We start from the raw sequence: 121,896 nt of genomic DNA, 5'->3' as shown, positions 1-121,896 counted from the left end.
GATGAAAGAGGCAATGTTCAACTTGAGTTCAAACTAGATCTGAATAGAAGCAAGCATGTGTCATGTGTAGAAAAGCAGGCAAGAGCACTCCATGGGATGGTGCCTAGCATTGTTTATTTTACCGGACTTTCCAATGCCGGTATAAGCTACCTATTTGAAGCCTAGCATTGAGTGGGCTTGATAAGGTTACCTAAACATGAACATTTTTCTATGCTTTGTTTTAAAGTGTGGTGATACTTTCAGGCATTCAATGTGTTATATATTGGAAGAATTTTTTGACTGTCTTTACAAGTTTTATTCATTCATCTACATTTCCTCCCGCTAAAATATCCTGGCCGTAGAATCAAACATCTACAGTCAGACACTTCTATTATTTTTGAAAAAATTATTATTATTATTTATAATGACTGCACCTTGACAAGCCATTACCAATAAAAAAAATATTTAAAAAAAAAAGCTTCATTTATAAGGCAAACACACAAATTCCATGTCAAACTGACCTGATATTTTTGTATGCATTATTTTTATTTCATATAACTTATTATATAAAGTAATAGTTCTGGCACAATAAAATTAAAGGATTTTGTCTTTTCTTCTTCACAATATCTCTTTTCTAAATACTTTCAATTTTTTACATGTCTTTTAAAATTCAAAGTGGAGTTCACTTCTACTTTGGCCTTTTTACTAGTAGTTTATCTGGCCATGTCACTGCAATACCACTAATAGTACAGAGCAAGATTGTTTTGTTTTCCTTCAGAATGTCAAAAATAATATCACTGAAAGTTTTCACGAGTCAACATTGACTTAGAAGTTCAATGCTGCTGAGAGATGAGCTATAAAAGGGAAAGACAAAATAATTGACTACATGTCATGGTTTGTGCACAATCACTTCCAATAAAAGTATATAAGGCATTTGAGTGGGAAGATCTGGACTACACTGACATTGTCCTGTACACTTGAGCAACTTGTAGAAATAATGAGAGCAGGCACCAACACACACACAAAATATTATGGTATGGGTAAAGAGAATTAAATATCAATTTTTAAAAAAAAATGTATATAGCTAGGAAGTGTATATCAAGGTATAGTTGAACAAAACAAATAGTGTGTGTGACCTTTTCCCATTATAAATTTAGAAATAAAATTTGAGTCATTCATATATAGCTATACATAATATATATATTATGAGTAAATAAGTCACAAAAAAAATACCCTATCAAGTGAGTACTGTATGTCTGGTGAGTAGGTTTGAGAGTGATTCAGACATTGTACTTTAGGTTAGGCCTATGTACAGTGAACATGTGTAATGAGAGACAGGCTTACTGACATCCACCCAATTAGTAATTACTTTTGGTGTCCAGAGACATTCAGAATGATTAAATGAAAATGATGTGGCAAGACTTCTGCAAGGTAACATTCATACACACTCATCCAGGACATCTCAGCCAGTCATAGAAATGAATCAATATAACAGAAACGGAATTGTGTAAGCTACAGAAGCAGACCAATGATGTTGTACTTTGAAGGTACAAATAAAATGTGTGTTTATGATAGGTATTAGTGAAGTCCTGTACTCTACCAAATGTTTTAGGTCGAATACAATTAGTGTTAGCTGTATTAGTTTAGTAGTTAAGCAATTTGTTTAAAACATTAACTACAGCACTATGTTTAGTAGTAGGAGTCTACTCTGTCTGGTACAAAAAAGCTACTATGTTATGTGTCTGTTGTGCTTGGCAATGCTTAACATTTTGTCAGACCAGAGTCTATGGTGTCAATCGTGAACCACATTTCAACTTTTCACAGAGGTCCTGTTTGTTTATCAATTCAATATATCAAAAGTGAAAAAAAAAAACACATTTGATTGCTAAGTGGAATAACAGTTGAGCAGAATATATGCTATTTAGAAAATGTGTCTTTTTCAGCAATTGCTTTTTCATTAGGTTAAATAAAAAGCAAACAAAAATTGTGTGAGCAAAAAGGATGTGTATAAAGTGTGGTTTACAGACTTTTTTTTTCGTCTTTATATACAGCTTTAATGTGGTTAGTATTTATTGAAACAAACTTTTGGAATTTGCATGCAATTTTCCTATCCGCTAGAAAGACTTGTTCACACTGGCCACTGGATTTAGTAGTTTTAGGTAGTTAAAGTAAAACCAATCACCTTTATTTATGATTTAATTTGAAGCAGAAGTAACAGATGAATCATGGGATGGACTGTAATTAACTAGCATGATTAGCAAAGTTAGTTTAATTGTATTAATGTAAAAGATATAATATATATTATTCAGAACAACTACCATCAAACAAACGGGAAACCTCCTAGAGAAAAGTATCTCCACAGTTGACTTTCTAGAAGGTTTCATGTTTTGTACATGTGCTCGCACCTGAAGGGGGAAAAATTGACCATCTTACAGTCAATGTAATGTTCTTACTTTGTTCACTTGTTACTGATTTTTTTTTTTGTCTTTGTTGGAATTACAAAAAATAGCAAATTTAATTTCAGACAAATGCATTAGCTATTTTTGTTAGCTAATACAAAGACATACTTTCTAAAAGCTTTATGTACCGTATATATTGTAAACTCTTTCATTAACTTACTTAGCATGCGAGCACATTAGGTTAAGATAACTATTTAGTTAATTCAAGTTTTAGTATCATACAAAAAAATAATAAAAATTAAGGCATTGTTAGAGGCAAGAAAAATACAGCAAACCCATTGGCTAGGAAAATCCTTTTTTTTATTAAGTTATATATGGTGAGGTTATATAATTGTTAAATTAGTTACATAGCTGAGCACAGTCAGTTAAATGTAATTAAAAGGAGAAATAAAAATGAGAGACTTGTTTTAAAAGAAAATGAAAAGAAACACAAAATACACAAGATTAATATTAGCGCCAAAATTGTGACATCAAATGAAACGAACAAAAAAAAAATTGCCATAAAATGAGATGAGTATTAGAATGCAGGTAGAAACACACACACACACACACAATTAATTCATGAACATGTGAGATTCTAATGAAGCGCAAAAAAAAAAATACAAGAAAATTAAACATCATAAAAATCAATTTAAAAAAAAGCTATTCACAACAGAAGAAAAAACTGTTTCCAACTCAGCAGAACACAATATTGTAACATTATGCAGTGAGCCGTGACAACCAAAGAAAACATTTCTTTAGAAAAATATACACTTCTGGGAAGTCTACGTAAACTGGGATATCTTTCACAAATTATAATTCAATGACCAAAAAAAAATAGATGTTTTATATATATATCTATATATAAACAATGTATCTTATGGTAACATGGTTAGACCATAAATGGGCGGAGTAAATAGATTGTGAGAAAGAATACTAAAAGACAAGCAGTTAGAAAAAAAAGGCACTTATTCAAAAACCTATCACATACTGATCTTCAATGCTGAAATACTTGTGTCAAATGAAATACTATAGAGTCGGAACATCTAGCAACACTACAGAGTAGCAATACTATAGACTACAAAAAAAGTAATGAAGTAGGCAGACAATGATATGAGTTAACAACAAAGGGCAACAAATCCTTATCTTGAATGTAACAATATTGCATGAATATAGTCACTTTAACCACAAAAAGTTGTATAGATATACATGTTGCATATGACTACTATCCTTGTTTTAATGTCAACTTCATAAGCAAACAAAAACAATTACTGAAAATATTCCTTGAAATAACTTAATGCCAACTATCAGTTTATCATACAGTAATTTCAAAAGACGAATCACTGCTTGAACAGTACAACAGACCAATACTATAAATCTGATACCATATTCCAACTTTTCAATGAGAACTTGAATACATATTCAACTGAAAATTATGATCAATGCAAATAAAGATTTGTTTTTAAAACCGTAAGTTTCACGATTCACTCTGCAGTAGAGACTAATCTATCAGTAATTTTGATCAATTCATTTCTATAGTTACTTTCTATAATAAAAGAGAAAAACTGAGATTACAAAAGGTAAAGCTTTCTGAATTGACAAGTTGCTAAGCAAAAACAAAAAGATTTGAGATCAAAAAAAAAAAAAAATCTGTGGATGTTGAGAAAGTGCTTCAAAAAGGCTATGGACTTGCATTCTCAGTAAACGAAACGATTACTTCAGAACTTAAGTACATCATCAAATGTTCACTTAAAAAGCAACACAATTTACTATGAAACATTTTGTTCCGTGGCTCACGTCACATTCACAAGAAAGCATGTAAAGGGAAATTGCATCAGTATAGGACACAATGTACAGAGTTAAGTCACCAAGTCACAATACTAGAAATATAAATATACATGTGTATAGAGCTTTAGAATAATATTTTGATTACATGTATTTACTCTATAAGTATATCATTTGATAATATAATTAAGTACAGTCAACAGTGTATAATGCTCATTCACCTTTGTTTTTTGTTTCTTTTTGATTTAGATCAAATAAATAGCCTTTTAAGTCTAAATGTGATCCACACGTAAACAAAAGTTGCCCTAAGTTCATTTTCTAGTGTCCAAACTGTGCACTACAAGTATACATAAACCTGTGACAGCAGGTAGATTATTGCATAGTTAGCATTTAAAATAAAGTGTTTATGAACTAAATATCACATTTGCTGGGTATATGAAGTTTTTCACAAAAGAAGATTAGGAAAAAACTTTTGATTTGAACAATAATAATGTATAGGTACATAAATGGGTGATTCGGGGGGGGGGGGGAAGAAGAAAAAAAAAAAAGGTGATGGGGATAAGGCTCAAGAACAACACAATGTAATGAACACCCTCATGTCTGAGCAATTTTTCAGTACATGTTCGTTTAAGCCTATTCTAGTAAACCTGTAATGTAGACTGCAGGCCCTATTGTGTTTTCAATCCTAAAAAGTTCCACAAATGCAGAGATCTCATTTTTTTGCTGAAGTCCAAATTTTTATTCACTTTCAAAATGTTGGAGTAAAAATAATTTGATTCAGTTAATTTATATACATAATTATTTACAAAACTTGATTCTTTTTTATTTTGGTTCTAATAATATTTGAAATTGCTTAAAAAATTGATGGCATCCGTTAGGAAATTGTTGCCTGGGTTTCTTTATTTTCCATTAATTAATATAATTGGGGAAAAAAATGATATGCCATTAGCATTTGATATGTGTATTGTCTAAGATATATTTGTTATGTTGAAGTTTTCAACCTATTCATATCCATAGATATGTAAGCAAATATTTCAAGAATACATACAATGAACAAGCACTAAAAAATTAGTTCCAAAGCAGAATTGTACAAAGACCAATAGGCAATAAAGGTTAAAGATACAGTGTAAACAAATAAAATGTGTTTGAAGGTTCTTGTAATCAATTGTCAGATGTTAAAGAGTATAAGATTATTAACACAACCAAGCAGTGGTGAAACTTACAAAAAAAAATATTCAGTCATTTACAGTTAGTAAACTAGGTGCAGCATTGTATCAATAAACTAGCAAGGTTAAATCAAATGATTACATGTTTAATTCACAATCTCATTTCACTAAAAAAAAAAAAAATCACTTGTAAATAAAAGAAATGTCAAATATAAAAACATCCACATTATAATATCAGTTTCAATGCAGAGTAAATGAACATTTTGTTTTAGTTATAGTCATAGAAATTTGAATACAAATATTAATATCAATGATGTGTTTCTGAAAGGTGGATAACTCTTTGACCAATCATCTTATAGGTTCAACTAAAAAGAATATTTTTAAACAACCAAAAAAATGTTTTATACATTAAAAATGTTAAAATTTATTTCAGTTAAATTTAGACCACCTCCACTGCAGAATTTTTTTTTTTAAATTATGTCCATCATCCACCAAACTTGTTTAATTATACATCTGTTGGACACATTGTTCTGAGGTAAGGAGGCTTTGTCTTATACATGGTAATGTTAGCAGCAGTACACGATTTCAGGCACTTTAATAAAATTTAACTTTCTGCCTAACCAAACTAAGCAAAACTGAACTGGTGTGGCTATAATTTCAAAGCGCCAAGACAAATTAAAAGGAGTGACAACATTTAGACCTTTCATAAAACCCAAAAATATATATACTAGGAATCCTCACACCAGATCAGTATTACATAGCATCGGAAGTCATGAGCAGTTCATAGTTTGTTTTGATCATTACAAAGGTAGGTTACAAAACATGTTAATCTGTATTATAAAACATTTATAGCAATACACAGGTAGGTTTGAACATTAAAATATTACCATAGAAACCAATTGTTTAATAATAATTAAAAAATTCAACACAAAATTAGAGGACAATCAAAAAGTTGAAACAAATTGTAGGCGGGTGCAGGTTTTTACCATTTTCTTTTTCTATTTAGATTAACACAAAAAAAAATATACAGAGAAAGAACTTTCTTTGTAGCTGCATCTCTTTTCCACTATCCCAAAGGTTGTTTAAATATTCCTCTCTGGCTGTTGAGACACTGCTGCTGTTGAAGAACTGAAGGGAAGCCAGCAGCAGCACAACCCAGCGCCCGGCCAACATTTTGTCCCCACCACAAACAGAGCGACTGGCGACAGAGCCCGTCTTTATAAGGCACGATGTGGTTAGTTGCCAGCTGGGTTAATGAAACAAAATGGAATGAAAAAAAGGAGTTAGTGGATATTGGCTACAGATAATAGTATACAAGTAGCTATTCAAGTTTTACTCAAGAATTATATAGGTTGGTGATTTTAAGAAGGGATATCATTCAATTGTTTATTACAGAAAATTAAAGCATTTCATTTAGAGATTATAATTTCAGTGCAATTAATTTAGCAATCTTCAAATGTTTAGAAGTAAATTTCCATTTTTAAAAATAGATACTATAAAATGGGCTGCATAAAATGATTAGACTAATGGTTAAAAATGTTCTATAATTAACACATCTATAACATGAAACTGTAACAAAATATTCAAAGCATTAATTGGTATGAAAGAATGGCAGCATGATAGATGACATGATGGTGAAAGAGACATGATGACAGTGAAGCATGACCTGGTTTTCACCATTTCTTTGGTGACAGTATGATGATGATGCATGCAAATGACACCATGCAATGGAAACATAAAGAGAATGAAAGAGAAGAAGAAATTAAAAAAAAAAACAGGAAAGTTTCAAAAAGAAATAAATCAGGAGGGAAAATACATTTTGGCCTAGTTAAAAAAAAATTAAGCATGCAATTAAATGTAGGAGTCAGCACATGATTCACCTCTTGAACCACATATTCATCTTCCCTCACAGTACCCAGATTACTATCAATTAGATTTTAAATGGGTTATTGATGGTCAATGTATTATTTTACTGTTATGCAAATGGCTACATTTAGAAATCCAATGGGTTAGAATGATTATACAAATTTGCTACAGCAATGAATGATCCCTAATAAAACGTAAGTCAATATGCCAAGTTAGCTACAATGCAATAAGCTGTCAATTGTTAGCTAACAACCAATGAGTAGAAAGAGGAAAAGTGTTTGCTGCCGCAGTGTACAGAACGTGTCTAGAATAGATTTAACGGACCTGTGGATCTACATGTCATAATTGTATTCAACTGCCTAATTTTCTTTGGAGTCGTTAATTAGTTTGAAATGTATTATTGTTCATTTTTTCTTACAAGAAAAGAAAAAAAAAGAAATGAAACACAATGAATATTTCATGTCTTTATTTCTAAAAATATCTGATATTGACAACAATTGCACAAATTATTTTCATCTCACAATCAACACAGAAAGCAAACAATAAATTGATAAAAAATAACTACGTTTGTGTGTGTGTGTGTCTGTGGCTTTTAAACGCAGTCATCACAAGGAGCAATAGTATACATGTCATTGTATGTATATAAATGTAAGGTATAAATATAAAAATAATGCTGTAGGCTAGAAATAGATGAGCAATAAATCGGATTCCATTGGATTTCATTAAACAATAACATAAAAATCATCTGAATTAGTTCAAGTTGGCATTGCAGTTGAGTATTTGAAATACTAAATTTTAAATCATGGCTTACAAAAGTGTTATATACAATAACCTGTAAATTTAGTCTGAGACTTATGTCATAGTGCATTTCAAAGTTTTATATCAACTAACGCTCCTATATAAATATAAGTCTCCGCTTTAAAGTATCATTTCATTAAACATTTAATTTATGCACATTTTTAAGGCACTGGTACATTGGGCTATATACAACAACATGAGTCTAACAATGGATTGGTTTTCCATTGAATACATCAGCAGAAAAACAAAAATTGTGGCAAGACTTCTGCTGCAATAACAGAAAAATAAAAAGGGGGGGGGGGAAGACTAATGCTGTAGAAAAACGCAACAAGAGATGAAAGAAGAGATGATGTGAAATGAACAGAACAAGTTCATAAAATAACTAACCTGTATAAATTATTAGTTCAATGATACTCTAGTATATGGGTGAGCCCTGACTCCTTCTATAGTCCTTCTGATCTTTTGGACACCACCTACAAAAATCCAACACATGTAAGTACATACATTTACTTTATACTACAGCTAGACAACATCTACCGTCTCCATTCGAATTATAAACACATAGCATAATGATCAGATAAGACACCTTTTGCTTTTGGCACTGAGTTCCATTTTAAAAAAAACAACTAACAAGTGGAAGTAAATGCTACTTTTTGACCAAAGTAAAAATCAAATTCAATACCAATATATCACTCAATTTTATGGCAAGTCACCAGCACAGAACAAGACTGAATTCAAGAGGCACAATAGGAAGAAAAATCACAGAGAAAGTGAAAAATAAACTAATCACAGGAAAATAAACACAAAGACATTTTTGAGTGTATCAGCCAAAACTAAGTAACATCCCTGGTCCCAGTCAAAACCAACGACCTTAAGAATAAATACATAAATAAAGATGGACCCTTACTTCAGTCAATAAACAGAGGGAATAATTTAGGAAATTAGAATGAAATGATGACCCACAGATGAAAAGAGTTAACATAGCTTATTTTAGGAGTTGATAAACCAGATGTTGGTATGAGGTCGACTAAACTTAATATTTTTTTCATGAATTATTAACAATGACGTAAAAGCGCCAATAATTATTTTTAAAATCAATCTTTTAATTAAACCTCTTCAAATAGAATATGCTGGTCTTTAAAAACCCAATTTTTTTGTACTCTTAAAAACTACAACTAAGAATAAATTTTGTTTCTGATTCTTTTACATTAATTTCAAGGCACTGGGAACCGAGATTACCAAAACTGTAATACTTTATTTTACAGACTTTTTCTATTTAGTCTGTGGGCTATCATTACAAATAAAAGGGACATAACAAAAATAGAAAAAATACTGATATGGACATCTTTTCACTTGAACAGTCTATTGGGTCCTTATAAAACATGGCATTGCAAGAACAGGGAAGTACATCTCTGCAGAGCAATAAAATAAGATCACAGCCCATTGGTTGGACACGTTTTTGTCATTAGTTTGATACTGTATTTCTTGTTAAGTGTTAATCTACAAACATTTAAAGTGGGTCAATAAACCTATAAATGATAACCATTGCCCTCATGAGTTTCAATACTATTAAGATGACATTATGTAAAGAAAAATAGCGAAACATTTTTTTTTCATTTATTTGAAATTATTTTTATTAACAAAATTATACATCTTTAGAAAAGATTTTTTGTTTTGTTATTAACAACATTCCAATAATTTTAAAAGTTAATTTTAATTACTGTGTATCACTTTATCTCAAAATGGAGGGGGGGGGGGTCACGTCTCTTTGTCTCTTGCTTAAAATCTGGCACATTGCGTGCCTTAAAAATTTCAGAAAGCACACGAGGGCCTGGTTTAATATTTTTAAAGCACATATCACGTTAGTGGTTTATAAAATGTTTAATCACGTGGTTTATAAAATGTTTAATCTCTTTAGAATTATAGTATATGGTCAGTGCAGTGTAAGTAACAGATCAGGAGAGAAAAAAAAGAAAAGAATGTTAACGAGAGAAGAAAAGAAAGAAACAAGCAATTAATAAGAATATTTTAAAAATATACAACAAGTAAAAATATAATATTTTTTGTATATAAATTAAAATATTTGTAGTAAAAGCAAGAATGTCCCTTCATAGTTGATTAATGCCTTTTTAAACTATCAAAACTAATTCTTAAGTAGTTTCAAGTTAGGATTTTTTTTAAATGTCAATGTGTCAGAAATGAAAAAAATCTAAACTACCATATGTTTCTCTAATTATTACAAAAGTCATGCAAATATATATATATATATGCCAGTCTCATGCAATACACACAAGTTTTCATGCATAGACAACTACAACATAAATCACTCCAAGCCAGCAAACATTGGGAAAATGAATCTAATCTAAAATAAATATCATCCTATATACATTTAAAGCATGCTTATCGAGACAGACATTTTTTGTCAACAATGTCTTTCCAAATATATGTATAGATATATATACACATAGTTTTTATGTTATAGTAGTATATTTAATATATATATATATATATATTTTAAATACTTCATATTATTTTATATACTATGTACATTTGCAGGCATGAATAAGCCATAAACTATGATTGATTTCATATCAAATGATATGCTTTAGCAACAAAAATATTTGAGATAATTGAACAAGATTTTATTAGTGGCTTAGACATACCTACAAAATATTCATTTTAGGAAGTTGACGAGCACTAATCCAATGTGCAAGACATTTTTTAAAAAAGCAGCTGATTATAGAGGAAACAAATTGTTATTGTAAATGCAATAAATAAACAACATGAAATGGCAGAATGTAGAATGAAGAGTGGAGGGGGCGGGGAAGGGGCGTGTACACATGTAGAGAAGGGGGTGGGAGAGGAGGAACATGTACACTTTACATTAAAATTTTGAGTTGAGCAAAAAGTTTTGAGCATGATGAATAGATTTTGTAGAAACTGGAAACAATATCATGAAAGGAAAACTGAAAAAAGAAAAACAAAAAAAATGAGCAGTTGTTCAACAAGAAGCAAGGAGGCCAAGTCTACTTCAACCTGGACTATACGCAAGCTAGAAACAAAAACTCAAGTCAAACAATAGAAAGAAAACTAAGTAAAATGACAACGGAATCAATCAATGAACAACTCCAACGTTACATCAACTTAGCACTGTTGTCTTAAACAGAAACAGGAAAAAATTACCATACAGAGAAATAAAAACATTTTATTAATGGTAAAAAAAAAATGGAATGGATAAGACCTTGAAAACAAATTCAGAAACAAGACAAAAAGAAAAGCCAAAATAAGAAAGGAACCTTTGATTATTCGAAGGAGAAGTTTGAAGATTCAAATCTTAAAGAACATTTTAAAAATGAATCAGATCTGGTATTAACAGTTAGGCTAAAGAAAAACACTTTGTTTCAAAGCTCCTCTTCTCATCAATAATATAATTTTCTAACCAAGTTTCAAAATCTGAACTGTTACAGTGTCAATTTTACTAAGGACTTTTTTTAGTTACCATAACTAACAGCTTTCCTTTCCCTCGACAGTCATTTCCTATTTCATTTTTTTGTTGAGGACATCTTCACTCACTGAGATCATTGATTAGTTCACTAGAGATATGAACATTTCATAATAACTGGCTGTCCAGTAAAAAAATAAAATTTTTGGGAATGTTCTGCAATCTAGACAAACAGGAGGGAAGTCTTAACATTCAAAGAAAAGGAACACAAACTCTGCATGGACCAAAACAAGTTACGAATGAGTTGTCTCAACTACCTTTGTAGCCATCTTATGAATCCAACTAAACTACCCTGAACTTACAAAACGAAAACAAATGCTAACAGGAATGTTTCGGGTATAAACCAAAAAGTTTTAAAGACGATGAAAATAATGACACAGAAACCTGACAAAAGCACACAAATCCTAAAAAAAATTTACTTCTGAGAAATAAAACCACAGAAATAACAGCCAGTATCTAGGACTCTGCAAGTACTAAATGAATGAAGAGACATGGCAAGAACTAGACCATATCTATCTCACATATGAAATAATACACAAAAACAACAGGATTTCAAAATGAATCGACCAATAAAAATGTACCTGATTGTCTAAGGTAGCTAGAATTTTACTTCAATATACAATACTGTTTGTGCTCAACAAAAATAAAAATTAAAAAAAAGAGACCAATACAAATATCTGAAACAACTAAAGACACATTACTAAGTAAATGCAAATGCAACAAATATCAGGCCATTGAAATAACTTGCTCTATGGGTGAATGCCACGATACAGGAAGGTGGTACCTAGTCATGGCAAAAGATCTCAATTACATTAATTATCAATATACTGATTCACAACAGTAAATAGTTCTGGATTAAAACAAAAGGTTTAGCCACTGACAACCCTGGAGGACTACAGATGACTGCGATGCTCTAGCCAGGTGGTCAAATGGCTCACATCCCTGTTATAAAGTCTCGTCTAACCAACATACCCGCTTGAGTTTGCTCAAGATGTGTCTGGTACTCGAATATGGAAGGTGTCCCTGATGCTAGGCCGTAAGGATCCATGGCTGAATGCAGGCCCTGCCCAATGCTCATAGCATAGGGGTTATAAACAAGTCCTGTGTGCTCTCCTGAGGGGGACACCAGTGGAGGTGGGGCCCCATTCATGCTAGGCTGGTTGGTGGCCATGACTTGCGATGGCAGGCGAGGTGCCAGGATAATTGGAGCACCGGTGGGCGTAGGTGTTCGCATCTGTATGGCTAGTGGCTGTGTTAGAAAACGTGTGTGTTCTGAGGAAACAAAAATGTGCGGAGATTAAAAAGAGTTCAGAGGTCAAAACTAGAATAATTAGCAATTATTAAATTAATCTATCAATTTAACGTAGCTGATTTAAGAAGCAAGCAAGCAAAACAATATGGCTTCCCCTCCCAGTTTTAATCATCAGAATGTGATCTAACATTACCATCAAATAAAATGGGATTTTGCCAGCAAACTAAAAATTCCATGCTTAAGCCAAACCACTAATTTAAACATGACATATTCAGGAAGGCAGCCATATTAACACTAAAGAAATCTCAAAACCACACAAGTTATATGTAAAACAAGTAATGGGTTTCTCATTTTGAATAAAATATTAGACAAATCAATAGTCATTTGATTTTTTTAAAAATATTTTTGAGGGTTAAAAGCAATATAAATTACCAAACCAATCAAAATTAATTAATTAAAAAAAAATGTATTTAAATATGAAAAACCCATAGAGTTTATAAATGGTGCAGTTTTAAATCGCATTCCAATATTTTCTCAGCATATCTAAATTTTAAATCTTAAATTTAATTATTGCTACAATAATTAATCTAACAATCCCTACATTAAATGTTTAAAACTTTTGCTGTATATGAAATTTAAACTTATTCAAGTAGTAAAATCACAGTAACTAACTAAAACAAACAGTTACTTTGTTAGTGTCAACTGTATATATATTACTGGTTAGAACATAGTTAACAAGTTTTGATTCAGGCTTTGAACATATTTTAATGGATAAAATTATTAAAAAAAAATAAACTTCAAACTATAAAAATAGATTTTAGCCCTCATCCTTTTTTAATGTCATTATGACCTTTTTATAGCTTATCATTAGAAAAAAAATAACCCAATCTACCGAGGACTTTTGAGTAATGAGGAAAACCTGTAACATATTTTGTAAAGGTTAGTTGTGAAAAACAAGTCTTAGGCTTGGTGCAAGTCTTTATTAATTTGTCTGAATGCTACAGACATTGTCACTTTGTCTGTTACTTTGTTTTTAACTTCATAATGTTTTTTTCATTCATTCCCATATTTTAGATATACAAGAATATATACAAGTGTGCATATTAGAAAGTATTACAAACTGCATTGGGTAATACATTATACCCATTTCTGTGAAAAAATTAAATTTATGCATTCAAAGGACTAAAAGCTTAATTTGCTATAATCTATAAAATGAATATAAAATAAAATGTAGCTTATTTTAATGAGATTTGTCTGGCTTTACTTTGGCGTACACCTAGGAAAATATATTTTAAAAAAAAAATATTTTCACAATGTGGTTAAATAGCTGTACAAGCCAAGACTTGGTGTAAATAACTAGCATTAGTATGTTAGTACAACACAGTAATTGTTAGGTGACACCACTTTAAGTGCCAATAAGGTATTGTGGATATTAGTAAAATATTACTTTAGATGTTAATAAACTTTAGCTTATAATGATACAAAAATAATAATAAAAAAGCTCATAGCTTCAATTGGTGAAACCATATGCTTTGAATGATATGATAAGTATTTTGTGAGAATTAATTACAACCAAAATATCCAATGTTAGAGACTAGTTGAGTTAAATATTAGTTGGTCTTGCTATCTTCCACTAACCAAAAGAAATTCAGATTTAACTGTCTAAATAGTAACATTTACCTATTAAAATGATGGTACACTATACAATTAATTCATCACAATTTAAATTCTTTTAAAATTTGTATTAGTTATACAAATTACAAGTAAATTGTTGAGAACACATGTTCTATTTATTTATTTAATGTTTTTACCTTTTTTTTTTCTTTCTTCCAAACTAAAGACATTTAATTGGTCAGGATTAATTGATTAGATTTACTGTTTATTAGTTTGTCAGTGGTGTGAGTAACACATACAAGCTAAGTTTAATGTGGCAGTACCCGTATTGGCTAAAGAAAATGAATGCAACAAGGACAAACCATCAGAGAGGGAGTTTGCCCCGCTAACCGGGACCAAGTGAGGCATCTGACCAGGGGCACGAACTCCCGTTTGCCCCAGGTGGCCAGGGGGAAGGAACATTGGCATCCCACCCAGCTGAAGATGGGCTTCTGTGGGGGCAAAGAGCAAAAGCACACATTTGTTAAGGAGATAAGTGGGAAACAAAAACATTAAATACAAAAAAAAATATAAATATTTGTGAATAGCACTATAAAAACTAATTAACTGGCTTCTGTTAGATTTAATTATCAAACAATTCGTTCATTTGATCAAATTAGATGGTTGAAATTAGAATTATGAAATTAGATTTGACAAAATTAGATCATTTCTCCTTTACACATTACTGTTATGGTTCAAACATTTGTGTTTAGTCACAGAAACCAATGTGATTATTGAAAGTGCATCAATGTCATAGACTGATAAGTGAACATGATCAAACTAAATTATAGCTAGCCAAGTATTGCTGACATGAAACAAGCTGATTTCAATGAATAAATAGGCTATACAACATGTTGAATAAATGTAATAATTAAAACTTAAATAAAAAAAAAAGAAAACAAACATGAGATGCTATAAAGAAGAATGAAGTGAGCAAGGTAAAAAAAATATTAAAATCTACATGTAGGGAAAAAAAAATAAAGCATAAAGCTTGATCCACCATAGTGACATTGAGAATGGTAAGTATTTAGCTCATAAATGAATAAATTAACTAATTGAGCCCGTATTTATAATAAAGCCAAAAAAAAAAAAAAAAAAAAAAGAAGACCACCATACCTGCTCCTATGAAAAGTGGAGGGGAAAGACTTTCATCAAGGATTTTTTAATTATTAATAGAAATGCTTTTATTCCATTTGAAAGTCTCTTCACTACAGTGGACCAAACTGCATATAAAGGTTGATAATTAATGCTTTGCTTTACTTCTATAATATAGTATATGGTGAATGTATCCGTTAGCTTTCAGCTCTTATAAAAATCAATTATAATTTAACACTAGCAAATATTAGATAGCAAGGTAAAAATGGAAAGAATCTTGCTTAAATATCTTAAATCATATGATGTAAATAGTTTTAATTAATGTAAAGCAATGTTTGCATTTTTTTGTTTTGCTGGCTAGAGAGAAGAGAAGGTGTCAAACACAAGGGAGAAAACTAAGTACTTCAAAGCTGACTAAAGAAAGGAACAGACCAAGACATGTCCTTAGTCCTAGACAGTAAATCATGCTCTAGAACATGCACCACACAGAAGCAACTTTCTCTTCCTTCTAATCACTAAGAGATGCTTACTAATCAGATCCTAACATTCCTATTGTATGAATCTAATGCTTTTATTTCAATGTTTACATGTTCACTAAAGTTGATTGGAACTATTTGAAGTAGAGTTTGTGTTGAAGTATGTGAAAACAAAAGGCTGCTAAGATTGTTGTTTTAATGATTCTAAAGGAAATAAGGCAATGGGAAGTCCCACAAGCTTTCCAATGATTACGTTTTAAGGGAAAAGAAAAATATTTTTTTAGTTAACCCTAACCCTAACATCAAACTAAATGTGTGACAACAATAAACCCAAACCTTAAAAGCGGGAAACCAAATCCTAATAAGCAGTTAAAAAAACATGGAATAAACAAAGCCTCTTATTGTTGACAAATTAACAACTGATAATTTTGTGTTCAGAATTTCATTCTTTTTAGGCTTTGTTTAAATTCCAGTTTTATATTTATAAACACCTGTTCACAGAAAAAAAAAGTAATATCAATGAAACATGCAATATTAAATAATGATAAACAATAATACACAATAAATAAGATGTATCACATTCACATATTGTGGCTAAATGAAATGGTCAACACTGTAGCATTAATAGCATCTGTTTCCCTCATCCATCATTTCAAAAGAAAAAAATCTCTTGCATTTCTGAGAGATTTCATGTCTTAAACTTTGAATTTGAAAATTTGTACTGTTAATATTTCAATGATATAGTGGACACATGTAATGCTGCAGTGTACACCACAATACAAAGAGACCATCCCATGAATATAGTCAAGAAAAAGGAGGGAGAAATCTGCAGCAAATTATAATGTGAAAAAAAAAAAGGCCACATCTGGTCACTAAATCAAGCCAGGCACCATAACACAGCTATATCAAGTGGTAAAAGAAGTTTTGGAAACAAAAAATCTCAAAACAGAAAGTGGACCGAGACAATGGTTCTAGCTGGATGATGGAGGTGGTAGGCAAACTCCGAGCAGACTTACGACCAGGCACTGAATTCTGGGACGGAGACGGGGATGGCTTCGTTGTATCACGGTATGTTCCATTAATTATTGCTAACTCCATAAGCTGACGTTTCTTGAGGTCATCTTCACCATCAGGCTATATAGGGAAAGAATAAATGAAGTTGTTACGTGTTAGTTTGTAAACTATTGAAATACAAGAGAAGAAGGCAGTCTGTGTGCTGGAGTCCATCAGTGCTGGGACCTGGCTGCAAGTTGGAGGGTGAGGAATGACCTTGTTAGCAACCAGGACTTACGTGCAAACCGAGCTGGGATAAGCTGTGCCTCTCTGTAGGTACCATTCATGATAGCCAGTTCCATTAATTGCCTTTTCTTCAAATCATCCTCACCATCAGGCTGAAATAAAAGTGCTAGTTAGAACTGATCTACTCCACACAAAAACAAAAATGTCCTTATCCGAAAGATGATAATTACTAATACATTTATCCACTGCATTAGCTAGTACTGTCAATATTACTTAGCTTTTTCATACCTGAAAGTGATATCAAATGTGTATGAACATTTAAACTGAGATGGAAATTTAGGCCATCTGTAAAATGTTTATTACTATATTTTACTTTAATTTACTTCTTAGAAAATAACAGAATAATTCTATTGGCTTATGGTATAAGAAATGCTCCTTAAGTGATGTCTGCATATTGCAAAATATCAATATTAAGAGTTATACCGCTCCTCCATGAAATCATGTTTTTAGTTTGTGCTCATTACAAAGCTCCAAGAGCATTTATTACTAGCAGGTAATAACAAGGGAATGGATTTCTTTTTGGCTCCTGAGTGTAACACAAGAACAAGAGAAACAGAACACATGAGAGAAACCTATCCACTACTAGTGTGCACAATGCTTGAGACTACTGTGTCAGCTCTGATTAGATGAGATTGGTAGCACAACATGGAGCCCAACCTTTCATTAGTGCCACAGGATGGAGAGATGTTTTTTTTCTTACTAGTAGACATTAGTCTAGGCAGAAGATAAACTACTGTCAAATTATTAACCAGTTAACCCTTAAAACGTGTATGGTAGTTTAGCCTCTAAACATCAGACTAGTGTTTGCACTCATTGTAAAACAGTTCAGCACTTTAAGGGTTAATGTATCTGAAAAGACAAAGACATTCTAAAAGGCAAGTGTTTCTACAACTTGGTCTCTAAAAGAGTGATTACTTTGTTATATTATAATAACAATAAGGAAGGAGATGATTTTTAAATTGAATTTTTTTTTTTCAGCAATATTTTAAAAACAGGCACACACAAAAATAAAAACAGTAGCACTTCAAGAGCTTCTAAGAACTACTAGAAGATAGTCTAGGAAAAAATCTGATTGAAAAGTTAACCCATGAAGCATTTCAAATCTCTCCCTTTTAGCCATGAGAAGCTGCCAAACTTTGTTGATTTTTTTTCTTTTCAATTCAGTGTAGGTCGGGCATCAGTTTAAAATATCTTTATCATTTAAAAAAAAAAGGGGGATTTAAATTAAAGTCAGCCCAAGTTATAGCCACATGACATCATGATTTTAATCAAGACATCAGTAGCCTGATTAAAAAAAAAAAAACGAGTGATAATGTAGGTGAGCTTGTTAAGAAGAGGGGTAGCTCTACATGCTTTGGTTATCTCTTTAAGTGTTAGCCTGATGTTAATGAATATAAAATATTTGGTTACTGATAGCTTGGCTGGCTTTAAGTGAGCATGTGCATGTGTGTTTGTGAGAAAGAAAGATGGCTTGAATGTGACTTTACCTGGCTACTGTGTGTATGTTGCTGAAAGGAGGGGGGAGAGAGAGAGAGAGATTTTTGAAACACTTTTTGTACTTCTGACTGCTTGGGTTTCAAAGATTCCCCAATCATGGCAATGACTTTACAGAAGAAGGAAGAGTGACTGAATGTTTTGTGCTGCTGACAGAATGGTAGTACAAAACTTGAAAGGAATTTTGGTCTGAGCACACAGGGCTGAATTGAGCCACTTTCCCAAAAACCTCAGTTTCATTTGAGAACTACATCTATGTATCTATCCATCTAACAGAGAGAAGGTAAAAACATTAGAATGAAATTTTTAACAATAAACAACACAAGAAAAAGATATTTTTCTTTTTTCTTTAAATATACACACAAAAATACATTTGCTACATTCCTGGTCACACGATCTCTGATGGTGTCATGTGATCTATGATGGTGTTAACTGTGAAGGAAACTAGCCATACAAGATAATGACTTCTTTTCTATATGTTTGAAGAACACTAAAACATGTCTACACACAAATACTAAATGTTACCTGGCTTGTGTGAAAGAAAAAAAAACAAAATGTGTAAAATTGAAACTTAAATCAGTATGATCTACTTCCATTGTAATCCCTCAGGGCAATACTGAATAGATCTATTCTAGATGCCATGATGTACATTGATTTGCATGGATTAGCGTTTAGTCTAAATTAAAAAACACAGTATAAAATGGTTACTATTTAATGTTCATTAGTGTTGTTCTTTAACCCCAGAATAATTTTATTTCTAAATTTAGTTAGTCTTTCAGTCTTGAAGATTTAGAGTTTAAAAGTTTCAGCACTGTTTCTAATTGAACATTTCTGTTTAGTTGTATAGATGAAACAGAATCAGTAAAATAGTTTTAATAATCTATATTCCCCCGCAAACATACTACGCAAACATAATACAAACAGTACGCAAATCAACTTTTAGAAATGTTATCTGGCTGCCTGGTCGTGCGGTTTGCACGCTGGACTGTCGTTCAGATTTATCGATGGTCCCGGGTTCAAACCCTGCCCGCTCCCATCCCCCGTCGTCCTGCGGGAGGTTTGGACTAGGAAGTAATTATCTTCAACTCTGAAGGAACATGTAAAACATTTTACAAACAAACATTTTTATCTGATGTGTTGAAGACTACTTAACAGGAGGCAATGACTTAACAAAATTATGTTTTTAAATATTAACATAATTAAACCTTTCATCTTCCCACTTTTTGAATAATTAAAACCAACATTTCTCTAGAAGTATGCCTACAGGAAATAATAAATTAGGAGGAATGTGTCAATGCTATATGCTTATCCAATATAGTTGTGATAATACTACAATCCTGCCACTTTCTAGCTTAGCTTATGAAAGAGTCTAAACTGCAAATTACACCTCAGTCCCATATACTGTGTAAGAATAACATGGGGATGTTTACAGTAAAATGATCTTTTGTTGAAGGACTGACATTTCTAAGAAGAAGAGTTAGAAAACTGGGAAAAGACCTGGCAGTGAAAGTGTAGGATACAAAATTAGTTCAGCAAGACATCCACAACCATTAGTTGTTAACTCATTGGTTCATTGATATGAATAAAAACAACAACCTCAACAACCTACTTGTCTAGCTACAGTGTAAGTATAGCATAGCAATATGAATAGAACATTCCCAGTTTTGTTTTACAGTCTAATGATAACAGATCAGTAATTGAGATAAGACATCATTCCAATCTAATGATAACAGATCAGTAATTGGGATAAGACATCATTCCAATCTAATGATAACAGATCAGTAATTGGGATAAGACATCATTCCAATCTAATGATAACAGATCAGTGATTGAGATAAGACATCATTCCAATCTAATGATAACAGATCAGTAATTGGGATAAGACATCATTCCAAGTGTCTAGCTACACTTTAAGGAAACTACCTCAGTTCAGTATCTGGATTAAGATACAGATACATCATTTCAGAATGACTGACAACTCTCAAGATGTGAAAAAAGGTAAAGCCAGGGTCACAGACTACTGGCACTGCATTCCAAGAGATACAGTAGATACTGGTTTCAGCCAGCATTCCACTACATTTAGTTTGGACTCAAGTGGCAATGAAAGTCATTTCAGTTACTGTTTCCAAGCTCCAATGGACCAAACCATTGCATCATTTCAGAAGAGGGTTCAGAGGTAAGGAAAAGATTCTTAAACACTAAATATAAAAGGCACGCCACTTCCATTTGGAGATTTAAGAAATAGGTAATAGTAACAACAGGAATAGATATTCCTGTACAAATTAATAGTTCTATCAAAAGTTTAGGCCTATGCTTAGACTCAACTGATAATTAAAGTCACTTAGTATAAGTAATGTTTCTGTATATTTGCTATGGTCTTTCCTTTATACAAGATTATATTAAAGGTATCTCACTAGACAATAGGTGTCATGTTAAAAGATAGTGATTCAAACCCAAACCACCTTAGTCTACAATTAATTGAGTAAAAAACATGTTAACTTGCTAACTTAGCTAAACTTTTCTCTACTAACTAGGCTTCCTTAGTCTAAAATTAAATTTTGCTTTAATGTAGTTTACATATCTTCTTCAAATCAAGAACTAGATTTCAAATCTAACCACAAACAAGATAATATTTAGAAGTCTTTTCACTTTATGATGACCAACTCAATCTCAACTCTACTGCTTTTAGTTAACTTACTATGCCTGTGTTTCATTGGTGTGTTGACCAGTCACCAGCTAGATCACATCTTTTTGTAGAATAAACTCAAGCTCTATCAACTAACATTTTTGTTATAACAAATGTATATATATACTTATATTCAGGCAAACAATATTTTTTAAGTTTAGTCTATATATTGTCAATATCTTTAAGCAGTCTATCCTTCAGTACTAGATCTACAAGCTTGATAGGTTGATTTTCCTGTTAATTATAATCAGTTTAAATTGAAGAAACCTCTCTACAGCCCAAAAAAGACTCAACATTTACTACAGCCTTGTGTTTCTACAATAATGCTTAGGTTCAGGTCACTCCCTACAAATGTCACTCTCACCCAAGTCTCACCCAGGCCCCCACACTATAAATTGCTAGAATCTGATTAGAACAGGGCATGTGGGGAGAGGTGATAGTGCTCCTGTAGCCACTAATTATACAATCACTCTGTCAGCTGCTTAGTGCTTCCAAGTCTTCTCCAGTGGCTTCTTGGGGAGGGGGGGGGATCTGTGTTGTCTGCTGATAAAGTGCCATTTTAGTTAGAAATATTGTGTCTTGCCTGAGAGATCAACAACTCCACATTATAAACTACACAACTGACCAAAAATAAAATAGGTATAATACACAGGATATATGCCTTTTGATACCAACTACAAAATGGACATTCAAAGCCCACATGCTGATCTACAATAAGACAAGATTTATATTATTGATAAGACAAAAAAAAAATTGATACAGGCAATACCAACAAGAAGATGACAAACTTCAAGTGACATCTTAAATAGGTACAATGATTTATAATTTGTCAAAAGGCCAGATGTTTTCAGGAGATGTAATGCAACTGAGTGTACCAGACAACAAAACCATGAGATAAATAGTAGTGGGAGACAATATGAAGATACATAAGAGAATTAAGAGTAAAACAGTGTGTAGCGAGTTTGGGAGTAAAACAAAACAGTGTGTAGGGAGTTTGGGAGTAAAACAACACAGTGTGTAGTGAGTTTGGGAGAAAAACAACACAGTGTGTAGCGAGTTTGGGAGTAAAACAACACAGTGTGTAGCAAGTTTGGGAGTAAAACAAAACAGTGTGTAGCAAGTTTGGGAGTAAAACAACACAGTGTGTAGCGAGTTTGGGAGTAAAACAACACAGTGTGTAGCGAGTTTGGGAGTAAAACAACACAGTATGTAGTGAGTTTGGGAGTAAAACAACACAGTGTGTAGCGAGTTTGGGAGTAAAACAACACAGTGTGTTGCGAGTTTGGGAGTAAAAAACACAGTGGTGTGGCTAGTTTGGGAGTAAAACAACACAGTATGTAGTGAGTTTGGGAGTAAAACAACACAGTGTGTAGCGAGTTTGGGAGTAAAACAACACAGTGGTGTAGCTAGTTTGGGAGTAAAACAACACAGTATGTAGCGAGTTTGGGAGTAAAACAACACAGTATGTAGCGAGTTTGGGAGTAAAACAACACAGTGTGTAGTGAGTTTGGGAGTAAAACAACACAGTGTGTAGTGAGTTTGGGAGTAAAACAACACAGTGTGTAGCGAGTTTGGGAGTAAAACAACACAGTGGTGTAGCTAGTTTGGGAGTAAAACAACACAGTGTGTAGCAAGTTTGGGAGTAAAACAACACAGTGGTGTAGCTAGTTTGGGAGTAAAACAACACAGTATGTAGTGAGTTTGGGAGTAAAACAACACAGTGGTGTAGCTAGTTTGGGAGTAAAACAACACAGTATGTAGCGAGTTTGGGAGTAAAACAACACAGTGTGTAGTGAGTTTGGGAGTAAAACAACACAGTGTGTAGCAAGTTTGGGAGTAAAACAACACAGTGGTGTAGCTAGTTTGGGAGTAAAACAACACAGTATGTAGTGAGTTTGGGAGTAAAACAACACAGTGGTGTAGCTAGTTTGGGAGTAAAACAACACAGTATGTAGCGAGTTTGGGAGTAAAACAACACAGTGGTGTAGCTAGTTTGGGAGTAAAACAACACAGTATGTAGTGAGTTTGGGAGTAAAACAACACAGTGGTGTAGCTAGTTTGGGAGTAAAACAACACAAGGTGTAGCGAGTTTGGGAGTAAAACAACACAGTGTGTAGCTAGTTTGGGAGTAAAACAACACAGTGTGTAGCGAGTTTGGGAGTAAAACAACACAGTATGTAGTGAGTTTGGGAGTAAAACACAGTGTGCAGGGAGTTTGGGAGTAAAACAACACAGTATGTAGTGAGATTGGGAGTAAAACAACAGTGTGTAGTACTTTACAAAGTAAAACAAAACACAGTGTATAGTGTTTAAGTATAATAAGCCAGTGAAGTGTCAAGATGCCTAGTCAGTGAGAGCCACAGTCCTTTGTTGTTGTTTTCTAGGTGGCAATAATTAGATCTAGATCTACATGGAGTTTCTCAATTTTACCTTCCCCCCCCCCCCCTGTCACTCACTCACAAGCAGAAAGCATGATTCCACCGCTCCCCCCCCCCCCCCAACCAGTAAAAGCATGCTTTCTCCATTAAGGTAGGTCTGTGATGCTCTATTTTCTTACCAACACACAGACACGCTATTCCATCCAACACCTGAAACTATGCTGTAATGACTTCTACGAGTCATTTTCAACATCGACTTCATTTCATATTTTAATCAAGACTAAGATTAGAGTCGCTGAAAATAGATCTTTATCTAAAGAGTTTCGTATGAGCGAGTACATGTCAAATTATTCTGAATCAGACGATAAATGTCATTCCCTAAACTATACTCTAAACTCTAATATCATGTATGAAAACCCTTGCGATTTATTAACACTTGCCTACTCCACGCTGACGGGGAAACATAAAAGCCTACTTTCAGGACTGTAATTGTCACTTGTGCTTTTTTTTTTAAAGTAAAAACAAAAAATATGAAAGAATAGCTATACACGATAATGGCCTGCAACAGTTGTCAGTCTCCCGTGTCTATCTCGTTCAAATAAATGCGCTTAGAGAATTAAAACCATGTCTTATTTTGGGACAGCTGACCGTGAAGTAATAAAACTGTCCTCTTAATCTTCTTCCAGATCCCCGGCTCTATTTTTTTTTTTTGAACATTTTGTCAAGTCTATTTCTGGCATGGCCCAAAAGAGAAAGATGAGACCGCCCGGGGGGGGGGGGGCGGGAAGCGTGCGGAAACTTTTTCGAGATATTTGTGTTTTCAATGTTAATGCGCGAAGATGTGAGGGAAATCTCGTCTGCTTGCCACGCTACTTGACGAGTCGTGATCACAACGAACGCTGTAATCTTACTCAGGAAATATCCCAGCTTACATTTCGTTCAAATGCACGTGTGTATGGGCAACGAAACGAAACATTTAAACCTATACAAATATCAAAATGCTTGTTTAGCTTCACTTTGAAAACACGCTTCAATCCGATGAATGTAATATATACATCTGGATATTATCAAAGTGCTCAGACTGTAAGATAGTGTGTAGATGAGTGTTCTTTGGTACCCTAGTGTTCCACGAGGTCTGAATAGGTGTTCACGAACTGCTGGAATAATTAACTAGTAGGCCACCACGTGAATTAACCCTCAGGTTTTACAAATCATCAAGACAAACAAAAAAATAGGGAGATGGGTATTTTTGGTGCAAACCTAGGGGTGTGCGTAAGGCTTGAATGTGAGCAACACGTGATTGTCATGGGGGCCACTTCTCTTCGTCTGACAGTATACAAAGGTACATGTATAACGTAATGTTAGAGGGGAATAACTTTTTGTTGTTTATTTGACATGGATTCTGATGTCAAAGTTGGTAGCGAACAATGTTATGTCAGCTAACATTTTAACATTAAACAAAAGCAAAAAAAAAAAAAAAGTTCAATAACTAGTTGTCTGTTGCGAGAAAATATATACTATTTCAGCCCTAAACCAAAGAGAGCGGAGCTGTGGTTGATACTTTCAATAGAACCTAAACAACTCAACTAATCAAGAGTTTCAATCTGAGACTGTGAGATTAGAGGTAACAGTAACAATGAAAGATGTCAACAGCAGAAGCTGGGAATCAGCCATCGTCTGCAGACATCTGCAAGCAGGGCCAAGAAACAACGAGAACAAAACTAGAACTGGGAAATGAATAGAAATACTTTTCCAATGAGGCGAAAGAGTTTCTATTACTTTAGAGTGTATCTCTATATTAAACTCTAGAGCTCTTGTACCATTGAGTAGACTTAAAACATTGCCGTAAACAATAGGTCTACATTAACAAATGAATAAAACAAAAAGTCAACTGATTGTTAAGTGCGCAGCAGAGTGTGAATGTGGAGTGGTGCGAATGCGTGTTGAAAGAGGAAGAGAACGTGTTGAAAGAGGAAGAGAACGGTTGGACGCCACTTGCTACGTCTGTCACGAGACTCTTTAATCATACACCAAACAGATCCATCAATAGTAGATTTATGAGAACTTTAATCTTGGTTCAAAAAAATAATGTCAATAATAACCTCGTATACATTAATCCATTTTCTAATTCTCCTCTGTTGTCCTCTTTCAACACGCATTCGCACCACTCCACATTCACACTATGCACCACTCCACATTCACACTATGCTGCGCACGTAACATTGTTATTAGACTATTGTTATGTCTTTCTTTACACAATGCAGCGCTTAGCTGTATACTTAAACATAAATAATAATAAAAGTGTGTGTTAGTAATAATGTCAAGAGTTCGATCAGGACTGTGAAGATAAAGCTGGATTCCCAAATTGATCCAACCTACATTTTTTTTTTGGTCTTCTAAAGTTGCATACCACAAATCCTCTTCAAACCCCAAGTCTTCAACAGTACTTTATACAGCTATCTACACAGCCCTGGTTCATTAAACAATACCCCCTCCCCCCTCACAAATAACTACATACATATCTAGCTACAGAATTACATTAGACCCAATGAACAGAACACTATCCCCCCCCCCCAACAATCTCAAATAATAACAACAATTGAAGTGTAGATCTAGATACAAAAATAAAAGTTTACTTACTGCTGGAACTAACAACTTCTTGACTTCCTCTTTAGCTCTCTGGAGTTTAATCTCTCCTCTGTTTCGAGTGTCTTCAACTGTGATCAGGACATGGAGATCTTCGTTTAAATGTTCCCAGTTGGCTTTGCCGCGGTTTTGGTCCTCCTACAAATCAAAACAAAAAACGCCTATAAAAACCTCAATCACAACACCCAGAATGAGAAATGTAGTTAGACAATGTGTTAGTACGTTGGGATTCTTGGAGATGGGATCACCATTGGACGTAGGTGGGGGGGGGGCGATCACCATTGGACGTAGGTGGGGGGGGGGGGGGGTCGATCACCATTGGACGTAGGTGTGGGGGGGGGGGGGGGTCGATCACCATTGGACGTAGGGGGGGGGGGGTCGATCACCATTGGACGTAGGGGGGGGGGGGGGCGATCACCATTGGACGATGAATTATATGAAAACTTTTGTCATGCGTGGATATCGTTATAATATCTGTTTACAATGATTGGCACTTATGTTAACAAACTTGAAACAGTCTAAAGTAGATCTAGGAATTTGGTTCACTTAGACTTAGCAGATGTATGTATTTACTGTTCGGCTAATCAGTACTGAAAGAAAACATTTATCTACAAAAGAAATTAATGTCAGTAAAATTGTGTGTGAAGAAAGGAAACAAGTGTTTCAGAAACACGGCGATGGTTACAACGTTAGAACGAATGTGGGCTTGTTTGAAGTGACTAATATGCCCCTAGGCCGAATACTTTAATAGGCTAGTGTTGAAGTCTCTTGACATCACTCTGACCTGAACGCTTACATAAGGCGACCTCCCTACGGTCGGTGCAGTTTCATTTAAAGCGATGCCTCTGTAAGACCGGAGTTACCGATCCCCAGTTGAACCACCGCTAATAGTTCAACGTGTTCAATCGCAGCAAGTGTGAACTTTAATGTGACTGGGAGGGGGGGATGGGGAGGGCAGAGAAGCCCCTCAGTTGTCGATGAGAATTTATAGCACGACACACATCAAATAGTTTAATAGTGACCAGTGTCCTAACCTAGTGAGCCCCCCACACGGTGAAAGTATAGAGAAATCAATAGGCTACTCTAGAAACAAGATGACAAAAGGAGATTAGCGAACTTCTAGGAGGCCGCTGCAGTACTCACAGTACACACAAAATAATTCCGAAAATCGCAACAGCTTTCTCCCTGTTCTCATTGTAGTGTGAGTGCGTTCAGTTGACTAGACAGCAATACCTGCCTTTTACTGTATTATCATTATTAGCATATTTAGCAAGAGAAACGCTAATATATTTTTTGGACGTCTATCATGGTGCACTTAGCTTCGGTTGATCTCGCTTTATCATTGTAACAGAACTACATGTGCTTGGGTTAATTATGTTTTAAAAATAATTTACATGAATGTGCAGCTTATTTTTAAAAAAAACGAAAATGCGTGTTCGGAAAATTAAATCCGACATTGTAAGTATTTCGAGAATTGTTTTAGGAAATTGAATGATCTTTTAAATAAATTCTAAATAGCTTCTCTGAGTGTGCATATAATTTAGATCAGACTGTCCGTGCAAGAACGTTTTCAACATATTTAAAAAATAAGGATATGACGTAATTAAAAGCTCATTCAATAAGTGGCTTTTGTTTTTCAGTTAATTTCGTAAACAAACAGCAAAGAGCAGGCAGCAAGCTATTGTTTCCGTTGGCTGGTATTGGTTCACTTCATTGGCTGTGTTCTATTCTCAGGTATAGTGTAAACCTGTGATGTCTTTATTACACAACGACTATATGTGAGATTTGGGGATAACAAACTTTTGCTTGCGTTGTCCTTTGTATACGACTTTGCGAGATCAGAATTTATTTAACTGTTCTAGATGTAGACCTTCGAGTTTTACTCTATGTACAGAGCTTCATTGTGACTAACCTGTATAGTCAGCACAGAGCTTCGTTGTGACTAACCTGTTTAGTCAGTACAGAGCTTCGTTGTGACTAACCTGTTTAGTCAGTACAGAGCTTCGTTGTGACTAACCTGTTTAGTCAGTACAGAGCTTCGTTGTGATTAACCTGTTTAGTCAGTACAGAGCTTCGTTGTGACTAACCTGTATAGTCAGTACAGAGCTTCGTTGTGACTAACCTGTATAGTCAGTACAGAGCTTCGTTGTGACTAACCTGTATAGTCAGTACAGAGCTTCGTTGTGACTAACCTGTTTAGTCAGTACAGAGCTTCGTTGTGACTAACCTGTTTAGTCAGTACAGAAAATCAAGGCAAGTAAAAAAAAGCCAGTAGAAGTGTTGAGCTAGTAAACTAATTTAAGACTTGCTAGCACGACCCAGACATTGAGCAGATGACATCATGGTAGGAATTACTAACACTCATTTGACTTTACAAGAAAATGGTAGCCATATAAACATGGTCGACACAATGTCTTTAGAAATGGGTCTACAGCCTTAAGTGACAAATGGTCAGTGCTAGGTTTGAGTCAAAGCTAATTGAAATAGGCGAGCTAATCACGGCGTGTCTTTGGTACTATCTGGTAAGTTTGCTCTAGATCTGTATTGAAAGACATTACAACAAGCTCTAATGGTCGAGTACCTGATATCGAGATGTGTGACCGAGACACACCAACTATTTAGCTACCTATCAATGGAGATTACGCGCGAAACCCGTCTCGAACAGACTTGTGTTTCCTGGGCGCCTAAAGGCAGCACGGAAACCTCCCAGACAGATATATTGGAATTTTTAAATATATTTTAAGCAATAGATCATCTGCACCGCCAGAAGGTCTACGAAATAGTTGGCTAAAACCTCACGGTGACCAAACACACAAAAAAATGAATTATAATATTTCGTGGTATTTTCAGATTTTAATCATATACTTTTATGCAAACTATTTAATGAGGATATGTAAAAAAAAAAAGTTATGTTCCCCTTTTCGACCTTGCGACTTATGGGGGAGATGATGTAAAATCTAAATGTCATCTGTTTTTGTGGCTCACAGTCAACGAGAGTGGCACGTGGCCAGCACAATCATCAGCTGCCTTTAATTTTTCCCAACTAATGTCAGATGCCACTTAAAGCTGGGAGGACTCAAAGGCGCCCGAAAAGTTCCCGAAAAGTAAAAATCATTGTTCATAAGGATTCGCAGTCGGGTCTCTTCGGTTCAGAGGCCAAGGAAATGCAGCTGTAGTGTCCCTCAAACGCTGTTAAAATCATTTCAAATGTTTTTCTCCACACATTCGTGTCGATCACAACACAGAAATGCGTTGAAGAAGTTCCCAAGAAAGCACTTTCTGTCTTTCCCCACACTCTGTTCTCCCCAGATTTAGATGCTACATTCCTTTAGCATGAAATAAACCCAAACGAACAAAAAAAAAAGTGAAAAGTGATCTGATGAATTGGCCCTAATGAGGCAGACGCTATACACGCGCATGTTGGACAAGGTAACCTGCGGAACACCCGTGAGATGGGCCTCATTATCCACACAAGGCACATTTTAAAACATGCAAAAGTTTTAAATAGGCTTGACCATACTAAGCGAAATCAAAACTATTTTTATAAATAGTATTTTGAGATTGAGAATTGCAAAGTGCAACTGATGCATGTAGAAGTTTTTTTACTTTATGTATTTCTGTCCTAAAAGTCTACATTAATCTCTAACCCAATGCTTATGTCGTCACTATAAAATGTCACGTTCAAATTCAAGTCTACTATGGTGAGTTCCTGAACTAAACTAGGTCTCTAACATAGGCTACACAAGAAGTCTTGATTATTATCTGACAGCATATAATTTATATGAAAATAAGTATCATTTCATAATAGAAAATATTTAAAATTTGCAAGAGAAGGAGAGAAAAATATCTAAAGATACAAAGTTTGTTTTCACCAAACAAACATTTCGATCAAATTGATATGAATGTTTAGGGCAAGCCAGTGATTTTCCAGTGACAATCATCGTGGCATACATCCTGATGACTACTATAAGACATAAAAAAACGTCCATAGCCCCTGTCTAAGGCTAGCAGCCCCCATTATACACAGGCTCCAAAATATTCAATAGCGGAAATAACATTACAGAAATTCGATGTCGTAAACTACAGAGACTCGCTTTCGCATAATATAGAATGGAAGGACACGAAAATGGGAAGAAAAGTGGACGTGAAAAAAAAGGGGCGGGGGGGGGCGCGGGAGAGGACCTGAAGAGCAAGAATTGAATAATGGCTAACACGTTTATGACCGGCGGTCTCTACCAGGGAAAGCGGGCGTAACTTGTAGGGAATGCCATTTCATAAGTATAATGAGTTGAGATGGGGGAAAGAATGTGGGTTATACAACAAAGTTAGCGCAGCACATGTTAGCGAAGCACGTCTCTGCGATAAGGACATCATTTTACAGTGATAATAGCGTCTACTGTTGAACATGAAGGCAAGAAGACAAGAGTCAGGTTATTCTAAGAAAACTGCTCCTCATGTTGCCTTACAAAGCATTGTGCTGTTGCTTTTGAAAGTACCTTGTAGACGTCCCCCCCCCCCATGAATAGGTATAGCACTAAATCAACCTCACTTACTCACGAGCACACAAACGCTGTAGCTTTCCCGAAGTTCACCAAGCAAGGAACTCATACCTCAACGCTTGTCAGTTACAGAACTAACCAGCGGTAGAAATATGTCGGGACACGCGGCCACCATACGTCAACATAATGTGCAACATACTGCGTATCTTTGCAATGTGTTTTGCGTATCTTTGCAATGTGTTTTGCGTATCTTGGCAATGTGTTTTGCGTATCTTGGCAATGTGTTTTGCGTATCTTGGCAATGTGTTTTGTGTATCTTGGCAATGTGTTTTGCGTATCTTTGCAATGTGTTTAGCGTATCTTGGCAATGTGTTTAGCGTATCTTTGCAATGTGTTTAGCGTATCTTTGCAATGTGTTTTGCGTATCTTTGCAATGTGTTTTGCGTATCTTTGCAATGTGTTTAGCGTATCTTTGCAATGTGTTTAGCGTATCTTCGCAATGTGTTTAACGTGGGGAACTTCTTCCGAATAGCACCCAAACAACATACTTTCTAATTCGCTAATTCCAAATAAGTTTTGTATTTATCTTATCTCATATAATACAGACGTTACTTCAAAATCGATGATTACGTCCTACGCTTCATGCATCTAGTCATGCATGTTAACCAATGACCTAAACTCTGCTAAGTCACTGGTTTTCCTGGCTGTCTCAGGCAACCTATGCCATGCTCTAATAAAACTAGGGTAGAAGAAGCATTTGTACAAATTTGTCCTAGCATATGGAACGAGGAATGAGCCTTTATCTTTGTGTATTTCTGAGTATTTTATTAGATTTTTTTTTTTTTTTTGTATTTGAAGATTATGGTTCAGTGTTTTATGTATAATCGCTACTTTACTTTTGAGTCTTCTCTCTTGAAGGCTTTCTAAATTTAGTGATTTTACTAAAGGTGTTATATATTTTTGTGTGCATTTATTTCGAAACGAGAGAGAGATCTTTAAACATATATTTATTTCATTAGGATGCTCCACAGTTGAACTTGTAAAAGTGGAAAACTAAGAAAAGCGAATGAGGTTGGCCGTTTAGCTGGCCACATTGTACCTTCATTAATCGTAAGCTATATCAACAAATGAGCTTTACTTCATCAGCCCCACAGATCGGAAAGGATATCATTTAAAAAGAAAACATTAATAATAAATAAAAATTAATTTTATAAAATAATAATAATTAATAAAATAGGAAGAGGATGATGTCGAAACAATGAATCAAATTAATATTGCAATCATCCTAAAAAGGCAGGGAAAACTACTAGAAAAGAGGCGATTCTCAAGCTTTTGACTCACTGTGTGCTGAAGCCTTCTCTATGCCTACCCATAAATAATCAACCGTATACTTAGTTCTTTGCATTACAGACTTTATATCCACAAAACACGAGACTTTCAAGCGGTAAGAGAGGGAGGGGGGACAACAAATTCAGGCCAGAACCGGAAATGAATGACTTGTTGAGTGTGCGTGCACAACGTCTTAATTGTCTGGCCGGAGGTTGCTCGGGACGTTCATGTCTTGTATTGTTCATATTCCTGGCGTGACCACCAGGGTTCAATGCTTGACAAGGGAGACGACTGGTGGCTCTCCACGAAAAAAAATCAATTGATCTATCACCGTGTTCCGTCATAAACTCTATGAGATCAACCATTTGACACAAGCGGTTGGTTTGTGTGTAGAGTAAAACGGAGGGGGGGGGGGTGCTAGCGATGTGCCAGCTCAACCTTTGACCCCAAGTTTCATCCGTCCAATAGGGAAAGGAAGCGTAAGTAAGGCTAACACTATTATACAGAGAAATAGTGAAAGGCAACGAAGAGTTCAATAAGACCAAGTAATACAGACAAATAACAGCGACTGTATTATTCATAAAGATTATACATATAAATACACACATCCTAGCGGGTCAATTAACAAACAGGGCCGGACTTAAGCCTACGATAATTAGGACCGCTCTATTTCTTTCTTTTTTTTTTTCACAAGATGTTAACAAGATGGATAACTCGTGCAGAGTAAAATGGAAGTGGGCACCCTCGAGTAGCACGCCCTGTTCTGTACAATAAGCACTACGAGGAATGTAAAAACATGGAGTATGAACAATATGAATAGTCTAATCAATAGTAAGGCTGTAAAACTCCACAGGCACTGCATGAAAGAACAAGAAAAAGGCTACACCTTGGAAGCCAGGCTAGTTTATTGCAATTAGGATGCTGTTGTGGGTCATAGATTTTTATATTTCGTGTCTTTTTTTTTTTTTTTAATGATCTTCCAATTTATCGAACAGAAGTGCTTCAGCGATGATTGCAAGTTTTGCAAGCTTCGGAGCTGTTTTTGGTTATTTATTTGATTGTTTCCTTCAGCTCGAATATATATATATATATATATATATATATATATATATATATATATATATATATATATATATATATATATATATATATATATATATATATATATATATATAGCTTTTGTCCACTGCCAGCTCATACCTTGTGATCTACATTGTATACTGGTCTAGTTAGCACTAGTTTGACTAGTGTTCTTAAAATTTAATTCTATCTTATTCTATACTGTATGGGTGTCTGATGCTGTTCTGATAAATTTTAATTTTTTTTTGTAACTATCTTTTGGTTTCAATAACCCAAACTGATAAACATTTTAAGTTTTTTTGTTGTTTTCTTTAACGAGAGTTGGGGTGTGAGACTAAAACTTTTACGGAAAATAAAGAATAAAGATGAACTAGGCCTGGGAGAGGGGGGTGGGGGGAAGAAGTGAGTAATATTTTTTGGATGAAGTTTTCCTTACACCAGAAAATCTAAAAGTTTGCTCTTTTTAGTTTGTCAATTTCTTTTTGAAATCACGGCTTATTTAAAACTAGAAACTAATGAATGGCTTGACTGTGAACCAGACAATGGAAGGGGGAACAACAAAACCTAGCTGAACACTTACCTTGGCTTTATCCCTCATGGAGCCTTTGCCCCTGACCATGATCTTGCACCCTGTGAACTGTTCCAATTCTTTAGCTGTCATCCCACGGGGACCGAGAATCCGGCCAACAAAATTAAACTGGAAAATAAAAAAAAATGAAACGGAAAATGTAAGAGATCTATCTCTATCCATCCTCTTGCATTAGAGGCTAATACAGCCCGCTACAATTAGATTGCATACAGCGTCTGGTGAAAAAAATAAGGGAGAGGAGGGGGTGGAAAGTGAAAGGTATGAAGGAGCTTACCAGTAAATCTCAGGGAAGCAATTAAAATAGGAAACCAGATGTATGAAGAGTTAAGCTGTTTTCAGACAGGGAGTAAGAGGGGGGGGGGAGGGGAGGGAGGCCGACAAGATGTTACTTTTGTAAACATGAAATAAGTGGCAGGTGAAAAATTAAAAAAAAAGGGGGGGGGAATGCACTAAGTTGGCTGCTCACATGTCATAGTAACTGAAAAAAAAAAATTAATACAAAAAAAAAACGGCTATATAATGCTCAAATATTGGATTAGAGACCTTCCGTTCGGAACTATGTACACCCCACACAGGCACGTAACTTTTCAGTTCATAATATTAAAATGTTTCTAAGAAAAATTACAGCAACTTTTAGGACTAGGAGCTAGAGATAATCTCTCCCACTAGAGCTAGGAGAGAGAGGTGGGGGGGGGGGGGTAACTCGACATCGCAATAAATGATAGAGGGGGTGGGTGGGGAGAAGGAAGGTATGCAATATGAGACAATGGTTTCAGAAGGGAACACTGAAAGTCTTTTGAGGTCGAATATGTTTAGCTTAGAGGAAGGCGCATCAGAACTTTGTTATGAAGTTAGTAAAGGATGATCCCTTGGTGCTGTACTATAAGACTCATTCGAGTTAAACACACAATAAACGTGTATTTGAGATATAAAAAAAAGATACTTTTGCTTTTCTTTCATTCAGTCATGCGTGCACAAACTTGTACAGCTCAAAACAGAAGTGAAAACGTGGAGACTGGTGTCGAGGGCATCACGTGATTGAAAGCTAACAGAGAGATAAAATAGACCTTAAACCGAATGTCGCTGGTTAAACAACACTATTCATCGGGCGAACAAGAGCTGTATTCAGTTGATAATGCCGGAGGACATTGAGGGAATGCCCTTCAAGAATGTCCTTCACGCTTCCCTTACTCACATCTCGTTGACATCCGTTTAACCTTTCAGACTCCCCGTATAGTGTCAATAAGTCCATATCAGGGGAGGGGGAGGGGGGGATATATTCAGCAAGGCGAATAGAAGCCTGCAAGACATGTGACAACTGCCCACCCCCCCCCGGTTGTATCATGGCTACAGAGATGTCATTGTCAAGCTCAAGATGGAACACTGCTTCCATCAGCGGGAGACATGTAATAAATAAATAATGTGGGTTGACAAGGGTGCGAGAATAGTTTGCCAGCGAGAATAGTTTGCCAGCGAGAATAGTTTGCCAGCGAGAATAGTTTGCCAAGTCGACACAGTAACATGTCGAGAATCATCAATCAATGGATGTCATGTAGGATTAGCACTGACCAGTTGCCTACTTCAAATCATCAATGGATGTCATGTAGGATTAGCACTGACCAGTTGCCTACTTCAAATCATCAATCAATGGATGTCATGTAGGATTAGCACTGACCAGTTGCCTACTTCAAATCATCAATGGATGTCATGTAGGAATATCACTGACCAGTTGCCTACTTCAAATCATCAATGGATGTCATGTAGGAATATCACTGACCAGTTGCCTACTTCAAATGTCATCAATCAATGGATGTCATGGAGGAATATCACTGACCAGTTGCCTACTTCAAATGTCATCAATCAATGGATGTCATGTAGGAATATCACTGACCAGTTGCCTACTTCAAATGTCATCAATCAATGGATGTCATGTAGGAATATCACTGACCAGTTGCCTACTTCAAATGTCATCAATCAATGGATGTCATGTAGGAATATCACTGACCAGTTGCCTACTTCAAATGTCATCAATCAATGGATGTCATGTAGGAATATCACTGACCAGTTGCCTACTTCAAATGTCATCAATTAATGGATGTCATGTAGGAATATCACTGACCAGTTGCCTACTTCAAATGTCATCAATCAATGGATGTCATGGAGGAATATCACTGACCTGTTGCCTACTTCAAATGTCATCAATCAATGGATGTCATGGAGGAATATCACTGACCAGTTGCCTACTTCAAATCATCAATCAATGGATGTCATGTAGGAATATCACTGACCAGTTGCCTACTTCAAATGTCATCAATTAATGGATGTCATGTAGGAATATCACTGACCAGTTGCCTGCTTCAAATCATCAATCAATGGATGTCATGTAGGAATATCACTGACCAGTTGCCTACTTCAAATCATCAATCAATGGATGTCATGTAGGAATATCACTGACCAGTTGCCTACTTCAAATCATCAATCAATGGATGTCATGTAGGAATATCACTGACCAGTTGCCTACTTCAAATGTCATCAAAACAATTGGATAGACCGGGAGGGAGGGGGGCAGAGAATGGACACACCCCAGGTGCTTAGGTCACATGTCACTAAAAAAAAACTAACTCGGGAAGGGGGCAGTGCTAAGTACTTAGATATTACCGAATGATACTTGAATTAGGGTCGGTAAGTGAATTAAGTAAAGTATACACGCTGAAAAACTTTACTATAAGCCGCGATATCGAACTGTAATATCGAACTGATTCGTGATCGACAAAGTACTTGGGCCTTGAAGTTCAATTCACAAGTCGATGTCCCTATTTATTTTTTCACTTCAGATTTCCAGGAACAAAACATAAGTCGTCTCGTCTTAACATTGTGTAAGATCTACGGGTCTCGGCTTACAAATAATTCTCTCTATCCCAAATAAATCTAATACTAACACAGCTGAAGAATAAAGATGCAATCCCATATAATGCAGGCCAAATTTAAAAGAATTTTGGCATCTCTTGAAAACAACAAACTGTCCCCATTTCCGCTGAGATCAATTAAAATATCTTTGGGAAGCCAAATAGAATTACTAACATGAGAATAGACTAAGGGAAGCAGTAAATTGTTTTTTTTTATCTTCCAAGTGCTGGATTAGTGTCTAGGACAGAAGTGCTTTACGAAAGCGTTTCTCAAACTGTTATGTCCCCCCCCCCCCAGTCAAAGCCCTAGACTTCCTACTTGGGTTCCTGAAAGGAAGAAATGAAGGAAAGAGGTGGGGTGGAAGGTGATGTTACTTATAATAAAAAAAAAAGGAAAATTTCAATAAATACTTCAGAAAAAAAATAGATTGAGAACCGCTACGATGTGAGGGGCCAGGGCCGTCGGGTACCTGGTAGGATGTTGGGCTAATCCCAGACAGCGCAGAACTTAAAATCTCGTAGCACTCGACCAGCATTATGAGATCTGTCAGAAACAGTTTCTACTCCTGGGTGACTGTACTGAGACCAGGGAGAGCTAGATGCAAATAAAAACAAGGGCAGAGTGACAATCTGCTGGGTTAGTTATGGCATTGCCGATATAAGAACCAGGTGAGGGAATCTAGAATACGAGAAGTATTCGCGAGATGTTAGCTGGAGGATGGGGGGAGGATGGGCGCTAAATAACTTGGTAGAACATCGTAAAGACTGGCCCTTATCTCAAGTCGGTCCTTGACTCGTAATCATTTTCCTCACGCTTTAATGATCTTTAAAAAAAATGTTTTTAATTACATCAAAGTCTCCTCGTGTAGGTCAACATCCGCTGAGTACAAATCATTGCCCCCTTTATATATGTGTAAACAAAAGGGAAGTGTTTAATGGCATAGCTAGTTTACGAGCGTAGTTTCTATTTAGATATTTTTTATATGATAAATAAAATTTTCATAAACCTATTTTTTCTTTTAAAGTTTTTTTAAATACAAAAACAATTCCTCCTTTTATCAAGTCGAAGATGGTCCCTATTTTATCATTTCACTGATATCTTGTCATTCTTCATTAGTGCAATTCACGAGACCTTCAAGTGAACTACGCAAAATCAGGACTGTCTATAAATAGTCCAGCTAGTGATTTCTACACAAGACGGTGCACAAAATGTATGTACTGAATAGGCTACATAGAAACATTTGGGTCGACTTCGGTAATTTCCGCTGAGGCCGTGTTTAATTTTAAGATGTTTAAATTTTGAATCAAATTATAACGGTCAAACTAGAGTTTTCACTGTGTGTCCAATTAGGTAGGGTTTTTTTTTGTCTCAAAGATATTCATTACCTGTCAAATTTAGCTGTTTACGAAATGCCTGTCTAGTTTCCAACCATTTTTTTTTTTACTTTTTGAACCCATGAAAAGTTGGCAAGCTAATAGTAGTAATACAGAATCGTTGATTTTATTCCTATCTGTAAGATCTCGAATTTCTAAATGTTAATATCTAAAGAACTTTGTAAGCACTCTGGCACTCAAAGTAGAAAGATATTGCAATAAAACTTTGCATAGTTCAGTTTTCTAGTCCAAGCTCCTGTGCTCATTACCCTAACAAGCCGAGGTGCCACAAGTCAGATTGTTAACTACACGTAACATGCATCAGAACAGTGTTTCCCAATCTGTGTTCCGTGGAACACTAATGTTCCACGAGGGTTGAATGTGTGTTTCAAGAACTACTGGAATAATTAACTAGTAGACTATAAATCTCTCTAAGCAATAAAAAAAAAAAAAGGTTCCGCTAAATACTCAGAATGTACACAATGTTCCGTTAAGGGAAAAGTTTGAGAAACACTGCGACAGAAAATATGGCGTCATTCTTGTTCAATAGAACTTAAGAGGGAAAAAATGGTTAGTGCAGTGGGGAATACATGACTGAAGTTTAAACCACGCCCACTCCACTGATTATCAATTGGCCTAATTGCCATGCATATGTCCCGGTAATGATAAAGGAAGCAGGGGGCGCAAGAACATTTTAAAATCGCAAAAAAAAGTTTAGTTTCGAAATATTTGAATAAAAGAAATAATTTAAAACAGAAAATAGCCTGACACTGGCTATAATGTTGAATGATTTGAAGACATTCGCATAACTGTATGTCTTATCGCCTATGCGTGTTGACAGGCCGCGTCTATTTTACTGGAACCAACACGCGGTATTTGAAACAAGCATGTCAGATATACAAGTCAGTTACCAATGTTTATATTACACTATTTTCCCCGTGTTTCAATGTTCATAGCTATTCGTTCAACACTAAGCCGGGGGGGGGCGGACTTTTGTAATAAATGATACAGTTCACAACAGCCACAATAACCCTTCCCCCCCCCCTTTTTCACACCGGGCACGCTTTCACCAAACGGGGGGGGGGGGCACGTTCTGCCATCCCATGACATAGAGGTAAATAAAAACAGTGAGAAGTAGAGGAAAAAAAAAGATCTATATATTTCTTTCTAAGATGCATTGTGAACAACGACTAGACTATAACTCTAGGGGGGCTTAGACGCCCTATGCGTAGTTGTTGAATGAACGAAGCCCGGAGATTCCACCAGCTGAATAGAATCTTATGTTCCATTCTATTCTTGACTAGTCTATGTATATATCAACACTTTTTTTTTTGTTTCATAGTTCAAAACTTCGCTTTTAAATTGAAGCAAAGAATTCAGCACGATTAAGCCGATGGTTCCGTCGTATTTTCAATAGCACTTTAAAGTCTTTGAAATCTAAACGCGACAGACGGGGACAGACAGTACAAAAACAATAGCGCCGTCTCCCATAAAGACCCGTTGAAAAATATAGAGGAAAGAAGATAACACGTGTTACCAGACTTAACATTTAGACTCAAAATTCATGTAATGGTTACAGTCTGATCAAACTGATGCATCTATCTGTTCAAATCTCCCCGTGCTGAAATCTAACGCTACTTGAAATACCCGTAACATAAATTTACTACTTAAAATACCCGTAACATAAATGTACTACTTGAAATACCCGTAACAAAATACTGTAGATGTTCCAATAAACTGACATTTTATTCTCATTCTAACAAAATATTTCAAATAACTCTAGCCTATAGTATTGCTTTGTATATTGCATTCCTACAGTAAAATCCATGTCCTGGTCAAGCTGATCATAATCCTATCTCTAGTCTCGATCCAATACCAGAACTAGAAAAGAATAATGGTCAATGTGTGTGGAGGAGCAGGCCTATTATTTCAGCTAGGGCTCAAGGAAGAGCTCTAAAGACGGTTATCTGTCGCCACTTGCTCTGAGTTTGTTACACCGAAGAAAACACTTTGCAGCGGAGATGGTTTTACGGACAGGCTTTGTAAACAAACTAGCTCAGAGTGAGTCTACAGTGAGCAGTTACGTGAGCATGGGTGAGCAGGTTGGACTCAAACGTCAGGGATAAGATAAACAACAAAGGGAAATGAAACGCGGGCTCGGAACCGCTATTTTCAAGTTCATTTCATTTGACTTTTGATTGTAGATTGGTTGTTGATTTCAAATCTGGAGACGTGGGTCATTGGGAAACAACTAAAAGTGTACAAGGGTCAGGCCACATGGAGTCTTACACAGTAGGATTTGTGCCCAGAGGAGTTGAGCCTCTCACTCAAATGGAGTCTGATAGTGATAAGGCCTCAAAATTTGAGTAATTATTCATGACATCTGATATTAATAATATATAATGAATTTTTGACTTTATAACCGATAATTCAATGCAACGAGAGGAGGAGAGAGAGCCAGGCTATTTAAGGTTATCAAACATGCTAAATTCACATTAAGTTAAAAATAAAATTACGATATAATACAAACAAATGTAATAAATTCGCCCTTTTGTTTTCTTACTTAAGTGTACATCGAAAAAAAAAATGGAATAATTCCCTAAGGGGGAAATACGAGCTTAGCATGAAGCTCCCCGTGGACTGTCAGGAGATCTCAACGATAAACTTTCCTGGGTTTTTCTTTTCTTTTTTCGTTTGTTTTATTACTCAAACCAAATAAAATTGTTTTCTATAAGCAAACAGAATATGATCTGAAACAGTTCAATTGTATGTCTAATACACGTTATTGATCATATTTCTTTGTGCACTTGTTTAGGTGCTGACCGTATAATTTAAATATTTTATAGCAATACAACTACTAACAAACTCAAACTGAAGCCCATACACGTAACTAGAACTAAAGTGAAAAAACAAGTTAAAAAAAAACGGTAACACAGTTAAATAGTTATAGACTAGTTAATATAATGAAATATATTTGATGGAAACCAGAGACGAACGCTTACATTTGTAAGAAAAACTATTGACGATTAATGTCAACTTTCATAGTTTTAAACGAAAAAAAAAAATCTTGATATAGAGCTAGAGTTTTCCATATGCTATCAGGTAACACGATAACACACAAACCCAAAATATTAACAAGAATGGGATTAATCATAAAGAAAGCAACTCTGTCAATACGTCGCCTAAAACGGGACCTAGAACGCTGTTAAGACTTCTTAAACTATCATGTCAATAGTTCTGTTACTGAATTGACGTGGTCAAGATTTTTAGTGTGTGTGTGTGTGTGTGTGTGTGTGAAAAAAAAGGGGGGGGGGAATAGTCTCCACCTTATAAAAAAAGGGAACCAAATATAGATGAATACATTGTCTACAAAACGGGAGAGAAAGTTTCACATCAAATATAGATGAATACATTGTCTACAATCTCGTAATAAGGAGTCTAAAAGTAGGGCCTTGTTAAATTGTTCTTTACTCAAATTCAAACCAGAGACCGAATTTTTATATGGATAGTTTTTTTTTAAAAATGAGAAGCACTCTGGAACTTTCACCTATTAAAAAAAAACTCCTAAAAAGATACGTTTTAAATGATGTCTTTCGAGCTTTACATAATGAAACCGTTTCTAACTTAAACAATACAACGTGGTAGGAATCTACTCTCTGACTCTATGATGCAACGGTTGAGGCCCATCAAGTGAAGAAACCAGGTTGAAAAAACGTTTGGAGTCCCGCCAAAGCAAACACTACAAATAATAAAGTAAGCAAGTCTCTGGCCAACCAAGAAATTAAACCTTCTCTCCAATTTATGTACACAGCCAGAGGGGGGAGAAAATACTTTTAAGAGTAAGTTACTAAGTGCGTGCGTGTGAGGAGGGAGGGGAGACTGTGAGTGAACACTTGCTAAAAGAAAGAGAAAAAAGAGATGAAGAACGAGATAGCGCATCGAGTGTTGAAATCACGTGAACGAACAAAAAATCGAGAATAAGAATCTAAAACGAAAAGATATTTTAGAATTTTTCGTTCTGGCCATCCCCTTGCTTCTATCTTCAAGCTGGAACTCAAAAGCTAGGGGTATGACATTCATTGCTTTGTCTGCCCCACCACCACCACCCCCGTCTCTCCTCACCCACGATTCCCTCCCTCGCGTTTACCCATGTTTTCCCCTCGAAACCTCTCCGGGTGAGCGGGGCGGGAGATAAATGAGTTACACCTGTGTGCCATCTTTAAACATTATATAAAGATGAGCAGATCCCAAGTTTTCAAGTGAGAAGGAAAATAGCTGCTGTTAGGATTGCAAGGATTCGGCCGCTGCCTTGATGATATACAAATAAAAAGCTACTTTGCGATAAAAAACGCTAAGATGAAGCTCCGTAATAACTTTCAAAGCACACGGCCGAGGCCTCGGGATATGAAACACTCTTGGCTTGGCGGGAAAATCCGATAATTCGATTAGGCCAATGACGCTTTTTGAAAGTGGATGTATTAGCTGGTGTAAAACATCAATTTAGATTTATGTGGTCTACTCCTAGAAAGGAGGGCGCTTCAGTCAACTTGATGTTATCACGGGTGAATGAACCCTTCATACATACATTCGAAAACAATTGTACACCAGTGACCCAGTTAGAGTGCACTGTGACACCCCAAAACACACACAAAAGTTGTGCCAACAAAAGATGTGCCAACAACTTTTGTTTAAAATACACAAAAGTTCTGTCAACAAGCTCATATTTTAAACAGACCTAGATTTTCATCAAAAGCACTAGTAGGCAATGTGAAGGAGATAAGATCTATGTGGAGAAAGTTATAAGAGAATCATTTTGTCTAAAATAAGAATCTTTAATGATAATGTCGACTCGGGGCTTAAAATGACTATACAAGTTTTGTGTTGGAAGTGGGTAAAAGAAATTACTATACTAGTGCCAAACCATATCCTTTAAAAAGAACCAAGATAATTGCTTGAATAAAACAAAATGACATGTAAACAGTTGAAGGTTACAAACAAGATGGAATGGTTCACAAACTGGTCACTCTTGAACTCAAACAAAATAGATCTACGCAAACTCATCTCCAGTTGTAGATACTCCATTGACTTGTCTTTTCTATTACTTCTACAACATTACATATATGTGTGTGCATATAAGACTTCGCTTTGAGGACACAAGATAATGCAGAAGACCAGGCACCTATTTCGAGACAAACTCTATTAATCTTATATTCAATGGAAGAGATGCAATGGTAAGGGTAGTCCATACAATGAACGGTTTTGATGTATAGTATTTAAGATCCACAGACTTTCATTCAAATCATAAAATAAAAAAAGAATAGGTCAAAGGTCGACTAGTAGGCCAACAATATACGGTATCAAAAACTTTTATTCAACAGTTTCTACCAACGGGCAAAACCTGTGGCTAGAACCAGTCACAAGATGTGTAACTGAGGCAGGAAATGAATATCAATCAAATAGAACAATTAAATATACCCTAGATCCCAAATAGCATAAGACCTAACCCTGGAGCCCACATAGCAGCATAACACTCCTCACCGTAAAATCCATCTAATAAAACTTTACGTTTAAACAGTTTTAATACTAAGGTCATGGACGGCTTGAGAACAGTACAGTTTGAGAATAGATCAGAATTAGAACAGTACAGTTTGAGAATAGATCAGAATTAGAACAGTACAGATGAAGGGATACTTACATCGGGATATTCTTTGACAGGCACAAAAAGTTTTTCCTGAAGCTGGACCACTGGGCCCTGAGGCTCTGGTAGATCCAAAATGTCTCGCTTGCATTGATGGTGAAATAATGACAAACGGACTCTGTTGATTTCTGAAGAGATAAAGAGACAATTTAAATATAAACAACACAACAACTAACATACCGTGCAATAACCACAGACACACATGTTAAAAGGGAACGAATCCACTGCTTAAAGATTCGAACTAATGATACAACAGTAAAAAAAAAAAAAAAATGACCAGTAGACGATTATCGTCAGTAGAAATCGAGGGCATGGAAACAGTAAAGATACAAGGCAGCAATATTCATTGAACTATTTAAAACCAACATGACCCATAGACCTGAAAAGGAGATATCCTTCAGTAGAAAGTGGGAACATGGAAACAGAAAGGCCTCATGAAGTAAATGTACATGTAATATTCAAAGTATTTTAAACAAAATGGCAAGAAAACAAGGTTACCAAGACAAGTTTGTGTGGGAACACAAACTCAAAATCGGCCCCCGAAGTGGTCCACCCAGGAAGGTAAAATGGCAGGTTTCAATATTTTTAGAAATAATATCACAATGAAATTCTGTCAAAGGAAAATGACAGAGAAGAATGGAGAAAGAAGGTTGACAGGAAGTGCGATGTGAGCCTGGCCTAACTGATGTCATATAATAATTAATTGATCTAATTGTTGTTCTGTAAGGGTCAATCTGTTATTCAAAGCCTCAAGACAAAAAAAAACAACACATTTCCGTACAAAAAAAAAAAAAAGAAATATCTCCCCTTCCTTTAGTTCGGTGTTTAAGTTACGTATGTTCCAATTTACAGTTCACGCGATAATATGTTTAACTACTTAGTAATTGTTGTTTTAAATTATGATTCACCTATATGCATTCGAAATCTATTTTTTCACTTAAAAAATAAAACAAAATATTTTTTGTAAATGTAGTAGTTAGTGTGACAGAACGTATATAACTTAGCAATACGATTGTAAAAATAAAAACAACAAAAAAACTTTGGACAAAAAATCTAAAACGGTTTGCATAAATGTGTTTAAAAATATGGTAAATTGTCATCTCCCTTACTAAAATATACTGTTGGATTTTCACTATTTTTTCTAGTTTACGAGATCTAAACGAGACGGACGGACGGACTGACAAACCACACAAAACTAATAGCGTCTATTCCCCTTTAGGGGGCCGCTAATAGACGTTTTCTTCTTAAGATACAACCAAATCAGTACATTGGCTCTCGCAAATCACACAAATTTCTGAGAAAAAAATGGCTCGAAAAAGAAAGGGAGAGAACTGACTTTCGACATTGAACGTAGGCGGAGATGTGCGACTTTAAGTGAGAAAGGTAATTATACCGGAACGAGTGACGCACCTCAGCCCAAGTTCGGCACTGGTCAGCAAATGATAGAGATAATGAAGTGTGGGCCAGCATTCAGGCCATGCTCTATCGGCCCACTCAAAGATAGCTCTGGTTCCGCCTCTATTTGCATACAAATGCCACAGAAAAACATTCAAAAAAAAAAAAAAAAAAAAAACAAGAACTCTAAGAATTCATGATGTTTTAAAAGTAGCCTATAGATCATAGTGTTATTATGGAGGATTCAACATGTTAGGAATGAACTCTACACATCTTTTTTTATAATATATTATCAATTGCCTCTGTGTTTCAAAAGTGGCCTGTTTACATAAGTGTGCTTTTTTTTAATAAAAAAAAAGGTGCACAAAGCAATGCATAAAACTTAATAAACATAAAAAGAATTGGATTCTATAAAGCAGAAGCACAAGGAGGATTGATATGATAGTAAGAGGCGGAGCATGCTGTACTTTCATGCGCAGAAAGAGTTCGGATAACTGCAGCTTGGTTATACAGAATAGCCGTTTGTATGACATTGTAGAATGAAAGAAATCCTGTGCAACACATTCGATAGGCCAATGACGCACTGAGAATATTATAGAATTGAATATAAAGGCTTTACTTTAAGTTAGCAGAAAAGCTCCGGCTATATGACAGATGAGGGACGCGGATATAGGCTAGTACAAACGATACAAGAAGCTACCTCTCGGTAGCAAAAGTTTAAAATGTTTAGAAGAACAAAGCAGCCCTTTCAGACCTTGCGATCTATGGAGCAAATGATATAAATGTTACACTTAACAAGGGTGTCATGTGAGCAGCACAACGACCAAACGCTTTACCTCTCCCCATATCAGGTACCTATTGGAGCTAGTTGGTCTTTACCGAGGTTTGAACCACGGAACCCTCTGTTCGGAAGTTAAGTGCATAACCACTATGCCACCACGCCACCTCACCCCCCACCAAATTAGAGTCATACTAATTACTCCCCACCAAATTCAGAGTCATACTAATCACCCCCACACAGACCAAATTCATAGTCGTACCTTTGTAGGGTTAGACAAACAAGCAGACTTAGAGAGAAAATACTTTGAAAAACTTTCTGAGTTATAGCTGAAACCAAATCACTTCAAATGCCCCCAGCCTTTTAATTAAGGTATTTACTAAGCAAGCAAAAGAAAACCGTGTCAAGAGAGAAACAAAAAAAAAATCGTTTCTGTCAGATTTATTAGAACGCACGACTGCTGGCAACATCCCCGAGCTATCTTCAGGGGTTTGTCTTTCAGTGGCGGGGCATACCATGTCAACTGGTGTGTCAGCTGAGCTCTTTCCAAATTTAGATTGCGTTACCTTGAGAATTCGTGTATTGGGATTAGATACAGTTGAGCTTAATTTACGATGATGTGTTAGGAAACCTGAAATAGTAGGGTTGTTTTTTTTTGTCCGCGCTAGCTCGACATTAGCACAGACTGACCGACACAACAGGTAAATGCGGAAATAGCCTAAAGGGCGCCACGATATTGGGGACGAAACACACAAGTTGAAGGCCCCCCGACAGTTAGCAGGTGAACACGCGTAAATTGTTCACGAAAATGTCATCCAAGCGTGTCACCTAAATACCGGTACAACAAACACACACACACACACAGACTTCAACGTTTGTTTTTTTTTTAAGGTAAGTGCTCGAGATGCAGTCTTTAATTACTTGACCTAAATTAGTATACAGTACAAAATACGATTCAAGCACTTAAATCTAAAAGGACAAAAACACGCGGAGAAAAACAAAGAAGGGGATACGATGGAGAGCAATGTGAGGGCCATTTCACGAGGCTTGCAAGACGTTTCTGCAGGGAACAGTACCAGACAAAAGAAGAGGCAGGCAGAGAAAGCGACGGGAAGACATCAAAGAGTGTAAAGGGCCTGTCGTTGAGATTCTAGTCATGGCAAAAGAGGGGAATGGAGAGAGAGAGAGAGATGGTCGACGGTGCAACAGACTAAGAGATATGTAAAGAGTTGTTGCAGGACAATAATAAGAGTACATCCCCGAACATGGATACAATCCTCTGACTCATGAGGAGAATTTAACAAGGGTAGAAGAAATCAAACGTAGTGCAATGTCTTTGGGTAAAATAAAACAATTTCTATATGACCAAAGCGATTCGATTATTTTGTTGTATGTATTGATTCGGTTTTAAACAATACGTGGTGGACTTTGTGTAACATTAACAAGAATCGTAACCTACCACCTTATACACAATGTTTGTCTAACAGTCTAACGTTTCTAATACAATACGAGGTAGCTTTTCAAGTGCTGGATCTCTGACCTATATGCGCACTAGGTTTCGCATTACAAGGAGAAGAATTCTTGAGAGTGACACACAATATTCATTCCATTGAATTGGAAAGGGGGTGTTGGGGGAGGCGGCTTCTATTGGACTGTGTCGGACACACAAAAATTGACACAAATCCACTGGACCATAACCAGGCTTCCTCACGTGTTTCTCTCTCCCAAGCGGTCCCCCGCACCTTAAAAGAACATTCCACCCCCAGGAATGAGACGTGTAGACACCGCATGGTTCAGGCTTTGTGACTAGGGTCGTGTCTATGACATGGCTGTATAGATTTTTGTCAGCCGAGTTTAACAGAATGTGTAAATGTCAAATGACAATGTCTGGGACGGCAAGAGTTGGAGACCCTATTGTCATTCAATCGAAGCACTCAGTCAATAAATAATCGATACATCAAACTCATTATAAACACACACACATCATATGCAGCTATAAAGTCAATGGATCTTTCGAAAGCACTGTCATTTATCGATAATTGTGACGAAGACGATTATAATTTTACTCCTTGTCTAAGGCGAACAGTTTAAAGAGGAAAACCGAACAGATATAAAGAACATAACTAACATGACTTCCTAATATGCAGAAACAAACTATGCTTTTACCCGGCTTTGTTTGGGTTTATTTTCTAATATAATAAACTGTATGCTGTTTTTAATAGTTAAAATCAATGACAAAACACATGTACCGGAGGCTCAAAATTGGAACCAGTGAAATCTGCCCATGTGGAGTATCACCAGAAAATGCCGACCACGTCCTCCAAAACTGCTCTCTCTACCAAGAGGCCCGTATAAGACATTGGCACCAAATCACTCCAATAGAAAGAAAACTATATGGAGAGCTCCCTGATTTGGAAACCACTGCGCAGTTCATCTCATGTATTGGTCTAGTGACAGTCTAGTCATATGAACACTCCAACATAACAATGAGAACGATGAAGAAGAAGAAATGACAAGACGCCTCAATGACCTAGATCTAGTAAACTCTCTTGCTGAAGAGCAACTTTAACATATCCTAAGATCACCGCTATTATCTAATGAACGTTCAAGGCAAGTTTCGTTAAGATTGGTCCAACGGTTTTGATTTCTATAAAGAACATACATATATTCCTTACACTCTAGTTTATATATTAGATAATTATAAGAACGGGTAATGCATTAGACTTAATAAATACACTAGCTTAAAAATACAGATGTGTGTCAAAAACATAAAGAGGTGGAGAATAAAGAACACAGTGGAGAGTGTTACACAGAAGTGTAGAAAATATACGTAATAGATGATTATGAATACCAAAAGAAAAAAACCCTCAAGTTTAACCTCTGTGGAGTTTATTCGTTTATCTAGTCAAATAAGAAAGACGTCTATGTTTCATTGAAACGCGATAAAGCGTGACGGGAATACTACCCGACCCGACCCTCCCATTTTCTTCTTGCGCGCACACACACTTCAAAAAAATAGAAGCCTAAGAACGACTACTGTAACTAGCTCATGTACATAAGTCAAAAACAGCATATCGTTTGTCCAAGGCTTTGATACCAACATTTTAAAAAATAGAAATCAATCAGATCGATGGCGATGTTTGAAAAAGAGCGGAACTGTATAGCATTTCAAGGTTTTGGAGAGCAGTGCAAAGATTCCAATTGGGGTAGGTCTAGATCCTTTAGAATATGTCTGACTATTACCATACATTCATTAACTAAATGTCCCATTGTGTAGAAAGAATCAATTCACCCCAATATTTACACCCACATAGACAAACTATATGTGCTGCCATAGCTCTTAATTCGTAACATCGTTACTTGAACATATCTTTATACGTGTAACATTTAAAGGCACTTGTAATGTGTATGTATATATATATATATATATATATATATATATATATATATATATATATATATATATATATATATATATATACACAAGATTACTTCCCTTTCCACCTTAATTATCATTGCCATGACCTTGGTGTTAATAATAAATGGCACTAGTCAACTGGCGATGACATAAAGAAACAGTAGGGGGGAGATGTGTCACTTAAGGGGATATTAATATATTAGAAAAACAAGTGCCGTAATACAGACAAGGTGACCTTTTCTTCAAACGAAAAAATAATGGTCAGCAAGTTTACTAGGTCGGTTTCCCTAATTATGCTAGTGGACACGACCGAATCCTCGTAGCATGACGCATGACCAATCTACACATTACTAAGTTCCCCCTCCTTTCTTTTCTCCGACGACACACACAAGAAAGACAATGGGTGAAAACACAGGGGGAGCCGCCCCAGGGTGCGGAGAAGAAATACACATTGATTTCCGATTATTGAAACGGGAAAACTCAAAATGGACATGGTTTGAAGATATTTTTTTTTACTCTTGCCCAACGATTCAGAGTAGCAAAGCAGTTGAGGCGCCCCGTTATTTAAACAACCATGTTTGCGTGTGTGTTGCAGGGGAAAGCAGCGCCACAGGCTCTGATCCAATAATAAGGTATGGGCAGGTGTGACCAACAGGTGGAACGGGCAGGTCAGCCACAAATGGCGTGGACACTGGACATTAAATTCCGCATTTTGACACGGACCATAAGTTTGGTTGAATTACGTATGCTTCTGTAGAGTGTTAATATGATTAGATTATATAGGCGCTGCTAAGTTTAGCTGAATTACCTTGACTTCCGTGGAATAGTTCAATTCTGGCTAAAGATCAACCAATGGTTTAATAACAGCTAATGCTCCTAACATGTCAACAAAATCTGGATAAAGAAGTTAAATTTATTTCTTTTTTCACATCGGGTGATCTAACATGAAAGTTTAAACACTGAAGGTACCGGTACAGATGTATTTAAATGCGGGGGGGGGGGGGGGCACAGTGCTTGGCGTTCTAAACCGAGAGGTGCCGGGTTCAAATCTAGCCAAAGAGTGGGAATTTTATTTATTTCGCGATTTTAAGGGCGCAGATGAGTCTACCCAACTCTAATGGGTACTTAACAACATTAGTTTACGTAAGTAAAGGCGGTTGGTGGCTGTGCTCGCCACAGGACTATAGATGGCAAGGTTTAAAAGAGCTTCTTTACTTACTCGATATGTTAATGAAAGATATTCACTGTTGACACCAAGCTCACTAACTCTCACGAGAACTAAAGTCACCACGATCACTTCAGAGCCAACGATGCACAGTCTGATTTTTTTTTTTAATACAAATTTTGCTTCGTGCGAGATATTTGTAGGTTTCCAAGACCGTCCACACTCTGGGTGTATCTGGCACTGGGTTTTTTGGAGAGGGAGTTGTTTTCACAACAAAATGTGAACCTAGATACAGACGATAAGTGACTAAAAGAATTGGCTTCTCCAAAAAATTTAAAAAAATCGTCTTTAAGTTGCACTTGAAATATGTCAAGATAAGCTTTAATACAGGCGATTGTCAAAGCCCATCGCACATATTTTCATTTGTGTCTCACGGTGAGTGAAACAATGTTTTCTAAAAGTGTCTTAGATGACCAAAAACTATTGCTAGGCATGTGTAATTGTTGCATCAGTTATCTACGGTGCCGGGTCCAAGACATGTTGGACACCCCCCCCACTCCTGATTTATCCCGCTGATTGTTAATGGCATGACCCCATTGAGCAGGAGAAGACGGGCTTGCTCTAAGAACGTGAGCAGTATAAAGCAGGGCTGGATCAAGAGGAGCACATTTCAAACCAGAGAATTTCAGCATGGAGTTTACTCCGTGTGTGTTGAGTAACGAATGAATGGGACACTCGGGGGAAAAAAACAAGTGCACGAGGGAGAGGAGAAGTTCCGAGTAATGGAGAGAGAGGGAAGGGGTCCCATTTGGTCAACAGCCATCAATGCAAATCTCCGATCGAAGGGATTAAAAGGGGAAGTAACCGATCCCATGAATAAAAATTGCACTGAGAGAAAATTATGGAGTGGCACGGCGACTGGCAGACCACTTTACCGAGAACACATCGAGGGATCAAACCAGCCGAGGGAAGCAACAACAAAAAAAAGATGGGAAGATCATGGGTTTGTTTTCTTGCATTTAGCAAACAAGTACAAACACAAGACGCTGCAAATATATAACACACGGAGCTTAAACTCGTTAGAGGCAAAAACGAAACTGGGGCGCCACTAAACAATTAAACTCACTGCAATTAAAACAAAACCGTTCAGCACACTTTTTCGGTTGTTTATTTTGCATATTTTCTTTCTTCAAGTCGTTACTGAAGAAGATAAAAAAAAAAGGCTGGGAGAGGATGGGGTGAGTAAACACGCAGAAAACGTGAATGAGCGATTTCCCGTGCCCTGGTCTTGTTATTTTTACCTACAAAGAAACTAGTCTGGAAGCTGGAGTACTGGCCAGGGTGAGCATGGTAAGTGAATACACGTGCTGGTCATACACACGCGCACGCTCAACGCTGGAAGGGGGAGAAATGGGGAGAGTCTGCACTCCTCAGCCCCTCCCCTCCGTTATGTCTTCTGACTACCAACAACATAAGGATAAGACGCAGTGAGGCAAAGCAAGACAAAAAAAAAGTAAAATGAAATGGACATAGATGTATGTGGGAAACGAGGAGAGCTGATGTCTGGCACTGGAGTGGATCCGACATCGTCTAATGAACAGAACAGATTGGACTAGCTCTTTACTCGAACTGGTGAAATGTTAGCTCTAGTGAAGCACTTTTTTTTCTTAACACTGGTAAACAGATGTCAGCTATAGTAACGCAAAACGTTTCACTACTTCACTACTAGGGTTAATATTTTTTTTGTGCAGACATACAAATACCAAGAATTTAGATGATACAGAGGCAGCTATTATACTCCACATAGTGTATATACTGAATTGCGTAAACCCAATATTACAAGTTCCACACAAAGCCGCATTGTTTTTAGAATGACAGTTCACGTGATCTTAATGACTTAATAATAAGTAACATTTTATAGAGATACGATGGAATCTACCAAGTAAGATGACTATAAAAGCAAGGGCTTCTACGTTTTAATAAGTTTTTGTTTTGACAAATGTGATACATACATCTTCCAAACTATGAAATAACTTAAGATCCAGTACAAAGATGATCTTTTTTTATTGTTTATATTTTTTTTAGGTAAAGTCTCTCTATCAACAATACTGTTAAATTTTAACCCTTTCTTACCGAGGAAAAAAAATCTGTTTATTGGCCAACTAAAATAAATGTCTACAATAAATTGAGAAGGAAAAAACGTATAATTAAAAACAAAAAAAATTACCTGTGGGTGTGATATTTTCAACATGTGTGTCCCGCGCCACTTGGGCTCCAGTATATAACGCTCCACTCTATAAGAGTCTTTTGATTTTTGACTGGGGGGAGGGAAGGGCCAGTTATAATATGAATAGTACCTCATCTCCTCAAAAGCCATTGGTTCGCTTCTAAAGTGTTATTGAGTAGTATTAAGATTATGATTACAGCAAGTCGTACTGAAGGGGTTAACCATAGAATTAATCTAGTTGAGAACAAATAATACTGATGGGTTATGGTTACTGAAGTACCAATTAAAAAATGAGAAAAATCTTTTAATGTGCATTATAATTGGGGAGGGGGGAGGGAAGTTAGGTAAGAAAAAGTTTTTGAATTTTGAATTTTTCAAATTTCTATTAGTAAATGACAAAAAAAAAAAGTTATAAAAAATCAAAATCCCAAAATATTACACACAGATTTGTTAAAGATTGTATATATATAAGTGGTTTCTTAAAAATAGATATTTATATTAATAAAAATAAAAGGAATTAAGAATGTGTTTTCACCCCATAGAGTTGAGCAACATTTTTATGAGAATTAAAAAAAATACTTTTAACAAAACAAAAAATTGTAACTATTCACACATTCCACTAATGAAAATTCAGAACTAGTCCAAATCAGGACCAGGTCATAGCAAAGACCCAAAGAAGAAGATAAACGGGTGATAAACCTGACAGGAAACCAGTTGAGAAGTTGTTTTGAGCAAGATTTTTCGGTCTAATAATTTTATTTAAAGTGATGGTTAGCATGGCATGCAATATTTTAATAATAAGAGAAAAAAAAATTGTAATTAAAATGTAAGGACATTTAAGATAGTGAGCTCTATTTGCCCCCATAACAGTGACATCATTAGTAAAAGCATACACATATACAAGACATTAACATGTATCAACTAGTAGAGCTATATGAATATTTTCTATGTATATGGTACAACTATTTGTTGCTGTTTTATATATGTGACACAATCCTAAATATCCATATGCATACAATATGTGTTGAATATAATGTGATGAATACACGTGTGGTCAAACTACTATTTCGTCCAGTCAGCATTTTATGTATGTAAAATTATCAACTCATTGAACCCATGTCCACAGTTTCAGATTAGGGCCTCTTTTTATATAGAAAGTAAAGATATAATTATATAATGACAAGATCTTATCTGCCAATCCCCACTTCAGTACACCAAGGCAAGGGTACTTAACACATAGATTAAGAGCCCTTCAGGGGACATGTACTAACTGATAACAATGGACCCCTGACCACCCATATCAGTATGTCAGTGCAGAGGAATGTTGAATGATAAAAGGTTTTGATTTAAACCCCCCAACCCCAAAAATAGTTTAGTCATAGCAAATGACTCAAATGTGAATGTTTTCAAAGATTTTTAAAAGTTAAATTTATTAAAGAAAAAAAAAAAAATTTTAGCCTAATTTAATTATTCCCATAAACAGCAAACATGGTGTGTGCAAGAGCAGGATTATTCATTGTTACAATAGTTCTACAAGAATAACTATGCAAGCTCTTTGGCTTTTAGAGTAAGAAAAATAAATTAACATTTATCAGAGTAGCATGTCTAAAAATAAAACAAAGTCAAGCGCCACTCTAATCAACTTGTTAAATGTAAATCCTTTCTAACTGTGAAATAATTTTACAATTTAAAAAAATAAAACCAAACTTTCAATACCATTTTAATTATTCTTAAAGTCAAAATAAGAGGCCTTTCTTTTTTTCAGTAGTATCTACATTTCTCCAAAATGAATCAAAAGACTAGATCAATAAACTGGTGAATATATTTGCTACTTAATTATAGCTTGATTTTATGACATTGTATAGAGAAAAAAGGGTAGACTATACCATGACACAACCTAGATTATAAATCTGGTCTAACAGTAATGAGTAAAGGATGTAAAGGGGGACAAAATTATTTTTAATTTGAAAAGCAACAAATTCAAGATATGGATTTAAATTTGCCAAAATTTTAAATTATTTTTTAAGATCTAGAGCCATCTAGGCTTTTTACTTCTAATGTTTTAATTATTACATCTCTAAATATATTTTTTATATATAGATCTATAATTTATAAGTACATGCTAGTACTAGTAGTAGTATTATACATCATATTTCATATGATCAGCTATTTACTTCTTATCAGTAATATCATTAACTAGATCTAGATTTCTGGATATAATTATTGTTTTATATTTTTAACAAGAATTACACTGATCAGTGATCTAGAATCTCTTTTCATCAAATCTAATCTAATTAAGATCTAGATCAAGACTACCTAATATTCTAGATGATCTAGAATTAGACTGCAATAGTCAATCATCTCAATGACAATGTGACTGTACTATAAACAATATGAATATAAAGATATATAGACTCTAGAATCTAGATTTATAAATCTAGACAACATTATAGCTAAATGACTACATCAAAATTATTCTAAATCTAGAAGAGTCTAGCTCTTAGATTTTAAATCTAATTCTAGGCTGATTTTAGGTATTTTTTCCATGTCGCCTGTCTTTATCACTTTAATACTTTAATCTCCACTTCAGCCACTTGCAATTTAATATAGATCTAGATCTAAATCAGAAGTATTACTTAACAAACCTAGGACCTAGAAATACATCTCTAGAACTAGATCTAAATCAAGAGGCAGTCGCTGAGTTCTAATGTCTTATAATTTACCAATAGGTAGACTAGATCTAGTCACTAGGTCACTATTGTAGAAGTGAATATAGAGATGATCTAGCTAGAACGTTATAAACTTAATTATAAACTATAAAGCAACAGGTCGTGTATTTTATGCTTCAACGATTTGTGCAAAATAAAATTCGATTCGAAATGTATGGGCATAACTAGACTAGATGTAGATCTAGTGCTCTATCGATATCTTTCTCGATCTAGATCTAGGTTTAAATCTAATGCAATTTAGATATTTTTATTTAGACATGAAATGTATTAAGAGCTTTAGTAACCTAAATTTCATAGACCGATAAAATTTCTAGGCTTATGAGCCGGCGGACGAACTTTTAACAGTTCAAAATGGCCGACATCTTTTATGGATCAAGTTTTATTCAGTGCATCGGAATGCGGCTAGAAAAAGTTTATTAATCGCCTGTACTAACTTTTAAACAACTAAATTGCTTATTTTCAACTTAAATGTTAAAAATAAACTGTTTGATAAACCGCAGTAGGGGTCCAAATAACTTTTAAGGAGGCTGAAAATTTCACAAAGCGAACAATTTAAAACTTTTAGCAAGCAGCCATGGCCCATGTCCCGTGCGTTTAACTCGAGTACCCCAAGCCTTAACCTATTTTTTTTCCTCGTTGCTACAATCAACAGTTTATTAATCTAGTCTTAAAAAACAGCAAATGTGTTAACTTTTTTCTACATAGATATCATCCTGCATAGTTTTTCAGAATCACTGTTCTGCCCTCGACTTACCTTCGTCTAATATTTTCTCCGTATGAATGAATACATTTGGAAGAGCCTGAATTTGTTTTTTATCTTTAAGTAACTGCGCTAAATATTCTGGAGTGTTACGATCGTCTTTGTTAGTTTCTGTCCCCATGTTAAGGAAGCTGTCAATTCTGTAGCAAAAAAAAATTAAGTGTGTATTAAATAAATAAAACTACCCGAGTTAAAGAAAAAAATAAATGTGTTAGAATTATTTTGTTCCAAGCTAAACAAGCCACACAACTGAAAACTACACTAACACGAAGTGTATCCCCTACTCTCTCTCTCTCTTCTAGCTAACTTTGTTTATGAACACGTGGGGTCACTGCGCATGCGTCGACGTGGCTGAGAGCACTCGACAAATCAAACGGAGAGGTGAAAGGGTATTGCTGTGCCTGGTGTGTTTCCCCCCCCCCCCTCTCTCTCTCTCTCTGCGTATCCACCTCTCGCTACTTGAAGAGAATATTAGATCTATGGATATGTCTAATGGAATAAAAGTGATACAGAATTTATTTATTTTTAAATTATCGAATAACTTAACAGTAGGCTTATACAGCTAACTCTCTTTACCGAACATAGTTCATCGTAGTGTGAAAAGGCTTCCGTTTCTTTGAGGGGAATGCGACTCCACTCCTCGCTATCTGGCCTTGCCTGTATCAGCCTTCCATCCACTAGTTGCGCCTGAGCGCAACAGTTGCGAAAGGCTGGGCTAGAAAGCTAGTTCGTTCTTCCACGGAATTCATTGTTTATTAACATTATTATTATTGTATTATAATGAGCTAATTGTCATTTTCTGGCACTGTCAGAGTCGATATTCAGTAACAGGAAAGAGAATAAATGTCACTGCAAATTTGTATAATGGCAGGTCTATAGGGTACAATATTACCACCCTCAAACTGATAGACAACAATTTGCATAAAGTATGACCATAGATATATAAATCTAGGCCTATATTAGTATGGGACCCTACAATACAGATTTCAGATTTCTTTTTTTTTATTTTCGAAACCAAGGTACCTTGACCTGTTTTTGTAAACTCATGGTAAATTTAATAATCTGATCTGTTTATTTGGGAATCAATCGTTCTAGATTACTAATTTGGTCTAATTTCGTATGTTTTTTATTTTATTTTTTTAAAGTGGTAGAAGACTATTATTTTAGAGTCCACGTGACATTTGTGCCCTTTTTAATCGATATAACATTTGAAGCCTGTCTGTGCCCTTTTCATGTTCCACATGACGGGAATTCTCTATGTGCATTTTTTGACATTCCGCATGACATGTAAAGCCCCAACAGAGTTCTTTTCGAGATCTGCACTTCATATGTAGCATCTCTGCGACATCTTCAAGTACACATGGCATGAAAGCCTTGCTGAGCACTTTTTGAGTTCCACATGGCATATAAAGCATGCCCATGCCATTTTAGAATGCCATATGACATGTAGAACTGAAGCCTAACTCAATATTTTTTTTTTCTGATATTTTTATAGTATGAGCTTTCAATTGAATCACATGCATCTTTCAAAATGATTAGTTTCCAAGATGTACCAGGGCCGGCCTTGGGCATAGGCAAACTAGGCAGCTGCCTAGGGTCTCCAATGGGTGGGGGGCCTCGCACAGGAAAAAAAAATTCGAGAAAAAAGCGAAACTTGGATGAAATGTACATTATATCAGAGACCTATGTGTCTACTAGCCTAGCTCTAGTAGGGTTTAGTGACTTGTTTGACAACCTATGTTAGATGTACCTTGTTCATTCCTATTGTTTTGAGCCTGATACATCAAAACGCTATCGAAAAGCGAAGAATGCAAATTGATGCTTTATTAAATTTCGTTGATTGTCAGCATTGATTGTTTAAACCAAATGATTGAAATATTTTATGGTGTTTTTATTTTATTTTATTTGGGGCCACCAAATTCACTTTACCTAGGGCCTTGGATTACCTTGGATTACATAAGGCCGGCCCTGGATGTACAATCTGTTTCTGGCACTCCTGCTGTCTTCCATAATTGCTTTCCATGATTGGCGTACTGCGCTTTTAATGTGAAATTACTTTGTATTAAAAAGCCAATCATCTAAACATCAACGCACTCGACAAAGACTTAATATTATTACTTTCATTATGCATGTCCTACTTCTCGGTACACTTAAATTACTTATTAAGTACTTATAAAATAGCCTACTTTTGAAGTACTTATAAATTCTTTAAAGTCGTTATTGTTGAATGAATACCTAAAAGAGTCAAATGTAACCATTTTATTGAGCGTATATCAAGTCTGTTTGTCTGGTAAAATCTTTTTACGCTTTATTTCTCCCAATTCCCATTCTTGGATCAAGCTGAAACTTTGCACGATTATTCATCAATGACAACGCATGAAACAAAAACAAAAAATAATAATAATTACCAGTTAGGTAATCAGTTTGTTGTAATTCATTAATTATGTATTACATGGGAAATGTATAAAATTGGATGCGGATCACCCGTGATAATAATATCAGCATAATCACGCACAGTCTCACCGTAGGCCCTTCGCTAAACATTTTTAACTAACAATAGACTACTAAAACAGTATAATTTTATAAATACTTGAGAACGCTTAATGACAAAACACGTCTGCTTTTTAAAATTGCTTTTGAAAATGTATCACGGAAATTTTCTTTCACAAATCTCTCCCCCCCCCCTCTCCCCAACTGGTCGAGGATGTCTTCCTGGTCGATGATGGCTGCCTGGTCGTGTGTTATGTGCTCTGGATTGTCGTTCGGTGGTCTTGAAGGGGCCGGGTTCGTACCCTGTCCGCTGCCATTCCCCGTCGTCCTGTGGAAGGTTTGGTCTAGGATGTAATTGTATTATATTCTGAAGGAATAATAAATATACTCTCTACGACATATCTACTCTTTACGACATATCTCCTTTTTATGACATATCTACTCTTTACGACATATCTACTCTTTATTAAATATAATATCTCTATGAGAAAAATGACATTCAAAATGACAAACGGATAAATAATAATTTATGTTAAAAAACATTTGTTGCGCTTTGCTTGTGGACGAAATAGTATCTTATTTTCTCAACCTGACATATCGCTTGTAGAAATCCAATCACAGTCACAGTTGAAGATGTTTTGGAGACATCACAGGAAGAGTTGATTGAATTCATTCAAAGCAATGCAGAGAAGAAACACAAAATGCTCTTTAATTGCAGTTACACAACTATGGATCAAATGTTTTCAATCATATCCCGTTTTGTGTGCGTTGAGGCTTCTTCTTTCCTTTCAATTAACGTGTAGTTGTGAAACATGGTTTCCCATGTACAGAAATAGAGAGAAAAAAAAAAGAAAAAGACTTGATACAGAAGAGGAATTTTATTGTGACGTTAGAAAGATTAACTCTAGAATTCCTGATCTGGTAAAACAGAAACAAGCTTAACCTTCGCTTTGACGTTGGCTTGTTAGCTCAGACTGTCACAGCCATAGTGTAGCTATTAGTTTACAATTTCCCACCATGCTTTTCAAATTGTCACATCAATGTGATATATAAATATATTTTGAAAAAGCAACAGAAAAGTAAATAAACGCAAGTCAGACAAATATATTTTCATTTTTTTTAGTCTAATCTTAAACAAATGTTATATCATGTATTGGTTTCTTTTATACACACGACATGATTACTAGTTTGAAAACGATCAATCAAGAGTCTAAAGGTTTTATAAGACATCAGTTAGGCCAGGTTCACATCTAAATTCACATTCACTTTCACCTATCCTTTGGTCTGCTGGACCGCTGGGGCACCACACAAGATCTGTCAACCTTCTTTCTTCATTCTTCTGTCATTTGCATTTGATAGAATTTCATTCTGCCTTTTTACCTGCCTGGGTGGACCACTTCGGAGGCCGATGTTGAGTTTGTGTTTCCACACAAACTGACTTTGTAACCTTGTTTGTTTTAAAGTAGGTATATTAAATGTATTGAGACTGGAATCAATAGTATCAAAGGAAAACGAATTTTAAAAAAAAATATTTTGGTTTCGAACTAGGGGATGGAAGCTTGGGACCATCACGACAGACACAGACGCTGACAACTCGACCAGGCAGGCGCCTTTCCCGCCCTTGTCCTCCAGCAGGACCTATCGACAAGGACGTAATCACCTTCACGTCTGAAGGACCGTTTGAAACTCTCAAGTCCACGCCGTAAAATCTGTGTGCGAAGTTTTTTGGACTACGACTGGCCAGTCAGTGCCCAGTTGCTAGACAGCAAGCACAGTATTCACACCTTTGCCCCTCCACCCCCCTCGCCTCTTACACACTATCACAGACACTTATCTATTCCCCCCCCCTCCTTGAGATTTGTTTGAGAGATCGTATAATAGAAACATTCTTTTCCCACCTCCCAGGTCCAAGTCATAAAAAAGGGAGGGGGTGGGGCAATGCGTAAATTTGAATAAACCTTAAGTAACTCAATGTGTGTGTGTGTGTTTTTTTTTTGTTCAATCTACTAGGCAGAGAGGGGGAGAAAGAGGGGTGTGAAAACACGCCTGAACCTGGTCATCTGTTGCATAGAAGGGCGGGTGGGAAAAGGGAAGGAACTCGTTTAGCTCGACTTCTGTTGAGGGGAGATAATTGTATACGGGACGCAAGTAGAGCGAGAAACTGTTCGGTGTCGTCTTTCGAAAGCACATTATTATTAAAGTGTCGGGTACGTAAATAATTTAGGGGGGCGGGGAAGGTAGGCTACAAACGAATTGCGAGGGGGGAAGGGAGGAAAGGCAAAGAGAGAGAGAGAGAGAGAAGATAGTCCCTGTACGGTGAAAAACCGGTGACTGCCGGTTTCGTCAAAGTGATCAAGAATAATAAAAGATTTATTTTTCTAAAAAGAAACTATGATCTCTGTTAGTCACGGTGGATTTCTTGTGTTCGCTATTTAGTCTTTCCAAATTCCCTCGCAACATGAGATAGATTCCACTTATGTGTGCCATTGATTGGTACATATTTACAGACTAGGCAGCAGCTTAAGCGACAAGGCATACAGGTGGAGGCCTACGCCACAAATTCTTTTATCATCGTGTAAAACCATGGGAATGTTGCTGGGGCGCCACTGCTGACTTCATCACTACCTCACTCTCCACCGTTCCTCTGCGTTTGGTTCTCATCCGAGTGGAAGAAAGATCGAGCGATCCACGCCCCATGATTTGGTCTAGTTTTCTTCTCTTGTGGTCTGTCTATCCCCTCAGAATCCCCTGTCTATTTGGCACTGGGTCATAGTGCGAATAGCTTTTTGCCTGTTAAATGACTTCATAAAGGGACGCTACCACGTTGTGGCTTCTCTTTCCTTCTCTGTGTCTGTAATTGCTACACGCTCAAATTAACTTTTTTTTTTTTTTTTTTTTTAGGAAAGTTGGAAGTTAAATGTCTTGTGTGGAGTCGGATAGAATAAGTTAATTTCAATAATTAAAATAAAAAGTCAAAAAAAAAATTCATGGATTGAGACCAAAGCTTCTGATGGGGGATGTAGCCAACCTGGAGAAAACTTTGCAAACACTATATATATCATTATACTCCCATTTTGATTGTTTCTCAAGAAGCTAATTAGACAAGAAAACGAAAAGAATTTATGTTTTTCACACAAACTCAAAGGCGACCTCGTCTGTTTGATGAGCAATGCATGTAAAATGGCGCGGAGATATATTAATGTTATTCTTATGTCGTATTTCTTAGTTAATTTTTAAAAATATTTAATAAATAAATCGATTGTAATAATAATATGGCTTCATGTGTGCCTGGCCAAACGAGTGTGCATTACCGAATCTACACATCATCCTTATTGTTTATAACTAATTTTAGTTAATACACGTCACTCCTGGTATATGATTGATTATTGTGCACGAAAGAAAGGCCTGGTACATTATGAAGTACCTTCCGGTATCAGCTCGTGACACTTTCTCGGTAGGTCTCTAGTAGAACAAGACTAAGTGCGTACACTATAGTACACAATACACTATGGAAGCATTATCCGATAATGTGTTCTCATTCTTTGACATTGAGCCGCAAGTTATAGCACTAAAATGTTGAGTGTTATGGGGCGTGTGTGTGTGTGTGTGTGTGTTTACATGGTGACGGTCAGAAGAGCTTATGAGCTTGTGAATGATGCAACATTGGTGGCATTGTTGCCACTAGGTCTTATTGAGGGGAGACGACTCCAGAACGTTAGACTGAACGGTTGTGTTATTGTAGTGAGCTAGATTTTGTAAAAAAAAATATTATTAAAATCTACTACATTTATTTCATCACAAGTGGGCTTCGTCTATATTATAAATAAAGTTCTATTTAGTTTTGTTCACAAACGAAAATTATTCAAGTTTTTGTTTTCAAGTTTATTAGTTAAGATACATTACGCCTACATCGGTTTAGTTGATCACTCAGCTTGATGCTCTAAGTCAACGAACGGTAACAACATTGAGGCATCTTAAATACTTCAGATAAACACTTTAAATATAAAACATAGACCAGTAAATAACTTTAAACTTAGAAGCTACATGCAGACCCAGACTTTGTCTGACAAGAAGTTTGCTACAAAAAAGTAAAAAAAAAAAACATCCAAATTACTGAAAACATTATTTTCTTTCAAATACATTTTAAATAAGTTTTTGCTTCACCAAGATACTAAATGTCAGCAGGTTAAAGTTTAGAGCTTTTTAAGGAATTGGATTTAATGTTTTAAATTAGTAAGGGCCCTTAGGACTTTCAATTCCCCTCCGCTCCTTAACCATGAGATTGCTAAACAAATAGTTCTATATAAAGTCTTTTTATAATTAAATTATCCTGACAGGATTCGCAAGTTTCTTGTCTTTTAGTTTACTTAGAGTGGTATTGTATGAGGGCGTTGTGGTTTGAATGATAAATACTTTGACTTTCGAACCTGGGGGTCTCGGGTTTGAGTCTCGGTGAAGACTGGGATTTTAAATTTCGGGAATTTCAGGAAGCCCTTGAGTACACCCAACACAAATGGGGTACATGAAATTAGTTTTGGGGGAAATAAAAGTGTCTGGTCATTGTGCTGGCCACATGACAAACCGTCGACCATAGAAACTGACGACTTTTACATTATCAGCCCTGTAGATTGTAAAGTCTGAAACGGTAACTTTACTTTTTTTTTGTTAGAGTGGTATTGATAGTCTCTAACCGGATTCAAACACAAATCTCTCTTGGTTATCAAACACAATACTACTCCGATGCCACCTAACGTACATGAAAATTAATCATAAATATAATTTATCGACTCTGTACAGGATGGGATAACACATGTTCTACAAATGAACTTGGAATTAGCGACACATAACCTCGAGTCTTTCAAAGCTGCATACTTTATATAGAGACCCGAACAAGATATTAGCGACAGAAAACTGCAGAAAGAACTGCCTCAGCTAATCTCAGATATTATTTAAGTTTTGAAATAAAAACGAAGAGATGAATTATTTACTTTACAACAAACACATCCATCTATTTCTCCAGCAGTGTGATAGCGTTGGTTTCTTTTTAAAAAAGAATAGCACATTGCCTGGCTATTTTTTTTTTATTTGTTAATCTCTGGTTACATCTAAGTCAAAGCTTCCTCCACCACCACCCGAAGAACTTTGATATTTCTTTTTTTCACCTAAACGAAATTAGGACAAAAGGCTGTAGACACAGAAGGCAACTTGACCCTTTCATTTCCATCTCGTCTAGGCCAGATTTCTACACGTTTAATGACAAGAAACAATTTTCGACACAACAGTCCTTCAACATTGTTGTTGTTTTTTTGTCGTTGTTTTTGTTGTTTTTCTTTTTTTTTGGCGAAAACATCGTTGATAGACCACTTCGAAAATGATAAGCAAGATGGGTAGGTTCTGTGTTGAAACTGTCAGCCAATAATCAAGACAGTTGAGTCTGGAGCGCGAATAGGAAAGGAAAAGACTGCAGGAAATAGGAGAAGAGAGAGAGAGAAAAAAAAAAGGAGAGAGAGAGAGAGAGAGAACAATAAGAAAAAAAAAGATATTTGTAGGACGCACAGTTTGGTTGATTTAAATATATTTCAGTATTTCGATTAAACAATTATCAATTTGTTATTTTTCTGACCCGATAATGTCTAGTTTAACCGTTGGTTTAATATATGAGGGGTAATGATACTATCGTTTAAACAAACGTGAATAATAAAGAGATTTTTTTGTTCCAATCAGATGGTCTCACAAGAACGTTAACAAAACAAAACATTTGAACACAAGATAAAGGTATATTTAAAGTGCAGTGTTTCTCAATCTTTTGTTTATGACGCCCACGTAGACTAAAACAAATTTGTTCACACCACCTTAGGGAGCTATGGAATCTGAGGAGGGTTTTACAAATGTAATTTTAAACAAGTTTTAGAAATATATCCTGGCGGCTAAAAACACAATTTTTTTCATAGAGCGCTGGTCAAATCAAGTAAAAAAGGCGTGAGTGGCTGGATATAGTAGAGATCCGCAGCAATCTGTTTTACAGGAATTTCATTCTCCTGGCATCTAGAGCTTCATTTTTATCATAGTTTAAAGAAAAACAAATAAAGGAAGTCAACTTAAGTCCAATAAAGAAGGTGGTCAAAACTAGAATACGAAGGAGATCCTGGAGATGCGATGTACTTATTGCGGGCAGACGTAGGTTATGTAAGGTGATATTCCACCGTCTTGACATGATTATGTCGAATAAAATCGCGTTAGCGAAAAAAACCAAGAGAAAGAGAGAGAGAGAGTGTGAAAGAGAGAGAGAGAGTGAAAGAGAGAAAGAGAGAGAGAGAGTGAAAGAGAGAAAGAAAGAGAGAGAGTGAAAGAGAGAAAGAAAGAGAGAGAGTGAAAAAGAGAGTGAAAGAGAGAGAGTGAAAAAGAGAGAGTGAAAAAGAGAGAGTGAAAGAGAGAGAGAGAGTGAAAGAGAGAGTGAAAGAGAGAGAGTGAAAGAGAGAAAGAAAGAGAGAGAGTGAAAGAGAGAGTGAAAGAGAGAGAAAGAGAGAGAGTGAAAGAAAAAGAGAGAGAGTGAAAGAAAGAGAGAGAGAGAGCATGAAACAGGGAGCAAGAAAGAGAAAGAGAGAGCGTAAGAGAAGCAAGAGAAAAATAGAGCAAAGAAGAGAGCGAGCAAAAGAGAAAGAGCGCAAGAAAGAGTAACACAAGAAGGGGGAGAGAGAGAGATACCTGATAATGAAAGACAACCTACAGTGACCATAGACGGTCGAGCACCCTGCTGGTGAGTCTCCATAACAAAATAAAATCTATTCACTTTGTTCGTCAGACGTTATCTATTAAGTTTGATTTCGTACTTCTTAAAAAACAAACCAACTACGACACACGGTGTCGCCACTACACCGAGGACGATGAAACAGTAGACCACATTCTTTATGAATGCCGCGTTCTGCATGAACGACCATCGGGACAAGGAATTGATAGAGAGGGAACTGGTTCGTGTGCGGCATTAGGGCTGTCCTTGTACAAGGTCAAGGCGACCTTAAAACTCACTGCCCGCTTCCTTTCACGTGCTCTAAGGATGTAATCTCAGCATCTCTCGTCACTAACGAGGTTTCTGATTCGTACCACACGACCAGTAAGCCATCCATGGCTCGAATTAAGCTTTCATGAAATGGTCAACATTATCAAAACCTTTTTTTTCCCCTTGATTGAAGGAGTGAGACTGTATAGAATGAATACTATAGTATAGTGTAGTCAAAAAATGTTAATTATAAAATATTTTGTGTTTTATAAATCATGATCGGAACTTCTAGCGCCAAAACGGCTGCACTAAAACGGCCGCTCCAAAATGACTCCACAAAACGGCTGCATCAAAAGGTCGCGTACCCCAAATCCCAATACACAGACACACACATTTATTTTCTACGCTGTTCGTACACACTGACTAAAATAGAAAACAACAGCTGAATATTCAAGTATCGATATTTTCCTTTTGACTTTATGACCTTATCGATATGTGCGACTGAACTACAAATTGTATCATTACAATTATCGATTTATAATTAAAGGTTTTTTCCTCTTATTCGCTACAGGTCCTTTCACCGTAACGGAACGAAGTCAAGGGAGAGAATGGTGGCGTACATCCGGTTATTTGATTTGGGAAGTTTGCTTCTGGTAGTGTGCCCGTTGAATAGCAAAGATACGAAACAAAAGTAACCGAAGGCTGGGGAAAGACGTATGTATAACAGAACATTTGTGGCCCGGGTGGTTAAAGTAATCCTTTTTTACCTTTACTTTTACCTATCCCTGGACCGTTGGGGCACCACGGAAGATTCGTGGACCGTCCTTCTCCATTCCTCTCTGTCCTTAGCCTTAGTTAGAGCCTCATTCAATGGCATGCCCGTCCATTCTTTTATGTTGTTCTCCCATCGCTTTCTCTGCCTCTTCTTCTTTTTCCTGGTACTGTTCCCTGAAGGAAGGTCTTAGCGAGCCCCGAATATCTTGTGATAAGGCCATATATTTTTAGCTTGTGTTTTTTTTAATAGTTAGCAGGTCATCATGGGGTCCAATCGTGACCTCCATGACCCGTGTCGTAGGTGCCGGTCCAATCACTGCAGTAACACTGTCTCTAATCTCTTGGTTTGTGATACCTAGGATCCTTCTGTAGCATCTCAATTCCATCGCTAGGATACTCCTCTTTGGCTCTGCAGTCAGCGTCCAAGACTCGCAAGCAAATAAAAATGTGGCCATGACCAGGGTTTAAAGTAATCACATACAGCATAATCTGAGCCACTAATTTTCATACTCAATCGGATGCATTGCCTAAGACTAGTGCTGGTATTACAAAGGCTATATCCCAAACATGACTATAGGCAGGGCCGGCACTAACAATTACGGGGCCCTATGCGAAACGGATTTTGGAGGCCCTATGCGAAATGGATTGCGCGGGGCCTAGTTTGGATAGGGATAAGAATAAGTAATATTTTCTATTAGAAAATAATTTCGTCTTTGCACTTTATACATTCTTTACTAAGTAAAAAAAATCACGATCAAATTAACTTTACCAGCCTTGCGTGTAGCGAAGTCATACAGTATATTATTAGAATTCAGTTTCCTATATAGATCACGCTCAATAGCAGGAGTTGTAGATCTTCGAGAATTGTTGACCTCAAGTAATTCTTGATTAGTTTGGGGCAATAGAAGCTTCTATCACCGGGTATTGTATAATATCTTTTTTTTTTTATATCGCACCTAGGATTGGCGTTTTAAATATTGAATGACACCCCAAATTGACAAGGGCTCTATCAAGTTTAAATTTGGTACTGCCTTAGTAGTATAGAACAGTCTATTGCTACTGATGTTTTATTAGATTTGTTCAGCAGAGGCATATTTTGATTGAAGCAGTTAATCGAAACACATGTTGACGAAAGCAGAAATGCCAGGGCATATCTTTAAGGTAGATGATTTGTCAGACATATTTTTTTCACGGTAGCAGTGTTTATTCTCGGTCATTGGTTTGCAGCTCAAACACTTAGTAGGCGTGTTATAGTTTAAACATCGAACTTTATATAAACTTAAATGTGAGCTGGCGATCCTAGATTTAATTTGTATCTATTTTATCTGTATTTTTAATTTTTGTAAACTATCTAGGCTAGTGCTGAGTGCATGCCTGTCTCCCGACAGCTCTTTTACTTTAGAAGTTAGTTTGTACGAGTCATGACCTGGCTCTATAAATAGTTAATTGTGCGGTCTAATCGCCCAGGCGAAGGCCGCCCTTTGGTCACAGACCGGAGTGCACAGATCGGACCCACACGGTAGAGTTACCACCAACCTACCGGTTAAATAAAATCTGTTTAGCAGAAAAAGGTCTAGTGCCTCCTGACCTGCTAACAGAAAACTGGTGTCAGAAGTGGGATCTGTGCTTAAGTGATCAGACACACATTGTTTTCTTAGGGATTAGGTTGTTGTTAGTTTTTTTTTAGGCTTTTGTTAGGTTGATTTAGGTTTTGGTTAGGCTTCGTTAGCGCATTGTTAGGATTGCATAGGTTGGTATTAGTTTTAGGTTTTGATAGCAGTAGGAATCAGTGTTGGAGAATTTATTTTGTTGTTGGTTGTTAGAATATAGGATATGGATAGTTTAGTTTGTTGTTTGAGTTTTGTTTTATGTAGTGGTCTTCGTTATGGTCAGTAGTGAGTTGGTTTTAATGTTACTTGGAGATGTAGTTCTAGGAAGTTGTAGTGCGTTGTGAGGTAGTTAGTATTGTTGTTATGGGTTAGTGTTAGGGTTGCTAGGTTAGGTTAGGTCGGCAGAATGGCAGCAGTGGCAGGAAGGATGCAGCGGTCCCAGGCTGAAGTTGAGGTGCCTCGAAAGGGCATGATCCGAGAGGAGAAAAGTCTGCAGCTCTCCCCTGCCTGCAGAGAGGTCGACCCAGTGTTGATGAATGGCGAGATGGCAGTTGAAGTCTGGACTGATGGTTCATCGCCAAACTTTGCTATTGGTGGTGTGATTGAATTGAAATATTACAACCATGACTTAGGCAACTTGGAGGCAGGTATACAGACAGCCATGTACTGGCTTGACAGAGGTGCCCCACTGCCACCTCTGTTATTAACAACTGGGCCAGTTTGTCCTTCCATTTAGGATGACTGTCTGCCCAGTTGCAACGTATGGTCTACACAGTGCTAGCCGTCCCGCCGGAGAGTGGTGGGTACTTTACAGTACAGACGTTGGACAAACAACTTACGCGAAGAGTGTCTGGGACACAGTTGAAGCTGTACGTCCCACAGGCGGAGGCTATCCAACCTCCACCCGAGCCACAGGAAATCCAGTACGAAAGACCCTCAAGTCCTGGGGTCACCTACTCGGTGTACAGGATACCTTTACCAGGGGCCACCAGCCAGCCAGAGACAATCCCTGCTCCTGCACTGGTAGGCCCAAGAAGGTCCTCCAGGACGAGGAGACCACCTACCCGACTGGATCTTTAGCTGTTTTTTGTCTATACATTTTTTTGTATAATCTCTTATACTCCATATTTTTAATGTATTTATGTATATTATTTTTGTTTTTTACGCTTTTATGTATTTTTAAATATTTTTTTGTATTCATATTATTTTTTGTTTATTATGTTTAAAATGGTTTTATTCAAGTATGTGGCATGGTGCTTTACTAGTAGTGCATGTGTTGCCACCTAGTAGGAGCTATTGCTGCTTAAGTTTTTAAGTCTTTATTGGGCTTTCAATAGCCAATATTGAGCTTAGGTTGTTGGTCGCTGATGTGCATTCTTCTAGTCATGAAAGTTTGCGATGTATCGTCAAGGTACTCGTTAATGTTGTTTTGCCTTGGAGGCCATGACATAGATAAATGGCACCTTGCAGCACTCGGTAGTCGCCTTTGGAAGGCATTTTATAGTAGTTTTGTGTAGTTGCTTTGGGAAGGCCTGTAGTGTTTTTTTGTTTGGACTTTTTGGGTCAATTCATTTTGCTCATTAATGTCGTTTATTGATACACAGTGGGTGGATTATTTTAAGTGTTTTTGTGTGTATTTCCACCACTATGTTGGATGCACTGTGTTTTTTTGTTATAGCACTGTAACTTCAGGTTGTGTTATGACACTTTGAGTGTACCAGTTTTTTTTTGTGTTCTAATACCATTTTTCGAAATGTTTTGGTCTTAGTGACAATTGTGAGCCTTCAGTGGCTGGCCATAAGTCTGTGTGACTATGGGCCTGTTGGAGCCTTGGTGACTCAATGCAAGTCAGTGTTAGCCTGTGAGGCTATGTACTTCGTTACAAGCCCGTGTGGCTTTGTGTAAGCCTGTATGGCTTTAAGTCTAGTCGCGTTAACCATGTTGTTGAGGCTGGTCTTTTCCCTTCTTGTGGGGGCATGTATATTTTTGTATGGATTCTGTTTTTTATTGACTATTATCTTTATGTATATGTGTATTTTTTCACTTGACTTTTATTATTCGTATGCTTCACAAACATGTGCAGCGTTTAAGGTCGTGCAGATATTTTTTGTGCCAAGAGCTATTGTTCTACGCTTTGGTATGAATTTTGTGACTTTTTTTCGACTGTTTTTTGTGTGATTGTTTTGCGGGGACGCAAAAGTTTTGAGCGGGGGTGAATGTGAGCTGGCGATCCTAGATTTAATTTTTATCTATTTTATCTGTATTTTTAATTTTTGTAAACTATCTAGGCTAGTGCTGAGTGCATGCCTGTCTCCCGCCAGCTCTTTTACTTTAGAAGTTAGTTTGTACGAGTCATGACCTGGCTCTATAAATAGTTAATTGTGCGGTCTGATCGCCCAGTCGAAGGCCGCCCTTTGGTCACAGACCGGAGTGCACAGATCGGACCCACACGGTAGAGTTACCACCAACCTACCGGTTAAATAAAATCTGTTTAGCAGAAAAAGGTCTAGTGCCTCCTGACCTGCTAACATAAAGAAACTTCTTCATTAAATAAAAATGAATGTGACTTTTTATTTAACAACTATACAAAGATTGTGTGTAATACTGAGATACTCGCGAGAACAGGCCTTCCCAGCATCTTTGCTGTCCTCAGGCAACGCCGCCTGCGCTGGCTCGGATATGTTCGACGGATGGATGACAATCGCATTCTGAAAATCATTCTGTACGAACAACTTGCGTCTGTCTTAAAAAAAACTGGTCGCCCCCACCTCCGTTACGTTGATGTGATAAAAAGGGATTTAAATCAGTAAACATTTATATTGACTGAAGAAATTAATCGTAAATAAAATAAATGAGAAATGGACGAGCTCTCATCCAAATCACAAGAAAGATGATGCTTACTATAAGCTATCCCGACAAGATCAACGTCTAATCTTTCGACTTAGGACCGGACACAACAGAATGCGACAACACATGTAACGGAAGCTCAAAATTGGAACCAGAGAGGTCTGCCCGTGTGGAGTGTCACCAGAGAATGCCGACCACGTCCTCCAAAACTGCTATCTTTACCAAGAGGCCGGTACAAGACACTGGCCCCAAAACACCCCAATAGAAAGAAAACTATATGGAGAGCTCCCTGATTTGGAAACCACTGCGCAGTTCATCTCATATATTGGTCTAGTCATCTGAACACTCCAACATAAAAAATGAGAACGAAGAAGAAGAAACCATAGTCGTTTCACGACTGAAGGAGGCCCCCAATGATACAAAGATTCAACTTGAAACTAGATTATACAGCAGAGGCGTAGTGAGCAAAACATGCGCCCGGGGAAAAGTACTTTATTGGCACCCCTTCCCATTTACATATATAGGCGCCTCTCTGTGTGTGGCGCCCTCCTGAAGGTAGCACCCACCATGCCCCCTTGTCCCCCCTCACTACGCCTCTGGTATACAAAACAACATAGAACTCAATATAAAAACAACGGCCTTTCTGTATCACGTGACCTGAAAAACAAAACTTCTTAAATCTCACCCACGCAGTGGCGTAGCATCCATGGCACGAGGGGTTCAAAGAGCCCGGGCCCAAGACCATTAGGGGCCCACTGCGCCTGGGCCCATGACTCTTGACTAATTAAGAGCTTTGGGTTGACACCAAAGTGAAAAAATAAATGCACTTTTGTAAAAAAAATATTTAAAAAAAATAGAATTTAAAAATCTTCCTCAAAATATCCTGAACTTTGTCCCAGAATATATATAACCTTAAAAAGCAGTGTTTTAAGCTTTAATGTAAGGATTTGCTTTCCATCAGATTTTGTGAATTGTACTGGTTGCTAGCCCTAATCCTGCGTTTGAGGTGACAATCGTTTCCATATTGTCCCATTCTTTTTTTTTTCTTGTCTGTTTATAGTTATACACTTATGGGTAGTACAGGAATGGTGGAGGATAGAGAGAGTTTGGTTAAGAAGTATGGATAGTTCAGAGTGTCCCTAATTAAAATTTCGATACAGCTGCAAATTATTCAATTTTTTTAAAGCTTAATATGTCTTACATTTGTTTTGTATTTAAAGTATGCAAAGTCAAACTTTTGAGGTAATTATACTTCTGCGGTTTCTTAATTGCCAAACTAATATTGACAATTTGATATTGTGTTGATTGTTCTGGGGTAGAGGATACTTGGTATCATTTTCTGTCTCTAGTGGTATCAATAGTTAGGTAGTATATCTTTGATATTAAATAATATTTCTAGTACTATTATTATATTTTTAGGTTAATCACTTTTCAGTTGTTTATGATTTAATACTTGTGAATTATGAGAACTTACAAATAAAACCTATAAAAAAAAGCCCAAAAAAGAGGCAAAGAAAAGAGGCCTAAGGCCCAAGGATTCCTATGATGATAAAGCTAAAATTGAATAGCGCAAATTCAGAGGTTTTTTTGAGTAAAAAAAAAAAAAAAATTGACATCTTTCAGTTTATGGTGATTCTAACAGTACTTCAGGACCTCTCGATGTCTTAATACTGGTACTTTAGGACATCCATTCTGTACCTTTTGTCTCAAGACAAATAAAAAGTTGATACCAAATTGGTATTATTATTATTTATTTATTTTTGATACTGCTAGAGATCTCCGATGACGGAACATCCAAAGAAAAAGAAATTAGAGAGTCATTTCTAGGTTTTCTTCCTATTTGTTAGAGTCAGACGTCAGCAGAATTTGGTGAATAAATCCTCCAAGTAATTTTAAAAAATCACCAATTATCCTTTACTAAAAAGCTTAAGCTATGATGGTGCTTCCAACATGACTGGATACTACAATGGCATCTTGGGCATTGTTTCATCAGAAGAAGCCGCTCGCGCATTTAGAAATAGATGCACTGGTTTCTTACTTGGCTACTTAAAAGGGCAGAAAAATGTTAGTAAATAAATATTCGATCTATTTACTGTTAAATAATGGATAAAAAAAACAAATAAGTTAAGAAAACTAGTGTCAGCTTTTCACGAAAACATGCAGGGCACCGTTCAGTTTGAAAGTTCTTCCTCCAGGCCATTCTCCATTAAGAGCGGTGTAAAACAAGGATGTGTACTGGCCCCTACACTATTTGGCATCTTCTTCTCAGTCGTACTATCCAGTGCTTTTAAATCCCTGGAAGACGGAATATACATCCATAGCAGATCCGATGGAAGGCTCTTTAACCTGGCACGTCTTAAAGCCAAAAAGGCGTCGTATCTTGATAAGGGAGCTGCTGTTTGCCGATGACGCGGCACTCGTATCTCACTCACAAGGAGGTTCACAGAAGCTAGTGAACGCCTTAGCAGCCTCTTGTCAAGAGTTTAGCCTTACTATAAGTCTCTCCAAGACCGAAATCCTGGCACAAGACGTCGCAGAAATACCTATAAAACAAATTGGGAACCACACCCTTTCAGTGGTGCAGGAATTTACCTACTTGGGTTCAACAATTGTCAGTAACCTAGACTTAGACATCGAGCTGAAAAAAAGGATAGGAAAAGCTACCACAGCATTGGCAAAACTCTCCAAGCGCGTCTGGGAAAATGGTAAATTGACCACAGCGACCAAAATCCTAGTCTACAACGCCTGTGTTGTGAGCACTCTCCTTTATGGCAGTGAAAGCTGGTCAACATACATGTACCAAGAGCACAGATTGACTAGTTTCCACTTGCGCTGCCTGAGACGCATAATGGGCATCTCTTGGAGGGACCATGTCTCCAATCAGGAAGTTTTGAGATTGGCCAATATGAACAGCATGTATGCTCTCCTGACACAAAGAAGATTACGCTGGCTCGGACATGTCACCCGCATGCCAGATGGTAGAATCCCGAAAGATATCTTATATGCCGAGCTTGTGGAAGGAGTCAGACCCAAGGGCCGCCCAGGACTAACATATGGGATGTCTGCAAGCGAGACATGAGAGCCTCAGGCATCAGTGAAAGTATGTGGGAAAACATAGCCAAAGACCGGAGACAGACTGTGCGTGCTGGGACAACCCTTGCTGAGAACAAAAGAATTGAAGCGGCTTTAATCAAGAGGGAAAAAAAGAAAGCTGCCCTGTCTGCTAGCCCTAAATCAGAGGCATACACATGTACGAATTGTGGCAAAGTCTGCCGTTCTAGAATTGGCTTGATTAGCCACACCAGATTCTGCCCCGTCTCAAGATTAAGCCAAAATCAGTGACTCACTTGGATGCATCCATTGCCTTTCGAGACAAAAGGAGCCCTATATATATATATAATGGACGTAGAACTAGATAATAGTTTGTATCAATGCTTCAAAGTTTGACATCTAGAAGTGTTTTAGGGATGTCAGTGTGTAGAATGGGAACTAGAACTCATAAAACATTTCTTTATATATTTGATTATTAAAAAGCTACTCTACTTGCATTGGAATATCCTATAGTCAATGTATCGATACATTCAGATTGTTCAATTGTTTTGTCATACATTGTATTCGTCTTATTGGGGGAGAAGCCCACCAATATATTCTTGAACCCGGGCCCACGGGTATCCTGCTTCGCCACTGCATCCACGTGACTTCAGTTAACATCCATTACGACAGACCAGCTCGTGGTTTCATCAGCCATCACTACCAAAAAAACCGTTCCATTTTCTCGTCGTTACCTTGGAAACACAAACATTCCGAATCAAGCAATTTTGTTGGTGCATAGTTTCAGGGTAGCAGATTTGTCGAGTCATATTTATACGCAAGCACCTGGCTGCATGCGGCGTTGGAACGAAACAACTGGAGGTCACTCACGAAGGCCGCGGGATACACATTTGAGACCAAAAGAAAATCTGCTGCCGAGGACAAACGCAGACGACGAAAAAAAAATCTAAATCGACCACCTGCGGACAATGGCTATGCTTGCCCTGGATGTGGCAAAATATGCAGGTCACAGCTGGGGCTGCGCAGCAACGGGAAATACTGTTTTCCTCATTAATCTTCGGACTCGAAGACAAGCCTTATTTTTATTTGTCGGGGAATATATAATGGGAGCTACTTTGTCAGGGACCGTTTGGAAAGATGTTATTTGAAACATACAATCTCTTTGTTGGGACTACTTTAATTGGCGGAACAATTTTGTTGATCCACGGGAATAATTTTGCCGTGAAATTTGAATAGCAGATCAAAGAATATCATTTACTATAACCAAAATCAGATCAATTTTTTTTTTGAGAAACAAAATTCTTGATCATTTCTAAATCGTAACTTTTAAAAACACGAGTAATGAGAAGATGGCGACCTCTGCCTCCATACCCCTCCGCTATATTACCCTCTTTTTCAACCACTTTAAAGTTGGCATCATCGCCCAGCATGCCATGTTTTGGCGCCATTTTCTGCCACACTTATCTCAACGATGAACACTCTAATTTGATTAGATGACACAGCCTTTCAATCATACTTCAGATACATCACAAGCAGCCCATTGGAAAATAATTGACGGGATTGACGTGGTGGAAAATGTCGGCGATGCTCCTGGCGCGAGGCCTACAAATTGCACACGGTATTCGTTTTAAAAAGAGATTGAGTTAAGCCACAAACAACGGAGCCAATTTTTTAATTATTAAATTACAAATTGCAACAGCAATAAATGCACACAGACATTCACACACAAACACTCAGTGTTTGTAGTAAGCATTGGCTTCAGCATGTGCCTTTGACTCCTGCATGTGATCATTGTCAAAGGAAATAAATCCAAACATTATAACCAAAACATTGGCAAAATGTTTGTTGGTATGGATTGTAAGCATAATGATTTAAAATAAATTATTGTCAATAAGCTGAAAATCGTGATAAGCTAAGTCTACATTACTAATGTACTTGGGATTTGTAATTTGTACAAATGCTCCTTCTTCCCTAGTGCTATTAGAGCATGGAATGGGTTGCCTAAGCTAGCCAGGAAAACCAGTGACTTGACAGAATTTAGGTCATTGGTTAATTTGCATGACTAAATGCATGACGCGTTGAACGTAATCATCTTCTTTTTTTTTTTTTTTTTTTTTTTTTTTTTTTGAAGTAACGTCTGTATTATATAAGATAAGAAGATAAGATTGAGAAGTTAGATTATATCCCATGAAATTAAATTCAGACAGCCGTAACTTTGTATTGTCATTTTATTAAGTAGAGTCTTCTGAGTGCATTGAATTCGCAATTATCCTCAATTTGGTAGTTATTTTTATTAATATAAATTTAAGCTATATGTAAACTGCTTCTTACAGAAAAGAGTGGAGAACTTGAGTTGCAATGTCAAAGCACTCCTAAAACCAAGAAATGTGTGGAATTTGGTGGTAATGATAATGACAATTGAAATCAATCTAAATTGACAGAAGTTCGGCTTAAATATTAGTCAAAGAAAGACTAAGATACTAGTTCAGAACACAAATAGTGCACCTCACGTAACCATTAATGGCCAACTACTGGAAATTGTTGACCATTTTTGTTATCTTGGCACCATAATATCCAACGATGCTCTACTGGATAAAGACATTAACAACAGGATAGCCAAAGCAATGGGCACCATGTTGCGGTAGCAGAACAGAGTGTGGGACAATACCAAAGCCTTAGTCTACCGGACCTGTTTGATGAGCACTTTGCTTTAAGTTTTAAGGAGGCGAAACATGGTCAACCTACTCATGGAACTGATATACGGGTAGATATCTTCCACCTCCAATGCATAAGGCGGATCTTGCTGTCTGTGTGTGCCCCTCTTGTGGTTGCATTACAAAAAAAATTGTCTTTGCATTTTTTTTTATCAATTAATAACAGTTTTTACTAATTTGCATATAATTTACAAATTTTACTGATAGACAATAAAGTTAACGTTCGTAAAAATAAACTTTTTTTAAAATTTCCTCTAAGTAAATGCATCGTAATATCTGGGCAAATATTCTCCCCTGAGTTTCAAATCTTAATTATTATTGGAGCCAGACTAAGATAATTTCCCAAGGGACATAACTTCTGAGATCTGTGATTGACGAGGTCATTATTTTGTTGACAATCATTGACTTCTGACCGTTTGAACCCGTAAACGTTTGGGAATTGATCCTCACGTAAGCAACGGGGAGGAGAAGGTATATTGATTTCCTGGACCAATAATCGATAAGTGATCCATCAATGGAACGGTGTTGAGCGTAAAAGTAAATTGAACCAAATAATGAATATATTTCAATGGTAAAATATAACTACTCGTGCACTATAATACATAGTTGCTGTGTAAAGTCAGTGCTGGAGTTACCTATAGGCAACAAAAGTTATAGCTGAGAGCAACCCTATTGCTTGGACGAACCGAAAAAAGAGTTCCAGGGATATTTTCTAATATTTTGAAGAAAGAACAAAGTTGTTGATTTCTAGGGGCCCAATAGTTCATAAAGCTTAGGTCTTAAATCCGGTCCTCTTATAATCTTGGTATCTCTATGGAAAGTGTATAGTTGTTTATGAAGTTTCGTAGCTGCTGTAAAGCACTCCCCTTGCTGTAGACACAGCAATAAAGACATCATGACATGTGTCCAGCACAATGACCATGTGATTTAACTTTATCTCACTAAGAGTGAGGTACAAATAACTGGGTGAAAGATTGAATGTCCTAACTACCACCATTAAATGTCAAGGTGTAAACTGGACACCCTCGGTTCAGAAGTCACACTAATAGCAACCACTAAGTTAAACTATAGATTTTTGACTTTGCCATACCAAGTATACAACGCTAATTTTGTAAACAAAAAACCGGAGTTCTTAACGAAACCGCTAGGTATGGAGATAGAACACACAGACCTCTACAATCCTCCCCTGGACCTCAGAAAATTCCAGTACTCTCAACCCCCGCTCCAACCCCAACTCTTCCGGACCTCAGAACAATCCAGTACAAAATCAGCCCCACTCTTCCGGGCCCAAGAACAATCTAGTACTATCAGCCTTACGTGCAATAGTACTTCCCCTAAAAGAGAAAAAAAACATTACTATGTAAATAAAGAGTCTCCAATTTCCCGACTATTTAGCAGTTGTGTCAAACCATGCTGTAGCGAATGATTGAAGCGAATCTTCGGGGATAGCCTCTAGTAGCGCAATCACCCTCCTCTCCCCTTCTCAACCTCATCACGTCTTTAGCTCACTGACTTGTAATTAGTTCGCGCCTCTGGTGTCTTGGGAATTGGGTTTGAGAACTGCCGCTCGAGTGGTTCTGGGCTCCTGCTATACGCCCCCCCCCTCTTCCTTTGTTTTCTAAAAAACAAAAAAGGAGCATAAGAAAAAAACATTTGAAAAATAAACTTGTGGTGGAGTGATATATTTACTACAGCCGTCTTGGGCGCTTAGGTCAGTCTATACATTAAGTGTGGCCTGATCCATCCCTCTGTGTCCGCTCAGTCTAACCTTTTTTATTTATTGAACTAACTGTAGTGACGGTAGTGTTCATGTACTAGAACAGGTCAATGGTCAACATTTGGTATGATGGTTTTGGGGTAAGGAGGTGAAGGCAGTGAGACCAAGGTTGATGGCTTGATTACCACAATTACCACCGTCAAGTCTTTCTCATTGGACAGTCTTTGATTCGGAATAGTCTCTTGGATTTTGTGTTGGCTGTACGACCGTACACCAAATGACGACATCTATACTCATGTAACACCGAAAAAAAAAGACATCTCTACATCTCTAGCAACAAAAAAAAAAAAAAAAAAAAAAACACGACATCTCTATATCTGTTGGTTAAAAAAACATGTCTACATCTGTAGCACCAAATACATCTGTTCTGAACTGTAAAAAAAAAAGGTGTAAAAGAAAACATCAAATCAAACTGACGAACATATCGTAATAAAATAAATGTCATAAATTCACTGTAAACACGTCAGTTATCTTAGAAATAAACAACAATTATTTCTAAAAACTAAAAATTTGAAAGTAAAAACTTGACCTAAGCCGGGATTCAAATATAGAACAATGGGCCCTGTCACTCAAGCAAGAAACTAAAAGATTGAATTGTACAAAAATAATCGTGTAATTCTATACATATTTATTTTATATTTTGCTTGTTATAAAACTTATATCAACTCAGTCTGTCCGGTACAAAGTTTGTACACGTTATTTCTACCACACCCAATCTCGAATAAAGTTGAAATTTTGAACAATTATTTCTTTTACCTGACAACACAAGAATTAATACAATAAATTAACCAATTAGTTAATCAACTGCCTTAAATCACTTTTTTTGTTTGGTATCGAATAAGAAAAAAATGTACTTGACAGATGTGGTGGTTTAAGTTGAATTAGTCCCCTTGAGGAGGCTTGAGCCCTCGAGTAATTCAAGTAGTACATTTGTTTTTAATGCATTGAAAAAAAGATCACTGTAACATTTATCCTGATGTCCCTTCTTTCCCCCGCCACTTTGGGCCTTTTCCAACTGGTCTAGACAAGTGATAGCATGATAGCACATTGAGAAAGTGATAGGATCATAGCACATTGAGAAAGTGATAGGATCATAGCACATTGAGAAAGTGATAGGATCATAGCACATTGAGAAAGCTAAAAGCATGAAATTGCGCTAAACAAAAACAACTGGTAAAAGTATTTCTATTCGCACATATTTATTATTGTTAGTCTAGATCTACTAAAAATTTAATTACATGACTGATCCAAACTAATTGATACAATTACACTCAATATAAGCTTTTTATGTCCAATTCTGTTTTTTTTTTAATATTTGCTTTAACATTTGAGGATTTTTATAGCTAATAACTATATATATATATATATATAATTCTCTTCTTTTCTCAAAAGTTTAAACGAGTAGTAAGGAGTAAAGGAAAGATCACTCTCTTATTTCTGTGTTACGGTCGTAGCGCAGCATGGTGTGAATGAAAATGGTGCCAATTTGGATATTGAATGGAAGTAAGATTTAAAAGGTGGAAGCCGGAAGGGATGGATCTGAAGAGAGTTGGGAAATAGGATGTTTACGTAATTTGTGATAATATTAAAGTATTTTTAGATTAACACTGCGGTCGCATAGGTTGCAGTGGCCTAAGGCCGGCCCTGCTAAATAGCGGCGTAAGCTACACCGCCGGTTGACTAGTAAATAATATAAATGATAAATTCATTTTGCAGCTCCTACAAGTAAAAGTGTCATGACATTGTTGTAAGCCTCATTATCTCAATGACACATCTAGGGTCCTATTAGTGACTGGCCAGGGCACGAGAAGCCATTTGCACCGCGGATGCTACGCCACCGTTTGAACCGTTTCAAACATGTTTGCGTCTTACTTAACTAACACTTAGACTTAGATCTTATCGTGTTGCTCGGCGCATAGCAGTCTCTTCAGAGATTGGTCACAGGCAAGTTAAAAAAGCCTCAAGCTGTCTCTTCAGAGATTGGTCACAGGCAAGTTAAAAAAGCCTCAAGCTGTCTCTTCAGAGATTGGTCACAGGTGAGTTCCACAACCTCTAGCTGTCTCTTCAGAGATTGGTCACAGGCAAGTTCCACAGCCTCTAGCTGTCTCTTCAGAGATTGGTCACAGGTGAGTTCCACAGCCTCTAGCTGTCTCTTCAGAGATTGGCCACAGGTGAGTTCCACAGCCTCTAGCTGTCTCTCCAGACACTGATCACAGGCAAGTTTCACAGCCTCTAGTTGTCTCTTCAGAGATTGGTCACAGGCGAGTTCCACAGCCTCTTCCCAGTTTTCCTTTTCCTATTACCGGCTCTATGTTATGGGAGGCGCGGTGGCTGAGCAGTAAAGTGCTGACTTCCGAACTGGGGGTCCCGGGTTCGAATCCTGATGAAGACTGAGCTTTTTAATTTCGAGATCTTTGGGCACCTCTGAGACCACCCAGCTCTAATGGGTATCTAACATTGGTTGGGGAAAGTAAAGGCGATTGGTCTTTGTGCTGGTCACAAGCCTGCCATTGCTATTAGGGGACATTTGATTGTGCATATTAGTGTAATTAAAGATGACTTGTTTCACTTGAGTTGTACTACTTTTTTCCTCGTATGTCTACTTCAATCAGTACACACGACAAATATTAATATTAATCAATGAAGTCTCCGAGTAGCAGACATATAATTTAGTATCCATAAAATATAATACACATTAAACTGGCAAATCCAGCCACAAAGAGGTAATAATTATGCTTCATAAATCCAATGAAATATTCTAAGTACGCAACTGATACTAAATCACTGACTCAACTACGTTAGACATCCTTGCAGCGAAGTCCTTTACCACAATACGACACATCGGCCTGGTCCAGCACCTTGCTGTGTTTGAGTCGTCCCTCGAACTGTTTCTGTCTTTATAGTCCTTAAAGCTATGTCTTAATTATTCTCCAATTCTTGTCCTATCACCCAGACTCTGGTAGCACCACAATTGTCCTTACATAAATTTAAAGATCTGCCGCATGTCTCACCCGTAACTCTGTGGTATCCCGTAACCCTGTGGTATCCCGTAACCCTGTGGTATCCCGTACCCTTTTGTTCCCCAAATTACTGTTCCCATCAAGTTATCGAGTTCGTGTAAAAACATTTGTCTCTGCCTGGACGCCTTTAAGTCCCTGCGTTTGAGCAAATGATCCGTGAGAGATCGTACTATCAGGATTTAACAACTGTGTAATCACACATCTGTGCTAATGACAACTTCAGCTTTCACTTTCAAAAGACCGAATGCAATTGTTTGTCTTTTTTGTTTGTTTGTAGTCCTTTTTTTTAGTTACTTGGTCCGACAGGGTTTCCTTGGTGTATGTTAATTGTATTTTCTTGACAGTCGTTCATCCCAGCAGAAGTCAATTTTATTATTTGCCAAAAGAATCTTTCACGTCCCATTTTGGACTCCCAACTTGCACCAGACTGCCAACTATATCTTCCCGCGACGCCTCCTCTCCTAAAAAAAAGGTGATAGTAAAGACAAAGTGTAAAGACAAAGATCGTTTTGAAAACCAATTATTACGTAGACACATAACGTATTTAAAATATTGTTATAAAAATATAGAAAGACTTTAATGACAATTTTATTTTAGAACTTCCGCCACTCGTAATTCTCGGATCTTTTCCCCCGGGGCTTGGACTGAAACACTGACTTAATTAGTTTCTTTGAAGTCGTATCTAGGGGCTAATAGAAATCTTGGCTAAAAGAACATTTTAATGGTCTAATAAAAGATTTGGGGGGTGGAGGAGGGGGTTTCAAGATCGACAACGTAATTGAACAGCAATGGAAGATTTGATTGGAGTTACTTGTTCTTGTTGGCTGCAGGCTGGTAGGACATTGAAATTCTAATAGTGTTTGTCATTATTTATTGAATATATTGAGGTTAGGTCATGGCTGGGTCACGTGCTCTGGAAGCGGATGAGGAAATATTAATAAATGCCAAAGAATATTGGTTTGCAAGATGACCTTTGTCCAAACAGTGGTCTGCGCCCCATTAGTGAATTTTGCAGGAAAGAGAAAGTGACAAAGAGAGAGAGAGAGAGAGAAAGAGAGAAAGAGAAATAGAGAGAAGAAAAAAGAGAGGCTGATAGAGAGAAAGTGACGGACTGAGAGAAGGTGCTGCAGTGGAGAAATAGCAGTTTAAAACACACATGTACACAATGTTTAACAAAAAATAAATTTGAACATTTCCACCAGTCCGTTTCCATCGTTTAGTTACACTTGACGGGATGGCTGGTCGTGTGATAAGCGATATAGACTTTCACTCGGGGGTTTTAAATGTCCCTGGTTCGAACCCTACCGTCGCCCTGTGGGAGGTTTGGGCTAGGATGTCATTATCTTCAGAATCTGAAGTAACATCCGAAACATGTGAAAACATTTTACTAAACATTATATGATCATTCAGACCACATTGGATTGTACAATTTCAAAACAAACGGAAGGGAAGTCAGAAACAAACCTTGTAAACAACTGGAAACGACCTCGGTACTGATAATTCCAAAAACTGACGAACACTTTTGAATGTAACATCTAACTTCTAAGTTACAAGGCCACACAAGAAATCAACAAATACGGGTCAGTACCGTTGATAATATAGCTTTATCCCTAATCGTATTGATAACCTTCGAAGCCAAGCGTTGGGAGGCAAGTCCAGGAATCGCCAGAATCAAATTAGTGAAACAGAAAAATCCCGATGCCGTCAGAGAGAAATAAACTGCTGGTCTAGAATCCACTGAATGAGAATTTATTGATATGGGAATTTAATCTGACACTTTTACTTCTGTGCAATACACTGGAAAGAAAACAAAAACTGAGTTAGTTTAGGGGGGGGGGATTACATTGTCTGCACTGCGAAAGAAAGAAAAAAAATTCAAAATGCTCTCTACTTGAATTAAGACATAATTGTTTATTTTAAATTATCGATTATTTCAATTTGTTTTATACCGAATCTCCCATACAATAAAGCCACTATTGGCGTGTTTACCCCTCTTGTTTATTAAGTCAATGGAGACAACGTCAAGTAGGTCTGACCATCTTTTTTTTTGTTTAAATTGTCAACAGGGTGGCTGCCTTGTGGTGAAGTAGCAATCTCGAACACTTGTTCAGGGATTGAATCCCACTCGCTTTCATACCCTTCTTTCATGTGGCGCGGTTTCGGGGCCAGGCTTTATTTTAATTTGTTATTGTCATTGTAGATCTATCTTTTAGATGACCTCCCCCCCCCCCACCCACTTGTTTGTGGTTTTTAAAAAAGAAAGATTTGAGAAGAAAAGGGCGGGGCAAGGGAGTTAGAATAGGAAAACAAATTGCATTACTCATGAACACTGTTGTAAACTGTCGTTGACTTGTAGATGACCAAACTGCTGGTAGACAACAAAACCACTGTAGGTGTATAATAGTTTAACTTATAAAACGTAAATGATTTGAATAAACTTCTGTTGTAAGGTAACCCTATCAGACCTTGTAGTCTAGAGGGCAGATGATGTAAAGGTCATCTGCTTCTGTGGCCTACGGTTAACAAACTTCTATTTAGGGCAAAACTAAATATAATTTTTATTACAAAATATAAACACATTTCAATTGAGTTTATATTAGACAATAAACTATCTTATACTATAACAAACTAAACTATGCAAAAGTAACAACGATTCACTTCTCAATGTAGTCTTTGTAAAATGTTTTACATGTTTCATATATTCCTTCAGAGTTGAAGATAATTACTTCCTAGTCCAAACCTCCCGCAGGACGACGGGGGATGGGAGCGGGCAGGGTTTGAACCCGGGACCATCGATAAATCTGAACGACAGTCCAGCGTGCAAACCGCACGACCAGGCAGCCATCCAATCTTGAAATATAGTGAACTATGTGGCCGGCAAACATACAACTGGCACACACTCACACACTCACACACACAATGAAACTTATACACACACACATACATACATGCATACATACATACATACACATATATATATATATATATATATATATAATCTTTACTATCCATAAGGAAATTAATCTTTCTATAACTAAACCAGCTAACATGAACAGAACTTGCAGACAACCACAGAGACGCCGTGACCATTTAAACTTCCTAGGTATCCATTCACCAGGCATCCAAAGATGCGTGACATCTTCCCTTTCCCATTGTCTGTAGCTACATAGGTCACATGACCACCTTAACAAAGATACCCCATTTCTTTGCCACCCCCCCCCCCTAATTCAACGATGTATTAAAATAGTGTTATTTCTGGCCATTTTTTTTTTGGGGGGGGGGGGAACCTAAGTGTTATTTTAAGAAGAAATTGCCAGGAGTAATGCGATATTTGGGAAGCTTCATATTCACACACACAAACACACACGCACACATTTTACACACGCGTAAACACGAAGGTGTCTCAGAGGTCACGGGCACAAGATTTGTTTTAGATCGGCCCATCAGCTGTATAGTGAAATAAACGTGTAGAATGTATTAGAAGAATACTTCCCCTTCCCCTATTTGTGTTCTCTTTCATACCCACCATCTAGTGAAGCATTCAGTAGTGCAGAAAAGTCGGCTATCTTAATTTAAAAAAAAATGTTTGGTATAAGAAATGGGTTGGCTACTAATGACAAAGAGTGGAGAACATTAGTTGCACTCCTCGTCACAGTTACACAAAATATGGTCAAGGATTAAAAGATGATGATGAAAACACCAAATGTGAAGTCTTTGTCTATCTCCTTAAACCAGGACCGTCTTTAGGCATAGGCAAACTAGGAAGACTCCTCGGGCCTCCGATTGGTGGGTGCCTCGCACAGAAACTCTTCAGCCTACACAAACAAAATATCCACCTGACTTTCCTCACGAAAAACACACACACACACACACAATATATATATATATATATTATATACGAAATTACATACGAAATGCATACACACATGTGTGTAGACATGCACTTCAAAGAATCTAATTATTTGTTTGTTTCAAGTAGAATATAGAAAGTAATGTTTATAAAGAGTTTCACGTGACAATCAAACAGTACAGCATCAAGACATTCAACAGACTCATCAAGCGAACGAGAAAATGACAAGTCATGTTGAATTAGTTTCTACAAACACCACACCATTTCAGAGTGAGCTCTAGATGTTTGCTGGTAAACTCCAACAGTAATAGTACGTCTGTTGTAAAGTATCCTGGACTGCTGGGGCCACCCAATTTCACAGAGTCCACCTACACATTGTATTAGTTGTAGTCTCCCTCCTAATCCGTTTTGTTATTTGAAATTCAGTATCTTTTCAATAAATCATAGGATATTGTTTTTAAGTCTGATTCGTTTAATCCTATTAAGACAATGCCTTTCTAGGAGTTTAATTCATAAGACATGTGGTCTCAATCGAAAAAAGACTTCTATCTATCTATCTATCTATCTATCTATCTATCTATCTATCTATCTATCTATCTATCTATCTATCTATCTATCTATCTATCTATCTATCTATCTATCTATCTATCTATCTATCTATCTATCTATCTATCTATCTATCTATCTATCTATTTTTTTTCTACCATTGTTTCATTTTGTTTTGGACGACATTAAAACCTTCACGTATATTACAATGTTGGTGATATAACAATAATTATACACAAAACTTAAATCCCAAATGTAATGGGAAAAAAATATTTGATCTTTACATTAAATGAATACAAACGCACATAAAAAAACATAGCTATGTATCCTTCTTTTCAAAGGCACAATAAAATGAACATATACAATGTGTCTAAGAAAAATTTCGCACCAAAACATCCTGCTTATATTTGGGCATACCTAACTGCTAGCTGATTTTTCCATTCCCATACGCTGGTCCAGCACTGTACATGTGTAAGCGACGTCAGTTTTCCTCCCAGGTTTCTCTCCCGCTGCGAGGGCTACTCAGTGTTTCTACATTTCAAACTACTCACCCCAAATACAACATGACACCCTCTGTCTTTCCAAGAAGGTTATTTTGACATGAGTTCGTCTGCTATTTTGTGGTAAACAGTTTTTATCTTAAATGTCTTTCAAAAACGGGAAAAAAAATCTTTTACATAACTGAAATATGACTAAATAAGATGAGAAATATAAAGCTAACATCTATTTAATAGCTATGTGCTAAGGGGTGTATAATCGAGTTGTTACTGGGTGTCTCCAGTTCAAAGACTGGAATTTTGAAGTTTGGACTTTTACTTCCTAAGCTCCCACCTTAAGAAAACAGAAACGGCACTTTTTGTCTGTTAAGTAAAGCAGGATCACAACTGGGCCCCACGATGACCTGCTAACCAATGTCGAAAAACGCAAACTGCAATTTTATGATCACATAACAAGGTCCTCGGAGCTCGCAAAGAGCTTCCTTCATCCGTCCCGCTTAGATCTCGTAAGCTAGAAATGATAGTGAAAATCCGAAATCAAAATATTTTAGACCATTCAATGTTCTGATGCAACGGCTGCTTTTTACTTTTCTGAAAGCGAAAAATCTAATTTTTTAAATTACTTATGCAAGTAGTTTTTTCATAAAATACATAACTTTTGCTGTTAATAGTAACAAACACGGGAGGCTCTCTATTAGGGGAGGATCCCACTTGCTATATTTCTAACACATTTATGCAAACTGTTTTAGATTTCTTGTCAAATTTATTTTTTTTACATTTGTATTGCTAAGTTAAGTAAGTTCTGTTATACTAACTACTACATTTACACAAAAAATGTTTACTTTCTATAATACATCAGTTAGGCCAGGTTCACATCTAACTTCACATTCACTTTCAACTATCCTTTGGTCTGCTGGATCGCTGGGGCACCACACATGATCTGTCAACCTTCTTTCTCCGTTCTTCTCTGTCATTTGTCTTTGATAGAATTTCATTCTGATGTTCTTTCTGAAAATATTGAAACTTGCATTTTTACCTGCCTGGGTGGACCACTTCGGGGGCCGATTTGAGTTTGTGTTTACACACAAACTGTCTTTGTAAATTTTTTTTTGTTTTAAGAATGTAAACCTGACCTTAACAATCGAAGCATAAACAAAATGTCTTTAAAATGTATTCTGAAATCCCTACTTTAATGATGTTAGTATTGTTAATATTATTGTTCCGACTGTTGTATAATGCTTAATAAACCTTGATGTTTTTGGCCATATACCCCCTTCTCTCTTCGGTTTCTCCCTTACAGATGCATGACTGAATTTTTTCTTCATTAGGGAATGGACTTCTCAATTGGATAAATCGATAAAACCGCAAAGATTTTAACAACTTCCGGTGCACAATTTTTTTCCCCGTCTCTGGCAATTACGCATGCGCTGTCGTCATCAGGCGGCTGCTACGACTTCCGGATTAATATCACGAAATGTTTTTCAGACTTGCTCAGCAACTGTAGAAATTTGCAGCCAAATTTAGAGATATCTTCTTTTTTTTTTTTCTCATTGAAATTGAGATATTGGTATTGAGGTGTCTGGTTACTGTTGATAAGGGTTTGTTGCCGGTAAAAGCCTCAAAGCTTTAACGGTATTTGCCATAGGTGGCCCGGGTTTGCTGCCCTGCCTCATCGTGGTGCCGGGTCGTAAGAGGGGACGACTAGGCCAAATGGGCAGCGAAACAAGGCTCCCGCGGTAGTGCCCAAGAGGGTGCGAGAGTATCCTCATTGCACTGTGCGGGGATGAAAAAGAGCTCCCGCAGTGATCTGTCAACGTCCAGGCGCCGTCCCTCAAGGAGCCGTTACCTAAATGGCGTGTCCCGCACGGTTAGCCTGGTATAGTATATGAATACGACGGGGTCCCATTGGTGCGGCCTTCGGCCGCGTCTGTAGTCCGCGAGCCCGATGTGTCCATGTCCATTGGATGTGAACGCAAAACCAAACTCTAAAAGTTTAACCCCGAGTCTCAACCCCCCCCCCCCCGTCGGACAGGGTGGCAGAAAGGAGGAGCTCGCAGCCCACTTCAGGCTGGTGGAAGGGAGCTTTTGTTCGCTTTTGCTGGCCTTAGTGTTCCAAGTGCGACGCACAACACTACTAGACAATTTCAGATGGCATTAGGTGGAGAAATTAAAGCCGGTTAAGATCCGCAGACAACATCCGCCGAGCTATTGGAGCTGTCGTTTTCATGCAGTGGGCGCCCTCACATTGTGGCAATGAAACGGCAGACGCCCTCGCAAGGGAGGGAGCTTTGGCAGCCACTCACCTCGAAGCACCAATCACGTTTTTACAAGCAACGGCACAAATCCGAACACTCATTCATGAGAAGTGGTTAAAGTCCAGGGAGGAATCCGACAGAGCACGTAGTGTCTGGCAGCACATGCGTCAACCAGATCGCGACGATCCGTGGTGGCGGTTAAGGAGGTCAGAACAGAGCAGTGTAGGGCGGAACACTGTCCTATTGGGACATACTTAGCCCGGTTCCGCCCGAACTTTGGCTCCCGATGCCGTCACTGTGGAGAGCAGTCACTCGACTTGTATGGTAGCTATGAGGCACTACGCCGAACGGCCCATTTTCTTGCCAGAGCACTACCGGAGGATTGAGTCCTTCCTGCTCTGATTTATCAATAGGAGTTCATCTCAGGATCTACATCAGCAAACTAGAATCTCTTGAGTAGATTGATACATGGGCGTAACCAGGATTTTTTTCCCGGTGGCTGACGGGAAAGGAGTAGTGCACAAATGTTTCCTTTTTCTTCTTAATTAATAAAACATAAGTTATTGAGAGCAAAAGTAATGGGTTTTACAATAGTCGTCTGCTACATAAAGGAAGAATTGGTTTTAATTTTTTTTTTTTTACATGTTTTTGAAACTCAAAACAAAGAACTAGTAGCCAGTTGGTACTCAACACTAAAAGGTGAGTAAAGTATTTCTCAGTTTAAAGCAGTTTATCAGCTTGGTATCATGTCACCTCCCCCCCAACAAGTGTCACTTAAGTCGATCCTCCGCCCAAGCAACGCCACTGACTATTGGCATTAGTGTTCATAGTTTAATCTCGGCTGTATGCTAGAATGATTATCATTGGATTTGAAGGTCCGTGGTTCATCTCCTGGAATAGGAAGGAAGTTTTGTGGAAGTTTAAGAAATATCGCAACATTTTCCTTATCCTCAAAGTCTTAGCCATTTATTTTATTCTTTTTTTTATATGTATAGAAAACTTATTTATGTCTTTTTCTTTTTAAAAAATATTATGTGTGTATTATGCGTGTACAAGTATTATATGAAGACAAGTTCTGTAATGAAACATTTCATTTTAATTGTATTAATAAATATTTTTAAAGTATCTAATTAGTAATTATACAGACACTGCTACTAATTGATAGCAATATGATGATAGACATGTTTCTAGATTAGAAAAAATATATCTAATGAGATTCTTTTTCTAAGCCAAAACAATTCTCAAAGTAGACCGACAGATTCTCTATCAACTTGTCACTAATTCGTCGTTCTAATAATTCTTTCATTCCCTCATCCTACACTTTAATTTTCCCCTGGGTCTGTCCTATCTACATTTGATCTCCTATTGACACCGGTGGCACTGTATTCAAATCATTTTTGTTTACTAAACTCTGTTTCGTTTTTTTTTCCCTAGTCAGACCACACCCCAGCCACGCCGCCCCCACCACTAATACATAACGTTTCTACGTTATCTGGAGTTATCTCCCCAGCACTCACAGCACAGAACCCAGCCACCCACTCAGTCTGCTCGGGGGTTATCTTAATCTGTTGTCACAGAGTGTGACAGTGACAGTTTCTCTTTTCTGCCGTCTGTATCTTTGGAGTTGGCTACTATTGCTACCGGTGCTCGCTCCAGCCCTCGTAGATACAAAAGTAAATATTGAGTAAACTAGCCAGTATTTAAGAAATCTGCAAATGAGGGGGAAAATGTCTCCAGCTTTCTTTATTATAACTTACTAGCCTGAAAATGTTTTGTAAAAAAATAATTTAAAAAAAACGTATCTAAGGGGCAAAACTCCACAATTAATCCTTTCTCTCCTAATTGACTATGCCAATGTTGATTTGACCCCATTAAGCTAAATTGATTTTGAATTTATAAACTTTGATTTGTGCTATGTAAAAAGAGCATGCATTCTCCAATAATTCAATACCAAGTATGAAATTTTCTGATATCAAACAAAAAAATTATTGAGTTTAATCATCAGAGGATAGTTAAATACAAATTAGCAAAATGAATAATACTATCGAAACAAAGGAAATAATTTCGGAAAAAAAATGAAAATATTTCCCTTATTTGTTAATACCAATAATTATTTTACTAATTGATTATTTTTTGTAAAAATGTATTCTTGTTTTGTTTTTTTTTTACAATAAATAATTGTTAAAAGTTTCAGCTTGATCCGAGATTGGGTGTGGAGGAAATAACGTTCAATTCTCTAAGGAGATGAAACTCTATATATTTAGCCGTATCTGTAAATACTGAAGAATTAATTTTCCATGTTGGTATCGAACAAAATACAAAAAGACATAAACTACAATTAATAACATAAAATATTGAACCATAATTTATAAATACAAAACACAATGCAACACAAAACTCAAAAAGACGCAAAAATAAAGGCACATATCTTATTTCGTTTGCTAAGACAAAGCCGTTTAAGTGCTTCTTCTTCCCTAGTGTTATTAGAACATGGAAAAGGTTGCCTGAATCAGCCAAGAAAACAAATGTCGTATCAGTTTTAGGTTAATTATTAACACCGACGACCAAATTGACACACTGGTGGGCTTAAGACATAATGATCATCTCATGTGAAGGAGCCTCTGTTATTGCAGTTTGCACACCACACGACCAGGCAGCCATCCAACATGGCTTATGGGCTGCACCCATAACAGGCCAATTAGTCTGACTTTAATTTTACGGTTACTATAGCCCTCCATGATACTTTAAAAGCATCGTTTATAGACCAGATACTGAAGTCCTTCAAAGAGCGGGTCTGCAAAGCATCCACACAATCCTGATGCAGTCCCAGCTGCAATGGGCGGGACACGTCTGCAGAATGGAAGACCGCGCATCCCAAAACGACTCCTGTATGGCCAATTAAGGGAAGGAAAGAGCTCGCAAGGCGGTCAAAGAAAACGCTTCAGGGACACCCTCAAAGCTTTTCTGAAGGCATCATGGCGTCGCGTTGTGAAAATTGATGCACAGGTTGCTGAGGAAAAGAGAACAACGCCTTCAGAAGAAAAACGCCAGAGAAGAAAAGCAAGGCCAATGACACTAACTCCAGCTGGAATAACCTGCCCGGTGTGTAGCCGAACATTCCGGGCTCACATAGGTCTGACCAGCCACATGAGGAGGCACAAAACCCCAGTGCAAAGCCCTCAGCCCCCTGGATGACAAAAATGGTCATCATCGAACCACGATGGACGAACTGTTTCGTTTTTATTTTTATCACAAAATAATCAACATAAGCAAAGAAATAGAGACAACTTTTCTTTGTTTCTAGTAGTTTCAATAGAAAAAGGAATGATAAATCTAAAGCATATAAATCGTACATTTTTCTGTAAAGCAAATCTAGTATAGGCCTGCAGTTGTCGAAAAATACCTCGAACAATGCTTTGTAATGAAAATGAAATATAGGTCTAAATACTGATGTCTTGTAAAAAATACCCAGCCACGGTAGTGCTGAACGTAGTCCGAGTGTACTGACAAAGGTTGTTGACTGGTGGGCTACCTTCTGCTCCTATCAACTCACTTTTATCTTCAGTTAATTTACCAGAGATTCTCAGTCCGTGACATGATGTCACTGCTCTGAGTTTAAGATAAATTGCAAATCTCAGAATGTCATTATTAAAAAAATAATTAACGAATGACTAATTTAATTAGTTTTGTAAAAAAATAGAGCGAAGTAGTTATTTTCTTTTTCATACCTTGGCTGAAAGCGAAAGTGATTTCAAGCGCATGAATACAAGACAAAAACTGGATCTAAAGTCAGTTGAAGCGCATGAATACAAGACAAAAACTGGATCTAAAGTCAGTTGAAGCGCATGAATACAAGACAAAAACTGGATCTAAAGTCAGTTGAAGCGCATGAATACAAGACAAAAACTGGATCTAAAGTCAGTTGAAGCGCATGGATACAAGACACAAACTAGATCTAAAGTCAGTTGAAGCGCATGGATACAAGACACAAACTAGATCTAAAGTCAGTTGAAGCGCATGGATACAAGACACAAACTAGATCTAAAGTCAGTTGAAGCGCATGGATACAAGACACAAACTAGATCTAAAGTCAGTTGAAGCGCATGGATACAAGACACAAACTAGATCTAAAGTCAGTTGAAGCGCATGGATACAAGACACAAACTAGATCTAAAGTCAGTTGAAGCGCATGGATACAAGACACAAACTAGATCTAAAGTCAGTTGAAGCGCATGGATACAAGACACAAACTAGATCTAAAGTCAGTTGAAAAGCATGAATACAAGACAAAAACTAGATCTAAAGTTAGTTGAAGCGCATGAATACAAGACACAAACTAGATCTAAAGTTAGTTGAAGCGCATGGATACAAGACACAAACTAGATTTAAAGTCAGTTGAAGCGCATGGATACAAGACACAAACTAGATCTAAAGTCAGTTGAAGCGCATGGATACAAGACACAAACTAGATCTAAAGTCAGTTGAAGCGCATGAATACAAGACAAAAACTAGATCTAAAGTTAATTGAAGCGCATGGATACAAGACACAAACTAGATCTAAAGTTAGTTGAAGCGCATGAATACAAGACACAAACTAGATCTAAAGTTAGTTGAAGCGCATGAATACAAGACACAAACTAGATCTAAAGTTAGTTGAAGCGCATGAATACAAGACAAAAACTAGATCTAAAGTTAGTTGAAGCGCATGGATACAAGACACAAACTAGATCTAAAGTTAGTTGAAGCGCATGAATACAAGACACAAACTAGATCTAAAGTTAGTTGAAGCGCATGAATACAAGACATAAACTAGATCTAAAGTTAGTTAAAGCGCATGAATACAAGACAAAAACTAGATCTAAAGTTAGTTGAAGCGCATGGATACAAGACAAAAACTAGATCTAAAGTTAGTTGAAGCGCATGGATACAAGACACAAACTAGATCTAAAGTTAGTTGAAGCGCATGGATACAAGACACAAACTAGATCTAAAGTTAGTTGAAGCGCATGAATACAAGTCATAAACTAGATCTAAAGTTAGTTGAAGCGCATGGATACAAGACACAAACTAGATCTAAAGTTAGCTGAAGCGCATGAATACAAGACGAACAGGGAAAGGAAAAGCAAATGTGCATGAATCATTATGTACATTATCTATCTATCTATCTATCTATCTATCTATCTATCTATCTATCTATCTATCTATCTATCTATCTATCTATCTATCTATCTATCTATCTATCTATCTATCTAACTATCTATCTATCTATCTATCTATCTATCTATCTATCTATCTAACTATCTATCTATCTATCTATCTATCTATCTATCTATCTATCTTTATATATATATATATATATATATATATATATATATATATATATATATATATATATATATATTTGTTGAAAAAAGTTTATCGAAACAAACAAAAATCGCCTATTTTGTATATAAAGTCTAATTAGTCTATCTTTCTTGTACGAACCTCTTCAGCCTTCATATAGACATCTAGTCTGACTATACTTCGTATATGTGCACATGTAAAGTCTGTCCACACCTTGTGTACAATACAGAAAGAAACAAATGTCTGCTTTCATTCTCTGTTTGTTCTTAAATGTCTGCTTTGTTTAGGCTACAATTTGAAGAAAGAGACAGAGGGAAAAGACAGACAAACGAACATGCCGAAAACAATTCGTTGAATTGCGAAAATAATAGCTAAACACAACAATAATGAATGTAGCCCTAAAGTTGTAGAGAATAAAGCTAACAACACAAACGCGAGAATCACTGAGGTAGACTTTTTTTTTTTTTGGCTTTTTTTTTAACGTAGATTTCAGTTTCCCAAAATAACATTAGATGCATCGGACTCTCAAGACAGTAAGAGTCAATTTCACGTGAGTGTGTCGAGTTGTTTTGGCATGTGTGTTTGTGGCTGTGTGTTGGCTGTTTATGCACGTGTATTTGAATGTGTGGAAACCCCAGCAGCGAGATAGATTTATATATTTACTTTATCGCTCTCATAAATCTTATCGGAATCACCAAACTCCAGCTTCACCTCTGACCCCTTTCTTTCCCGTAGCATAGTATTAAAAATAGAATCATCTCTATTTATGAATTGAGTTCTTGCACTTTGATTAATGAAAGTAATCTGCTCTTGAGTTTTGATCTTCATAATTGGAGATTCTTTGATCATCGCGTGCTAGGCGACCAGCCGGTGTATGAGGGAATAAATTAATTATGGCCCGAGCAGGAGGAACTTTCATAAATGGTGGCAAATCTATTTGGTGTATCTGGTAACAAAATACATAGAAGCATTGATAAAGTGTGGTGGCTGAGTGGTAAAGCGCTTGGCTTCCGAATCATGGGGTTCGAATCCTTGTGAAGACATGGATTTTTTAAGTTTCGGGATCTTTAGGGAGCCTCTGAGTACATCCAACTTTAATTGGGTTACCTAATGTTAGGCGGTTGGTAAATGTGCTGACCACATGACAACTCCCACATTAACCATTTACATTAGCCAAGTTTGACATACATCTAAATCCAATCCACTAGAATAGTAGTACACAAACTAACGTAATGGAATCAGTCTGTGAGGGAACAAAAGTCTTGTTTATATGTTCAAATGAAAGGAGACAAAATTAGAACGAATCCGTTAGAAACTGTTTTTTTTTTTTGGCTTTGTTTTTTTTTTTATTTAGCTGTAACTTCGTTAGCAAGGACGCCCTGTCAATCCCTAATGAAAATGAAAATTTAAAAAATATAAATATCGTGATTAAATTAAAGTAAAATTATTGTAATGTGTATGTAATGTGTATGTAATGTGTATGTTATGTGTATGTAATGTGTATGTAATGTGTATGTAATGTGTATGTAATGTGTATGTAATGTGTATGTTATGTGTATGTAATGTGTATGTAATGTGTATGTAATGTGTATGTAATGTGTATACAATCGAATGATTTTCCTCTTGTAATGCTACAATTTAAATCTAGAACATATGGTCGATATACATTCAGGGCGGTCTTAGGCCACTGCAAGCTATACGGCAGCAGTGGGCCCAACACTTTCAGAGGCCCGCGCGAATTCTAGGTGTAAATTATTAATTCAAACCATTTTAACTTAATATTAATTCTCCTGAAATTGCAAAATATAAGAAAAGTCATGAAAATCTGAAATTATTAAAATCTGAAAACTCATGCAAATCTCCTTTTGTACTTAGTAAAAGTAAAGTATATAAAAAAGGAAAAGAAGAATTTATTTCTTAATAGAAAATCTTAATTTTCACTTATTATCCTTATCCCTACCCAGACTGGGCCCTGCGCAATCCGTTTCGCATAGGGACCCGCAATCTGTAGGACCGGCCCTGCAAACATTGTAACAATGTGACCATGCAGCTTGCTTACAATGCAATGGCACTAAGTCTGTTTGAAATGCACATTTCCTTTTTTTTTTTTTACATAAGATTTAAGAGAGATTTAAATTCCATTACCTGGGGCTCACGTCAGACATGAAGTGTGTGAGTTCCCTGCCGCTCATCCTCCGCCATGCCCCACACAGTTGATCCTACACTTTGGTGGTACCTTATATCTGTCTGTCTCTTCCATCTTCCTCGATTCATATTACTTTTTAAATCTTGATATAGACAGGGGAGAACTTAGTACAGATCTCATATGAAGGCAAGACTCAGCCTCGGTCAAGGTCACAAGGGAAAGGATGGGTGACCATAGACCCTCTCTCTTTATCTATTTGTTTGTCTTTGTTTCTGCAGAAGATTAAATGTTCAGTGCTTTCAGATATAATGAATAGAAAAAAACTACAGCTTAAATATGTTCTTTGAAAGCTCTGTATGTCTATGGATCTACCAGTGTAACGAAAACAAACAACAAATTTTCTATAAAAGTTTTTAAATTGAATTTAAAAATATGAATTACACAGCGAAACAAAACATTGATGAAATGAGCGAAACGGAAAATTATAATTCGAAACGAAAAAGTATCTGACAACTGAATCCAATGAAATGATTAGTTGTGTTTATATAATGAGCCAAGAATATATGACTACTGTCTTTTATAACACGTTTTAGGGAGTGGATACTGCTTAATTGAAAAGTTATGAAAGTATGTGTTTGTATGGTGTGTGTGTTTGTGTGTGTGCGTGCATGTGTGTGTGTGTGCACGTGTGCGTGCGTGTGTGTGTGTTTGTGTATCAGTGTCGCAGTAAAGTTCGCGTGGTCCCTGGTTCTAGAATACGATGATGCTTCCCTACAAATATTCTTAAATCTGTTGAGCCGTTGGTGCACCACACATGATCTGTCGACTGTCTTACTCCATTCCTCTCTGGTTTTTTGTGTGTCTTGAATAGAATATTTTTGCTTTTTTTGCCTGTTCTTATTTTTCCTGGTACTGTTGCCTGAAGGAAGATTTTTGTGTGACGCATCCGTCCGCGGTAAAAAAAAAACACAAAAAAAACTAGGTAGAAGTTTTTTGAAGAGATGTTTTGCATGTTTCGGATGTACCTTCAGAATTGAAGATCAAGCCCAAACCTCCAGCAGGAAGGTGGCGGGCAGGGTTTGAATCCGAGACTACCTGTTTAGGTGTGTGTTTCCTAAGTGATATAGAAAAGGCGTATTTATTGTTAGTTGTAGAGAGAGAGAGGGAGAGAACTTTAGTTTTATGCTTTTCATGTAGAATGGTGCAAGATAAGCTGCGCTTACGTGTTAAGTAAGTCAGACGACTCCAGCATGCCAGAGTGTAAGGGCGTGTTTTTATTGAGAGTTAGATTTGTTTAGATATCAGTTTATTTCATTTCATCTCAAGTTGAATTGGTCTATATTGTAATGCATGTAATATTTAGTTTTGGCAGGACATGTCTGCAGAATGGAGGACCTCCACATCCCTAAAGGACGTCTGTATGGCCTATTAATAGAAGGAAAGCGCTCGCAAGCTGGACAAGGTAAACACTTTAGGGGCACCCTCCAAGCTTCTCTGAAAGCTTTCAGCATTGACCTAGTCACCTGGGAAACAGAAGAACATGACAGAGCATAAGGCGTCGCGCTGTGAAAACTGGTGCACAAATTGCTGATAAAAGCGCTGGCAGAAGAAAAACGTCAGAGACAAAAAAGCAAAGCCAATGACACTAGCTCCAGCTGGAATAACCTGCCCAGTGTGTAGTCAAACATTCGAGGCCTACAAAGGTTTCACCAGCCACATGAGGAGGCCCAAAACCCCAGTGCAAAGCCCTCAGCCCCCAGGATGACAAAAATGATCATCATCGAACCACGATGGACGAACAAAGTAATTTCAAGTTTTATAAGTCAAAATATAATACGCGTACAGCGGTTAAGTTGTCTACCAGCAGTTTGGTGCTACAAGTCAACGACCGGCAACAACCCCTTTGAGACGAAAGTCCAGTTACCAGACATTCTTCAAAGGTTGGCAAAAGACATTGAGTCAACCTGTATGCCAAAGCACTTACAAAAAGTCATGACAGTCAAAGCTTGTAAGTCTTCTTAAAAGTAATCAACGACTATCTATAAATCGTTCCTGAGGATCACTTGATTGTTCGTTTAGTGAGTAAAATAATGTTTAAACCTTAGTTGTTTATGTATTTGTCAAAGAAAGAAATAGGTCACAACACTCCAGGCTTGTGGACAATATTTGAACAGCGATGTGCTTTTCACACATGACATAACCAGTGGACATTTACTGGGCATACATCAAAGCGCACATTAATCACAGCTCGAGACTGCACTGTGAATAGATTCAATATTTTTCACTTTACGACCAGGTCCGTGGACGGGTTCAAACCTCAGCACTCCCTACCTCTTACTCCCCACCCCTCCACTCCTCCGTTTTCAATTCTCCTGATGTTTTTTTTCCCTTCCTCCAGACGTCATTCCGTGCCGATTCTATGACATACACAATTGGATTGGACCAAAGTGAACAATACATCAATTGCACAATTTTCTTGGCGGGAGAAAAAGAAAGATTAGAATGCTGGAAGTCAATTCTTTAGAACTGCAGTTCCGAATTGAAAACCTGGTTGAAAAGTCATTATGTATTGGTCGTGAAGAAATAAAGAGAGGCTAAAGAAAGTAAATTACTTTGAATGTGACACTTTGATTGTGGTCATGTGACATTCCGAATGTTGTCACGTGACTCATTCCGGTAATTAAATATTTATCTGAATCGGTCAACCTTAAATGTTACGATTATTTTATCATACGTAGTATGTAAATTTTATGTCTGAATTGGCATAAACATTTATATTGCATCGCTTGGAAACTTGCTTGTACAGGTCGCCCATGTATATAGCATACACCACCCTCAGGCAAAGCTGCCTGCTTTAGCTTTGTCATGTCCGCCTAATGGAGGACGAACACCCTCCCAAAGTTATGCTTTATGGACACAAGAAAAAATGGTCGTCCTCACCTTCGTTACGTAATGTAATCAAACGGGACCTTAAAACAATGGATGTTGACTATGGGAATACCTGGACAATGGATGTTGACTATGGGAATACCTGGCCCGCACACTCTGGACATCGATGTTGACTATGGGAATACATAGCTCTGGACCGCACCGTCTGGACATTGCTATTGACTATGGGAATACATAGCTCTGGACAGCACCGTCTGGACATCAATGTTGACTATGGGAATACCTGGACCGCACCGTCTGGACATCGACATAGACTATGGGAATACATAGCCTTGGACAGAACCGTCTGGTCATCGATATAGACTATGGGAATACATAGCCTTGGACAGAACCGTCTGGTCATCGATGTTGACTATGGGAATACATAGCTCTGGACCGCACCGTCTGGACATCGATGTTGACTATGGGAATATAGCCCTGGACAGCACCATCTGGACATCGATGTTGACTATGGGAATACATAGCCCTGGACAGCACCGTCTGGACATCGATGTTGACTATGGGAATACATAGCCCTGGACAGCACCGTCTGGACATCGATGTTGACTATGGGAATACATAGCCCTGGACAGCACCGTGTGGACATCGATGTTGACTATGGGAATACATAGCCCTGGACAGCACCGTGTGGACATCGATATTGACTATGGGAATACATAGTCCTGGACAGCACCGAGTGGAGAGAGATTGTGACAAAGAAAGCTCCCTAGAGTGACGTGGTAATGACCTCAGCCGAGGCCAATCGTTCTAGAAGGCCTCAACACTGACCTGCAATGTCACAATCTGTGGGAAGTTTAGACCAATAGCTTGTTGCCACGTCACAGGTTGTGACGTCGCATGTCATTGTTGAGGTCTTCTATGCCTTAGCCTCGGAAGAAAAGCGAGTCCAACGAAAAATGGCTGGTTCCTGTACCATCAAAACTAAATACCGCCTTCACGTGGGTTGTAGACTGAAATGTCCATAACAGGGATCTACAGACTACAGTCACATGAAGAAGTGTTCCACCAGATGCACCATAGTCGTTTTACGACTTAAGGAGGCCAGTGACTCACTGACACTAATATCTAAGTCTGTCTATAGCAATTTTTCGCTGTTAGCCTTATTACTATTAAACTCATTCTTTGATTAAATAAAATACACTATAAAACAATGGTTCTCTCCAAAATACCACAGTCACATGAAAAAGTGTTTTACTAGATGAACCATAGTCGTTCTACGACTGAAGGAGGCCAACACAAAACAATGGGCTATGTTGGACTAGTCCGTTTCGTTTCTTTGATTAAAAAGTCAAATCACAAATTGGGCCGGAAGTGCCTTTTTTCCTTATATATCTTTGTATTTTTCAGTTCTCTTTTTAAATTAAACTGACATTATTATGCTATAATTTTAAGTGTACCTGATAGAGAAAAAAATTCTTCACAAAAATACGGGTCACTAAAAAAATAAAATCTAGATTGAACACAAAAATAAAAATATTGATTCGATTTAGTCGAAGTTTTGTTTTTTGAGAATATACGACATTCACTGATTGTTTCGTTACTTCTTTGGGCTACATTTTAAGAAACAACGTTTTTATGTGCTCGAGAATAGGCCTACTTTCCATCGTTTTAAATACAACTAAATCTAGATCTATAGTCCTTCAATTTGATCACAGACTTATATGGCATAGACAGTGAGTCATTACATTTTTTAATTCAAATTCTACATGGAAAACGAATAATGACCTTCTGTTTGTAAATCTTAGGACTTATGGAATCTTTGATATCACTTCAGCATTACTTCGTCTAAAAAATAAAATAAATCTTTAAAAAAAAAAAAAACTTATCTAAAAAGAACAACCGCAAAAATCACTGCAGTGCCATATATCTCAATACTGTAGAATAAGCTCCCTTTTTATATATAAAACCATTCATTAATGACCACTAATTGATTAACAAGTTGTTTTTTTTTTCTGATTCATATACTGTCATCAACTTACTATGGATAATTGTATAAAAATTTCAATTTGATCCCAAAATGATAACTGGAATAAACAACTTTTATTTAACGTAATAAGGGGAATAGATCCACATTTACTGCCACATCTCTCAATAAGTAGCATTTGTTTCCCTTTTCTTCATACCAAGCAAAAGAGATAATTACCAATAATGAATTAATTGGTTATTATTTTTTGTTCGTGTCTTGTCAGGTACAAGAAATAATTGTGTACAGTTTCATCTTGATCAGAGAATGGGGTGTGGGAGACATAACGTGTAAAAAAGTTGTACCAGTCAGACAGGGAGTTGATTTGTAACAAACATTTTTTTTTTATTTACAAAGTCTTCTACCTAAAGCTCAAGATGCCTCTTTAACCTATACACATGTTGCGGTATCTGGGCGAGTCATTATGTTCCATAGATACCGAATACTTTCATTGTCTGCCTTCCTGTATCACCCCCCCCCTTCTTTTAGTATCCTAAAACTCTTGAGGCCACTTGCCCCGGAAATGAAACTGACCGGACGAGATATTGTTGTGATCGTCTGGTGATCACGTCTAAAAAAAAAAGCACTATTACTCTGTGCACTATTGACTTAATGTCCGGACAAGGATGACCGCTATTGAGTTATGTCCGGGAAGTATTGACCAACTAGAGTTGCGGTCCTAGTGCTATCTTCACGTCCAATCCTGTAAGGTCCAAGCGTGTAATTCACCGTCAATGGCGTCTTTTATGTCTCTCTCACTCTGACTGACAAGCGAGATTTAAACTCAAGTCCAGTGGACCAGTGGACAAAATGGGTTGGATCAATACGCGGACAGGGTATCAGGCCAGAACTAAAAGAGATGGAAGAACGCTTGGACTTAAATAAGGGCCCGAGACACTCACTTAACTCTCGCGGCTAATAGCTGAGACTATCTCATCATAAAAATGGCCTCTATTTTACTGTTCAAAAACCGTACACCCTTCACGCACACACACACACACGATTATACCTACATACAGACCATGAGTACTGAATATACGCTTATCGACTGGCTATGAGTTTTATTGATTTTTGTGAAAGCCCTCCTTTCTAACACCCCCCGCTTCTCCCACTCAGACCATCTCTCTCCCTTCCCGCCGTCAATTTCCTTGTTTATATTTCTTTTTCGTCCTGTCATAACCAGTAATGGTCAAGCCATGATAGTCAAAGCTCATCCAACGCTGGACATTTGAGGTCCTAATACTATTAGTGCCACGCTGTTAGGGAGATGGTTTGGTGACTTTGTTCTGGCTTCTGCTGTACTTTTAAATATTGAAATTAATGTTGTGCAGTCTTTTATAAAATATCATGAAGTAATTGGGAAATAATTTTAAACTTAACAAAAAAACATTTATAAATGCATTGGAGTCTCGCTGCAAAAGGAAAAGGAGGAAAAACTAGTGTGAGAGACCTTTTTATGTCTATAGAAAAAGCTTCGCTTCGGGTTTCACTGCATCGTCATAGGATTGTTAGATTCTTTAAAAATAAATCTTTAAACAAAGGTTTTTAACATTGATGCAGTTGTCATGGAATCGCCAGTGTATGACTTCATTCTAGGCTCCAGATACATACCTCTAGGAGTTGTCAATAAACTATACTTCTCTCTGCCTGTCGGTAGAACGACAAAGCAGAAACGTGGCAGTAACCAGCCGGTTTGAAGCCCTGATCGCCACTCTAACAAACCCTTTACTGGCTCCTCAGCCAAGCTCAAGCCGCGCCATCCTGGCACTGACACTGCCAGGAAGTCACGAGGTAAGCGAAATACCTACACTCGTGAGGATTCATTTAACTCCCGCTCTTCAGCTATCAAACCACTCACACCTGGCACTGATCCTGCCAGGAAGTCACAGAGGAAAGTGAACTTTCGCTCTCGTGAAAGTGGGCCTCAATATGGCTCCACCCACGCTATAAGGCCACTCTTCCCTGACATTGACCGTGTCCGGAAAACTAGAGGTAAGCCGTATAATCGCACTCACGAAGAGGCGCCTCACTATGGCTTTAGAGATAAGCCCCATCCGACATATGCACATTGGGCACTCCGCCATAGCACCCGTCCCACTTACTGGTCTGCCCCAAGAAGATGTACCCAGTCCTATCACCCGGCCTATTTCCCCAGGTTTCAAGAATTGTTCCTTCCACGTGACAATCCGCCTGCGGACAGAACTTAGGCGACAGCGGACTCTTAGGACGGACACCCCTCTGGACCTTAGCAACCTCTTAACTCCTGGAAAGATTTTCTTAAATGCTACGACCGACATAACTTGAGTGATATCAACGTGAGCACTTAATAGATCTTTTAACCAAGACCTATCTTTCGCGGGGAGGGTTGCGACGAACCGTTTTAGCTCACTCAAGGTATCACTCAGGTCTAAGCATTTAATTAATTAATTTGCACGCTAGTAATCATCAATTTTACTAATTTAGCGATCAAGCGTTAAAAACACAGCCACCACCTCTCCAATCCAACCCCACCCCCTTTGGCATCGATGTCACATTTTACCATCCCCACCTTGACACGTGCCACACTAGACTCTGGACAAGAGTACACTCCTTCCATCTATCTTGGCAAACATCCGTTGTTCCCCCCCCCCTTTCCGGAAATGGCTGGTAACTTCAAAATGCCCATTCAACTCAACGCCTCGGGCAACGCTGTTCGTCTAGCACTAGCCATTATCTAGGTATAATCTCCCTTGATCCGGCCGGGCTCTGATAATCCCCCCCCTCTTTTTTATCCTCTGACCACCTGGGCGAACTCCCTGGACTTCCAACTCGCACCTTCGCGCGGTGTCTATCTCCCGGAAACGCCGTCACGGTCAAGCGAGGATCTCTCTGTCAAAGACGCCGGATATTCTAGACCACCTTTGCTCTTATCTCCCGCCTCAGCCCCCTCTCCACGTGTATATGGACAAGACTTCATCGTCCGGTCTCATTTAACAAAGTTATCCAAACAAGTGTATATATATATAGTTCATCCATCGTGGTTCGATGATGACCACTTTGTCATCCAGGGGGCTGACGGCTTTGCACTGAGGTTTTATGCCTCCTCATGTGGCTGGTGAGACCTATGTGAGCCCGGAATGTTCGGCCGCACACTGGGCAGGTTATTCTAGCTGGAGATAGTGTCGTTTGCCTTGCTTTTCTTCTCTGGCGTTTTTCTTCTGCCAGCGTTGTTCTCTTTTCCTCAGCAACCTGTGCGCCAGTTTTCACAGCGCGACGCCATGATGCTCAGTCATGTGCCTCTGTCTCCCAGGTGCCTGAGTCTATGCTGAACGTCTTCAGAGAAGCTTTCAGGGTGTCCCTGAAGCGTTTTCTTTAACCGCCTTGCGAGCGCTTTCCTTCGCTTAGTTGGTCATACAGGAGTCGTTTAGGGATGCCAAACAAGTGTAGCTCCGCCATAGGACGACATCAAGCCAGGCTGAGAAAGGAGGAGGGTTGGGCGTAGGGCTGGCTACCTTACCCTGTAAAAAAAAAAACACTAGCTATAGAAACACCAAGCAGCCAATCAATAGAAGTCACGAACCTGGGAGAATATGGACCTACAGCTGAAGGGTTTATGACGCATGTTGGTGAAAGCCAGAGTCATTTGGAAGCTGAGAGACCGAATACCACCATCTCTGCGTGGGGACAGTTGGAAAGACTCGCTCAGAACCGAAACCCACTGGAGGAAGCTGGTTGGTTGCTCCAGAAGGGACCACAGGCAAAGATGAGATGACGATACAAGTGTGAGTGTTTTTTTTTTCAGGATGTGGAGATGGAGACACTTTTTTAGGCTACAAAATTCCTCGAAACTTGTAAATAAATGTCAGTCTTCATAATCAAAATGGGCAAATTCTCTTTTTTTTATTGTGTGCATGAAGATGGACACAAGCTAAAAGTAAGTGTACATGAGTATCACAAAGATAAGTCCAATTTTATTTTTTGTGTGCTAGATGTTGATCACATTCTCTTTTTCTTTCTGTATAGCCAAAGAAGAGCTCCACTCATTTTCTGGGTTCATTTAGAGGACTTTTTAGCCATTAATAGAGTCGATTACACTAGCGACACGAATGATTAGGACTTTCAGCTTCGACTGCACAACTTCATACTTTCGAGTCTTTTCTTTCTGACATGAGATTTTGTTTTAGTACAGCATAGGACAACCCAAACATTTCATATCTCTACGTAAAAAGTATCAATATTCAACTCATATTTGGTAGCAGGGAGACTGTTTAGCTGCTTCCATATTCTTCATGTGAAACTAGGGATAGTTCTTTCATTCTTTTTTTTTTGTTCAGTTCATTAACACCTGCCTGTATATGTTCAGCTTGACGGATCAGGTATCCTTTTTCTAGACCTTCCAAAGACCTCAGCAATCCCTTTTTGTTCGCTGGTTTCATGCTGATATAAGAAGTATTTGTTTTAAATGTAAATAGTCGGTGATTAGTCAAAATATGTTTTTAGTTATGTTGGAGTTAAAGTTTAAGAGTTTAAGATACTTCACCTTAACTGTGCCTCTCCTTTTAAAGAGACTACTTTATAGCATGGGCCCATTTTGATCCACATCGTCTTGATTGTTAAGACTTGAGTTCTTAGCTTTATTTTCAAGTTCTCTACGCCATATTACGTCTTAAGAGGCCATCGTTTCCCTTTGCAACTTCTAATGTAACTCAAGAGGTCAATCCTGGATACACAACAGGTCACAGGTTGGGCATCATGTAATCACCAGACGCTGTAGCACTTTCCCATTTCTTTCTACATCTGGAGTGTACGCTATCCAGGACCCTTCCTTTGTGCATGCTTTCCATGTTGGTGTCAGTTTTTTAAGTTATTACCATTGTGACAAGTCAAAAACTCGCTGTCAGAGTCACTCTAAATTATCACAGCATTAATTATTATTTTTCATTATTTATTTATTTTATTTTAATTATTTCCCCATCCTGCCCCTAAATTATTCACCCGCCACACCTTTTCCGCTCCAGGCTAGACTTAGTTGACCACATTGGAGATAGCTAAGGCGCGTCCTTTCATTTATCTGCCCTTGATCGGGGAAAGGTAGACACACAATCTCTTTGATCTAGGAGATTACTCGAGTCAAAGCGCCTCTCGACGCTCCCATCTTAAGGTTACTTCACCCACGTGTAAGATAATTCTTAGCCTAGGACATTTCCTGTGTCCGCCCGCACTTTCCAGGCTTATATAAAGTAAACCAACTCAAGCCAGACCCTTTTTCATTTCTCATTCGAGCTGAGCTATCGAGTCTGGACTATCTCATTTATTCTCTCTCCTAGAGGAATACCTGGTGGTAAGCCGAACTTAATCACAAGTTCCATCTTAATTACTCTGTGTATATTTCCATTGGATTTTATCATGTGTAGTTTATTATTTCATTTATATTTAATTAGTGCATTGTGTATTTCTCACTGGTGTAAGTAGAAAACATGAACATGTCCTATGTATTTATTTGTTTATTGCATTACTCTATTAATGCTACGTTGCTCAATTGATAGTTGATGCAACTATGTATATATTTGTACACCTTATTTTATTTCCTTTATCTCAGCCTTGATAATTTCACTATCGCACTAATACTGCACACAGTGGGGAGATATGAGTTATCCCCGTGTAATAAATTATCTCCCCTTTATTCATTTTACTCTAACGAGAGTTGCGCCCCCTTGAACGGACACCCTCTCCATTCAAGCGCGCTCTATTGTTCTCGATCGACGGTCATATGTAAACATACCGCCAGGATCGCTGACACCGCCCAATTCACCCCCCCCCCCCCTTTTTCTTTCTCTATCCACCTGTGTTGTTTATTTGAGATTATTATTTCCCCTTCTATGTACATTCTTATATTATTATTTCCCCTTTTATGTACATTTCTATATTGCTACTATCTGCCATCTATTCTCCAAATCCCATTTGTCATGATCTCCCCATTGTGCTCTAAAGCAATTTTACCAATCTGACGAATGCACCTCAGTCGAGGGCATCGATAAGATGCATAAGAGACATGTCCTAACTTGTCTTTATTTATCCGCAGCCTCCCTCAGGTGTCTGCCTATTTAGGTGCTTAGTGCTATTCAGCACTGTATTTGCTATCGAGAATCATCTATTGCCTATTTATCTATTGGATTAATCACCTATTCGTTTGATATCAAGAATCACCTACTATCTTTGTACTTAGTGCTATTCAGCACTGCACTAGCTCACTGACCTGCCTATTTATTTAGTGCTACTCAGCACTGCTCTTGCCTACCGAGATCTACTCAACTCTACTACTTGGCGCTATCGGCCTTGCCCGCCTATTCGACAGCCCACCTGTCAACGTATTAGGTGCGACGTCCCTATAGACCCAGATCTGTGTGAGACGTCATAGCTACGCCAACCCTCTGCAACTCACTGGACATATCTTGTCAACTACGCTGCCCACGGCAGATCAGCTCTGCCCGCAGTAACCTTGTGCCCACGGTAGCCGGCCACCCGCCCTACTGTGCCCACTACAGATATTAGAACTTGGGATTGAGACTCCACAAGAACTATATCACCGGCGTCCCTCTATCCGCTAGAGCGCCACCTCCAGCTGCAGAACCTCAAGCCAGGATACAGCCAGCTGCGACATCAACAGGAAAACCAGCTAAGTCAGAGGACAAAGTGACATACTCTCTTATTAGGTGCAAGAGTGATGATTAAATCTAATATTATTTAGAGATAGATGCAAACCCTCCCCCTTTTTATTCTTATATGTATATTTATGTAAATAAATATTCTTCATTTTAATTTTTGTATCTATCTTTCATTGCTTTGTCTCGTTGCGTGTCTGCTCCCGATTCATATGCTGATAGGTTGGTGTGTGATAGCTTTAAAAATAATCATCCCCTAGACAATAAACGCGCCAAACACACGTCACATTTCTCCACCTGTCACAACCATTCCAATCTGAGGCATTTTAGTTTCGAAAAGTTGTGATCAAATTCTGAATAATAACGACAGAAAATTTGGCAAATTTAATCGAAACGTAGTCAATAAACATAGGTAGTGAAACAGATTGTCCAAGTTGAACAACTGAGACTTAGTCAATGAACATAGGTAGTGAAACAGATTGTCCAAGTTGAACAACTGAGACTTAGTCAATGAACATAGGTAGTGAAACAGATTGTCCAAGTTGAACAACTGAGACTTAGTCAATGAACATAGGTAGTGAAACAGATTGTCCAAGTTGAACAACTGAGACTTAGTCAATGAACATAGGTAGTGAAACAGATTGTCCAAGTTGAACAACTGAGACTTAGTCAATGAACATAGGTAGTGAAACAGATTGTCCAAGTTGAACAACTGAGACTTAGTCAATGAACATAGGTAGTGAAACAGATTGTCCAAGTTGAACAACTGAGACTTAGTCAATGAACATAGGTAGTGAAACAGATTGTCCAAGTTGAACAACTGATACTTAGTCAATGAACATAGGTAGCGAAACAAAATTTCAAGTAATCTTTGTGTGTTTGTGTGCGTTTATGCATTTCTACAGGATAATGAATAACATATAGTTTTATTTAAATTGAAATTTGCACTTGCAAGAGGCGGTACTGGTTGAAACTCTGAAAGTACACTTACGTAGCTGACATCAAACGTAGCTACACTTACACAAACATTAGTCAACATCAAACCTAGTGACTTACACACACTTGTGTCTTGGTTAGTCAACCTTATCACGCACATACTTCGTTTAGTTAACAGTTAACCTGGCTACCTAGTCAGCTAATAAATTTACACTAAAAACATAGAAAAGTTTTTTTTGTTTTTTTAACCAATGTCTTCTTGTATACAATTTCCCATTCTAATGAGGTCTTAGAATGCTTCATTATTGCAAGGAAGTCTTATCATTGAGCTCTGGACAATTACGTTTTCCAATTAACAGACCACTTAATGACTTCTACATCACACGCTGCCCAATATGTTCATTTATTTATTCGGCTTTTTACTGAATACCAAGAAACATTCGAGGAGAGTACGGAAATTCCCGGTTAAAAAAAAAAGATTTTAGTACTCCTAATAAAAAATCGTTAACCAAAATTTAATATTGAAGTGATTATATTTGAAAAAAAACTATATAAAGGTCAAACCAGAGTTTTCATAGTGTGGTCATTCAGGTAGTTAGATTTTTCACAGACATACATAAACTGTTAAATTTATAGGACCATCGTTAGAGACCTTTTTCCAAATACCCGTCCAGTGTCCACCAACCTTTTTGAACCACGAAGAGTTTATAAGGTGGTAGGAGGAACTGTAAAAGAACAAAATAGACAAGATTGTTAATTCTCAGGTTCGCTTTCCTCACAATTAACTTGTTCAAAATGAGTTCAAATGCTATGAGATTAGATTTACTTTATATCCGACTAAACGCAGAGATCCAAGTTTACACTAAGATTTCACTGGCCTAAGAAAAGTTAAATGATTTAACTTCCGGAAATATTTCATTTCATTGCCAGCAGAGCAGACGACATTCAAACTCCATTTGCAAACCTTGAACTAAAAACATAACTGTCTTCATCTTTTTTTTTCCATCAATGCCTCTGCTCACTGCAATTTCCATCAGTTTTGTTTTATGACCTTGATCGGAATAATGTCAGCGGTGTCGTTAATGTCAGTGCCTTTAAAAGATTTAAACCTGCAATCAATCAATTAAGCAATAAATATTTAGTTTGTTTTTACATCAGGTTCTCTGTTCTCTGACACCACAGATTGTTCTTGCATCCTCGTTTTGTGGAAAATAAAAGGGGAGAGAATAAGAGATTAAGGAAGAAGAATTCTCGACAAGCTTGTAAAAGGGACCCTACTCTTCATTTTTTTGCGATTAGTGCTGTTGAGACGTTATGACGATACTTAAAAATCTTCGCTAGTGAATACATGTTGTGCTATTGAGATGAACACAATTTTTCTTTTCTATTATAAATATGGAAGATTTGAAGGGTAGATTAGAGTACAGGGCCGGTTTAAAAAAATGGGGCCCTATGGCAAACGGATTGAGCGGGACTCAGTTTGGGTAGGGATAAATATGATAAGTGAAAATTAAGATTTGTATTAGAAAATAAATGAGCTTTTGTATTACATTTTTATTAAATGAAATCTGGCAATGCCGTTTTTTTTTCTTATTGCGTGTAGGATTGGTGTTTTGCATAATGAATGACACCCCAAAATAACAATTTTGTCTATTTTTCATTAGATTTTTATGAGTTTTCAGATTTTAGTAATATTATGAGATTTCAATAAGATCCTGGAAAATCAGAAGGTCACGGGAACCCTGTTATAAGTAATAAATATTTAATTTAATAATTTACACCTAGAATTTTCGCGAGGCCTATGTAAATGCTGGGCCCACTGCGGCCGCATAGATTGTAGAGGCCTAAGGCCGGCCCTGACACAGTACTATTGTCTATTGAGGAACTTACGAACCTACTTCTATCCTGGTAGAAACTAAGATATACAAATATCAACTGTGGGAATTCCCATAGCTATTTTCACACATTCATACATTGAAAAGAAAATGTATTTTTGATTAATGGAATTATAGAAAACCATGTAATATTTCCAATTACTGGTCAGCCTAACAATGACGATGTATAAACCGAGTTCCTAGGTGTCTGGGTATTTTTTTATTCTGCCAGTTTTCCTGTTAGTTCATTGACTTGAATATTAAAAACCTTAATACATTCCCAGTAACTTGAAATAAGACATTTATTATATTTTTCCCCCCAAAAAAGGGTGACTACATTACATGTTTAATGGACTACTGTGACTACATTACATGTTTACTGGACAATGTGACAACATTACATGTTTACTGGACTACTAATCCTTGTTTTAGCCTGATAGACTCTTTAGACTAAATGTCGTTTAATACAGTACAGACTTCTGACACCAAAAGTATCGCCACCAACTGTGTTGAATAAGGAAAAATATATAGGTCACAATTGGGCCTGATTAGCCATATGCACTCTTCCCCGTGCTAGCACAATGTTTCACGATGCCATTGAGCCAATGACTTCAAAATTATTGAGTCTCTTTTTTTTTCTTGATAGAAACAAAAACTTTAATCCTTGCAGTCACACTGAGGTATGACTTCTACGACACACAATCAAGAAAAACTTTAAATAATACTAAAAAAAAACCACAAAGTTTATATTAAGTGTAATCATATCAATTAGTTTGGATCAGTCATGAGATTAAACTTGTTCATGCTGTTTGCTTTCTTAATACGCTATGATCCTATCAATTATTTGAAACAGATGAGAAAATGGGGGGGGGGGGTAAAAAATTGATATCTGGGTGGATTTTACCATAATTGAATTTTAAAAGCATATTTTTAAAAAAAATCAACCTGAATTTGAGCTCGTGGCTCACGCCTCCTCGGGCCGACGTGCTAACCACTCTAATAGTGAGGTACTTATGACAAAAGAAGATTATAAAGTTATATATTGTTTATTGCAATTTAGAGCGGCAACCTATAAAGGGGAATTTTTCAGCTTATACAACCACTTCAGTCAAGTAACATTTCTTTCCATTGTTCGAGATACCAAACAAAGTAATTAATTAACAATAGTTAATTAACTAATTGATTTTTTTTTATTCTTGCATTGTCAGGTAAAGGAAATAATTCTGCAAAATTTCAGCTTCAACCGAGATTGTGTGTGGGAGAAATAAGGTGTAGAAACTTTTGACCAGACAGACAGACAGAGTGAGTTGATAGAAGCTTTGTGAAAACAAACAAAAACAATCCAAACAAATACATCCTGACCTAAATTGCACACAAAAATGAAATAAGTGAAAAAGAACATTTCCATTAAATATCTCCCCCTCCCCTCTCCATTTATTTATTGTGTGATTTGATGGAAATAAAATTATCACGCGATGTTGTGACTACAACAGAAATTGTTGAAATGTTTCGTTCTACTTTGACTTCTTCAGTTCTCACCATCGACTCGGGTTTGAAGACCAACGGTCAAATGTTTTGTTTGTCAAACAACGTGTGCGTACTGTTTTTTTTTTTTTTCGCTAAGCATTTCAGATAATGTGACTTGATTTTGTACTTCACTACTTTGATAGGACTTTGTTTGACCATAAGGTATAGCATAGCTTTTCTGTCTTTAATGTTAAGAATCGTACATAATATTAGTAAGTAGGTTGTGGGTAAATACTTTCTATTACTTTGGATACCACCCTGCCATTTTCTCTCTTTTTCTCTCTCTCCCTTTCTCTCTCTCTCTCTGTCTTTCTCTCTTTTCTTCTCTTTCTCTCTCTCTCATTCTCTCTCTCTCTCTTTTTCTCTCTTTCCTTTTCGCTCTCTCTCTCTTTCTCTCTTTTTTCTCTCTCTTTCTCTCTATGGTTCTCACTCTCTCTCTCTCTCTCCGCCCTCCACACATACACGCCGATGTAATTCACCCTGAAATCTTTCACTCTGTATTTCATTAGACCTTGATCCTGGCCGCCGTCTGACCACTAAAAGCCCATTGTCCAGCCCCTAATCCTATCTGATTCCATTTGGGCTCGACCATCAGACCCACTTTCTAGTTTACCCTGGGCCTGGAGATTGAATGAGTGGACGGACTCCAATGTGCTGCTCTATTTCATGTTACTGTAGGAACATTTTTTTTTCTAGAGGGGAGGGGAGGGAGAGAGGTAGAGAAAGAGAGAGAGAGAGGTGCTAGAGCTTGTCACTGTTCATTTAGCTTGTTCTTTCGACAATTTTCATCTTCCTTTTTTTTTTTTCATTCATTCTTTCAAATTAAAAAAAAAATATTTTTTGTCTTTCAAGTTCTCTTGTTACTTCTTCTACCCATCGTGCTCTCTTTTTTTTTTCTCTCTCTCTCTCTCTTTCTCTCTCTCTCTGTCTTATTCTGCGCGAGTCTTTCCTTTTCCCCTTTCTCTCCCATTTTGTTTCTGTTAATGCATCTTTTTTTTCTGTATTTCTCTCGCTCAGTATCCCTCACTCTGTTAGTACTAATTCTCTCTATGCAAGTTTTCTTCTCTGTATATCTCCTTGTCACCGTTTCTCTCTCTCTCTCTTCTACTTTCTTACTTTCCTTCTCCTACTCTAACTTTATTTAAATGACATTCTCTCTTTGGTCTTCCTGTGTCATGTTTTCTCTGTTTGGATGTTTCATTACTTTCACTTTTACTTTCTTTCAATCCATTTCGTTCTCCTTATATCTCCAACTCCCTCCCCTCCCCTCTCTCTGTCTTTCTATCTTTCTCTCTCTCTCTCTCTCTCTCTCTCTCTCTCTCTATATATATATATATATATATATATATATATATATATGGCTCCTTTTGTCTCGAAAGGCAATGGATGCGCCCAAGTGAGTCACTGGTTTTGGCTTAATCTTGAGACGGGGCAGTATCTGGTGTGGCTAATCAAGCCAATTCTAGAACGGCAGACTTTGCCACAATTCGTACATGTGTATGCCTCTGATTTAGGGCTAGCAGACAGGGCAGCTTTCTTTTTTTCCCTCTTGATTAAAGCCGCTTCAATTCTTTTGTTCTCAGCAAGGGTTGTCCCAGCACGCACAGTCTGTCTCCATGCACTCCGGTCTTTGGCTATGTTTTCCCACATACTTTCACTGATGCCTGAGGCTCTCATGTCTCGCTTGCAGACATCTCTATATGTTAGTCTTGGGCGGCCCTTGGGTCTGACTCCTTCCACAAGCTCAGCATATAAGATATCTTTCGGGATTCTACCATCTGGCATTCGGGTGACATGTCCGAGCCAGCGTAATCTTCTTTGTGTCAGGAGAGCATACATGCTGTTCATATTGGCCAATCTCAAAACTTCCTGATTGGAGACATGGTCCCTCCAAGAGATGCCCATTATGCGTCTCAGGCAGCGCAAGTGGAAACTATTCAATCTGTGCTCTTGGTACATGTATGTTGACCAGCTTTCACTGCCATAAAGGAGAGTGCTCACAACACAGGCGTTGTAGACTAGGATTTTGGTCGCTGTGGTCAATTTACCATTTTCCCAGACGCGTTTGGAGAGTTTTGCCAATGCTGTGGTAGCTTTTCCTATCCTTTTTGTCAGCTCGATGTCTAAGTCTAGGTTACTGACAATTGTTGAACCCAAGTAGGTAAATTCCTGCACCACTGAAAGGGTGTGGTTCCCAATTTGTATTATAGGTATTTCTGCGACGTCTTGTGCCAGGATTTCGGTCTTGGAGAGACTTATAGTAAGGCTAAACTCTTGACAAGCAGCTGCTAAGGCGTTCACTAGCTTCTGTAGACCTCCTTGTGAGTGAGATACGAGTGCCGCGTCATCTGCAAACAGCAGCTCCCTTATCAAGATACGACGCCTTTTCGTTTTGGCTTTAAGACGTGCCAGGTTAAAGAGCCTTCCATCGGATCTGCTATGGATGTATATTCCGTCTTCCAGGGATTTAAAAGCACTGGATAGTACGACTGAGAAGAAGATGCCAAATAGTGTAGGGGCCAGTACACATCCTTGTTTTACACCGCTCTTAATGGAGAATGGCCTGGAGGAAGAACTTTCAAACTGAACGGTACCCTGCATATTTTCGTGAAAAGCTGACACTAGTTTTCTTAACTTATTTGGGCAGCCGATTTTCTCTAGTACAGCAAACAGACCGCTTCTGCTAACAAGGTCAAAGGCCTTGGTCAAATCAATAAAAGCTATGAAGAGGGGCTGCTTTTGTTCTCTGCTCTTCTCCTGTAGCTGCCGCAGAGAGAAAATCATATCTGTTGTAGATCTACCTGCCCTAAAGCCACACTGCGACTCTGGATAAACACGATCTGCCAGGATCTGTAATCGCTTTAGTAATACTCTAGCAAAAGCCTTTCCGACTAAGCTAAGCAGTGAGATGCCTCTGTAATTGTTACAATCAGAGCGGTCGCCTTTATTTTTATAAATTGTAACAATGTTGGAGTCTTTCAATTCTTGGGGGACCATTCCTTGTTCCCAGCACAAGCTTAGCAGTTCATGGAGTGGTTTGATTAGGGCATGTTTTCCAGCCTGAATTACTTCAGCAGGAATGCCATCTCCTCCGGGTGTTTTCCCATGTGCAAGCATGTCAATGGCAATGCTCAGCTCCTTTACTGAGGGCGTTTCGTCTAATTCCGTCAAAACTGGAAGTGATGGGAAGTTGGAAACAGCATTTGGTGAGATGGTGTTTTCAATCTGGTAGAGTTCTGCATAGTGTTCTACCCATCGTTCCATTTGCAGCGCACGATCGCTGATGATTGAGCCATCTTTTGACTTGAGCGGAGCACACTTGCTGGTGTGAGGTCCAAAGGCTTTTCTCATGCCCTCATATAGTCCTCTTATGTTACCACAGTCGGCACAAGATTGAATATCTTCGCATAGCTCCTGCCAGTATTTGTTAGCACATTGTCTCGCTACTCTTTGGGCATTGTTACGTGCAGCTCTGAGCCTTTTTAAGTTGCTTGGGGTGGGATCCTTCTTGTAGATTAGCATGGCTGCTCTCTTGTTCGTAGTGGCAGTTTCCATTTCTGGTAGACTAGCTTCAAACCAGTCTTCGCTTTTCTTGGTTTTGTTTCCAAAGACCAGTGATGATGTTTGGTAGATTGTATCACGCATAAACGTCCAGCTTTTTTCTACCTCAGTCACAGAGAAGTTTTTAAAAGCTTCCTCTAATTTGTTCTCAAATTCGGTGCAAAGATCAGGATTTTTGTGCTAGTAGTATTCAGGCGTGATTTTCTTTTTCCCTGTGAAGTGTGGATCTTAGTTGGCAGCAGTCTTGTCCGGCAGGACACTAAAGTATGATCAGTATCACAATCCGCGCTTTGGTAGCTACGTGTCAGCAGTATATTTCCAATGTCCTTTTTTCGTGTCAGTATCATATCCAGCTGGTGCCAGTGCCCAGACCTAGGGTGCCTCCATGAGACACAGTGCTGTGGCTTTGTTCTGAAGTATGTGTTGGTAATGCAGAGCTTATGGTATGTGCAGAATTCAAGCAGTCTTTGTCCGTTCTCATTCATCTTTCCGATTCCAAAAAGCCCAAGACAGTCTGGCCAGGTAGTGTGATCTGATCCTACTCTGGCATTGAAGTCACCTAGAAGGATCATATGTTCTTTTTGAGGAATGTTTGCAATGGCTTCTTTGAGGTCTTCATAGAACTTGTCTTTGTCCTCCTGAAGCGAGCATAGTGTGGGGGCATAGGCACTAATTAGAGTGACTTTTCCAGATGCTGTCATCATACTTATGCTTAGTAGCCGTTCCGAGCCACCAACTGGAGGGACTATCATGGGAAGAAGACTGTTCTTGACAGCAAAGCCCACACCATGTATTCGAGTCTCATCCTGTGCCTTCCCTTTCCAAAAGAAAGTGTAGTCAGTCTCGCGGAGCATGCCGTTTTCGGCCAGTCGGGTTTCTTGCAGGGCTGCAATGTCAATATGTAGCCTTTTTAGCTCGTTGTTTATAACTGCCGTCTTCCTTGCATCGTCGATCTGCCTTAGATCATCAGTGAGACCAGGACACATTGTCCTGACATTCCAAGTGGCCAGTCGCATGACAGGGATTTTCTTTTTCAGTTTAATTTTTCTTCTTTTGTTGCTTGGTGCAAGTTTCCAGCCTACTTGTCGTTTTAAACTAAGCTCTAAGCACCCATTAGATATATATCCTGATTAAGGTTCCACTGTGATAATATTCAGTGGCTCCACATCTGTAGCCTGTACTATTTCAATGTCGCCTCTGTATTTTGTGTCATTTCTCCAATCACTCCATCACTTCATACATTCATCTACATCCTCTCCCATGACTTTTTGTGTGTGTGTACGCCTTCCTCTATTTACAAACAGCAATTATGTTTTCCTCAGACATCCGCCTTTTCTTCCCCGCTTCACGCTTTCAACCAATGTCCCCTCCCCGGCTACCCTACTCTCCCCCCCCCCATCCTATCCAATGCCTCAGCTCTCTCTCTCTCTCTCTCTCTCTCTCAACACTTTTGCATGACGAAGATCAACTGATTTCTGTGAACGACAGATTGGATCTTGGAGTCAAAGGCCTGGCCGGATTGGCAATTTCCTGGTTAGGGGGAGGCTTAGATAGAAGAGGAGGATAGATAGATGATAGAGAGAATGAGAGAGTTGGAGACAGAGAGAGAGAGAGAAGTGGTGAATAAACAATAAAAAGTATAGAATGACACAGAAACAAGAATAAAATGAATATTAATGTGGACACTTCAAAATATACATCTTTATCACCCCTTCCCCTTTTGTCCCCATCTCTAAATCAACAATTAGCTAAATGCTCTAAACTCAATCAGATAATGCATGCATTATGTCAGCATTTCTCTAGAATTTTTTTTTTATCAAATCTTTTGGCTTTTTGTCGTTATGTTTCAAAATATTGTCCATTCAAGTCGATATTGTTGTTTCTATGGAGAATGTTGTTTGTTTTTTTTTAGTCCACGAATTCAGCTTTGTAACTCAATTTTTATGCAAAATCTTTTTCGATATGTAACACAAAACTGAACGTTCAATCAAATGTCATTTTCAAGATGTATCTTAAAGAAATATAAAAGCTTTTCAAATTATGTTTAATACAACGAAGCTATGAAGTTAGATTAGTTTTTCAAGCAATGTAAATAACACAATGATCCGATATAAAGCTTTAGAACTTAAGCGATTGAAAGTCCAGGCTGCCCATCAGTTGACTTTTTAACAAATAGTGTCGCTTTCAAATATGCTGTTCTTTTGCTTCTATAGTATCTTGCTTACGTATTGTGCACACAATGGGAAGAGCAACAAACAACGTTGCAAGAAAGTCTCTGGGCTGGAACCCACAGGTAAAGAGAAAGTCTGTGAGACCAAAGTAAATATGAAGGAGATCGGTAGAGCAAGAAGCGAAGATGGCAGGATGGACATGGGCCAACTGAAGGAAGTTGACCAGAATAGAGTCCGATGGCGAAGTACTTTTGCATCTCTATGCTTCTCAGAGAGTCAAAAGATTTTAGTAAGTGCAACTGTTATTGCCCATAGGAGCTGATTCGGGGCTTCCTTTGTCATTATGCACAGGGCCTCAACATTCCTGCAAGGAGTCGGATGTTTCTTTGAGCAGCATTTCTTTTGTTATGTTTTGAAATGTACTGTTTCTTGCTTTACATTTCTGGTTGACCGGAGACTTAGAAACCGAAGGAGTTGATGTGAAATTTACCTACGTCTAAGTCTAGGGTCAACAAAAATTTGGTGTGTCTACAAAAACGTCTTGCGTACCATAGCTGAGATGAGTGTCGGAAACACCTTCGTAGGACGTACCTTTGTTGCTGAATTGCTTTTTTATGTGTGTGCCTTTGTTTCGTTAGAGTGAATGTTTAGTTTGTGTGCCTTTGTTTCGTTAGAGTGAATGTTTAGTTTGTGTGCCCTTGTTTCGTTAGAGTGAATGTTTAGTTTGTGTGCCTTTGTTTCGTTAGAGTGAATGTTTAGTTTGTGTGCCTTTGTTTCGTTAGAGTGAATGTTTAGTTTGTGTGCCTTTGTTTCGTTAGAGTGAATGTTTAGTTTGTGTGCCCTTGTTTCGTTAGAGTGAATGTTTAGTTTGTGTGCCTTTGTTTCGTTAGAGTGAATGTTTAGTTTGTGTGCCTTTGTTTCGTTGGAGTGAATGTTTAGTTTGTGTGCCTTTGTTTCGTTAGAGTGAATGTTTAGTTTGTGTGCCTTTGTTTCGTTAGAGTGAATGTTTAGTTTGTGTGGCTTTGTTTCGTTGGAGTGAATGTTTATTGTGTGTGCCTTTGTTTCGTTAGAGTGAATGTTTAGTTTGTGTGCCTTTGTTTCGTTAGAGTGAATGTTTAGTTTGTGTGCCTTTGTTTCGTTAGAGTGAATGTTTAGTTTGTGTGCCTTTGTTTCGTTAGAGTGAATGTTTAGTTTGTGTGCCTTTGTTTCGTTGGAGTGAATGTTTAGTTTGTGTGCCTTTGTTTCGTTGGAGTGAATGTTTAGTTTGTGTGCCTTTGTTTCGTTAGAGTGAATGTTTAGTTTGTGTGCCTTTTTGGCACCTTTTGGTGCGACATTTTATTTCTATGGTGAACTGTTTCTACAACCTCGCAGTTTTTTTTGGCAGCCATAATTTGCAGAGAAGTGTTCCAAGGACTTGGTCCTTTGTTTCTCTGTAGAAAGCTAGTGATTGAGCTGAAGTTTCGGCTTGTACTGGAGCTAATTGTGGCCTAGTGATGGAGCTGAAGTTTAGGCTTGTACTGGAGCTAAATGTGGCCTAGTGATGGAGCTGAAGTTTTGCTTGTACTGGAGTTAACTGTGGCCTAGTAATGGAGCTGAAGTTTTGAGCTTGTACTGGAGCTAAATGTGGCCTAGTGATGGAGCTGAAGTTTATGCTTTTACTGGAGCTAACTGTGGCCTATTGATGTACCTTTGATTGTTGTACCTGCAACGGTCTGATGAGCGTATTGTACCAGTGTTGTATTAAACATGCGTTACTAGAGTGTGAACATGCTTGTACTGTGAACGGAAAGGCGCGGAATATTTCATAACAGTACAGCTTTACATCATCAGTATTTGTTACATTGATTTATATCAACAGTGGTTACAACAATAATTCATACTGACAAATATTTACAACATTATCACCATCATTTCAATACCAGCGAATCATTTATAGTCATTGATCCTTGAGAGTTGCAGGAGCCACAGGAAGCTCCATCCAGATATCAACTCCACAAGGACTTGAACTGCAGACATTCCGATAGCTTCGATCAACGGCTTGACCACAAAAAAATCCAAAAACTTGAAAAAATAAAATAGCACCAACGAAGCATGGTAGTGCATAAAAAAGTAGTCCGGCTCTGTAGGAAGCGTGCGCCAACTTGTAATACGGGAGGATACGCCTGGCGTAATAATACGTTGAAAATATGCCAAATGGCCTTTATGCGCATGCGTTTTCTTTCACTTTGTGAGTTATTTCAGTTCCCTGTCCGGTTCTCGGTGCTACGTTACCATTCATTTGCAAGCGTCTTTCTATTACTATGATACGAGTGAAGCTAAATATATCATTCAGGGACACAGCACTTTTGGCATTGATCTGATTCCGGTTCATTGATACGTAAGAATTACTGCACCCCCCTTCCTCCCATGTCACCGCAACACCCCCCCTCCCACGCCATCACCAAGTCATTGTCTACAACTGAAGCGATACTACTGAAGATTTTCAAAACAAAAGATTGTTACATCTCATTAAACGCATTTTGAAAAGGTTTCTTACAGAGAGTTTCGATCCGACGACTTCTAAGACTGGGGTTAATGAACGCGAGAATCAATAGAGGCATTTTTTTGTGTGTGATTTATTGCCCACACCTGACTTAGCACAGGACGTAAAAAAGTTCTACGTTAGTTAGGTTTAGGATTAGGATTAGAAGGGGTACGAGGCATTCTCAAAAGCTGCTGATTCTTATTCCTCAAGAAACGAATGAGAGATTAATGCACTATCTGTGTTACATGTATTTTGGATTTGATGCTCTTTCGTCTTGGCGGAGTTAGAAAATACTAAATGATGAAATTAAAAGTTTCGATAGATATACATTTGTCTTTAATTGTGTTTATCATACAAGTATCAATATTCTTTGCGTTTGGTTGTAATGGAAATTTGGCTCTTCACAAATACTTAACCCAAATTATTAATAAAGTATTTATGGTGCTAAAAATATGAATATAAGTACATTTCATTGGGCTAGTAATTTCATTTGCAATTTGAATGTTATAGTTATAGAGTTATAATACTTTTTTTATGCTTTAACCAAGTCAACTCCCCACACGTACACAAACAACACCTTTTTCAAACCTCACTCGACACCAATCACAGCAAAAATAATACAAGTAATAATAAAAATAAAAATGATGTGGGTGAGTCAATTGAACACATAATGTCAGGATGTTCATCCTTATCGGAATCTGCCTAACGATGTCCCAGTAACCAAGTTGCAAAATTAATACACCAACACTTGGCTTTGTTACGTAATTTCATCTTCATTATTATAAAAACTAGCAACAAAAGGTTGTGAAGCAATCTGACCACATATAATACTAGTATAGGCCTATTTTGATCGCCCTGATCTGCTGTTTATTGATAAAAAAGAAAAAAAAAACGTACCACTATTGACATCGCCGTACCACTGTCTCATAATTTAATTAAAAACTGAACTGGAAAAACAACGAGAATATGGGAATTTAGGCTTAGAGATTGAGCGTTTATGGAAGTTGTCTAAAAAACAACAACAATATTGTTATATCAACCGAGGGGATAATGACAAATGACCTCACAGATACCTTCAAGACCCTTGGCATTCCTAGGAACATTCTCGTTGCCTCTCAGAGGGCGGTACTACTGGAGACCTGCCACATCACCAGGAAATTCCTCGGTGGAAACTGAAGGGACTACGATGAATTTTGTTTCCCTTTAATGAAACTCGACCATGGCTGGGCCAGAGAATGAATACTTGTTCTTTTCTAACATAATAATAATAATAATAATAACAAGAAGAAGAAGAAGAAGAAGAAAAAGAAGATGATGATAATGATGATGATTTGGGAGTAGAAGAGAAGTTACAAAAAAAGCCATCTTACCCG

At 37.4% G+C, this 121,896-nt stretch overlaps 1 protein-coding gene across 7 annotated transcripts; it reads right to left on the bottom strand.

Annotated features, from left to right (window-relative positions):
• Nucleotides 1–504: 504 nt before the first annotated feature.
• LOC106074839 (protein quaking-B-like) lies at nt 505–57,065 on the bottom strand. 7 transcript variants are annotated; one of them, XM_013235716.2, is made up of 10 exons: nt 57,037–57,065; nt 56,455–56,600; nt 43,986–44,116; nt 34,002–34,118; nt 26,508–26,651; nt 17,302–17,401; nt 14,724–14,891; nt 12,507–12,806; nt 8,420–8,505; nt 505–6,614 (listed from the first exon to the last, which is right to left on the bottom strand). In XM_013235716.2, the coding sequence occupies exons 1-9, from the start codon at nt 57,048–57,050 to the stop codon at nt 8,432–8,434; spliced, it is 1,194 nt and encodes a 397-aa protein (XP_013091170.2). In that variant the 5' UTR covers nt 57,051–57,065; the 3' UTR covers nt 505–6,614; nt 8,420–8,431. The 7 variants fall into 7 exon arrangements, with proteins under 7 accessions (XP_013091170.2, XP_055890049.1, XP_055890048.1 ...); XM_056034074.1 differs by having other exon boundaries at nt 14,763–14,891; XM_056034073.1 differs by lacking the exon at nt 17,302–17,401 and adding an exon at nt 17,027–17,144.
• Nucleotides 57,066–121,896: the final 64,831 nt, after the last annotated feature.

Source organism: Biomphalaria glabrata, chromosome 6 (genome assembly GCF_947242115.1).
Source record: "Biomphalaria glabrata chromosome 6, xgBioGlab47.1, whole genome shotgun sequence".
Classification (NCBI taxonomy): domain Eukaryota; kingdom Metazoa; phylum Mollusca; class Gastropoda; family Planorbidae; genus Biomphalaria; species Biomphalaria glabrata.
This window is presented reverse-complemented; position numbering and strand designations above follow the sequence as displayed.

Excerpts from the sequence above, each read along its gene's own strand:
- LOC106074839 (XM_056034073.1), bottom strand. Across the intron at positions 44,117-56,454 it reads GGAGAAAATATTAGACGAAG|AAATCAACAGAGTCCGTTTG; the intron begins GTAAGTCGAGGG and ends TTATCTCTTCAG. Across the intron at positions 14,892-17,026 it reads CCAGAATTCAGTGCCTGGTC|AAGCCCATCTTCAGCTGGGT; the intron begins GTAAGTCTGCTC and ends TTGCCCCCACAG.